This window comes from Mustela nivalis (assembly GCF_964662115.1).
Source record: "Mustela nivalis genome assembly, chromosome: 8".
In the NCBI taxonomy this organism is placed as follows: Eukaryota; Metazoa; Chordata; class Mammalia; order Carnivora; family Mustelidae; genus Mustela; species Mustela nivalis.
In genome coordinates, this window is record NC_139027.1 from 117852863 (window position 1) to 117975705 (window position 122843).

A 122843-nucleotide genomic window follows, 5' to 3' on the forward strand; every position below is an offset into this window, starting at 1 on the left:
CACTTGGGGTTACATTTGAGAATAAACAGTGATCCCTGCCCTGCAGTGTTGCTACTCTGCAGCAGGGAAGGGACAATAAATAATAAATACACTAAGTAAAGTATACAGGGTGTTAGACAGTAATAAGGGCCATGGCAAAATAAAAAATAAAGCAAGGCAACTGGTTTGAGAGTGAGGAGGAGGGCTCATGCGGTTAAACAGGGCACTGAGAAGGTGATATCCAAGCAGGAACTGGAACAAGATGAGGCAGTGAACCAGGCAATACCAAGAGGAAGAGTGTTCCATCCACAGCAAGTGCAAGGGTCTTGAGGCAGTGTCTGGTGTATGAAGAGTAGCAAGGAGACCAGTGTGGCTGGAGAGGCGTCAGTAAGAGGAGAGGGCGGGAGAGAGGACAGAGGGGTGATGGGGTGGCTGGGAGGGCAGGTCCTATGTGGGTCATCATAAGGATCTGGCTTTTACTCAGAGTGAACTGGGAGCCAAGGGAAAGTTTGGTCCAGAAGAAGGACATTGTCTGATCTGTGCATTGCAAGACTTTTCTAACTGCTGGGTCAAAGGACACCCTGTGGAGGAACCAGGAGATTGAGATGCGAGGAGACGGAGAGATCAAGGAGCCCTGTGAGGAGACCACTGCAATAATCCTGGGAAGAAATGAAGGTGGTCTGCCCTGGGTGGTAGTAGTGTTCCAGTTAGTGTGGCTGTGTAACAAACTACCTCAAAACTCAGCAACTTAACGCAACAACCATTTTACGATGCTCATGACTTCAGACCAAGTGTGGTGGGGATGGCTGGTCTCTACTCAGGGCTCAGGGTCAGGGTTTACTCAGGCTCAGGGTCCTGAGCTTCCGTTGGAAGATTCCAAGGTTAGATGTGAATCAATAGCCACGAACAGGAATCCTCTGGAGACTGCTGGACTAGGATCACCTGGGACCTGTTGGGGTGGCCTGGGCTTCCTCACAGGATGGTGGTCTCAAAGTGCTTGGACTTCTTTCACAGGATCTCAGGGCTCCAAGAACAGGTGTTCCGGAGGACAAGGTGAAGCTGCACCACCTGTTACGACCCAGCACCGGAAGTCACGGAGAATCACTTCCGCCAACCTCCCGTGATAAACACGGTCCCAAGTCCACCCAGACTCAAGTGGAAGGCACGTGGACCCTGCCTCTCAGTGGGGCCACATTCCAAAACTGTTCCCAGCACCTAGGATCTTCAAGGCAAATACAAAGTTTCCTTTGTTGGCTGATGCAGGAGGCACAGGGAAGGATTAGAAGTGGTTCTGGTCACCTGGGGGCTCACAGCCCACTAACCAAAACAGTCACCTTCCAGGCATGTACAGCCAGAGAGGAGACCCAGTCAGGCTTGGCTGCTCAGGACAGGCTTCCTGGAGGAAAAATTGCGTGGGCTGAGTCTTAAAGAATGAGGGATCAACCAAGAGAAACGGGAGAGGGCACCTGAGGACATGGAGAACTGGGGTCACTCCCGTTGGGAGGCGGAAGGACGAACACTTGAGAGATGGGTTCTGGCACCAGCTGTCTGGGTTTGAAGCCTGCCCTGCCCCTTCAGAGTGAGCAACATTGGGCTAGCCACCTCACCTCTCTGTGCCTCAGTTTACTGTAAAATCGGAGTGGTGATAATGGCTCTGCCTTCAGGGGAGGAAGTGCATGCAAGGGAGCTGATAGATAGAAAAAAGCCTCAAACTGTCAGTCAGCTCTGACTAGGTAATTACAGATGATGGTCATCTCATTTCAGCCCCGTGGGCTCTCAGAGGAGGAAACGGGAAGAGACTTGGCCAGCCTCACCAAGTGTAGAAGGAGAAGATCTGAACCGTACCCTATTGACTGACCTGCCATGGCCAGACCCCTCCCTGCCTGGACTCACTCCTTACCTCCCAAGTTCACTTGGGGGGAAGGGATGTCCTTCTTCCTTGAAAGCCTGTGAGGCCTCCAGAGGGGATCCCCTGACCCAGAGGTGGAGTCTTGAAGATGGAGTGGTCTCTGCCACTGATAAGGGCTCCCCCCCCCCCCCCCCCGCGCGCCTCCTGCCTGCTTTCTCCATGTTGCCGTTCAGCAGGAATTCCTCAGTTCAGCATGGAGTTCCGGTAGATTTTATGGGCCAGCCACAGCAGACAAATGGAGAAGAAAAACATCCCTCTGGAGCTCTGCTCAGCTCTCAAAATCTGATTTCCGCTCAGCCGGAAGGAGCCTGGGCTGCTTTAACCCTCTGTGGGAGGGGAGCACGGGGTCTGATTCAAGATCCTCCTAGCTCCTTGCCCTGCCTTGCTACCACGCAGGCTCCTTCCTTCCCCATGGTTCCTACTCTGCCCCCCACCAACCCTGCCTAGGGCTCGGCCTCCCCTCTCCCTTTACAGAACTGCCTCAAAGGCCCCAGATCCTAGTTTAGGGTCATCAGCAAAGCATTTCCACATACTTTGAACACACTCTGTGCCAGGTGTCTTGTAAACAGGGGCTCTGGCACAGTCTGGAGCAGTGTGGGAAAGGACATGCACGTGGGACTCAGACAGAAATGGGATCCAGCTTCATCTGGTCTAGTTTGTAAAATGTGGGGCAAAGTCCCTTGACCTGGCTGGGGTTGTGTTTCCTCATCTGTAAAATGGGCTTAATAGTGGGATCTGTCTCATAAGGACTGTGGTGAGGAGTTAATGAGAACAGGCATGTCAAGTGTTCAGCATGGAGCCCTCCATAAGTAATAGCCGATGTTACTGCTATCACTCCCTCCCTCCGCAAACCGGATGGGGTAGGAGTCATCGCTCACATTTCACAAATGACAAAAGCAAGGCACTTGGGGTGCCCCCTTTATCTGCTCCATGCCTCTCACTTCCTCTGGTTATTAACCAGGATTGCAAGCCCTGAACGTATTAAATAATACCGTTAACCCTTATTATTCAAAGACTCTGTATTAAGGAATCTGCCTACTCACCGAAATGTATGTGTAATTCACAAACAAATACTCCCAGTGCTTCCATTCTTTCCCCGAGCCTCTGGATACACGTTCCCAGCTGAGGTGGGTCAAGCTGTCCTTCTGTCTTCTTGTGTCCACTCTCATAGTTGTAAACGGGGGTCCGTTTCTGTGGTCTACTTAGTGCCCCACTTACACACCCATGGGCTTTTTGTTGGAGATTTTGCTATCTAAAATGTCCCCAGTAATAGTCCTAAAACGCTGACTAGTGTTCGTAAGCTCCAGAAAGCTGTAATGCGCCTTAGGAAGAAAAGACACATGTTAAATAAGCTTTGCTGGGGCATGAGTTACCTGGTATCCAGGATTCAAGGTTAATGAATCAACAGTATATATTAAATAAGGTGTCCTTCAACAGAAACACACATAAACCTGGGGAAGTATTGATCAGTTGATGAAAATATGATGACCTGAGGCTCAAAGGATCCTCACCCTGTATTTCCCCCTTAGGAGCTGTCATTCCGTTAACTGCTAATTCAGTCTTTGCGGTGACTTTACAGAATATAATTACGGCAGATAATCAAAAATCGACTGTATTTTCAGGCTTTGGGTATTTTCAGATGTGAAGATATTTGGAAGGCGCTGCGGTGAGCTACAGTTACAACTAGTATTGCTGTGGGACAATTTACCCTACAGCTTGGTGTCTTAAAACAACCATTTTCTTATGCTTACGGATTCTGTAATTCAGGATTCGTCATAATGGGCACAGCAGGAAAGGCCTGTCTCTGCTTCCTGAAGTGCACTGCACTTCAACTGGGAAGACCCACCAGCTGGGGCTGGGGTCCTATGAAAGCATCTTTCCTCACATATCTCTCCCCTGGGCTGGGAGGACGGGAAGAAGAGTACAAGCCATCAGAGGCAACTTTGTGTAGCCCTCCATGTGGCCTGGGCTTCCTCATGGCATGGTGGTCTCAGGGCATTTGAACTTGTCACATGGCAACTCTGAGCGCCAAGCAAAAGTGGGTTCCAGTGCATCACCTTGTATGACCCAGCTTCAGAAGTCCCAGATCACTTCGAAAGTCACTTCTGCCAAGTTCAACAGTCACAAGTTCGAAGCAGTCACAAGCCTGCTCAGACTCAAGGAGAGAGGACGTAGACCCCAGCTCCTGATGGGAAGATTGGAGGTCGTATTTTTAAGCCACTATAAGCTATTAATACAGACTTCAGAAAATTAGAGACTCGGGTCCAATTCTTTTATTTTTTTTAATTTATTTGACAGACAGACAGAGAGAGAGATCACAAGTAGGCAGAGAGGCAGGCAGAGAGAGAGGGGGAAGCAGGCTCCCTGCCGAGCAGAAAGCCCAATGCAGGGCTCATTCCCAGGACCCTGAGATCATGACCCGGGCTGAAGGCAGAGGCTTAACCCACTGAGCCACCCAGGCGCCCCTCGAGTCCAATTCTTGAGCCTGCTGCTCCCCTAGCTGGGCCATCTTGGGGCAAGTTTCTTAATTCCTCGGAGCCCTTATGTCCCTTCCTGTAACATGCTGCCAGTTACAGCCCCCTGCTTGTAGGATGGTGAGGATGAAATGAAACAAGGGGTCTGGAGCACTTTGTTCAGTGACTGGCACACAGTGCACTATAGATGGTAGTGTTACGGACATTATTCCTTATGAGATCTGGGTGTGTTGATTATGTATTTGGCTGCATGTGACAAAACAAAAACCAATATATAGGGGCTTCACCAAATAAGAGTGTTTTTTAAATTATTATTTTTCAAAAAGTTAGGGACTAGTGTGGCTTCTCAAAGGAATCATCAAGGACTCAGCCATTCTGCCATCTTTAGCATGTGACTATTGTCCTCATGGCACCAAGTTGGCTGCTCTACCTCCAGGAATCGCATCTCCATTCCAGGCAGGAAGAGACTGAAGGTAACCGGCCAACCTTCTGGACAGGACACTCTGTAATTTCATGTAAGGAAAAAGACCTTTCCCTAGGAACTTTTATCTTTATCTCATTGGCCAGAATGAGCCACATGGCTGTCCCAGCTGCATGGAAGGCGAAGAAGGGGAATATTTATAGCTAGACCCACTGCTTTCCTGGACAAATGAGGGTTCTGCTGAGGGATGGAGGGAGGGGTTGGATATCATAGAAGCATATAGCAGTGTTTGCATTCAACCTAGGAAAGCATCCTGCAAATGCACCTGCTGTGCAAGCATCACCACTGACCACTGAGGATAGACCAAAACACTTCTTCATCATGGGGTCTCTATGTAAGGTAGCCAAGACCCCCTCAGCTTGATCCAGGAAGGCTTACCAGCCTGCTCTAGGTTTCTGATCTTGTTCTTCTATGAAATCCTATTGTCTGGGCTGAGCAACCAAACCTGGAATGGGGGTAATATGATCGACCAGTGTCACTCTCCAACTTGTCCCTCCCCCACTATCTCGCTTGCAGAGGGGAGGAGAATTGCCAAGGGCACAGTCAGCTACTGCTTTAGGATGCAGCCCCTGCCCCCAACACCTGGCCTTAAGGATTTTCAACAGCTCTCCTTGAATTTTCAAAAGACTCCTTAAATGCTGGTTTCTTTTAACATCATCTTGCTCTTTGACATGTCTTGGTGACTGTCACCTGGCACAGGTGTGAGGGCCAACCTCAGCCTGTAGGGACCTGGGAAAGCTAAATTATTCAGCACTTCCTTCAATCTCATGGTCTTTAAGCATCTGCCCAACATTTCTTTGGAGGGATGGAACTGAAGGAGGGCACCCATGACGCATCAGCTTCCCTTCGATTATTGAACAACTCATTCTGGCCTCAAACCTGCATCCCCTACTCAACAAAATCAGAGTAGCTCAGCTAGCAGGTCCTTTCTCCCTAGAACAGAGTTTTGGGAGCATTTGGGCTTAAACTACCCTGAAGTGCAGCTCTTCCCTCCTCATTCTCACCACAAGCAGCTTATCAAAAAATTCCTGTCCACTCCTTAGCTGTGTGACCTTAGGCAAGTTCCTTAACGTCTCTGTTCCTTAGTTTACCCCACTGTAAAATGGGAATATTCATAATGCTTAGTGCATGGGACTGTTCTGAGGGTTAAATGAGAAAATGGGGCACCTGGGTGGCTCGTTTGTTCAGTGTCTGACTCTTGATTTTGGCTCAGGTCGTGATCTCAGAGTTATGAGATCGAGCTCTGTGTTAGGCTCTGCACTGGGTGTGGAGTCTGCTTGAGGTTCTCTCTCTCCCTCTTCCTCTTCCCCCACTCCTTAAAAAAAATGGAGAGAGAAAAATATACCCAAGTACTTAGAAGAGTGTACCTGGCATATAGCAATCCAACAAAAAAAATAATTATTATTATTATGTTTCAATTTTCACTACACTTCCCTTTACAGAAATGGCAGGAAACACATTTTTTCTCCCCAACATGTTACATTTCCAATAACATTTTAGTGTCCCTTAGAGAGTAGTGTTCTGGGAAAATGCCTGGAGGTCCCCCTCTTAACTCTGCTCTGCCTGGTAACCAGTGCCCCCTACTCACTCCCCCCTCACTCCTAGGAGACATGCTCTCAAGAAAGAGGAGGATACCCACTCACACTGCAGTGGATATCACTGATAACAGCCTGATAACAGGCGGAGAGGCGTCTGCCAAACTATATTCTCTGTTAGGCGTCTGGCTTGGGGTGGGGGTGGGGGGTTGGGTAGGAGGGTCTATGGTCAAATGAGACTAGAAAATGAAGATTAGAATGCAGACTGATAAGCTGATTCACTGCAGGATTTCTCAGAGCCTTTAACATGTAAAAGTGCTACAACTCTCTAGAAGGGGGATGCCAAATGCAGCTCCCCAGACTTTTAAATCATGGAATTCTGGGCACCTTCCAGAACAATAGCTCCCAGGAATTCTCTCTTGAAAATGATGGCCTGGAGGGTCCTTGAGGGACTGAGTTCTGGTAGTGGAATTGAAGAAACCAGCCAGAGGAACCCCATGACTGAGGTCAATGGAACTTTCTCAGTAGCCTGAACAGAACAGCAGAACAAAACCTGTTTAAGGGCAGTCTAAATGTTTAACACACTCATGCAACAGATATTTCTGGATGCTTGTTACATGCCAGGTACTGACCTGGATCTTGGGGTCAATTGCTATCACACCAAATTCTGCATCCCTCACTTAGCGACCATGTAACCTTGGGAAAACACTTGTAAAGATGAACTAATGATAACAGTTAGCACTTACACACCACACACTGTGTGCCAGGATGGCTCCCCTTTCCTCACAGCCACCCTCCGCAGACAGACTCTAGGGGGATCCTTGTTTTACAGATGAGGAAACTGAGGCACAGAGAAACTCAGTCAAATGTTCAGGGTCATACAGCTTTGGAAAGCAGAGAGGTAAACCCAAGCAGTCAGGCTCCCTGTCTGCAGACTCAACCACATGATGGCAGACATTCCTGGTTGTTTCCTGGTATCCAGTCTTCCACTCTTTTCCCCTAATAGAAACCCAGGATTCAGTGGCCATGTGGCCACCTGCAGTGAAGACTACATTTCCCAGCCTCCTTTTCAGTAGCGTAAGGGCCCATAACAAGGTCTGATCAAGGGAACAAAAGTAGAAGTGTGATTATAACTCCCTGACAAGTGTCCTTAAAGGGTGAAGCATGCCCTTCCTTCTTCCTCTTCTTTCTCCTTTTTGCCAACAGAACCCCCCCTGCAGCCATTTTGGTCTGAGACAACTTAGAGGGTAGAGGCCACATATGATGGAACAAAAAGATAGACAGAGCCTGGGTCCCTGACACCACCTGCTTTAGTTGTCTAAGGTGACACAACAAAAGACACTAAACTTAGGGGCTTACGACATCAATCATTATTCATTATCTTTATCTATCTGTGCCTTTCTTTATTATCTTTGCTCTTTCTAACAGTTCCTTTGGGTCGGGAATTCAGGACCCACACCCAAGGAGGCTCACCCACAGGGCTGGCCAGCTGGTGCTGCCTTCAAGCTGGGGGACCTCTCTACAGGATAACCAGTATATCCTCATCACAGGGTGGTTGCTGTCCCCAGAGTGGGTGATTCAAGAGATTGAAGCAGAAGCTCAATGCTTTTATCAGCTACTATCTCTTCTGCCAGGTTCTTTTGGTCACACAAGCCAGAAGTGATTCGTTGGGGGAAGGGTCTGCACAAGGGTGCAAATACCGAGAGACAAGGGTCATGGTGGGCTCTCTTCGAGCCCAGATACCACAGCACAGAGTGCAGGATCTGTAAACACTTTGAATGTGACAGAGAAATATATTTTCATCTTGCCTGACTGAACTTGAGATGGCAAGTAATAGGTCGATGAGTTCTTGACCCAAACAATGCCCTCAATAAATACTTTCATGAGTCTTCTTCTCCAAGCAGATTAATGTGTGGGACTTTGTCCTTCTGCTGCGTCTCTTATCTATGCCCAAGATAGATAGATAGATAGATAGATAGATGGTATACAAGATAGAGACAGATGGTACTCTATACCATCTAGGTACAGAGTAGGGGTGGGAGGTTGGGCACCAGCCTTTTCATGTCTTCATTCACTCAACAAGTGTTCCTCATTGCCCACAGTGTGCCAAGCTCTGGACTAGGATACTAAGCTCCACCCCATGCCCTGGAAAACTCACAGTCTAGTGGAGGAGGCAAGCATAATGAGATGGAAAAAACCCATTTCTCTGTCATCATAGAGAAATGCAGATTAAAACAGGAAATCAGATCATTTCAAGTGCCAGGGATGACATGAGGCTGAGGGTGCCTCAAGCCCACTGGGCATGTGGACTGGAGCAGCCATCCCAGAGCACAGTCAGACAGAGCTTATGCTAAGTGTGTGCATTATCTCTGCCCCCAAAATCCTGTCCTTGGGTGTCTATCCCAGAGAAACACACACAGGAGTCTGTGAGAGTCATGCACCAGAGGTCCATCACAGCTGTGCTTAGAGACGCACAAGTCAGAGGCTACCATAGGATCCATCACTAAAGGCAATGGAAAAGGAGGCCTGGTAGGTGCATATACACTATACATACTAAGCAGCGGTTAGAAGGAGTGCACTTGAGTTAGAGTCAGCCCACAGAGCACAGTGTCAAGTAAACAAACCAACCTACCAAACAGATCTATAGAAACTACCATTTGTGTTCATCAATAACCCATTCACATGAATCAGCCCCACATAGTTTATGAGGACATAGGCATATTCAAAGACACACATCGCCAATATTTAGTGGGCCCAGAGGAGCCAACACAATATTGAAGGAGAAGAACAAAGCTGGAGACTGATTCTATCCAACTTCAAGACTTACGAGAAAACTACAGTTATCAACACAGCATTGTAATGGCAGCATAATCGACAAAAAGATCAACTGAACAGAATGGAGAGCCCAGAAATAGACCCTCATAATTATAGCCAACTGACCTTGGACAAGGATCAAAGGCAATATGATGAAGTAAAGATGGTCCCTTCAACAAATGTTGTTGGAACAACTGGACTCTGGGCATCCATTAGCAAAAACATGAATCTAGACACAGACCTTACACTTTTCACAAAATTTAACTCAAAATGGATCACAGACCTAAATGTAAAACACAAGACTATAAAATACCTAGAAGACAGCATAGGAGAAAACCTAGATGACCTTGTATGTGGTAAAGACTTTTAGATCCAACCCCAAAGACAAGATCCATCAAAGAAAGAACGGGAAAGTTCTTTGAAGCTGGACTTCATTAAAATCAAAAGCTTCTTCTCTATGGAATACATTGTCAAGAGAATGACAAGACATGCCCCAGACTGGAAGAAAATATTTGCAAAAGACACATCCAATTAAGGACTGTTATCCAACATATTCAAAGAACTCGTAAAATTCAACAATAAGAAAGCAAATCATACAATCCAACAATCATGCTCCAAAGGAGTGGAAAATTTATGTTTGCACAAAAACCTGCACACAATGCTTACAGCAGCCTTATTCATAATAACCAAACTTTGGAAGCAGCCAAGATTTCTTCAGTAGGTGGATGGCCAAATAAGTGTGATACATCCAGACAATGGAATATTATTCAATGCTTTAAAAATGCATCTTCAAGCCACAAAAAGACATGGAGGAAACTTAAATGCATATTTCTAAGAGAAAGAAGTCAATCTGACATGGCTATGTACTGTATGATCCCAACTATATGACATTCTAGAAAAGGCAAAACTATAGAGATGATTAAAAGATCAGCAGTGGCAGGCATGCAATGTAGATGAACAGGCAGGGTATAGAGGAATTTTAGGACAATGAAAATGGTCAGTATGAGACCATAATGATGGTAAAATAATGATGTCATTATAAACATTTGCCCAAACCCACAGACTGTACAACAGCAGGAGCGAATCCCAAAGTCACCTATGGTCTCTAGATGATAATGATAGGTCAATGTAGGTTCATTAATTGTCACAGATGCACCACTCTGGCAAGTGGCACTGATAATGGGGAGGTTATTTGCGGCAGGGCAAAGGGAAGAGGGGAAAGCTCTGTGCCTTCTCAATTCTGTTGTAAACCTAATACTGCTCTTTAAAAAAAAAAAAAAATGAAGTCTTTAAAAAAATATATTAGAGTGGGTGTCCTGTGTGAGGAAGGAAAGGAGAGTGAGGAATCAGGGACAAAGGGAGAGAAGTCAGAATACAGTGTGATCAACAAGCCAGATTGCACCAAGGCAGGAGAGCAGCAAAGCGGGCTTCACCATGAAGCTGCATTTAGGGGTTTCTGGTGCATCAGTCAGTTAAGAGGCTACCCGGGATTGTGATCCTGGGGTCCTGGGATCCAGGCACACATTGGGATCCCTGATGATTGGGGAAACTTCTTCTCCCTCTCCTCTGCCTGCCTCTCTGCCTCCTTGTACTTTCTATCTCTCTGTCAAATAAATAAATAAAATCTTAAAAAAAAAAAAAAAAAGACTCTCCTCCTCTTACCAGACAGACTCCTTCTCAGACCTCCCACACCTCTGGGCTGCCAGAGAGGCCCTGTGGCTGGGGAAGAGTATGACTGACCTGAGATCCCCCTGGCCCACAGAGCAACCTCAATCAAGAAAGTCACTCCCTGCTCTTAGGACCTTGGGGGTCTTCATCTGTAAATTGGGAATAATAACGATGCCTACCTTGGAAGGTTGTGATAGAGAGGAGATGAGATGAGCAAAATACCGTGCCCTTGCCCCATGACGCTTATGTTCCAGCGGAGGGAGCCAGCTAATTGTGTAGTACATTCACTGCTGTATGCCCCAGACCCAGAACTGTGCCTGGCACATAGTAGGTGCTCAATTAATATTTGCAGATGAAGGAAGAGAAGCAGTAACAGGTGCATGGAAAAAAGGAAAGCAAGATGAAGTAGAGAGGGAGAGCTGTGGGGGTGCTAGCAGGGATGAGGGGGTAGGGGCCGTGGTGGGGGAAGGCCTCCCTGAGGAGGTGAGATTTAAGAGAAGACAGGAAGAAAGTGAGGGACTAAGCTAGGGGGTATCCAGGTGGGTGCACAGCAGATGTGGGCTCCACAGGCAGTGAGGAAGAAGTGTGGGTGGAGCAGAGACAGAGGACAAGGGATGGAAGGAGTTGAGCCCCTCGCGTGGGTGAGCTAAGAATGTGGCAAGGAACCCCCTGCCCACTCCCAGGGATGGGACTGGGAACAGAGTCAAAGCTGCTCAGTCTTTGCTGGCCATGGCTCTCTCCTCCACCTGCAGCCAGCCTCTAAGAGATTCAGCACAAACTCCTCTTATGTGTTGAGTTCTCGATAGGTGCCAGGCCACGGCTTAACCGGCATGCATTCTTGGAACCATCACTAGCCCTAGGGAGGGGTGCTAATATTATCCCCAGTTTTCAGAGCAGGAAACCGAACTCCACGAGGCAGCTACCCCTGGGCTGGACCCGGGCTCTAGGAGGCAGGCTTATGGCTCCCATCACATTGTCCTGGAGTTCTTTGTTTACAGCTCGCTTTCTGAAGGCCTAACTCAGTCTCATTCATGGTTTTATTTTACTCCCAGGGTCCCCAGAGTCAAAGCCTGCCTGAGGAGCGAGTGAATGAATGAGCCTAGCAAGTAAGCCCTCCCCGGCTTCCGGGCCCAGTTCATGCCCTGTTTGGCTTCTCCAACCTGGAGCTGGAATGAGGAGGGGGCCGGACAGAGGAATTTCAAGCTGCCTGAGGACTGAGAGCAGAAGAGAGGGGGAGAAGGGGGAGAAAGCGAAAGTGAAGGGAGCCCGGAGCCCCTGTGAGGAGGCGCCGACAGGGAAGGAAATCTCCCGGTAATAACTCATCGGCTCAGGAAGCAGCAGCCTGGCCTGGGGCTGCGTGTGGGACTAGCCCTGTGGGGAGGGGGCCTGCGCAGGCTCCTTCTCCTCTTCCCCAAAGCCCAGCCTGGCTGGGGTCACGGTCAAATGAGGAGGGGTGGGGGAGCCAGGTGTGGGAACAGAAATTCCCACAGACCCTGGGGCTTGAAGACCTCAGGGGCTGCTCTCCCGACAGCCAAGGGAAACCCTCTAGCTCCCTTCCCCCATTCTGCCCTGGGTAGGAGAAGCCAGAAAAGGAGTGTGGCAGAACTGGGAGTCATCTTCAAAAAACCTGAGGCCCAGAAAGGAAAACAAGCCAAAAACCCATCTAGAAACCCTTTGCCTTCAGTCCCTGTGCCCTCTCTACCACATAGATGCATTCAGGTTGAAGAAAGTTATTTTCAAATCCTAAGGGTACAGGTTGGATCATTCCCCAGGATGGAGCTGGGAAGGGGGCACAGCGTGGAGACCCCAGCTGCCATTGACAGCTCAGTAATTCTTCCCAGGGCCCCCAAGAAGGAGAACATGTCAGACTCAACAATCTAAGGTTTCCCTAAGGAAGGAAGAAAGGAAGGAAGGCAACAAGGAAAGACAGTCACACCTTTCTCTCTCTCTCTCTCAGTGCCATTCCGAGGAAAGAGAGGGGCATGGATTTGGAGTCAGAGTGGGATTGTGGAGATTACAGGAAAGTAATCTGTGTTTTATTGGTGGTGAGGGTTAGTAGGCCACAGGTGATGGTGAAGTCAAACAGGTGATGGTGAAGTCAAACAGGCTGTGGCTAAAGCCTCCACTCACCTCTTGTAAGACTGATGGCTAGAGCTCTCTGATCTGTAAATCGGGGATACTCCCCCACAACGTCAACAAGGAGTAGTAAAGATCAGTATAGCCCTCAGCATGGTGGCCAGCACATAGTAAGGCCTCAACCAAAATGTCGATTTCCATGAGGGCAAAGAGTTTGTCACCTTTCTATTCACAGACCTAAAACCATTCCTGACAACGCAGACACCCAAGAAATATTTGTTGGATGAATAAATGATTGAATGAAGTACTGGTTTGTTGTGCTGTTCTTGTCCCCCACCCCCACCACCGCTTTTTTTTTTTTTTTTTAAGTTTGCCGTTGAGGATGTGACACTGTGTAATCCTTATTTGGAAAGATTAGTGTTTCTCTTAAGTGCTCTCCATGGACACCATCCTAATGCAGATTCCTGGGTTTGGTCCCGTTCCAAACCTGCTGAATCAGAACGGGAGGAACCCGGGAATCTGTCATGCCAACAGCCCCCTTCCCCAGCTCTTACACACAAGAAAGCTGCAAAACCACAGTATCAGATCGTGCGGGCGGGGAAACCCCGAGCTGGTTTCTCTGCAACCCTCTTACCGAACGAGGAAACAAGCCTTGAGAGTCTCTCTGCGGGTCTAGACCGAAGATAAAGAGTCCAGACCTGGGCACACCCCATCCCAGCCACCCAGACACACACCCCCCCCCCAAACTCCCCAGACACTTGCCCGGCTCTCTTGCGCTGCCTGGAGCCTTCAGGGCGGGCGGCTTGGCTCCCGGGCTGCTTTCAACCTGGGGAACGGGGGCGTTGGGCGCTTCGCCATTGGCCGGAGCGCGAAGGGCGCCTCCCCATTGGCCAGGGCGGCGGCCTCCGCCCCCGCCGGGGCGGCCTCGTGATTGGCCCCTCCCCGGCTATAAGGCGGCGGCCGGCGGGGCCGTGGGAGCGCGCGAGAGCGCACGGCGGGGCGCGGCAGACGCTGAGACGCGGCGCACGGAGAGACGCGGCCCCGCGCCGATGGCGTTCGCGCTGCTGCGCCCCGTCGGCGCGCACGTGCTGTACCCGGACGTGCGGCTGCTAAGCGAGGACGAGGAGAACCGCAGCGAGAGCGACGCGTCCGACCAGTCGTTTGGCTGCTGCGAGGGGCTGGAGGCGGCACGGCGCGGCCCGGGCCCCGGGGGCGGGCGGCGGGCGAGCGGCGGCGGCGGCGGCGGCGGCGCGGGTCCTGTGGTGGTGGTGCGACAGCGGCAGGCGGCCAACGCGCGGGAGCGGGACCGCACACAGAGCGTGAACACGGCCTTCACAGCGCTGCGCACGCTCATCCCCACCGAGCCGGTGGACCGCAAGCTGTCCAAGATCGAGACGCTACGCCTGGCGTCCAGCTACATCGCGCACCTGGCCAACGTGCTGCTGCTGGGCGACGCTGCCGACGACGGGCAGCCGTGCTTCCGTGCGGCCGGCAGTGCCAAGAGCGCGGTCCCCGCCGCCCCCGACGGCGGCCGCCAGCCGCGCTCCATCTGCACCTTCTGCCTCAGCAACCAGCGCAAAGGGGTGAGTGCGCGGAGCCCCAGGACTGTAGCCGCGGATCGGGGGTTAGCGGGGGACGGGGCCTCCTAGGGAAGCAGAAGAGGAGCGGAGACCCCAACGAAGAGAGGGGGAAGAGACAGGAAGTTTGTCGGGGGCTGCGGCGCTCCAAGCCCAGGGTTTGGTGTGGAACAGAACCACTCGCTCAAAGTCCCCCAAACAGAAGTGGTGCGGGAAAGCCCAGAAAACGGAGATGGCTCCTTGAAGGACACCCCTTTAACTGAAGGTGTGCTGGGGAAAGAGCGTGAGAAGTAGTTAGAAAGGCCATCATTTTATTAAGCGCTTCCCAGGTGCGAGCTGCATTCCTCCTCCTCTTTGACCCTCACGAGAACTCCCAGGCAGGTAGTTATTCTGCCCATTTTATCACAGATGAGGATCTGAGGCTCAGGGGGAAGTGATCTCGTGCCCGCATTTGCTCACCTGGGAAGCCACAACGCAGGTTTTGTTGCTTGCTGGTCCACGTTTGCCATGAACTTCCCCCACCAGTAAAATAATTGTCCGCCATCCTAAGACTTGACCCAAAGGTAGGAGACTGAGAAGAGGAAACACGTACCTCCAACTAAAAATCTGAGATGGCCAGCTAATGAGCAGTAGGAGTGAAGAAGGGGGTCTTCACAAAAGGGATAGAGAGTGGGGGCGATATCACCGTTGAGTCAGCTGGATGGAGCTGGAGCTGAGCTCCTGTGGTGTGTCCCCCCACAGAAGGATGAGAACCAGCCTGGTAGGGGGCGGAGGGGGCTGAGTAACTGCAGAGGTTGAAAGGGAGCTCTCCTGGTTGGAAGTTTCTCCTCCTGCTTAGGCCCCAAGGAGCCTGCTTCATCCCCTACCTTTCCCTCTCTTGTCCTAGCCTTCTCCTACAGTAGAGAAGCTGGTCTGCGTGAAAGCTTTGGATTCCAGCAGCTAGCATTTACATATGGAGGTAGTGAGACTGGGGGATCTCCTGACTGAACCACAGCCTTTTGGAAAGTGAAAGGGCACAGAGAATTAGAGTCAGTCTCTGAGTCCCCCACTCTTTGGTTCTTATAGCCGCTCTAGGCCCCCTGCTTCACTCTGTCCCGGGGAAGCCCATGTGTCCTGGCCCCAGACTGTCTTCTTCTGACTCATCAGACTCCCAGCCTGGCCTCTCACCCCCATGGCTGCTTCAGATTCCCTGACTCAGTCGTCTCAGGCTCTGCCTGACTTGTACCCTGCCAACTCCCAGCTGTGGGCCCCGGCTGGTGTTCCAGGTGGTGTGGGAAAGCCAGGTGGGCCTTCATGTACCTGGCCTGGGATGCAGAGGGCTGGCCGGGCCCTTGGTGATAACCCTCGGACTGCCCTTCACCTGTTCCTTCAGTTCAGCCAACCTTATCTACCCAATAGCTATCTTTTGTTGGCTCTGAGAACATTCCCAGAGAAGCAGGTCGTGGGGCCCCACCCACAGTCATGAATTCCCAGGGCCAGGGCAAGGGAATGGGGATGAAGACAGGGAGGCCACAGTCTCCTGGTGGGAAGGCAGAGCACCAAGAGACTGTGGGAGCCCAGAGGAAGCTCCCAGCTAGGGGCTGAATTCCTGACACATGCTTGGGAACAGGCAGACAGATGAGTGGATAGGGAAAAGTGTTCTAGGAGCAGGGCACCCCAAGAGTTGGCGTCAGAAAACATGATATAGAGAAGGAAGGGGAAAGACGTTGAAGGTGGCAGAGCACAGAGGGGAGGCAGTCGTGATGGGCACTGATTTCCTGGGCTAAGCACTCATCACCCATACTGGTTAAAACCCCTTAGTGGCAGAGGTGCTCTGGTGGCCCCCACCTGCTTAGAGACGCTGTCCATGATGGAGTGAGGGTTTGAACTCAAGCCTGCCTGATTGGGAAGTGGGAAAGGTTATTGGGGAGGGAGGGCAGGGGGCTGGCGAGTTATAACCGCAGGCCTGCGGGAGAAGTCACATCTGCTATGCACCCACACTTGCAGCGGGGCAGGGTGGGGGGCCTTCTCTGCTGGGTTCAGCCTGTCCTGTGGATCATAGGGATTTATTCGCCTGGGTCTGGCTGTTTCCCCGCGATCTGTTACAGGACCAAGAACCTAGCCAAATTTGGCTGCAGAAGCCATGCTTTCCCCCACAGGCTCCTCTGGGAATAGGCAAGAGGGGCGATCCTGGCCAGCTCTGGCCCCTCGAAGGCTCAACTGAAAGAAAATGGACTCTCATGGAGCGACTGCAGGGTCCCCCTTCTGAGCTCAGGGGACCAGAGAGCTCCAAGGCCCAGATTCTGCTGCTTAACTCTGAGCCACCCCCTCCCTCCCACATGGCTAGTCTGAGGACGGGGTCACAAGGGACCACCAGGCTCTCTGTAGGATCTTTCTGTCTAAGGAGGGGTCAAGTGTGGTTCTTTAGAAATAGCAAGTGGGAGACGGAGGGAGGGTTCTTGTCTCTACTGTTTCCCCCTTTGTCACCCGGAGTTGGGGGTGGGTAGGATCATCTTGGAAAACACCCCCGCCGCCCAGCTGGCGTACATAGTTCAGGCACAGAGAGGGGCACAGAGGGTGGGGGGAGGCAAGGAGGTACCCTCACTGGCTGATGCCGATAATGATACTTGTGAATATCTACTTGAACGCTTTATCTGTGTGTCTGACGCGGTACTAAGGGCTTTAACTAGCTGAATGCGTATGATCGTCACCATGACTTTGCTTTACACACGGGGAGACAGGCTCAGTGTGGTGAAGTCACCTGCCCGAGTCCGATGGGTAGTCCATGGCAGAGCAGGGATCGAAGTCTGGATCCATTTCACTCAAGCCCGACTCAGCTTCCCAGAGCCCTGGGCACTGACTTTCTCGGGGATGGAGAAGTGGGGTCCTGGTCAGGGTCCCTTCTAAGTGCTTTTGGCTGTCTGCAAGCCTCTTTCACAGCTGCATCTGCGACAGCCTGCACCCTGGGATGGCAGCAGAATCATTTCGACCCCATTTTGTAGATGAGGACACAATCTCGGGGAGGCCACCGCTCCCAGCATTAGCATGAGACTGGGGTCTCCTGATGACTGCCAGACTTGGCTGAGAGATGGCCCCCCCTGTCCCTGAGGTCGTGAAAGAGTGGGAGGCGGGTTTTTTAATCCCCCAACACTACACCCCCTCCCTCCCCACACGCCTGTCCCCCCTTCTCAGCCACTCCTGCCAGATTTGTCTGAGAAGCCTAAGCCCCGGGCTCTGCTGGGACTGTGGCCTCAGCCCTCAAAATAGCCCTGCCTGTGAATGAACACGTTGTCCCTGGGCCCAGAGAGCCTCGAGGGAGGCTGGGCTCACATCTGGATGGATCTGCCCCAACCTGGGCCCAGGACGGAGGGGGCAGGGGGCAGAGCTCCCAGATGGTTGGCTATTTCTCTAGATGGCTAAGAAGGAGGCCTGTCCCCCCATCTCCTAGCCAGGCTCAGTGGGGTGAGCATTGACAGTGGGATTTCAGACACCAGCAGGTCCTGGAGGCAGAACTGCAGGACAACTCGGATTTCTAGCCCAGCTTTTTTTTAACCAACTGGCTGGGTGCCTCTGGGCTTGGCCTTAAGCGGCTGGAGGCCTCAACAGAGGGGTGCTCTAATGCCTGGGACCTCGCTGACTTACAGCGAGGACGATAGCCCCACATCAGACCTCAGACCACCAGATAGGGATGGTCCCTGCGGGCTGAGGGACAGGTGGCTTCAGGGGTACCACCATGAGCTCATCTCCCAGTGAGCAGCACGGATTCAAGGGGCAGTAGTTGGCACCCACTCATGTTGGGCTCAGGGCTACAACCAGGATTATGGAGTGAGGACGTTTTCCCTACTCCTCGCTCAGCTCCCAGCCTGAGGGGGAACAAAAAGAAACTCCGTCTTCCCCTTCCAAGTTTCTCCCAGTGAAATATCCCCGGAAGTGCTGGGTAATGGCAGGAATAGAGAAACCTTCCCAGGGAGACAGGACCAGAGTGCGTGTTCCTGGCAGAGAGAAGGCCCTGAATGAAGGCAGGGAGGCTAGAAATCCACAGTCTACTTTGGAAGGTTGATTCGTAAGCCACTGGGCATTCAATCAGGCAGTTAGGAGGACCACGGTGGAGTTCATTTGTTTTACCATTTAATATCATTTTAAATGTATTGGGTTTTTAAAAAAAAAAAGCAGTGCTCACTTCGGCAGCACATATACTAAAAAAAAAAAGCAACAAACTACATAAAATGAAATTACAAGAAACAAAAAGAGTAAAAAAGTACATAGCATTAAAAAGAAAGAACGAAAGAGAGAAAACCTCCTTCCCACCCATCATGCCTTGTCCCCCATGAAATCCCTGTCCTCTGAGGAAACCTGTTAGCAATTTCCCATGTGCCCTTCTCTCCAGACATCTCAGCACACAGGAACATTCACTCAGTTCTTGCCTTTGTCCTTAAATGCAGTTGTCTCTCCATCATTCCCTATCAGTCACAAAGACTCCCTTTGGCGTTCTGCTGTGGAGAACTTCATTGTGCGGCCGTGATTTATTTACCAAGTCCCCTGTTGCTGGACACACAGGTTAGTTCCAGTGTTCACGGTGACCTGACCGAACTTTCTCTTTCCTCTTGCAGGGCGGCCGTCGTGACCTGGGGGGCAGCTGCTTGAAGGTGAGGGGGGTGACCCCCCTCCGAGTGCCGCGGAGATGAGCCTAGACCCCTGTGGCATTTGTTCCAAGCAGGACCCTGGAGAAGAAGGCCAGAGGCCAGCCACTGGTTAAACAGGGGAGAAGACCCCAGGAGCCCAACGCAAACCTCTTTCGTGTTGGGACCAGGGACAATGGTCTGGGCCCATGACCCTGTGGGCAGGCTTCCTGGGACATCTCCACTGCACGCCAGAGAGCTATGAGGACCCAGCCAGCCAGCCCCAGCCCTGGCCGGTCAGAGACAAGGCTGAACTTTTGGAAAAACAAAGACTGTTGGCGACAGAGGATGTGTGCATATCTGTGAATGAGTGTGGGGATGTGTGTGTGTGTGTGTGTGTGTGTGTGTGTGTGTAAGAGAGAGAGAGAATTGGTGGGTTTAAAATAAAAAAGTATTTTTAAATAAAAGATGTTCCCAGCTGAAGAATGGTGATGGGGGGTTGGGTGAGGACTAGGGACATCAGAGGTCAGAGGTGGCCCCTCTCCTAGACTTGGCAGAGGCCCAGATGTCACAGGTGCTGCCCTCTGCCCTGAAGGGGGTGGGGCTGTGGGACGGGAATGGAGGGGCAGGAGGGGAGGCAGGAGGACCGTCTCCAGAAGTCAAGATAACCAGACTTCACAGTCTTCTTGAATAGCCCTTAGCTGTCTGTGGCGGTTGGTCAAGAAATCTTAATCTGATTTATTTTTGAGTAAGGAATCTATTGATCCGCACGGTACAGACTTCAAGAGGTACGAGAGGAAATACAGGGAAGCTTCCCTTCTTTGTGCCCTCCAGCCACCAGCTCTCCCTTCAGGCAGCCTCAGCTGCCACATTTTGTGATCAGTCCCATTCCCAGATCTTGTCCCATTCCCTATGAATAGCCAAGCAAGGACAGAAATATATGTATATGTTAACTTTCTCCCACTCTTTACACAAACAACAGTGTGTTGTCCGTGCTTTCTGCACCTTGCACTGCTCTCCCTGACCTAGGTCTGCTGTCATCCCAAGTCAGCACGCAAAGGTAAAGGATGGCCTCGTCCGTTTAGTAACTGTGTGTTCCGCCTGATGAATGTTCTATACTGTAACCTCTCCCTTATCCATGTTTTTGCAGACGGGGCCGTGTAGGCACGCAGCTCCCACACATGCAAGTGAATGCACTAATGGGATGTTCTTACCCCTGTTTTAGCTGAGATGAGTTGGAGGAGCAGTGTGACCCCCCCAAGGCATATGGCAGGATGATGAGGTGAGGTCTGTCCACCCCTAAAGCCTTCCCCGGCCCTGGAGATGCCCCACTGGAGTGCCAGCCCCCCAGGGCCCCGATGCTTCTCTAGCAGGCCTGCAAGGTGAGGGCTGGTGTTTCCCCATCTTGCAGATTCAGTCACGATGGTGATGGGGACAGCTGGGCGGTACAGCCAAGTGCCTTCGGCTCTCTGGCTGGAACAGTCCCTTCGAGGCCAGAATCAGAGAGGCTCAGGAGGCTGGAGGTAAGGAAAGGTGGCCAAGCCGGGCAGCCACCCTTGCCTCTGGGTACACTCATGCCTATTTGAAAAATGAATTTAACAAACACTTTTATTTAGTGTTTACTGACAGATGCCTGGCCAGAGTCCATGCTTGTATCCACTCTGCTCTGCGTTTGACCTTTTGACTGAGCCCGAGATGGGGCTGCCCGTTCCGCAGACTAACAGATACTGAGCACGGTCTCCATGCCAGACCCCACAGCGGAGAGCCAGACCCACCCCTATCTGCCTCACAGACGAAAACCGAGGCCCCGGGAGAACAAGAGGGTCAGTCCAGGTTGGAGTGGCCATGAAACCACCACATTTAACCTCTTTGGTGAGAAGTAGAGGAAGGAGGGCCCCAAGGGGCTGAGGTCCAGCCCGGGAGATCTTTCCACGCACCCTCTACCCCATGTCCCGTGGGTTCCAGGGACATGGGGCTTGCCTATCCTGTCCCAGTGTAGTCATGCTTCCCCCTGGGGGAGCTAATTAGGAAAGCACATTGTGCTCCCTGTGTCTGCCCAGGGCCAGGCAGCCCCTGGCAAAGCCATAGGAAAGGACTGTGACTTGTCAATGGCAGGAAACCCGGAGCGGGGACAGCAGACACTTGGGTGCTGGGGGCTGGAGGCCCACTTCTGCCACCAGATTTGCCGGGTGACCCCAGAGAAATCGCACGACCTCCGTCCCAGGCCTCCCCAGGCCAGTCCGTCACCAGCAAGAATAGCTGGGACAGAATGATAAGCATTTTTTTTGCCTTGTTAAATAGTTTTTAATAGACCATTTCTGCATGGGGTAAGTAATCCCATACCTCCCTCTGGCTCCTCCCCAAAGGCAGTGGCTGGAAGTCCTTTCCTGTGTGTCCTTCCAAAAGTGCTCTCTCCTGATCTCTGGTTCTGAAAAAGCAGCCATCGGTTTCTCTGCTTCTGTTTTCACTGTAAAACATTTCAGCGCTGCAAGACCCTAGAAATAGCACCCATCCCAAAGATCACCGCAGTTAGCGCTGTCATCCTGCAGAGTTTTTGTAAAACGGACACCGAAACAAGCATGTGCAGCGTACTCGGTTACAGCTTTCCCCTGAAGTACAATTCACATGCAAGAAAGTGCACCTGCCAGTAAGTGTGCAGCTCAGTGAGTTTTCACAAGCTGCACACACTCGTGTACCCCATGTGCAGACCAGGAAGTGGCTGTGAGAGCATCCAGGAGCCTCTCTTGCACTTCTGTTCACACCAGGTTCTTCCCATTGTATTTCCTGTGAAATGGATACACTTACAGAGCCCGCGGCTAAGAGATACCAAAGAGAATAAAGCAGCCACACATCTCCCTCCTGCCCAGCCACTGAGTTCCTGTTCTGGGAGACAATTACTCTTCATCAGGGTCTCGGGGATTCCTGCAGAACAGGCTTTGCCTCTATAGGCAAGCCACACAGACATTGTTTTCCCACAACAGGCTTTGCCTCTATAGGCAAGCCACACATTGTTTTCCCACACAAGCGGCGGCCTTGCACACACACTGTTTCGCACCAAAAAAGAAAGCCCCTTCAGACTTGGTCACGGCTGCACAGTTCACCATCTCATGCACTTTGCCGCTTACAGGCACCCCTGAGCCTCGGTCCAGCCAGGCCACCTGAGACCCTAAAGGGGAGGCTTAGATTTCTGGCTGCAATCTCTACCCAAGATTTCTTAGACACTAGGAACACCGACGTGAAAATGGTCTCCGAGGCCCCCATTTCACAATGAATGGACTGAGTCAGTCCAGAAGAAGCAGCCTCCCTCGGGTCTCCCAGTGAGTCCCTGGCCCTCCTGGGTCCCTAGGAACCCGGGTAGCCTCCATGACCCACAGGGCTTTCTTTCCAAATTTCATAACCACAGGTGGAAGACCTCAGAGGTTGCCTGTGGCAATGAGGGATGCCAAAGCCCAGAGAAGAACACCAGTGGGCCACCGTTGTGCAATTTTGGGATCTGAGCAGCATTGAGAAGGCAGCACCCCTTCCTCCAGGCAGGGCTCCTCTACTGCCTAAACTCCCCTCACTGGTCCTCCATTTTATTGGCCCTCCATTTTATGAGGCTCCTGTTAGGTTAAAAAACACCAAAAAACAAAATTCCAAAAATGTGTGGTAGATTTAGCAGGTTAACTCTTAAGCATACACACACGGTCACAAATACAAAGCATTATCATGAGAATATCAAATAGAGGATTTACAGGGGCACTGGGTGAAGTGTCTGCCTTTGGCTCAGGTCATGGTCCCCAGATCCTAGGATCAAGTCCCACATCAGGCTCCCAGCTCAGTGGGGAGTCTGCTTCTCCCTCTGCCTCTCCCCCTGCTCATACCCTCTCTTTCTTGCTCTCTCAAATAAGACCTTTTAAAATATATATATAAATTGAAGATTTACAAAACTATCAATTTACAAGACATACAGGTTAAGTTAAATGTCTGCATCTCCTTCTGCCGTGTGTTTTACCTCATGTGGATATGGTTTCCAGAGTTGAGACCCAGAAAACAAAATGCAGGACGTGACCCTGAACTGGGTCCGCAAGCCCCGGGTATGGCAGGGGAGAGAGGGACATGCTAGAGAAGACAGATGACAAAGTCAGAATAAGAACAAGAGATTGGATAAAAGTACTGGAGCAACGTTCCATTTTTCAAATTTGCTAACAGTACGGTTATGTAAGAGGATATCCTTGTGCTTAAGAAATAATGCCCCTGGGTATCACTGAGGGGTAGAGGAGCCCTACGCTGGAAAAACACATGTGGGCAAGAGAAGGATCCTGCCGATGTGGCAAACGGCTCCAACTTTGGGAATCCAGGTAAAGGGCATATTGGAGTTCTCTGCATCACTTTTTACTTCTCTGGATGTTTGGAAACGATTGCAGAATGAAAAGTTAGAACAAAGTCGAGACTTTGGCTTGTGAGGATGTAAGGCCTGCCAGATAGTCTCCTGCCCCCTCTGACTCGCCCTCACTTCAGCTGCTCCAACTGAGGATAGAGAAAACCCTGGTGGACTCAGGCGTCCCTGTCCATGACTCCCAGGCCCCCACGCCCTTTGGGAGGCTAGGGTGGTCCCAGTCCCCAAGCCTCCTGCCACCATGATTTATGTCCCTGTGAGCCTCAGCAGCTGTGTGCACGGGTCCCGCCCGGCAGCCTGCTGGGGGGGGGGGGGGGCAGCGTTTGCTTCTCAGCGTATCTAATCCAGAACAGACTTGGAGACCCCACGGGCCTGGGATCAGGCTCCCAGGGGGCCAGGGTCAGAGGGCAGGCCAGCAGGGCCTGGAAACTGGGGAGGTGTTGAGGGTGAACAGGCTGGAAAGCAGGAGCCCTGGCCTGGGTTGGCTTGTTGGCTGCTGCTCCTGTGTGACCTGAGCTGGGTATCTTCCCCTCTCTGGGTGTCGGTTTTCCTCATCTCAGCAGTCTGCTCACGGTGGACGGGGGGCTTCATAGACGGGGCAGACTGGCCTTGTAGGAGGGAAGGCTAATAGAATTTAAGAGTTGTTGTTTCTTAATGCCCAGAGCCTCTAAGCTTGGAAAAATGCCTCACTTTTTGAAAATCTGCTATGTGTCAATCCTTGGTCCATGCACTTTCCATAAGTTAATCCATCTAGCCTACTCGACAAGTCTGTACCATTATTGCCCCATTTTAAAATAAATATTGTGTTTATTTATTTGTCCGAGAGAGAGAGCAAGGGAGCACACAAGCAGGAGGAGAGGCAGGTAGCGGGAGAAGCAGGCTCCCCACTGAGCAGGGAGTCTGACCGGGGACTTGACCTCAGTACCCCGGGATCATGACCTGAGCTAAAGGCAGATGCTTAACCAACTGAGCCACCCAGATGTTCCTATTGCCCTATTTTGTAGATAGGAAACTGGGGTACAGGGAGGTTAAAGAATCTGCTCAAGGTCACAGGGAAGCTGGTGAGCGAGTGCCTTTGAACCAGGTGTCCTGGCTCAACCACACAGCATCATCAGGTCTGTGTGTGTCTGGTCCCAGAGGACTCCAAGTGAACCTGAGCTTCCGGCATTGCACAGCTCAGGTTGCACCTCTCCCTCAGTGTGCCCAGAGGAGTCCAGGGCCCAGCCTGCATGGAGGAAGTTGGGAGTCTGGGGGGTGGGCCCCAGAACCCGCATCTTCCATGGGCTCCCTGGCCTTACCGATGCTCCCAAACTTGGAGAGGCTCAAACACAGACTCCTGGAGGCTCTCGGTGGAATGGCCTCTGGAGCCCTTCAGGTCACCAATGGGGAAACTGAGGCCCAGAGCTGGCAAGGCGCATCCCCAATGTCACAGTGAGTCAGAGATGAGCCAGAACCAGATTCCATGTGTTGCAGTCACTGTTTTCATTGCCTGGTGACACATTCCAAAGCAGAGATATGCATGAGAGGAAGTGACCTTGTTGGGGCTCCCCAGTCAGAGGCTCTGCTCCAAGAGCCTTACACACATGGCCTCACATAATCTAGGCCACAGCCTGCCTATCTAGGTTCTCTCATCGTCCTCATCTCACAGTCTAGAAAACCAAGTCCAAAGCCACCCAGCCAGGTGATGGCATAGCCGTGATGTGAATCCAGAGGGTCTGGCCCCAGCTCCCATGGCCTAAGCCACAGAGAGGAGGGAAAATTCATCAGGAGGCATAGGATAGAATTTAACACCATAGACCAGCTGCAGGTAGGTGGCTTGGACTGTCAGTCAGTCAGTCAACAAACACGTGTCAAGCTGCTCTGTGAACCATGCAAGGCTCTAGGGATGATCAGAGAATAAGACAGATGTCGTACCTGGGCTCGTAGAGGCCACAGTCTATCAAAAAAGCAGGCTCTGAGCAAATAAAAATGTGACAGGTGCTTCTAGGGCATGGTGGGGAGGAGGTTCTGGGAGAGAATACAGGAAACAGGGCTGATGCTCTGAGGCCAGGGAAAGCTTTGCTGAGTATGAAAAGCTCTGCAAAATTGTCTAGCCCACCCTGCGCCAGAGGAACGATGGGGCGTCTGCGGGTTCCAGGGCCCCCCTGAAAATAACTGACAATCTCCCCATGCCTCAGGAGCAACTCTGTGAAGCAGCCAAACACGTCCCGAGCTACAGTGGGCAGAGGCCAGGGAACCCACTTACTGCTCCCCACCCCAGCGAGACAGAGGCTTCTAGCATCCTCATGGTTCCCCCAGGTCACACAGAGTACAGAGCCTGCCCTCTTCACCTCCTTTCTTTCCTGCCCAGGAGCTAACTAATAGCTGAGCTTTCAAGGCAAAAGGCAACTCTCCCCAGGCCCCAAAGCCAGGCCAGAGCCCCTGCCCACCACCCTCCCTGGGCTGCACCGCATTGCGCAGCACCCCCAGTTCGAGACACAGGGCCAGCACAACGGGGCTGCTCAGCAGACAGCTGCAGAGGGACCCAGGGGCATCCTGCTGTCTCAATCTACACACCGCACTGCAAGGTCTGTTATACCCATGTCACAGATGATGCTCATAAGGAAGTAGCGGACGGCCTCAGGTCACCCAGCTAGGGGTGCTGTCATGCCTCGAATCCAGATCTGTGGCTCATCCGGTCTGCAGAAAACCCACGCGGCCTGGAAGCTCAGAAGATACTGGCAACAAGCCTTTAACCAAAAGGGAGAGCAGGATGGGCCCAGAGCTTAGGGAGGAGGAAAGGCGCTGACCAGCTGGGAACTCCGTGGGAACATCTCTTGCCCCCCAACCCCACCCCACCCTAGCTGGTCCCCCAGGCAGCAGTCAGGGCATGGGGAGGATGGGGTCAGAGAGGCGGGCCTTGGATTCCCAAGGAGCACACCCCCTCCTGCCCCCTGTGGGATGGGTAAGGAGCCACTGAGCTAGGCCTGTCTTTGGCTCTCACTATTCACTGCGCTCCTGGAGACAGCACCCCCCCAACTCTTGTCCCCCCTCCCCCTGCCTCTCCCTCCCCTTCAGCCAGACCCACCGCCCCCCCCCCATGCACCCCCAGCCCCGGCTCTCAGAAAGCCCTGGAAAGGCTGCTTTCTTTGAGACAGGAAGGTGTCCTCAAGTCTCAGGAAGGAAAAACAGTCAAGCTGAACCCACCAAGACCGTCTCCAAGGGGCCGGGGCTGGCGCCTGGCCAGGACTGACATCACCTGGGAACTGCCGAGGCCCAGGCCCGCAGCTGCAACACGCCTCCTGGGGGGACGTGCTTTGGCTATTTAAAAAAATAATAATAATAGTAAAAAAAAACGTTTCCAGTCTGGTGTTTTTAAATGTGCTTTTTATAGTGGGCCCTGGGGCGTGGGTGTTTTGGTGTCCACCCCTCCCCACTCCCCCCCCACGCTTTTTCCTCCCATCCTGATTTTCACACCACACAATGTAGCCTTTGACCAATTCCAGCTAATTCCTGGGGAGGCTGGGCGGGACCTCCTTCCAGTCTCTGACCCCCTCAGATTATCTTTTATCTATGGAGATATGTTTAATTTTAACAATAAAAAAATATATTGCAATGTTTGCCTGTAGTACCCAATTCAAAAGGTGCCTAAGAGCATTGGGTGAAAAGTAAGCACCTTCCCCAAACCGAGTCACTCCTTCCGTCCCCTGAGGCAGCCCCTCTCTTATTTTATCCAACAAAATCTCCTTGAGTGTCTATTATGTACCAGGCACTCTTCAGAGCAATTATGTAATATTAACTCATTTCATCTTCATAAAACCCGTATGAGGTAAGGTTTCCATTGGCTATTTTCTTGTGAATGTTGCCAAAGATATTCTGTGCATAGAGAAGCAAACCCAGATCTATAATCTTGCCTCCTCCCTTTTAAAAAAGCACAAATAGAAGCTTATTATGCAGCCTGGTCTGCATGTTGCTTCATTTACTTAAAAATGTATCTTGGACCCGTTCCATACTAGTGCATAAAGAGATCCTTTTTCGTCTTTTTTTTTTTTTTAAAGATTTTATTTATTTATTTGACAGAGAGAGATCACAAGTAGGCAGAGAGGCAGGCAGAGAGAGAGGAAGGGAAGCAGGCTCCCTCCTGAGCAGAGAGCCCGATGTGGGACTCGATCCCAGCACCCTGAGATCATGACCTGAGCCGAAGGCAGCGGCTTAACCCACTGAGCCACCCAGGCGCCCCCCTTTTTCGTCTTTATAGCTGCATCGTATTCCCTTCTATGGACAGTTGTGCCATAATATAATTAATGTGGCCACTCGTGGTGAACATTAAGGATGCTTCCAATATTTTCCTGTATGAATAATGTCATGATGAATAGCCAAAGTAATTTTTCTAAAAGTATAGCTTGGACCTCATCGGTCCAATATTCAAAAACTCCCTATCTTTCTCCTTTGTAAGCACAAGGTCACCTTCAATGTAGGGATTATAAAGAACCCCTCTGGGACTGTGATGAAAGCAATGATGAACCTACGCTCCTCCAAAAACCCTAATGACAACCGAGCATCATGTGGGGTCCAGGGACCCCTAGACATCTCTTCTGGATGTTGTGTGCTCATGGCTTGGGACTGGGTATTGTGGACTGCCAGCTCAGCTATTTCTGAGTTGTAGGGCCTTGGGAAAATTCAGGTTCCTCCCCTGCCCAACCCTGCACCGTCTTCCCACTGCCCTTATAAACCAATTCTCTCTGGCGTGCCAGCTCCTGCCACCCGCCCCCGGCAGCCTCATTTCCCTCCCTCTCCCAGCTTGCTCTCTGGGCCCCAGGCACACCAGTGTCCTTTCAGTCCTTAGAACACTCCAGGCTCATGGCCTTTGCTTCTGCTTCCCTCTACCTAGAGTGCTCTTCCCACTATATCCTCAGGGCTTACTAATTCCCTTCATTTGGATCTCTTCTCAAATGCCACCTCCTCCAGGAGGCCTGCCTTGACCACCCTAGCTACAATAGCACGCCTCCACCAGTCTGTTTTATTTTTATTGTGGTAAAATATATATAACATAAAAATTCACCATTTTCATCAGGTTTAAATGTATAATTCAGCGGTACAGTCACAAGGTTGCGCATCATCACCAGAAACATTACAAACTTTTTCATCATTCTGAAGAACTCTTTACCAATCTTTATCCCCTGACTTCTCTTAGTTTTTCTTCACAAGTTATTGCTACCTGACACTATGACATTTATTTACGTATGCCTCATATTTACTGTCTGCCTCCTTCAGCTAGAATAGAAGCTAAAAGGAGGGCAGGGACTTGGCCTGTGTTGTCCACTGGTGTCTCACCAGCCCTTCAGGAGTAATAGGGACAAGGACACCTGGGTGGCTCAGTCGGTTAAGCATTTGTCTTTGGCTCGGGTCGTGATCCCAGGGTCCTCCCCAGGGATTCCGGATCACGACTTACCCTTGTAGAAATGCCTTTGGATTGGGCCCTGTCCCCAGCAGTTCCAGCGAAAGGTCCTGGGGAAGGCCCCCACTGGCTTGGACCTTGGGTTACTTGGCCCACCTGGTGTCAATCCCTGTAGCCAGAGGGATGAAGCATTCTGACTGGCCAGGCCTGGTCACGTGCTCACCTCTGAAGTGGATGCAGCTTTGTCTGGCCTGAGTTGCAAGGACCAAAAGTGGAGGAGGGGCAGTTTCCTAAAAGAAAATGGGGGAATGGCCATTCGGCAGGCAAGAGCCTCAGATGTCACAAGCAACACCTGTGTTGGAGCATTTGCCCCACTGCCGCCAGGAACTTGAGTTATTTTTGTAGGATGTGTCTTCCCTCTGAATCTGTGAGTTCCCTTGAGGCAAAGTCCAGCCGCCAGTGCGGGGTCTAGTGCATGGACGGCTCTGGATGAACACATCCGTGCTTCCTTCCTCTCCTTCAGGACACGGAGGCTTTTTTGCCCTCTATCTGTGACTTGGCCCTGCCCTACCATTCTGGCACACCCTGTCCCCACCACGGGTGAATCAGGAGGTCCAGTTCTTGGTCCATGTCTTTGGTGTGACTTTGAGAAAGTCTGGATGGTTCCCTGCCCCACCCCAATCCTGCCAAACCTCAGTGGTCCCTCCGGTTAAATAGGGGCTGGGAGAGGCATCTGACCTGAGATGCATATTCTCCTTTCCAGCCCATCATGTCCATCTTTATAATTTTTTCCGTGTCTGGGTACCACCTGTGCTGCCAGTTACATAATATTTTTTTTCTTTAAATGGATCCTCTTTAAAGTACATAAATATATTCATTTCAAAAGGGAACTTTAGATCCCTCCATAAATGGAAAACCAGTCTCTTGTGCCATAAATAGAAGGTAACCATAAAAATAAGTACAATGAAAACAAAACAATGTCATTAAATTCTTGCCAGATACGGCTGCCTGCCGAAGGCTTGGAGGTAGAGGCTTGGTTTCTGTTAAAAAGGGAAGTAAGTGTTAAGAGAGGTGTTAAAAACACACCAGCATGCAACACTGAGACTTTCTCCTTAATAACAAGTTGCAGGAAAACTGGAAAAGGAGGAAGGTTCTTGCGCTGGGCTTTTGTGGCTTTTGTGAGGTGTGACTCCAACAAGCCATCATTCAGGTGGGACCTGTCACACCTAACCCACTCTCAGGAAGTAATGGTCCTGGCTGTCCCACCCCATGGAGGGGAATACAGCATGTATTTTCATTTCCATATATTTGCATGAAGAGCCTCTGAAAAGAAGAGAAATGAATAAACACGGTGGGACCCAAAGAGATAGGAAACACAGTGGGAAGGACGTTCTTCACCCTTTTTATATTTTTGAAACTTACTAATATAGTACTTCCTCAAATTTTGAATAATGAAAACAAATATTTATTAGCACCTGGTCTGTAAGCACAACTTGATGCTAGGCATCATGAATTCATTCATTCTGTCAGTTGGTCACTCATTCATTTATTTATTTACTTATTTATTAAGAGAGTGAGCAACAGTGCAAGCAGGTGGAGGGCAGAAGGAGAGGGAGAGAGAGCAACCCAAGCAGACTCCGTGCTGAGTGGGAAGCCCCAGGTGGGGCTCAATCCCATGACCCTGAGATCATGACCTGAGCCGAAACTGAGTCGGACACTTAACCGACTGAGCCACCCAGGCGCCCCATTCACTCTTTTATAAAGGAATCAATTCCATGAGGATTAGCACAAACCATGGCTCGAGAGCCCTACGCTAGGAACTATGGGTTTATTTGTTCATTCAGGCAGCAGATGTTCATCAGGACTGTGTGACTCTGTTCACTCACGTGACGACAGATCAGTGGTTAGTCCTGCCCTCAAAAAGATCACGGTTTAGAGGGGAAGCAGGTGGCCTGAGAGACAAGCAGTCTGCCAAGAGACCAGACAGTAAGCACAACTTGTGCAAAGGTGGGAGACAACAGATTGTCGGGGCGCCACTTCAGGACCTTGGCACGTTCTCCTGGGTGGGATGGGGAGAAGGGAAGCAAAGGCAGGAGCAGGGAGAATGAGGCCAGAGGGGTTCTGGGGTCCCCTCATTAATGTCCAGCCACCAGGAGCAGAGCTCAGCCATTAGGCAACAGGAAATGGGAGGAGAGGTTGTCCCTGCCACCCTACAAAAATACTAGAACCCGTCCTCCTCATTTCCAGTACCATCTTTGCTTTCTGCTTTCCTCTCTTGCCCAAATGACCACTATCACCTCCTTGCTAGCTTCACCCCTCCATCTTGTCCCAGCCTCTGCCAACATCACTGACCTCGTCTTCTACCACGCTCTCCCTCTGTCACTGCACTTCGGCCACTGGCCCCTTTACTGCTCCTCAGATACACCAGTCTTTTCTACCTCAGGGCCTTCGTGCATCCTGTCCTCTCTGCTTAGAATGCCAGCTTCTTATACTTCAGGTTTCATCTTAAATATTATCTTCTCAGGAAAGCCTTACATGACCTCCTTATTTAAAGCAGGAATTGGCGAACAATGGCCCACATTCCAAATCTGGCCCACCACCTATTGTTGTAAATAAAGTTTTATTGGAACACAACCATGCACATTTCCATACACATGGTCTGTGGTTGCTTTCCCACTACAGTGGCAGAGCCAAGAGCTCTCACAAAGACTGGACACCCTTCAAAGCCTAAAATATTTATTATTTTGTCCTTTACAGAAAAAGTTTGCTGGGGGCACCTGGGCGGCTCAGTGGGTTAAGCCTCTGCCTTCAGCTCAGGTCATGATCCCAGGGTCCTGGGATCGAGCCCCATATCAGGCTCTCTGCTCAGCAGAAAGCCTGCTTCCTCCCTCTCTCTCTGCCTGCTTCTCTGCCTACTTGTGATCTCTGTCTGTCAAAGAAAAAAAAAAAAAAAGAAAGAAAGAAAATCTTAAAAAAAAAGTTTGCTGACCCCTGATCCAAAGCACTCCTTCCCTCTTCCCACATGCATCTCTGCTGTACCACTCCACTTATCTACTTCACATTGCTTACAACAATCTGTAATTACCTCAGTTGTCACATGTGTGCGTGTGTGCGTGTGTGCTCAATTGTTATCTCAAGAAAAGGAGCTTTACAAGAAGTTCCAGCTTTTAGAACCATAAATCACCAAATAAAAAATACAACAGATTTTTTGAGGGAAAACAAATTACCTAGAGTCAGTCTGTCCAAAGTAGACAAAAGAGCAATTTTCTCTCCTGATTATTATATCTGCAAGCGTAATCACATCTTTTCAGACAGAGTTTTGCAGAAGTAAGAAATGAAGTTGTTTTGTTAAAGAGTCAGTAACTTACAGGAAAGGCTCAGGCTTTGGTTATTAGGGGATTTAGAACTAGACAGAGGGGCCTGGTAGTTCTCAGCCTACAAAGTGCTTCTATAATCTGACTGTTAGAAAAAATGGGAAAGACCCAGTTTGGCTTCCAGATGCTGTCTGTTCCCCAGCCCCCCAGCCCTCTAGCCCACGATTAGAACAGAAAGGAATAGTATAACCCCTGAGAGGTTCTGGGTGTGTATGGCTTACCTCTGTATTACCACAGGTCTGACTCACATCAGGGAAAATTATGAGAGTCTGAAATGGTAAAAAAAAAAAAAAAAAAAAAAGATTACTGGATGTCCTATGGAATATTTTGCATTGTCTTCACCTCATTTCGGGTTAACTGATTCTACAGTGGTCCCTGCCTGTCACTATCTTTGAGCTGTCATATAGCTCTGTAAGTTGTAACAAGACTGATAGTAACAAAAGTATTTCTTGTCCAAAGAGGTGCAAACAGATTTTATCTGCTCGAGACACAATTGACCTGCATCCCTCCCAGCCCTCTTGGAAGAAAATAATTTTACATCTTCAGCCAGTTAATTTCAGCCTCCTTCATTTACATGTGTGTGTATGTATGTGTGCATGTCTTCTCTCTGGATTCTCCTTTGAACTGGTTCTTAACATTGGTTCCCTCATAAATTAATGACTTAAATCAGAACTTTGAAACATGTTCATATTATATTTGAATGAGAGGCATAATTTTATTCTCTTGTAAAAATGATCCTCTAACACATATAATCTCTCTTGTTAAATATTTGTATAATCAACGCTGGGATTATTAGTAAATGTGCTTTCATAGCATTCTGTACCTCCTGTAGTACTAATTTAATAATTATTTTTGTATTCCCTGTCTCCATGAGCTCCATGAAGCTCCATGAAGGCAAGGACCTTGTCTGACCTGCTGGCCACTGTGTCTCTCACAGACCAACATGGTACCTCCCGACACGTGCCAGTGGTTAGGCATGCCTGTGTACGTATGTGAGTACGTGTATAAATACACAGGTATATTAGCGTTTATGTTTATGTATACACACAGAGGGGATGGGTTGTGTTCTGCCCGATTAAGAACAGACTGGACACCTCTTTGAAGCTCCCAGTATACAATGGAATCCTTTCTGGAAGAAGGATTCAAATTTCTGAGGCGAGTTTAATAAACGAAGGAGGAAAGAAAGAAAGGGAGAGGGAGAGTGGGAAAAAGGATGGAAGGAAAGGAAGAAGGAAACCCGCAATGGTTCTCTCTGACAGAATGGGCAGACAGGGGCACTGAAGCTGCCCCCCATCCCCCACCCGACCCCCAGCTTCAGGCACCACCTGTCCTCACCAATGAGGTAACAGAGGCCAACATGCCAGGCAGACTGCTGAGCATTCTACTGAGGAAGAGCCGTGATTACTGAGTCATCCCTCCCTCCAGCCACACTGCCTCCTCCTTTCCAGACTCTTCTCTGCCCCTTCGCCCAATCCAGCCCCCTTGCAAGTCACCTTCCTGTGTTGCTCTGCGGTTGCTGGCTGCCTCTCAGGCGCCTGGCCTGACCTTTAGTCCTCCCCACCTTGATCATCACCAGGCAAAAACCCTCTAACCCACTTGTTCTGATGCCATCAAATCATCAAATTTCTATCCAGGATCTGAGAGGTCATCTTCCTTCAGTGTGTGCTAGAAGCTGCCAGAAACATCAGGGTGATTAAAATAGCCCCCCTCAGGGCCTAGTGGGAGAGATGATGTCGTTCCCTATGGACCTTTCACGCAGTGGAGGATACTGGTGCCCACACGTCGTCTTCTCATCTGTGGCAGAGACCACCAGTTGCCCCCCATGTTCATTTTCCCCTTCTCCTATGGAAATAAAACCTCTGACTTTTGGCTGGACACTTAGCCACACAGAATAAAGACTACATTTCCCAGCCTTCCCCTTGCAGCTGTTATAGCCATGTGACCAAATTCTAACCAATAGTATCCAAACAGAAGTGATGTGTGCATCTTCAAAGTCATGGCTGCCCTTTGCCCTTTCCCTGAGCCCACTGACTGTGTGTAGATATGGGGGAGCCATCTGAGACCATGAGATCAGGGCAATACCCCACGGATGGCAGAGCTACAAGATAGAAGCAGCCTAGGACCCCATCTCCATTGAGTTAGTCCAGGATTACTTATACCCAGGCCTGAGAGAAATAAAATTCTATCTTCTTTTTGCTGGTACTCCTTTGGACTTGTGTGAGAACAGATGAACCTATATAATCTATATTCTAATTGTCCATCCATTTTCTTTGCAAAAGAATTCAAGCAAGAACAAATACTTGTTAAGTGCTGAGTATGTGCTAGGCACTCTTTGAAGGTCTGAGGATCCAGAGAGAATCTCAAATACGATGGAGCATACATTTTAGTAAATGTATAATTGTGTCTGCATCATGTCTGATTCTCCTCTTTCTACTGCTCCTCCTCCTTCACCACTCATCTCCCATGCCCAGGGACAAGCATAGCCATATACCATACCGAAAGAATGATGAAAAAGAGGCAGTAAAAAGAAGTGGAAAAGATGTGGAATTTGTAGCCACATGAACTATATGTAAATCCTAGCTTAACCTCTTGGCACTTAATTCCCTCATCCATAAAATGGGAATAAAACTAATAACTACGTCTTACGGTTTCTGGGGAGAGGAGACAAAATGAGCTAATGAATGGAAAGTTTATAGTACAGTGTTTAACACATAGCCGTGTTCAGTGAAACGTGACTGCTAGAATAATAATAATAATAGTAATAGTAATAATAATTGTCTGAGTAAAGGTAACAAGGAAATACTGGGGTCTCTTTTCTGATCCAACTTTACCTGAGAAGCTAACACCTAAGTGTTCCTTGCCTCACTCCCTCCCCATCTCCCTTTCGCCCTCCCAAGGTCATCCTTTCCTTCCCTTTGTCAAAGTGATGCCAGTTCTGGGGGTTTCTGTTGTCACCTCTCCCTGAATGGAGAGCCGAGGTCTAAGGAAATCCTCTTCTCCACCCAGTCTACAGGCAGATTCTGAGAATGCAACCTTCTTTCACTGTTCTGAGGTGGGCTTTCCTCACGTACTTGCCCTCCCATACTGGGGGAGTGGAAATAACTTGTCTAGAAAGCTAAACCTGGTTAGAAGTCTCTGCCCGTTGCTAACTATCACTATGGTTGTATATAGTTACTTCACTGCTTTAAGACTCAATTCTTTTTTTTTTAAGATTTTATGTATTTATTTGACAGAGAGAGATCACAAGTAGGCAGAGAGGCAGGCAGAGAGAGAGAGGAGGAAGCAGGCTCCCTGCTGAGCAGAGAGACCGATGTGGGGCTCCATCCCAGGACCCTGAGATCATGACCCAAGCCGAAGGCAGAGGCTTTAACCCACTGAGCCACCCAGGTTTAGGACTCAATTCTTTCCCCCACAAAAACTTACCGAACTTCTACTCATCCTTCAAGACCCAGTTCAACTGCCACCCCCACTGTGAGTCCTCCCTTCGTCTCCTGTGTCCTTCCCATGGTACAATCATTCCACTATCATTCCACTATCACTATCACTGCTAGACACAGAGCCCCTTGAGGACAGATTTCGGCTTATGTAGTCTCTATCCCTAGTGCAGATTAGCTGGCAGGTGATACAGAAAATGAAACATAAATGGGTGGATGACTGGATGAGTAGATACAGGCGGGTGATGAAGTGATTAGATGAATTACCCGTGGTTATATAGTTGTCAGATGCATGGATGATGATAGATGTGGCTAATAAATAGTAGATATTTAGTGAAAGAGTGAATGAAGGATAGATGGTGAATGAAAGGGGAATGGATGAAGAATAGGTTGGTGAGTTCACGATTGGCTTGTGAATGTTAAGTAGATATGAAGGAATGGATGAGGAACATATGTTTGATGGATACTCAATGCATGAGAGATGGTGGGTAGATAAATGATGAATGGAGTAATGGGTGGATGGATGAGGAATAAATAGATGAATAGATGCATAGATAATGGATGGACGAAGAACTGATGAATGCATGAGAGATGGTGGATGGCTATTAGTGACTGGTGAAAGGTGGACAGATGAGTGATGGATATATGGTAAGTGGACAGACAGATGGAATAACAATAGCTTGCTGGCTGGTGGAATAGATGTATGGATGATAAATAGATTGATGGGTATGGAATGGAGGATAGGTAGATGGATAGTGGATAATTCATGATGATGGATAAGAAATAGATGGTGGGTGAAGGATGAATGGACATTTGGCTAGAGGGATGGTGAGTAGGTGATGAATAAATTGTTCGTATTTTAATGGATGTATGAGAAATGGATAAATGATCATTGGATAGATTGATGGATGATATACAAACAGTTCAAGTGTGTGTTACCACGGATATTCTTTGAGCCCCGATATTTTGTGAGTCCTAGCCTTGATATTTCATGACTCCATCAGAAATGAAACTGATATTTGATAAGCTTCCATGATCCAGGCATCTTCATGGGTGCTTGACTTATGTCATCTCCAGTAATCATTGTGACAACATTGCCAGTGGTACCACATCCCCCTCTGCTCACCATTTCACACATCTCTGCACTGTTCATGGCTTTCCTCCTCCAACAGCCTCCCCACGCCCTTGCCCTCAGGGATCTCTCTCTTGTATGATCTAGACCTCCCACCTCTGCCTTCCTTTACCTTTCATTTGGTTCCTACCATGATTCACAATCTTCATCATGACCATTTACTGAACACCCACCATGTGCTCAGCACTGGTCTTGCAGCCCCACGTATATTAACTCATTTTATTTCCATGAGAGCTCTAAAGGTAGATACTGTTAATCTCATTTTAAATATGACACAGCCAAGACTCAGAGAAGTGCAGTGACTTGCCCAAAGTCACCAGCTAGTTAGTGATGAAGATAATGGTGCAACTCTGCTTAGTTCGATACCAAAGCCTGTGTCTTAAACCTTAATGCTGTATTTCCTCTTTGCTACTGTCATGTGTGACTGTCCATGTCTGTGTGTGTGTGTGTGTGTGTGTGTGTATGCCCATGTGTTTGTGTCTTCTCTCTCCACGGATTGGACCAGAGACTCGTCATTACACATATCCTGAAACTCCTTCAGTGTCAGACACAGAGAAGAACTACAGAACATCATTGCAGAAATAACAATGATGTTGGACCTTCTGAAGTTCAACTCCTTTATGTGCCCAGTGAGATCACCTGGGCTCAGAGAAGTGATGTGACAGCAAGAAGTAGTAATAGTAGTAGTAGTAGTAGTAGTAATAGTAATAATATGAGGCAAATAAATAAATAAAGTGGAAAAAATGTGAAGCACGTATCACTCTCAGTCCATACCCTCCATTCCACTGGGTGGTAGAAACTTAATCAATCCTGGGTATCTTTTTTCACTTTTTCATTTGTGCAGAAAGGGTCCTGGTCCAGGGGGCCTACACACCCACTCAGACTTCTGGGTGTGTGACTTCCTGACATTGACTCAAGATTGAGGCCCTGGGTCTTGCCCTCCAATCCCTCACGATTACCCCACGTCTCTGAGTTCTTTTACAGAGTCACATACCAGTATCTCCCCTCACCATGGCTTCCTCTATCTAACCCTCTGTATTAACTGGGGATGCTAATTTATCTAATGTAACACAGTCCAAACTAACTGTGTCCTATGACTGAAGTTGATTTCTCCATCAGCCGTCCAGGCTGACATGGAGTCCCATGGCATCAGAGACCCTGGCTCCTTCCACTTTGTTGCTCTGACCTTCTTCATATGTGGCTTCCATCCTGTGACCTAAGATGGGTGCTGCAGTTGCTACCACAGTATCAGATTCTAGTTGGCAGGAACAAAAGAAGAAGAGGGCCAAGAGAAAGTCCCTTTATTCTTTAAATACATGACACAGAAGTTGCACACAGCACTAGGCTTACAGACCCTGTCAGAGCGCAGTCATGTGGCCACACCTACCTGCAAGGGAGAATGGGAAATGTAGTCTTGAGCTGTGTGGCCATCTGGAGCTCCAGGAGAAAAAGTCAGATCACTGCGGGACAACTGACTATATCTGCCATACTTCCTCCCCCCTCCCAGATAGTCTTTATCTCATTTTCTAAATAGGAAAACCAATTTTGACTCATCTATTCTCCTCACCTTTTTAGTTATGACATAAATTATATACCCTCGAATTACTCAGGGTTTTGACTAAATGTCCATGACTCTTGCAAATCAAAAGCTTTGGCCTTTGGGACTCAGAAAATATTTCTTCCATTTCTGCCTCATAATCCCTTCTCTAAGGTGACGGAGGTCACCAACAAAACCTTAGTACAGAGAAATGCAGGAGATGTTGTCAGTATTACAAAATGTCTTTCAGCTATGGAGACAACTCAGACCTCTTCCTTTCCTGCTCAGTCTTTTGGTAGCTCCTCCTCATCCTATATTCTTAGTCTTAGCTTAAGAGACAACTCTGCAAAGAGACATTTTCAGCCCACCCTTTTAGTCTCCTTTATAACAGACTTCACAATATGTAACCTATAAATCTATACACTTTACCTGGCTTCTGAATGATATGAGGGAAGGAACCATATACACCCTTTCATCTTTGTATCCCCAGTGCTTGGCACAATGCCCAACACAAATGCTCAGCAAATACATTTGATTAAGTGATGAGACTGTGTACCAGGGTTGCATGAGGTGCAGAAAATTTTCACATGTTTTCCCCCAGGTGATGTAACTCTACTTACAGTTAGTGGCCTAGGAAGAACCATGCTTCTTTGATCGTAGATGTTAAATTGTCAATGCAGGTGGAGTGTTCCCAGTGGACACCAATGGGGGAGGCATGCTGGCAGGCCAGATGGGCTGCTACATCTTGAGAAATACCTGCCACACACACCTCGACTCCCAACCTATGTCAAGATGCCCCCACCCATCCCGGACTTAAATCAACTCAAGAGAAAAAGGAGGAAGTGGGGAGGAAGCTTGACTCAATTGTGTTCAAATGTGAAATGACTGGTTTTTGTCTAGATGTGACTGACATCTACATTTTCTAGCATCAGGGAAAATAGGTACTCAGGTGAAGCAAAATTCAGTTATAAAACGGGGTATTGGGGTGGCTGGCTGGCTAAGTTGGTAGAGCATCTGATTCTTGATCTCAGGGTCATGAGTTCAAACCTCATGCTGGGTGTAGAGATTACTTACTTACTTACTTACTTAATTAATTATTTAATGGTTAGAGAATGGGGTGTTACATTACCAGTATAACATGGCTGATAGGTGTGTTTTGGCCATACTAGTATGACTTTTTCAGGAATCACAGATGACTTAACTAATGAGAACTTACATCACAGAGTTAAAGCCATTCAATTTTAGAATCACAAAAGACTAGGATCATAAACTGTGTTCAGAAAGAACATTAGATTGTCTTAGGTTGGATGGCCCTGAAAGCAGAGCCTGAGGCAAGGATTGTAGTGCCACTAGTCCAGGAAGCCCAGAGAGAGTGAGACAGAGAAGGGAGGAAAGCCAACAGAACGTAAGCTATTATGCTAGTTTCCAGTATGGGCAACTAGTGCCTGATCTTCTAAACCACCAAGGAGAACCACCTCCAATGGATAGGAGGCTGAGATATTTACCCACCGAGGCCTGTCCCCCCGGGACCGATGGTTGCCACTGGGAACATCAGACTCTTCCCAGGTCCTGGTTGAGAGAAGTGCCAAGTGTTCAGAGAAACCTAATGACGGGCCCTTGAAATGGGATGCTGTCATTGTGCTGGGGGCAGCGGGGCGAGGTGGGGGGCACTGCTGCTATGGCTAAAGTCAGTGGTAGGCTGAAGGGATGAGGTATGGGACACTGATAACAACGAATGATCCAACTGTACTCCGAACAAAAACTCCCTTCTAAAGATCTGGATTGGGAGTCTACGAGCTGCATGAGTCTGGGGGATTCATTTCATCAGCACTTTTTTAAAATGATGGTTGAATCTAAAGGCCTGTAGGAGACTCATGCCGTCTTCACTTTGCCGAATGCCCCCCACCACCCCCATTGCCCACATGCCTTCAGATTTCTGTCACCTGCCCAGAGGCATTTGGCTTGGAGGGCTCCAATCAGTGACAGGATCCTTACGATCTCTGATTCATATCTGCATCTCCAGGTCCCTGACCCATGATAGGGCCCTAATAAACTTCGCCTGTAAATGTAGCCTCTGCTTGCATTTTTTTCTGCCTTGGAGCTCACCCCTTTCAAGGTTGCCTGTTGTATTGTCTACTAGCATCTCTGCCCCCCTCCTGCCAGGCCCCCAGGCATTCCCAGTGGGGACTGGGGGTGCGACTCCCTGCTTGGGGTGAGCAGCAGGTTAATTTCCTCCTGGAGCTTCCCTCGGCAAACAATGAGACAATGGCCCGCCGGAGGTGGCCTGCGTAAGACAGCCGAGGAGGGGAAGTTGTAATCTGTGCGTGAAGCCAGAGGGCGGGCAAAGGGGCGAGAAAAGCAACCCGGCCAGACCGGGCCCTCCACCCAGCTGGCCCCTGGGACTGCTGCAGGCCCCAACCTGAAGGTCACCTGAGTCGCTCTTGAGGAAAACAGCCACAAACCACCATCATTGAGGAGAAAACACGGATGGGTGGGGCTCCCCCAACACCCCTTCCCTGTCTAGATGGTCCCAGCTCCTTTCTGCACCACCCCATCTGCCCACCTTCTGGGCTCTGCTGGCAGGGAGACATCCCCAGACGGACACCATCTGATTCTGGCTGTTTTCTTGCTGTGTGACCTCAGGGCATGTTACTTAACCTCTCTGTGCTTTTGAGTCTTTATCTATAAAAGGGGAATAACACCACCTCCCTCCTCTGGTGGTCAGGAGGATTCCACCCCTCCATTCAGCCAGCAGGCATTTACGGGGCACTGTGCTGGATGCTGGGGATACAGCTGGAAAGGAGACCGTGTTCCTGCCTTCATGGAACCTACAGACAGGCTTAACATGGAAAGAGTCCATAACCAGGTGAGTATACCAGGACATAACATTCCAACAGTGACGGGGGTTACTGGGAGAGAAGGCAGCACCATTAAGACTGTGGAACACTGGGGGTACCTGGGTGGCTCAGTTGGTTGAGCATCTGACTCTTGGTTTTGGTTCAGGTCATGATCTCAGGGTCGTGGATCAAGCCCCACACCGGGCTCGTGCTCAGCAAGGAGTCTGCTTCAGATTCTCTCTCCCTCTCTCTCTGCATCCCCCCCCAAATAAATAAATAAAATCTAAAAACAAGAGAGAGAGAGATTGTGCAACACTGGACTCCAGCTGGTCTACAGGTCAGGGTGGCCTTCCTCTAGGAAGAGGCAGTTACATGGCGCTGAACAGGGAGTGGACATTTACTAGGCCAAGGGGAAGGTGTGCAGGGAGCCGTGCAAAGGTCCAGATGCCGGAAGAAGTTGGCATTAAGAAGAGACAGGAGGCCTGTGCACCTGGAACAAGAGTTTGTCCTTTATCTAGAGAACAAAGGGAAGCCATGGCAGGAGGAGGGACATGAGCCCATCGGCTTACAGCTAATGCATGAAAGTGCTTGGCACTGTGCCTGGCAGCAGGTTTCCCCCTTCTTGACGGTGGGGTCCTGTCCAAGCCCCTCATGAGTGACAAACCACTGCTTTCCCAAACCTCCTCATCACTGTCAGAGTTGGGACTTGTTGCACCCATCTCACAGATGAGGAAACGGAGGCTCGGGGCAGGGGAGAGAGGAAAGTAGACAGAGCACACCAGGTGGGTCCCCACCCCTTCTAGAGAGGGGTAGTAGTTGGAAGGGCACCCAAGACTGGGAGAAACTCAGGGGGACCCCGGCCTCCTTTTCCCCCCATGCCTCTCGGGTTCCTTGCCCTCTCTCCTCTCACCCCAAAAGGTCCCCTAAATCCAGCTCTATACCCAGAAGAGAAGAAGAGCCACAGATGATGCAGGGATAGCCCCATCCCAGGTTATGACCCCACATGTCCCTAAGAGCTGAGCAGCTTCCTTTAAAGCTGCACCCACACCCGGGTTCGAGGCCAGCCTTTGGCTCCAAGGGAGTGGCTTCACTCCTTGGAGACCCAGGAAAGATCAGCACCCATCGTGGACTTTTGTGGTACTTCTTCTTAACCATGTAAAATGCTAAAATGCTTAACCATGTAAAATGCTAAGAGCTTTACTGAGGATGAAACTGAGGCTTAAGGAGGAGAAATACGTTGCCCATTCTGGCAGAGCCCAGAGGGGGCTGTGGCCGGGTTCCCAGCTGGTCAGCCTCAAAGCCCAGCCCCTACAGAGGCTTCTCCTGTAGGACCCCCAGGCCGGTCATTTCATGGACAACTGGCACTTGGTCCCTTCTGTTTACCACTGAGTCCTAGTGCTCAGAACAGCAAGTGCTCAGCAAACATTGGTCACACAACAAATGAAGGAAGGACCAAAGATCTCCAGTCCCCTGTCCCCAACCCTCCACCCTCATGGCATCCCCCAAAGACCTTCCTGGCTGGTACCTGGCTTTCAGGTATGGGAAAGCCCACCCCTGGCCATCACCTCACTGGACTGTCCACCAGGCTTGGCAGGTCCTGACCACAGACCCCACTCTCAGGAGCAAAGAAATCAGAGCTCAGCGAAGTCACAGAGCCTCGAGGGTCACAGTGCCCCGATTCCCTGGGGGGTGTCTCATTACCCCCCACTCTTCCACTGTAGCAGTCCATCACTGCCATGGGAGGCACCTCCGCTCCAAGGGCACAGGGGGCACAGTCACGGGACTGCTGGGGCCCCAGCTCACCACCCCCTTGCTCAGGAGACCCCAGCTACGCTGGCCACGGGGGTGTTGCTGTGCCACCAGCCGCTCCCCTCCTCCCAGTGCTGGGACTCCGGCTCCGCATGTTCCAGGAAATCCAGACCACATTTCCCTCCAGGAGCCGCCGCCCAAAGGGACCCTCTGGGGAGAGACAGAGCATTTTTGAGGAAAAGGGGGGTGAGGGTGAGGGGTGTGGGAGAAAGAGTCACAAAAAAAAAAAAAAAAAATAGTGGCTGGGCCAGGAATGTGCCTGGGTGAATCGGAGCCAAGCCTCCTGTCCATCCACAGCTGTGCTGACCAGGGCAGGGCGCAGGGCGCGGGCGGAGCCGGGTCACTCTGGGGACAGGACACCAGCTGCCAACCTGCTCCTGGCGGGTGGATGGGCTCTCTGCCACCAGCCTGTTTGCGGAGGAGCTGGGCAAGAGCCTGGGCCAGGATTCTGGACACTGGGCTCTGCCACCCCAGCCCATTCTCCCACTGGGGCCTCAGTGTCCCCATCTGTATAATGGCAAGATTTCAAGAAATGCTGACTTCTGGTGACTTCTCATTAGGAGACCGGTTGAATGAAGGGAGGAACTGTCACACTTTTTAGTTCTTCATTTGGGGTCCAAGACTCAGAGACTCTGTGAAGTTGAATGGGAAAAGAGTTCACAACGTTGTATTCACTAGCCTCTGTCTACGGTGCAACACTTCCTTCAAGTGCGAGCGTGGACCGCAAGCTATGGCAAAGTTAGCAGTGATCTTGTCACAACAGGGGGTCAAGGCACTTCGGTCTGACTAAAGCAGTGGATGCAGACAGCCTCCCCAATGGTTCATGTTCCTCATGACCCGACACGGGCATCCACATATTTGATTAAAGGTGCTAATAAAGAAACCTATGTCTTACCATATCACAGACCATTGTGACTCCTGTGGTGATAGCATCTCAGGATAACTGGGTTCCTTTGTGATCCTATGTATTTTATTTTATGTGCTTTAAAAAAAACCAAAAACATAGGAAAAAAATGTGATTAGGACAACGGGCAGCTCAGCCAGTTAAACGTTTGCCTTCAGCTCAGGTTGCAATCCCAGGGTCGTGAGATCAAGCCCAGCATCATCAGGTTTCCTGCTCAGCGGGGAGCCTGCTTCTCCCTCTCCCACTCCCCCTGCTTGTGCTCTCCCTCTCTCTCTGTCAAATAAATAAGTAAATTCTTTGAAAAATAAAAATTTAAATTTAAATTAAAAAAAATTTTTTTTAATGGTGATGAAAATGGGTCCATTGCCTCCCCAGATACCAAAGCAATTCATGGCACAAAAAGCGAAAAACCCCTGCCTTATATGAGGCCATTTTTATTTTTAAATGGGGAAGTCCTCTGTATACTGACTTGGAACATTGTCAAAACACAATGCTAAGTGCAGTACAAAAAGCAGGATACACCAGTGTCTGTGTACGAACCAGACTGGGCATGTACCATGTACATTTGCTCGATGGCCGTCAAATGCCTAAAAGCGGCCCCACATAGGTCACAGTGGTCATCTCTGGCACTTGAGGGAGACCTGTCACTCAACACTTCGAGTCCTTCTTTTTTTAATTTTTTTTAATTTTTTCATATCCATATATATTCAGAAAGAGTTTGGATTCTGGAAAGATGGCTGTGGCTCTGGTGGAAACACAGTTTTTGAAAGTTTAAAATATCTCATGGTTAAAAAAAGAAGATGAGGGGTGCCTGGGTGGCTCAGTGGGTTAAAGCCTCTGCCTTTGGCTCAGGTCATGATCCCAGGGTCCTGGGATCAAGCCCCGCATCAGGCTCTCTGCTCAGCAGGGAGCCTGCTTCTCCCCCTCCACTCTCTCTGCCTGCCTGGCTGCCTACTTGTGATCTCTGTCTGTCAAATAAATAAATAAAATCTTTTTAAAAAAAGAAGAAGAAGAAGAAGAAGACAAAAGAGGAGAGAGAGCACCTTGTAGGCAGACTCCGGCAAACTCCTTTGCAGTCCCAGCTCTGTGGTCCTGGGGGCATCTGAGGGCAGCTGTCCACCCACTCAGGCTCAAGGGGAACTGCCCAGCCCCCAGCTCAGACCTCAACACCCACAGCCCAGCATCTTCCTTCTGCATGAATCATGTGTTTGTGGACTGAAAGGCAGGGTTAACCCAGACAGGAAGTGCTTATAGTCATCAGCATGGAGGCAGCCCCTTAAAGCGGAAAAAACACAGCCCTCGGAGGCTGGGGATGGGGGTTCAAGTCCCAGCCTAGCCACTCAGTTCACAGCGTGAGCTTTCAATGATCTCGGACAGAAAGAACCTGCCAGGTCTCACTCGGTAGGCCTGTAGATGCTTCTGGACTCTCAGGTCGACTCTTCCAGCTCAGAAGCTCCTCTGTTTGGGGACCCCTTGGGAGCCATTACAGGTAGGAGTGAGGATAAATGGGGTGTGTTATGCCCTCTTGTCCCTGGCCCTCCAGATACTCAGGCAGAACCAATACCCAGGCAGGACAAAAACAGAACACTAGGACTGTTGACTCTCAGGAGCAACCCGGAAGGTCGGTGTCTTTTTCCCCCATTTTACAGATGAGGAAACAGAGGCTCAGAGAGGGGAAGAAGGCCACCTGAGGTCACACAGCTCTTATGTGGTTTTTTACCCAGGTCACTTGGTGGAGCTACCTTACCCCCTGGGGAGAGCCCTATCCTGGCAACCCCGACCTCACACTCAGCCTGGAGGCCCGCTCAGGGGTGCGGCCTGTCTCAATGTGAACAGGACTATTTTTAGTGTCCACAGCAGGGGCTAGGGGCCAAAGTCAGGAGTGACAATGGGGGGAAGGAGGTGGGGCTGCTGGCGGCCGCCCCCGCACCCAGCAGCCGCCCCATTTCCTCGAGGAACCAGGCCGTGCACAATACAAGGAAAGCCTAGTGGGGAGTGGCTGGGGGCTCCCGTGGAGGGGGGCTAACCTGGCCCATCAGGGCAGCTGGGGGCCCAGAGGAGGCCTCCAGACCAGGGGGAAATGGACTATTAGCCGAGCTGCTGGGCCCTGGGCAGAAGCAATCATTCATGCTTTACACTCGCACACGCATCCACTCACACGAACGTGTGCACTCATGCGTTCACTCACACACACACACACACACACACAGGTCTTTTTTAACTCTTAAGCAGGGCAGACCCTCATCTCCAGCCTTAGAGGCAGAGAACTGGCTTCTAGGGACTCAACAAGGTGAGATTCCCACCATCCCCTGAGGCCAAGCAGGAATTCATTTGGGGGTCCAGGTGAGAGACATGTTGTCATAAGCACCCCAGACACTCTGTCAGGGTCCTGGCCTTTTGGGGAGGTGGGTCGCTGGTGGGGAGGGTCCCCCAATCGAGAGCTGCTATGTGACAGGAGCAGGTGATGCCCCCCTAGCCAAGGAGGGAGGGCTCCTTCCTTCCCTCTATACAAAAGGGGTTCCCACTTTTCTGGGCAAGATGACCTGAACTTGATGTCTGAGGTTCTCACATGTTCTCCCAGGGCTTAGGGTCGGAGACTGTTTCTCCCCCTCCCCATTTCTACAGTGCCAGCCACCACCGCGCGAACTCCAGTGATGCCTCCTCACCATGTCCCCCGCCAGCGATGCCCATGTCCCCCGCCATGTCCCCCGCCAGCGATGCCCTCCTCAGCCTCCCCATTCTCCTACCATCATTACAGCTCTGACAACAAGGACAGTGACATTCTTGACTGCCATCACATCCTCCGGAAGCATAACGCCTGACATGTAGTAAGTGCTCAGTAAACACCTATGGAGTAAAATCCTTGCCTCCTGCTGGAGGCTTCTCCTCCCCACGCCATGAACAAAGTCATCTTCTGGGAACTTCTCAATTGCCCAGCAAAGCGGACACACTCCTCCCACTGGAGGGAGAAGAAAGCCGATGAGGGAAGGACCCAAGATCTCTGGCTGAAGACCACACGGTGAGGAACAGCCTGGGCAGCACCCTTGTCTAGACCGAGGGCCCCCAGCTGTGTCTTTACAAGCTCCTATCTGCTCCCCTTGTCCTCCCCGGCCACCAGCTCTCAAGTCCGAAACTGGCATCTCCACGCCGCAGCAGTCCAGCAGAAAGATGAAGAGGGAGGGAGGGATTGCAGAGATGGTCTCTCCATCACATGGGGTGAATCTGGAGGGGAAAGCATAGGGTTTCTGGACCTGCTTGAGGGGAGGCTCTGCACAGAATGAAAAGCGACCCACTGGAGATGTTAGAGCACTGCTTGGTAGGACACAACTCGGCAATGAAAAGAAAGAGACTGTGAGCAGTGCAACAATATAGAGGAACCCCAGAGACATCAAGAGGAGGGAAAGAAGCCAGGCACAAAGAGTACATGCTGTCTGATTCCACTTACAAGAAATTCTAGAAGAGCCAAAACAGACAGAGTGACAGAGCCCGATTAGTGGTGGCCGAGGGCCAGGAGGTGGAATTGATGGGTGAGGGACCCAAAAGAGCTTTTTGGAGGTGACAGAAATTTTCTGCATCTTGATTAGGTGGTGGTTACCCAGGGTATATATACATTTGTCAAAATTCACGGAAAGATACACTTAAAATGGATAACCTTGGGCACCTCTGATTTTATGTTAATTACATCCTGATACACTTCTTCTACAAAATTGGCACCCTCCTGCCAACCCCGAGAATTTATGATTGCTTATGAGTCAGACTGCATTTCCTAGTCCTAGAGGGTGCCACTTCCCAAAGGGTTCAAAGACCCAGCCCTGAGGTTGCCTGTAGGCACCTGCCTCGCTGGTTTCCGGGAGCAAACAGCGCTGCGAAGTGAACGCAGCCTGCTGTGTGCCGAGCACCTACTGTGGGCAGCGCTGAGCTCTCCAAAGGGGGAAATTCACCTTCCCCTAAACACCCAGTGACAGTAACGAGGGTGCTCTTATCCCCACTTCACAGAACAGAGTATGGCGAGGAGGGTGGTTCTTGCTCAAGAGAGCATCACTGGCAAGTCGGAGTCTGCCCCATGAGAGGGGGTGCTGGAGCCCCTGGACAGCCTTCCCAGGGGTCCCCTCTTTCCTGGCCTCCAAGGTTCCCCACCCCTTCCTCAAAACAAAAGACCAGCAGGGGCACTGGCACACCCTCCTTAGAAGGCAGTTTGGTGCTGTTATCCTGAGGAGCCCGAGGAGGTTTGAGTCCTTGGACGGAGTTCCCGGAGGCGTTCCTCCCAACACCTGCAGCCAGTTTGGCTGGTTCCATTTCCTGGCTGTGTGACCTGGGGCAGGTGCCCCTACCCGCCTGTGTCTCCGCCTGCTTATCCGTAAAGTAAGGATTAAAAATACTGCTCACCCCATGGGGCACCTGGGGCGTCAGAGCATAGGACTCTTGATCTTGGGGTCATGAGTTCAAGCCCCACATTGGATGTGAAGCCTACTAAAAAAAATAAATAAAAAATAAAAAAAAACTGGTTACCCTTAATAGATACAGGGTTTTCTTTCACTGATTAAAATGTTTTGGAACCAGGGAAAGAGTGGCGGTTGTGCAACAATGTGAATGTGCTAAATGCCACGGAAAGGTACACTTTAAATGGTTAATGCCATGTTATGTGAATTTCACCTCAATAAAAAAGGAAAAGGGGGGAAAGGAGATCATCTATGTAGATATAAATGGACACATGCATTAAGGAAAAAGCTATCTTCCTAAAAGGTAGAGTGAGGATTTAAAAAGCAGTAAATGTCAAGCACTTAGCAGAGGGCCTGACCCATCGTAAGGAGGCAATACATTTTGATTTCTGTTGCTATTTAGTGCTCCTGGTTGTTGGCGAAGCTGCCATCCTCCATGACCACGCAGCAGCATCAGCCTCCTCCTGGGACCCTGCTCCAGCCCTTGCCGGCCCCCACCTCCTCATCTTCTCCCCAGTGGCAGCCACAGTGGTGGAGAATCCTATTACCCAAGACACATCAGGCATTCCTCTGCTCAAAACTCTCCAACATTGCCCCATGTCATGGGAGAAAGAGCTGAGGCCCTGTCTGCCCTGTCTCTAACACCTCCTGCCTGCTTTCCTCTTCCATCACTTCTTTCACTCACCAGTCCCCACCCACACTGGCTTCCTTGCCTTTTACTCTTCCCCCTATGCCAGGTATGCTCTTGCCCCAGGGCCTTTGCACTGGCTGTTCTTTTTGCCTACAATGTTCTTCCCCCGAGATTCACATAGGTGCTGCTCCGCCTCCTTCGGGTCTTTGCCCAAATGTCACCTCCTCAGAGAGACCCTCCCTGACCATTCTCATAAAACTGCTCTGCTCCAACCGCTCATCATATCCTCACTGACTACACAGTCTGATGTGATATTGTACACTGACTTGTTTTCTGTGTTTTGTCCATCCCTCCATGAGGTAGGAGCCTTTCTTTCTCTTCAGAGGGACTTGTTTCCTGCTGGGAGCCCAATCTGCCACACAGTAAGCCCACCATAAGTCTTTTTGAATGAATAAATGAATGAGTGACTACATGCCAAGGACTGTGTTCATGGGGTCACTTAGCTGGGCCTAGCCTGTGTGAGTCATGAAGGGCAGGAACCCTGGGCTCCCCAGTGGCCCCAGTACCCCCTGGCACAGGAATGATGGAGGCATCTGTTGAAGGGAGACCTCTCCCCGGTTCAGGATCATGCTACCTGAGGAGTCTGCAGTGGCAGGAGGGCCTGGGACAAGGGCCTGGCCTGCTCCCACCCCATCCCTAGCTCTCTCCCCTGGGACTCCAGATTTTGCTTCCTCCCCCTGCAGCTGTTCCAGACCTCTTCCTCTCCTCTTCCTCTGGCCTGAGCCTCCTCTGGCCTTCATATTCCTCCTCAGCTGCTGGGGGGGCGAGGGTAGAAGGAACTCCCTCCACCTTCTCCTTCCCCGCCCTCCTGGCCTGGGCCCGAAAGCCTCCCCTTCAGGCTCAGCACCCTACTCCTCCCCTCCCTTCCCCTCCAGGCACCTCCAGGGGACAGGTCCGGGAACAGGGATCAGGCAGAAGTGCTGGGTGCCTCAACAGGCCTCTCAGCCCCTGCCTTGCCATGTGACCCATCTCTCCACTCAGAGGCCAGCTAGGGAGCTAGGCACCCTGTGCTCCAGTCTCCACTGTGCTGCTTGCTGGCTGTAGAACCGTAGGCAAGTCACTAACCCCTCTGTGTGTCAGAACTGGAGTTAACTTGAGGATGCAATGCAATGCTGTGGTGGAGCAGCTTTGTAAATTACAAAGCCCTAAAGCACCCTTGGCTGTGGATTCATGCCGGGTTTCTGACCCAACAAACCCAGAACTCTGAGGGAGAACCTCCCAGTGACCCGTAATCTATCCCAGGGGTTCCCTACCATCATTATCTTTATTGTTACAGCCTGGATAGCATCCTCAGCTTTGAGAAAGGCCATCATCAAAGTCCATCTCCTTTGAGAGAAGGGTAAGGTCTCAGAGAACATTCTAGAACAACACCCCTCCAGCTAAGCCCACTATCCCCCAGGGCACCTCGCCATAATGCAACACAGGGAAGTTTCATTATTATTCCAGTTTAAAGATTCAAAAGCTGGAAACCAGAGAGCTTCAGGTGCCTGACCCCGCCGAAGCCCGGGCTCCAGCTGCTGTCCCTGGCTGACAGACCGGGGTCCCTGTCCAGCCCACCATACCCGTGCCCATCTGAGCATCCCAGCAACTCCTGCTCAGCATCTCCTCTCCCTCGTTCTCCCCAGGCATTTGCCTACCCTTCCAGGGGCCTTCTGATTCCATCCAGGCTGGGAATGGCCAATGCCAGATCAACCTCCTTATTCCAGAACAAGAGAGCCTCGGGAGGGGGAGGGGAGCCCTAGGCCTAGATTAGTTCATAAATATTATCAACTGCTACCGCATGGGTTGGGCTCTTATTCCCATCTTCAAGTGAGACTCAGAGCAATTAAATGAGCAACTCACACAAGGTCACATAGCTAGGGGGAATGCAAGCCAGAGATGAGACTCGGGTCTCTGACTTCAGAGTGCTTTCAAAGAGCTCTGACGTTGGGTGACTTCGTTCCCAGGCCTACTCCTCAGTCTCCTCCTCTCTCAAATGAAAAGAGTACACTTCATGAGATTTGTTGAGCTGGGAGAATTATGTTGCATCGGTTTATAAAATTCCCAGAACAACAGTGGACACACAGGTGAGGCATCACTGAGGGACTAGGGGCTCTGAGGTCAGGCCAACCCCCCCAAGGGCCAACTTTGCCCTTTTTGCTCATGGAGACAATTACTCTGCATCTCTCTGACCCTCACTAAACTCATCTGGAAAGCAGGGGCGATCAGCCCCTCTCACAAAGATGGTGCTGGTCCCCAAACCTTATTTTTTTAGAAGTTAAAACCATGACTCTCATCCAAATAAAAAAGTGGGCCTATGCCCAAATCATATGTAATTTATTAGTATGAACTCATCAGCAGAACAGTGAAGCTGATTCAAAACATTTAACAGAGGCTGGAATGTCGATAGCCAATGGGAGACAACACGGAGGTAAGATCATGAGACTGGTTGGGGCGCCTGAGTGCTGCAATTGGCTAAGTGTCCAGCTCAGGTCATGATCTCATGGTCTCAGAGTCATGAGATGGAGGCCCGAATCGGGCTCCACAGTCAGCAGAGACTCTGCTTGAGATTCTCTCCCTCTTTTTCTGCCCCTCCTGCTTCTATTCTCTCTCTCAAATAAAGAAACAAATCTTAGAAAAAAGAAAAGATTGTGAAACTGACTAATGTCATACATGACAAAACAACTATAACCTTCAGCATGGTCTTTTCTACCAGAGAAAAATGATCTGCATCCTACATCTAAAAAGGGAACATACAACTTCCCCAAGTGTGGACCCTAAAAATTAGTGTATGACAGGTGAAACAAAGATCTCTCTTCCCCCAGAGAGTTAGCTACCCATTAGGCAGGGCTGTTGGACAATATTCCAGCATGTTGCTAAAAGGACAGGTGACCCTTCTCTGGAATTATTTACAAGTTTGGCACACTTTTTTTTTTTTTTTTTAAACACGAGAATGTAGTGAGATAATGGAAGTAAGAGGAACTGATAAATTTTAGAGGGCTGAATGCCTCTTGGCTCATTTGTGTAGCATAGACGCAAATTATTTCTTATTTATCTTTAAGTCCTTCCAGAACACTCTGATCAGCAAGGCTGGTACTGGGGTGTAGCCCTGCTAGACACACACAATCCAGAAGTGTCCTTTAGAAAGAGCCCCCACTCACCTGCTGACCCTCTGGGACAACCTGGACAAGTCTTTCTAGTTTCATTTACACAACAATGATTTCCTGGGGGCCTACTCACTGCCACACACTGTCCTGGGCACTGGGGTTGAAGCAGAAAATAAAATAGACCAGTCCCTGCCTTCGAGGGCCTAGGATTTAGACAGAAGATAGAAAATTAACCAAGGTAGAGGTTAACTCATTACAAATCACCAGCTTCCTCGCCAGGAGAGGAAAGCCTCCCTAAAGAGAGAGGACATTCAAGCTCAGACATGAAGAATGAGAGCATACCAGTCAATGGAAAAGTTGCGGGAAAGTCATCTTAGGTACAGTGTGTGCAAAGGCCCTGGTGCGGGAACAGGCTTTAGGGAACAGAGAGAAATAGTGTGGCCATTGTTCAGAGAGTGGCAGGAGATGATGTGTGCAAAGTCAGCAGGACCTGAATCGTGGTGAGGGTGGTGGGGGTAGAGGGAGATCTGGCAGAAGACCCAGATTTCATATATAATATAAATATAATATAATATATAAATTAATATAAATATAATAGGAAGATATGAATTGTTTTGGTCAGACACCTCCATTATCCCCACCTCTGAAAGGAAGGTCCTGCTTTCAATGCCTCAGGGCTCCAACCAGGGGTTTTCACAGTGTGGTCCAGGAACCAGCAGCATCAGCATCATCTGGAACTTGTCAGAAGTGCAGGCGCTTGGGCCCCATCCCAGACCTGCAGATCAGACGCTCTGAGGGTGGGACTCAGGGATCTGTGTTTTTTCAAGCCCTCCAGGTGAGGCTGAGGATGCCCAGGTTGGGAACCAGGGCTCTGCATTCCAATAACCTGCAAGTTAAAAACGTGACCCAGAGTTGCCACCTGGTGGAATTTCTTGGGAACTACATCCTGAACACCACTTCCACAACAAGCCCTTTTTGATGGCAGCAGGACACATTTTAGGGTCTTGGACAGGAGGGTGGTTTTAGAGTGCGCCTGTCCGCTTTTCTCACACGCAAGGACACACAACATAGGAGGGCTTCCCCAGTGATTAACTTCAGGTTTTCTTCCTGCTACACTTGGGATAAAACCCGATTTCTTATAGTCTGCTTTCTCACTCTCTCCTTTTCTTCTCACTCTCCCTGCCAGCCACACTGGCTTCCTTGCTGTTTCTCAGAACTTTGGCATTTGCTGTTCCCTCTGCTTGTAATGCTCTTCCCCCCAGATTTGCATGGCTAGCTTCTTCACGTCACTCAGATCTCTGTTCAAATGCCCCCTCCTCTGGGAAGTTTTCCATGACTACACTTGGGAGCTCCAGCCCTACTCCCTGACGATGACTCTGTCTTCTTTTTCTTCATCCCTGACATTAGTTCACATATTTATTTGACTTTTGTCTATCTTTCTTATGAGACTGGGACTTCCAATGAGACAAGAATGATAGTTTGTTCTGTTCGCTGCTGTATCCCCAGCAAACAGTGGGTGTTCGATAGATATATACCGAATGAATATACTCTATAAGGTAGGTATTATCACCCTCTTTCCCACCAATGGGGAAACTGAGGCTCAGAAATGCCATGGGACTCCCTCAAGTTCATACAATGAAGAAGAGGCTCAGATCTAGATTTGAAGTAGAAGATTTGGAAGCTGAAGTGTCACTTGGGGTTCCTGAGGCTGGGAAGACTTTTCGACCAGGCTGCCATGTTTCCATCACACAAGATCAGCAAGCAGGTTGTGAGGTCTGAAGGATGTTTGTCAAGGTAAAGAAACAGAGGGCAAGAATCCTGTGCTGAAATCCTAAGTGGGACAGCACCTCCATGAGCGTGGGGCAGTTCTCAGCAAATAGGAGGTACCTGGGTATACAGCAGGAGTGGAACATGGACGCGGACATCTGCAATGGGTACTAAGTCCTTTGAGGTGTTCAGATCTCTCTTTGGTAATTAGCACAGGTGAAAATCCTGTTTTTAATTATTTGAGCCCATGACCAAATTCTATTTCGTATGCAAACACGATGTGTAGGGGGTTTGTTAGGTTTTTACTAATTTTTCATGGACTTAGTTTTTTTTTTTTTTTTTTAAAGATTTTATTTATTTATTTGACAGAGAGAAATCACAAGTAGATGGAGAGGCAGGCAGAGAGAGAGAGAGGGAAGCAGGCTCCCTGCCGAGCAGAGAGCCCGATGCGGGACTCGATCCCAGGACCCTGAGATCATGACCTGAGCCGAAAGCAGCGGCTTAACCCACTGAGCCACCCAGGCGCCCTGGACTTAGTTTTTTTAGAGCAGTTTTAGGTTTGCAGAAAAATTGTACAGAAATTTCAGAATAGCCTTATACTTCCTTTGCTCAACACCCCCAGTTTCTCCCGTGATTAACACTTTGCATTAGTGCGATGCATTCATTACAACTGAGCCGATATTGATGCATTCTTTTTTTAAGATTTTATTTATTTATTTTTGAGAGAGAGAGAGAGAGAGAGAGAGAGAGTGTGAATGGGGGAGGGAGGGGGGAAGATGGGCAGAGGGAGATGGACAGAATCCCCAGCAGACAACTCGCTGAGCATGGAGCCCAACACGGGGCTCAATCTCATGACCCTGAGATCATGACCCGATCATGACCAAAACCAAGAATCAGATGCTTGACAAACTGAGCCACACAGACATTCCAGCACAGCGTGTATGTGCTTGGTTTGGGTTTTTGTTTTTGTTTTTGTTTTGTTTTTTTAAAATTAACATATAATGTATTATTTGTTTCAGGGGTACATGTCTGTGATTCATTAGTCTTATGCAATTCACAGCACTTACCATAGCACACACCCTCCCCAGCATCCATCACCTAGTTATCCCATTCCTCCCACCTCCCCTCCCTTCCAGCAACCCTCAGTTTGTTTCCTGAGATTAAGAGTCTCTTATGGTTTGTTTCTCTCTCTGGTTTCATCTTGTTTAATTCCACCCCCCCCCCAATCCCCTGTGATCCTCTGTCTTGTTTCTCAAATTCCTCAGATCAGTGAGATCATATGATACTTGTCCTTCTCTGATTGACTTATTTCCCTTAGCATAATAGCCTCTAGTTCCATCCACGTCATTGCAAATAGCATGCTTGGTTTTAGTACACAGTGAATCTGCCAGGAAAGCGACCACCGCCTAAGTTGGGAACAGGCCAGGTTGTGTTTGAGTCTGAACTTCACTTCAAACTGCTAAACATTCAGGACCATCATGCAGTCGCTGTGTTTGAGTTGCCAGAGCTCCTGATGCAGTCCCAGATTCAAGGTGATTCCACCTTCAGCCATGTGATTTTTTAAAATATATTGTGCCTGAATATTTACATACTAATTTACCCTAAATTATTTTCATTTTGTTTTCTTTTATATTACAATTATGGTCTTCTTTGTTTAAAGTTATATGTCAGTAGGTTATGTCATTCATGAATGTCATCTGAGAAAAGAAAAGAAGCCTTACAACTGTTAAGAGGACCACTGGCTCCCACAGGGGTTCCTAGGACGGTCGCAGGGGCAGGAGCCTCAGCCCCTCAAAAGTCACCATGCTGGCTAAGCAACTTACCAACTTAACTGAGAATCAGCACCTCCACACAGTCCCTCCGCCAGGTGTTACCCAATGATCGCGGCAATCCCACTTTACGGAGGGAGAGACTGAGGTTCAGACAGAAAAAGTCCCTTGGATAGAGCTGGAAATTGAATCCAAACATATGCTCCGCATTATCCAGCATCCAGCCCTGGATTTTCTGGGCCTTCTGGAAAGACCATGTTGGGTGAGCTGAGCATCAGCAGGCCTGAAGGCCCCAGGAAGGGGTGGAGAGCTACAAAGGGGAAACGAGTGGTCAAGGGCAGAGGTTCTGTCCTGCATTCCAATCTAGGCTGTGTCACCTGTGAACCTGGGACCAGACATTCCCCATCTTTGAAGCTTGGTGGTCTCATCTGTAAAATGGGTCACCAAAGCGTGGGAGGTACCGTCCCTTTCCGTGGTACCAGTGTGGAAACTATGGCTCATAGAGGGGAAGTGACATACCCTATGCGAAATGGAGCGAAGAGTATGAAATGGTCCTTGAAGGTAAGGACACACTCCTTTGCCTGGTAAGTTCCCCAAGACTCCTTCAAAGCCCAATTTGAGATTCACAGATTAGGGGTCATTTGCCATTCCTCATTCTATCTATCCCCACGTGACTCCCATAGGGCAGAAATATCGGAAAGCCCCCAATGGACCAGGAGGGCTGGGAAATACTGTCCTCAAAAGCAGTGCCCCAGTTTCCCTGTGCTGGACTTCAGCTCTGAAACAGATCACAGATCAATCCATTCTTCTACATCTCTCCTACTGCTGCCATATAAGTCTAGGCCATAATCACCTTCTGCCTCCCTCCTCCTCACTCCCCGCCCAGCAGCCGAGGAGATCTTTTATAAATGTAAAATCATATGAAATTACTCTATTGCTTAAACCTTCCATGGCTCCCTATTGTTCCTAAGCCAAATGCTGCTACACAGTGCCCGGGACCTCACCTACTTCACTCATCTCGTTTCCCAGAATGCTCCCTCCACTTTCCCACCTGCCTCATTTACATTCAGGGCATACTGGCCTCCTCCATGTGCCTTTAACACACTAGCCATGTTCCTATCTTGGGACCAGTGCCCACAGTCTTCCTCCTCCTTGATCAACCCATACACAGCCCTGTCCTTGCCTTCACCGAGCAAACCCTTCCTCCCTTTCTCCTTCCCTCCAACATGACAGTTTTCCTTCCCATGCCACCCTCTGGCCTCGCCCTCTCATCTCCCCTGGCAGGACTCCCAGCTTGCTGTAACAGATTTGTCTGATTATCTTCTCTCCACTTGATTGAGCTCCACCCGACCAAGGACACTGACCTGTTTCCTGCTGTGTGCTGAGAACCCAGAAGTCTCTGTCCCAGAAGAGGTGCTCGGGAAACCTGGTGAATGGTGGACGGCAGGCAGGAACGGCCACTCGTAGGAGAGGGAATGGCTCATCTCCTCCACCAAGTAGACGGAGACATCCAAGACATCCAAGCCCGAGGGGGGGAAAGTGGAAGGCAGAGGGGATCCCAGGCACAATTCAATTCACTGTTCAGCATGAGCCTACATGTGCCACACACCGGGCTACGCACTGGGAACAGCATTCGCATGCTAGGCTAGTACAGAACAAAGCTCTGAGCCACACTGCTTAGCTGTGCAAGGTTAGGCAGTCACTAAACCTCTCCGAACCTTCATGTCCCCAACTATCAAGTGGGAGAGGTGGACAAGTGACTTCATCACAGAAAACCCAAACCGTGGGACATTAGGACTCAACACGCTGTTGGAACTCCAGCAAAACCAGCGGCTCGGTCCGGTTGCTCTTGCTGCAGCACGAAACACTCCAGAATTTAGCAGCTTCACGCAACTATTTCTTCCCTTGCTGTCGTGAGGCAGGAGTTTGGGAAAGGAAGAGCTGAACACTTCCTGCTTCGTTGCAGGCAAATGCTGGTCAGGCATGTGGTTATTTGAAGCTCCAGTGGCTTCCCGTTGGCCGGGGGTACCAACATGTGGCCTCTCTACCAGTGTGGTCTGTGGTGGTCCAGGGCAGTTGGCCTGTTACGTTTGTTACCTGCATTTGTTCCAGTATTTCAATTTCAGGCAGCCAGCTGGATGACGATCGCTTCCTATCCTGCCAGCTCATCCCTCTGGTAGCCCAACCCCTGAAATCCTTCTGTCCCAGTGGGACCTCCGATCCCATGGAGCCTACCACCTTTCCCCTCATGTCCTCACTTCCTTTCTTGCCAGCTAAAGACCATGGACATCCTTATTCCCACGCACTGTACCCCCCAAGGTGCCCCTGCCCCTCTCTGGTTAAATATACCCCAGATGGGTGCCAATGCTCTTTCCCTCTGTGGTTGTTTCCCTGCAGTGGAATGTGGCTGGAGAATGCAGCATGGAAGGAACCATGGGCACTGGGCTCCCCTTACTTATCTGATGGCCCCTGGCTGGCTCAGTCGGTGGAGCATGCAGCTCTTGCTCTGGAGGTTGTGAGTTTGAGCCCCACGTTGGGTGTAGAGATTACTTAAAAATAAAATCTTTGTGGGGTGCCTGGGTGGCTCAGTGGGTTAAGCCGCTGCCTTCAGCTCAGGTCATGATCTCAGGGTTCTGGGATCAAGCCCCACATTGGGCTCTCTGCTCAGCAGGGAGCCTGCTTCCCCCCCACCCCCGCCTGCCTCTCTGCCTTCTTGTGATCTCTCTCTCTCTCTCTCTGCCAAATAAATAAATAAAATCTTAAAAAAATAAATAAAATCTTTGTTTTCTTTTTTAAGAGCTTTCCCTTCCTTTCTTCCTATCTTTCTGTCTTCCTGGACGTATGCATTTAAATTTTCTTCTTCTCCCTCTAAATTCCACTCCATTGGACTCCCGCCATTCTACACAAACTCTTTCCTGTCCGAGTCACAATGCCCTCTACTTTCCTAAATCAGCTCTGGGTTCTCGTTTTCCTTGACTTCTCCATAGGATTTGAGACAGACCAACAATTTTCCCCGCCTTGAAATGTTTTCCTGACTTGGCTTTCAGGATATCTGTCCCTGGCTTCTCCCTTAATGTCCCTTCCCCTTAGTGTCAGATGCCCGAGGCTCAGTCCTCCATCCTCTTCTCTCTCTGCTCACTTCCTTGGAGATCTCACCCAGTCTTATGGCTTTCAAAGCTATTTCTACAATGAGGACTCCTGTATTAGTCTACTTGGGCTGCAGAACGTGAGACCACAGACTGAGTGGCTTAACAACAGAAATATATTTTGGGGATGCCTGGATGTCTCAGTGGGTTAAGCCTCTGCCTTTGGCTCAGGTCATGATCTCAGGGTCCTAGAATCGAGCCCCACATCGGGCTCTCTGCTCAGCAGGGAGCCTGCTTCCCCTTCTCTGTCTCTGCCAGCCTCTCTGCCTACTTGTGATCTCTTGTCTGTCAGATAAATAAATAAAATCTTAAAAAAAAAAAAAGAAATTTATTTTTTATTTCTCCTGGTTCTGGAAGCTCAAGGTGTCAGCAGGGTTGGTTTCTGGTGAGAACTCTCTTGCTGGCTGGCTGCCTTTTCCTCGTGTCCTCACATGGCCTTTCCTCTGTGCACACTCAGAGACAGAGAGAGAGAGAGCTAGGAAGAGAGAGAAAGAGAAAGAGAGAGAGACAGAATGAGCTCTGAGGTTTCTTTCTCTCCTTACAAGGACACCAGTCCTGCTGAATGAGGGCCCCACCCTTCCGGCCTCAGTAAACCTTAATTACCTTCCTAAAGGCTTTATCACCAAAAACAGTACATTGGGGTATTAGGGCTTCAATGTATGCATTTTGAGGAGACACAATTCAGTCCATAACAACTGCCAAAATTACATCTCCAGCCTGGACTTCTCTCCTGCGCTCAGGGCCATGCATGTAACTTTGAACTAGGCTTCTCCACTTGGAGGGCTCATGGTGCCTCCAACGGAGTAAGTCTCCAATGGAACTGCTAATCCCTCCCTCCTTTCCCTACCTGAAAAAGTTCTCCTGTAGCCTTCTGCATCTCAGCGAGTGGCAAATTCCTTCTTTCAATTCCTCTGACCCAAAGCCTTGGGATACCCCTCAATTCCTTTCTATCTCACAACCCCATCCCCAACGTGTCCTTTCGGCTTTACTTTCAAAATAAACCCAGAGCCCAACTTTGATTCAAACCATAGCCATCTTTTGTCTGGATGGTGGCCTTGGCCTCTTACCTGATCTCCCTGCTTCAGCCCTCACTCTTGTTCCGTTTATTCTACACCCCCGCTGCCTGTGAGATCCTGTAGAAATACAAAGCTGGGGCTGTCCTCCCTCTGGTCAAAACCCTGCGCTATACCCCACCTCTCTCAGAGCAGAAGCCAGAGTTCAGACCGTGATGCTCAAGGCTGTGCATGGTCCAGCCGCCGGGGCGGGGTCTCCCCGACGTCATCTTCCCTTTACTTGCTCAGTTCAGCCACCCTATCCACAGGTCGTCCCTTTGCTCACCACACAAGCCCCCTCCACAGCCTTTGCCCATACGGTTGCCTATGCCTAGAACAATCTTCTCCCACATACCCTCGAGCCTCCCTGCCTCACCTCTTCCAGCTGTTTGCTCAAGGACCACCTTCCCAGTGAGCTTCCATGGACCACTTATACAAAGCTGTACCACAGCACTCCTCTCTCCCTGTCATATTTTCTCCACAGAGCTCATGGCCATCTGATACGCCATCCGTCTCTCCATGGATGGTGAGGTCGTGAAAGCGGGGACCTCATTTTGTTCACAGTTACACCCCCATCATAAAGACTCACATTGATTGCACCCTTGCTGGGTGCCAGCATATTTTTAAGCATTTTACTGTCTTCAGTCATTTCATCCTGACAAGAGCCCTATGAACTGGGTCTACCAGTTAGCCATTACTATAATAATGTTGCACAACAACCACTCCCAAAGTCTGTGGTTTAGAGCAGCAAATATTGATTTCTCCCTCTCTCATCTGCAGTCTTTTGGGGTTTGGCTGATCTCGGCTGTGCTCTGAAGGGCTTGGCTCCATGTCATGTTTGCTGTGTGTTTCTTCCACTCTTTGACACCAACCTGTTTGATGTTGGGGCTTTGGAGGGAAGCTCTAGGTTCCCTAAACAGACATAGAACATTCTCCTCCTAGCTGTTTAGCCTTCTGTCACACAAAAGGGATAGAGGTCATGAAATATGCATTCTAAAGTTTAATACAAACTCAACACCAAAACACAAAACTTTCTTCACCTGCACCTTCTTACAGAAACTTCGACTTGAACTCTGTTTCAAAAGACGCAGTGTACCAATGACAGTCCCATCTTTATGGTGGAGGAGGAAACTCCCAGGAAGATACTGAAAGCAGGAGACCTCTTTAGGCTTAGGATGGAATTTACACATTGTCACTTTCATCTACATTTCACACCAAAGCACATCCCCTAGGCAGAGCTTAAGATCAGTGAGGTAAGGAGTATATAATCAGCCCTGGCTGGGGAAGAACAGGACAGTCACTGAGTAGTAACCTAATCTGCCACAAGATCTTTCATGCTACATCCTCTCTTGTTTCTTTCCTTCCAGCCCTCTTTCCTTCCTTCCTTCTTATTTTCTTTCTTCCTTTCTTTTTATCTTTCTTTCTTTCCTTCCTTCCTTCCTTTCTCTCTTTCTTCCCTTCTGAAAAATTTTATTTTTCTGTCTGAGAGAGAGAGAGAGAGAGAAAGTGCACCAGCAGGTGGTTGGCGGGGGAGGGAGAGGAAGAGGGAGAAGCCAAGGAGGGCTTGACCCCAGGACCCCAAGATCTTGACCCAAGCTGGTCAGATGCTTAACTGACTGAGCCACCCAGGCACCCTCTTTCTTTTTTTTCTTAAGCAGACGAGTAAACTAGGGCTCAGAAAGATCAAATAAGTGGTCCAAGGTTATGCTATTAGTTATGCTACAGAGGTGGAATCCAATCAAGTTAGAATCAAATTTACAAATGTCATGGACACCAAGCCAAGGGATTTGGACTTTCCATGAAGGCAATGAAATGCCACTGAAAACTCTTGAGCAAGAGAGGAACATAGTGGTTAATAAACTTTCCTCCAGTGGCAGTGTGTGTGTGTGTGTGTGTGTGTGTGTGTGTGTGTGTGTGCAGGATGCGTGGGAGAGGGAGAGGGGAGGGGCTGCCGGAGGTAGTTACAAAACTTCAGGCCAGAACTGATAAAGGAGGGACCAGAGCAGTGTCAAGAAAAGGGGGGAGAAACAGTAAACGTAAGAACCAAATAGAAGAAGACAGAGGTGAGAGTCCAACGAAAGGACATTTTAAAAAATCTTTTTCCTGGGACGCCTGGGTGGCTCAGTTGGTTGGACGACTGCCTTCAGCTCAGGTCATGATCCCAGAGTCCCGGGATCGAGTCCCGCATCGGGCTCCCAGCTCCATGGGGAGTCTGCTTCTCCCTCTGACCTTCTCTTCGAGGGCTCATGCTCTCTCTCACTCTCTCTCTCTCTCTCTCAAATAAATAAATAAAATCTTTAAAAAAAAAAAAAATCTTTTTCCTTTGTGGAGGGTTGAAATAAGGATTCATGTTTGTTACCCCCCAAAAAATTCAAACATAAAAAATTTGCACAATGCAGACGGAAGTGTTTCAAGTCAAGTTGCCTCCTCTTCCTCTCTTCTGAGATAAGCTCCATTAATAGTCTGTGGTAAATCCTTCCTGAACTTTGTCTAAAACTCTGTAACTCATATACATCTTACCCACTTTTATTTTTTATTTTTTTTTAAAGATTTTATTTATTTATTTGACAGAGAGAGATCACAAGTAGGCAGAGAGAGAGAGAGAGGAGGAAGCAGGCTCCCTGCTGAGCAGAGAGCCGGATGCGGGGCTCGATCCCAGGACCCTGGGATCATGACCTGAGCCGAAGGCAGCGGCTTAACCCACTGAGCCACCCAGGCGCCCCTCTTACCCACTTTTAAATGTGTGTGTGTGTTTTTTTTTTAAAGATTTTATTCATTTATTTGACACAGAGAGATCACAAGTAGGCAGAGAGGCAGGCAGGCAGAGAGAGAGAGAGAGAGGAGGAAGCAGGCTCACTGCCGAGCAGAGAGCCCGATGCGGGACTCGATCCCAGGACCCTGAGATCATGACCTGAGCCGAAGGCAGCGGCTTAACCCACTGAGCCACCCAGGCGCCCTTAAATGTGTTTTTAAATATGTTCTGACCAAACTTTTGTTTCATCTCTTGCTTTTCATCACATAACAGTGTGACAGAGCCAGCTTTCCACGACAGGATAGTATATTGTCATTCTTTTTAACAACTTTGCCACTGACTAGCTGTGTGACCCTGTGCAGGTTGCTTAACCTCTCTGAATCTTGGGTGGGCTTCATCTCTGAATGGGGATAAAAATGTCGTTGCCACCAAGGGCTGTCAAGAGGATTAAAAGAGCTCATGCACATAAGGCCTCTTGCATAGACTCTGATGAATACTAAGTGCTCCCAAAATATTAGCTCTGGTAGTTCACAGCTCCACATTTAGCTGCATGATAACTTATCTAACCAGGTCCAGACATATGATCACTTCATGTGGTGCGTTCGCAAAGTCAGCCACAACAATTCTGGCCATCCTGGTACACACGACTCTTCGCAGAATGACTTCGGTGTTTTTCTCTTCAAAAGATGAACGCTCTTTCTAACCTCCTTAAACCTGAGCTGGCCATGGGACAGGCTTTGCTCAATAAAACGCAGTGAGAGGGATGTGCAAGCCCTTTTGAGGGCTTGACCTTGAGAGGCCTTGCTGCTTTTGTTCCTTGCCTTTTGGAGGCCATCATGTGAGGAAGCCTGAGCTAGCTGCTGAAGCAGCCACGTGAGGGAGAATCCAGGCACTCAAGCCAACAGACCCAGGCAGCTGACAGACACGTAAATGAAGCCAGTCAGCTTGCCATCGTGCTCACTGACCACAGATGTGGGAGTAAGATCGTGCACCGCAGAGGAAAACTGTCCTAGCTGAGACATGTCCAAACCACCAATCCACACAAGCAGAAACAAATAAATAATTGTTGGTTTAAGCCCCTCTGTACTTGGGGTGCTTTGTTAAGCAGTAGAAAGCTGATACATTTGGGTTTGGCGCAGAGAGGATGACCCAGGTTGGAATGCAAGGTCTGTCACTGCATGTCCCCTGGGTCATATCTCATAATCTCTCTTAGTCTCAGTTTCCTCGTCTGTGCAGTAGGCTACTTTTAGTTCCTACCTCATCAGGCTGATGTCAGGGTTAAATGAGATGGTGAACATTCACTGTGAGGCCCAGGGCAAGTGCTTTAGCTCTTAAATGGGATCACTGCTACTGTTGTTTGAAGGAAGTCTCAACTGAGAGTTGTCATGTGGGGTGTCAGGAAGAAGAAGTAATAAAGAAAACTGAGCTGATCTTTTGGACCCTTCCTAACTGGGTGAACATTGGAGAATGGGAGCTTCTTGGGACAAGAGATCTATACCAGGCGGCCAGGGAGATGGCAGGGATAGGGGCTCATTTAATGGGAAGGATTATATGTGTATGCCTGTGTGAACTCTCTGAATGAGGTCATGGATGGACGCTAGAACTGGGTGGAAGAATGAAGAACTGACATTGTAAGAGGGGCTGAGACCACAGGAAGGCGGGAGGGCTAAGCCTTGGACAATATCCCCACTCTTCTCACATGAAATCCCAGACTCCTTACCATGGCCTGAGCTCCCTGCCCACTTCTCCCATCGGATTCCTTACCCTCTCCCCCTCACTCACAGTGGTTCAGCCACCTCGGTCTCCTTTTCAAACTTACCCACCTCTTCCCTGTCTCGGGACCTTTGTACTCACTGCTCCCTTCTCAGAGGGAACTTCTAAACCACTCAAGCTAAAGTGGTCCCCCTTTTAGTCTTTTCCATAGCTACTTATCTTTTTCCTTCATAGCATTCACTGCTACTGGAAACTATGTTGTTTATTTCTTTGCTTACCCATGTATTATTTGTTTCTCACTTTAGAAAGTGAGCTCCACACGGGAATTGGTGTCTGTCTTTCTCATACCCCAACCCCAGCACTTAGCACTGTGTCTGGCTCATAGCAAGTAACTAATAGCTGTGAACTGAATAGATATGAACAAAGGATCCATGACAGCTGGCTCAACAGATAGACAGACAAACAGACAAGATCCATGAGCCAAGTGGAAGGTCAGTCATTTCCTTAAGAAGGTCTTCATGAAAACTTTGGGATCATTTTGTTGAAACTTCTCAGTTCACAGGTGGAGAAACAGGCCTAGAGAAGAGGATCGACCCACCTTCCAGCACCCAGAAAGCCATTAATGTAGATTCTCAGCCCCTGGGGTCAAATGCTGCAGACCTGTCTGGCAGATAAGCCCAGGAAAGGTTACGGTCACCTCCTGGCGATCATTGCTGCATGTCTGCAGTTGCGCCCATCCCCATTCTATAGGGGAGGTGATTGTCTCTCCTCTGGGAGCAGAGGTGCCAGTGAGCTGACAAACTGTGAAAGGAGGGCTGGAGAGGGTGGGAGGGCCCATTCCTGGGCCAGGCAGCTATTCTGAGGCAGCACAGGGATAATAGCTGGTACCAAAATAACCCAGCCTCCTCACCCTTGTTCCAGCCCTCACACCCCTGCCCCACTGGAGGTGAGGCTAATACTTGAATTCCTCTCAGTAACACACCAGTTTTTTGCAGGGCCTGCAGAGAGGACAGTGATCATCAGACCCAGCCCTGTCGACTGGGGTCTCAGAGTCTGATGGAGGAGGCAGGTTAGGGAACAGTCAGGCTTCTGAATGATGGTGCAAACGTCTGGGGAAGCTCAAGGCAGGGAAGAACCCCAGATCCCTGAATTAATCCAATGGACATACGGAAGTTAGCTAGTTCAGGGGATAACAGTAACAGAAGTAACCGCCAGCGACAAAGGGAGGGAGACAACACAGATAAGCTCCGGGAATAGCTGGCAGTTTTAGTGGGTAGAAGCGTCAGAAATATGACAGGGGAGGGACACAATAGGAGGCTAGAAAGGGGAGTGAGTGGGCTGTCCAATTTATCTAGGAATTTGGATGTGAAGAGAAGAATTTGGGCTATCTTTGGTGCACAAAGGAGAGCCTTGGAAGATTTTTATCCATGAGGACACCATGATCAGGTTTGCAAGATAAAAAGTGCCCCGTGGCTGCTTTGGGGAGGTTATCTGGGCCGGGGGAGGGGGAGGAAGGGCAAATCGACGGAAGAAAAGCCTTTATTTTAATGGGCAGTTCTAAATAGGACTCCTGCAGGAGGCAGGAATTGGGTCTCAAGTCTCTATAGGGCTTGGATCATCACTCCCTCGACTCCAGCGTCGCACCACTCCGAGAGTTCAACTGTTTTCGTTCGTTTGTCACGAACTCAAAGTTTGAGCAGAGCAAATGTGCTGCTAGAACCCTAACCCTAGTCGAGGGGTCCGAGCAAGAGACTACAACTCCCAAAATGCTTCGCCGAACAGCCCTGCGGGTCGCGCATGCTTCAAGGAAGGCCTGCCGGCTTGTCGACTCGTCAGCTGGGTGAAGCGCAGGAAACATAGGGACCGCCATCTTAGCTTGGGACAAACCAATTGTACACCTACGGGAGGTTCTTCTTCTTTACCTCGTCAGTTCTTCACAAGTAGTGAAATAAAATGCGCTTAATTATTGCAAATCTCTTTATTATGCTTTACATTGAGAATGTCTTCCATTTTGTCCCCCACTTCGGAACCACAACTGCAGAGATAAAATAGCACGTCCCAGCATGGCCGCACTCAGGCGGATTCCGATGGGGGTGGAGTCGGAAGAGTTCCCGCCCCCCCTCCTGGTAGGAGGGGGGTTTCCGCTTCCGGCAGCGGCGGCCGCAGCCTCGCTCTGGTCCCTGCGGCTGGCGGCCGAGCCGTGTGTCTCCTCCTCCGCCGCCGCCATATTGTCTGTGTGAGGAGAGGGGAGAGCGGCCACCGCCGCTGCCGCTTCCACCACAGGTACGGTGGGAGCCGCCAGGCGAGGTCGTTGGGTGTGGAGGTGGGCCCAGGATGGGACAACGGGGCGCGGTCTCCCCTCGCGCTCCCAGCGGACTCCGGAGCGGCCCGTCGCCTTCCCCTGCCCCCCCTCTCCCCACACACACATCAGCCGAGGCCCCTGCAGCCCATCGGGGAGGCCTGGGGCCACCCTCCAGGACGGGGAGCGAGGCTTAGGGGGCAGAGGCTGATGTGAGGGTGGGAACTGGCTTTCGGGACTCCCGCTAATTGCTGGGGAGAGGGCTGGACTGGGGCGGGGACTAGGGGGGCAACTTGGAAGAGGGGGTTGCTGGAGGGGGAAGGGAGCTTGAGGGGTGGGGCCACTAGGGGATGCTGGAGGAGGGTGCCTAGGGGAGTGGTGCCTGCTGGGTAGGGTGGGGTGAACCCTCCCGCGGAGCGGAGCAGCTGGAGTAGGGGCCTTCTAAGGGTCCCTCTGGGCCAGGCTGGGCTTCCCACCTGCAGACTGGGGTGCAGAGGGGAGGGAACCCCGGGCGAGGTCTCTGGGGAGAAAGGGGGAGGGGACCACGAAGTGGGGCAGAATGGGTGGAGTTGGAGTTAAAGGTTAGTTGGGAGCCTAGGTGGAAGAGAGGTATGTAGAATGAAAGCTTGGCCAACAGTATACATGTTAAGTTTGTGACCTTTTGAAAGAGTACGACTTTTTTATTTTCGTTTTGGTTATTTTGTTATTATTTTGCAGCGTTGGAACGTTAATAGTCTAGGCAAGTGATGGGTGGAGCTTCAGTAGTTTGTTTTTGGAAAGCAAAGTCAGGGTCGGAAGAAGTCGCTTCTTGACTTTTGCTATTGTGGGAAGGGAAGAGTTCTGAAAAGAAGGTGGTAAATTAATTTGGAAAGACTTGATTACCTTTCCTACTGAGTTCTATGAGAGGCATGGGGAGAGGACAAGAAAAGAAAACTAGAAAGGGACGATTTTTCTAGGAGTTGGGAGACTGCATTACATCTAAGGAGTGGCAATACAGGCTAGTGGTAAAGAACCAGAGTGCTTGGGTTCTCAAATATCAGTGCCATTACTGCTTAGCTGTGTGCCCTAATCTTTGTAATCCTTGGTTTCCCTATATGTAAAGTGGGGGTAGTATTTCCTGGATCATACAGTTATGGTGAGCAATAAATAAGATAATTTTTGTCAAGTGTTTACCACAGTGCCTGACAGGTAGTAAGTGCTTGATAGATTAAAGGGACTAGCGGTATATTTGGGCTTTCTCTGTTCTAGGTAAAATTTGTGGTCAGCAATTTAACAGTAGGCAAGACTTCAGAATGTTACTTTTGTAGTAATTGTTGCAGTTTTTTCTTTTGTTGTAAGTTAGTTGACTTAATTGGCTTGGTGGACCTTTGACTGAAAGACTAGTACCAATAACTCAGTCTTTCCCAAGTCATTTAGAAAAACTTCACCTGCTGTTTTATCTGGACAGGTTTACCCTTCTGTGACTTTGAAATACTTACTTTCCTGTGCCATTGGGGGAGGGTGCATGATTTCAAGAAAGAATGAAAAGATTTGAAGTTTGCTCAGATTGATTTATCAACTGATTACAAAGTTAGGTCACCCTGGTACAACTTCTGTTAAAACAAAAACATGCCCAGTTATGTTCTCTTGTATGGAATAAAGTAAGGAAGAGAAGCATATATTTAAGGGGAACATTGGGTTATTTCTATGTAAAGGGTTTATTGCCTTGCTGTCTGGGGATGAAACAAGTGGCGGCTTCTTTCCCACAGTGTATTTTTAGTTCTCCTGTTGCCTAGCCACTCTTACAGGGTGAATCTTTGATTTTACTCAGAACAGACACCTTTACTTGACAGTCTTTTGGGGAGAGGGGGAATTTTCTTCAGGAACTGAGTTTAAAGCCTTACATGGGGTTTGTGTTTATAGTAGACAGAATGCCACCCCTCTCCAAAAAGATGTCCGTACTTTAATTCCCAGGTTCTATAAATATGTTACATGGTAAAAGGGACTTTACAGGTCTAATTAGGATTAGGAATCTTAAAATAGGAAGACTATTCTTCATTTCATGGGTAGGCCCAGCCTAATCACATGAGGCCTTAAAAGCAGAGAACTCTCTCCACCTGGGAGTCAAGAGAGGGCAAAAGGGTGAAATCAGAGATTCCAATCATGAGAGGGATTCCATTTGCTGTTGCTAGAGGGGGCCACAGGGAAACATGAGAAGGAATACGGGCAGCCTCTAGTAGCAAAGACCAGCCCTAGCTGACAACCAGCAAGGAAATGGAGACCTCAGTCCTACAACCATGAGAAACTGACCAACAACCTGAATGAGCTTGGAAGTGGATATTTTTTTTTTTTTACCCCCTGTTTCTTCCCTTTTAAAGAGTTTATTTATTTATTTATTTATTCACAGAGAGCACAAGTAGGCAGAGCAGGAGGCAGAGGGAGAAGCAGGTTCTCCACTGATCAAGGAGCCCAATGTGGGGCTCGATCCCAGGACTCTGGGACCGTGACCTGAGCTGAAGGCAGCCACTTAACCGACTGAGCCACCCAGGCGCCCCTTGGAAGTGGATTCTTGCCCAGAGTTTCTAGCAGGGAATTAATTTTAGCTTTGTGGGACCCTAAGCAGAAGACATAGCCACATCCAACTAACTTCTGACCTACAGAAACTGTAACAAATTTCTATTGTTTTAAGCCACTCCTGTTGGTTGTAATTTGTTATGGCAGCAGTAGAACACTAGTACAGATTTTTGGTACCTAGAGTGAGGTACTGTTACCTAAAAACGTGGAAGTGGATGAAAGCCAGAAAAATGTTGAGGCGTATGATAGAAAAGGCCTAGAAGAGATTGTGGAAATACGGGTGTTGACTGCAAACTAGGGCTCAGGTGGCAATGAGGTAGGCTTTGGAAACTGGAGGAAAGAAGAAAGAAGATGTTTGCTACATAGTGGCCAAAAAAGTTTAGAATTGTATCCTTTGGTTATGTGGAAAAGAGAACTGGTAAATGATGAGCCTGGCTATCCAGCAGAGGAGATTTCCAAGCAGAGTGTTGAAGGTGCAGTCTGGTGTGTTTGTGGATGTGAGTCTGACTAATGGAGTGAACTCCTGTGAAATTTATAAAAAGCCACTGAGGTCCTTGAGGATTTTATACTATCAGAAACAATGCCAGCTTGGATTGAAAAAGACGGTAGAAAGTTAAAGAAGGCTGTTAAAACCCCCAACTTCTAGGCAGGAAACAGACTGATAAAGCACAGGCGTGAGTATACTGCTTTTCATTAATAAAAGTGGATGACTCGGAGGGTGGAACCAAGCGCGCAGAGAAGTGGAGCTGAAAGCTACAGAGGATTTTCCCCTTAACTTTGAAAAGGAGCAAAGTTTGCCCAGATTTTGAAACTGCTTTGGACCAGTGGATCTGTTTTGTCTTCCATTTTTCTTGCTGGAACTGGAATGTCTTTAACTGTTGCCCTGTACCTGTCCCACCATTGTATATTGGGAGCAGATAATTTTTTTGTTTTCAGGAATTGTGCCTCATGAGTTGTACTTTTTTTTTTTTTTTTTTTTTTTTTTTGACAGAGAGAGATTACAAGTAGGCAGAGAGGCAGGCAGAGAGAGAGAGGAGGAAGCAGGCTCCCTGTGGAGCAGAGAGTCTGATGCGGGACTCGATCCCAGGACCCTGAGATCATGACCTGAGCCGAAGGCAGTGGCTTAACCCACTGAGCCACCCAGGCGCCCCTCATGAGTTGTACTTAATTGTATTATGCTTAGGGCCTCATCCACACCTGATTTAAAAGATGAGATTTGGGACTTTTTAATTGATCAGGTTTAGGTGAGTTTTTTGGACTTCCGAGTTAATACTATAATGGAATGAGACCTCAGAATGTGGGAGGAATGTATTTTGCGTTTGGGAGAGATGTGAATCTCTGGAGGTCAGAGGGTGGGCTGTGGTAGAATAAATGATACCCTGTCCCCCTCCCCTAATCCCTGGAATCTGAATATATTAACATTATGTGGCAAAAGGAACTTTACAAATATAATTATGGTTTAAGTATCTTAAGATAGGAAGATTACCCTGGATTTCCTGAGTGGGTCCAATCTAACATGAAGGCAGAGAACTTTCTCCAGCTGGAGTCAGAGAGATGGGCAGAACAAGTTGGAGATTCAAAACATGAGAGGGACTCAGCCTACCATTACTGGAGGGGACCTCATGGAAAGCATGTGGGCAGCCCTGCTTGACAGCCAGCAAGGAAATGGGGGCATCAGTCATACAACCATAAGAAACTAAACTTACCTAACAATCTAAATAAGCTTGGAAGCAGATTTTCCCCTGGAGTTTTCCAACAAGGAACAGAGCAAAGTGGACATCTTGATTTTGGTCTTGTAGGACCCTAAGTAGAAGACCCAGCCAAGCCCACCTGACTTCTGGCCTATAGAAACTGTGAGATAATAAATTTGTGTTGTTTTATATTTGTGGTAATTTGTTATAGCAACAGTAGAAAACTAACGGGGGGGGTGGTTTTATTTAAGAATTTGGGGGGGATTTTCTAGAGAACAAAAGTACCAAGGATTATTTTGCGAAGCTTTTTGGTCCTAGAAGACTTCGTATAGTAATTGCATTAAGTGGAACCTATACCTTTTTTCTTTGATGTTTAAATATCCTGTCATTGTCCTTAAATGCAATTTGAATTGGTTAGATGACTAGCTTGGTAAAATGTAGATTCTAGAGCTCTAACCCATTTTGGTAGGATTTATCCTATAAATTGGTGATTTTTCCATGCTTATAATAAATATCTTGGATTAGTGACATAATTTCTTCATTACCTTTTATTGGTTGAATGAAGGAGTAAGTTTATATTAGAGCCCTTTAAAGACTTATTTCCAGTTTTTTAGAGGAGACGGAAATGGGTGGTCCTTTTTTGTGAATTGATAACCACCCGTGTACAGTAGTCCGTTCTTTTTACATCTACCCCAACCCATAATGGTAAGGTCTTTTCTCCCTGTCATTATCATTTGAGGTTATCATTTGTCATTTGTCATGATCGTTATCATTGGTGTCAGATTGGGGAATTATAATTGCAGAATGGAGTGCTCTAGCTGTTAAGAAAGGCTGTTTGTTTTTGTTTGGCAGTGGTATCCTATAGATTAGATTGATAAAATGTGGACTCTCAACTTCAGTGAGGACTTCAGAAGTTGGAGGAAAGAAGTCCCAATTCTTTTTGAGTTCGTTACCTGAATAGAAAGATGATTATAAAATTAGAACATTTCAGGGTATGAAGGACTTTTGAGACTATGTGTTTGACTGTAGGGTTTAGAATAAAGGAAATTGGGCCACATGAAGGTTAAGTGGCTCAAGTATCAGCCCTAGAGCTGGCCTAGAATCCTGGTCCAGGCAATGGAGATACATGGCTTTTGAACCATATTCCCTGTGTACCCCTGCCTTGCCCTTTTTCCAGGTTTTACCTTGGACAGATTCTCTCTCTGTGCCTCACTTTCCTCATGGAGTCATTGTGAGAATTGCCACAGTGAATGTAACATATTTAGCAACCATATGAAGTGCTCCAGAGATAGATGTTAATTGTTACAACATTTATGGTAATTGTTTTGGCAACTCTATGACAACCTCTGCATAATACAGTCAATTTGTATTAGTTCAGAAACTGACACATGATGGGACTTGGCATTGGGTTAGGTGTAAGGTAAGGTCTTAGCACTTTAAGGTAATAATAAGGTTTGTGATGTTTGATTTAAAATGAGAAACTGATTGGGGCATCAGGCTGGCTCAGTCACGGGAGCTTGCAGCTCTTAATTACAGGGTTGTGAGTTTCAGCCCCAGGTTGGGTATAGATTACTTAAAAATAAAATCTTTTTTAAAAAATGAGAAATGGATTTGATCTTTTATATCACAATTCATTGGATGATCTAGGCCAAGTTTGTTTCCCAAGAAAATTAGTGCATTTGTACACCTAAATGTCTTTGAACTCCTAAAATTAGTAATTTCAAAAGTGGTATATCATTTAGTTGTTGCTTAGAAATCTGGGCCAGCTAGCCTTTCAGACAAAGAAATTACTCCAGGATTAAGGAAAAGGAACTGCTGTCATTGTAACAAAGGATATATTTACATTGGGCTATATAGATAATTGGTAGTTTAAAAAAAAATTTTTTTTTTGTATTCTCAGGGGTAGGTTTCAGCAGACCTGGTTGCTGACCAATACACGTTTTCCCCCCAACATAGAAATCACGGGTTGAGTCTTTAAAAGTTTACAGTGGAAGAATTCACAATCACGCTGGGAGTGGTATTTCACTGGTTTCTACAAATCCTGTGTCTTTTAGCCTTAGATATGAGACGCCTACTTAGCAACAGTTGCTATGGTGGACAAGCTTTTTTTACATTAGTGGTGATGTTTTCATCTATAGAAAATACTGGGTTATCTGATGTGAGGGTTTTAGGGTTAAATACCAGGTTACACTTAGAATGATCTAATTTATATGTGTCACATCTTAAATGCCTTTATTTTGGCCACTTTTTTCTTTTCTTTTTATACTTTCTGGCCTCATGGATTTCTCTGACAGGTTTTTATTAGCTGAAACATTTTAATCTGCTTGGAAAAGTGAACACTTGGAATTTTTCTGAAGTTATGACTAATACACTAATGGCCATTTCTCAATTTAGGTATCTCATTAATGTGCTATAAATTTTAAGAAAGCAACCCTGTTAAAAATGAATGGATAAGTTATTTTTGTTAAAAAATTGAATTTCTAACTGGTCAGAAGATGTTATTATTTCAACAGACCGCGGAATGCCTGTTACATATCTCGTAGGTGCTGTGCTAAGGATCTCTAGATAGTCCCTCTCCCCAACCTTACAACTGAATGACATTCTGTAATAGTGCATGTATCATTCCACAGCTTAGTAGCTTTCACAGTGTAGTAGCTTTTTGAGATGTTTTCTTATGAAAATTCCTATTGGCTTTTTATCTTTGTTGGGGGGAGGGTATGGTTTCTGAAACAGCTACAGAAATCCGTAGCGGAGGGATCGAGAATTTCATTCTCTCTCTCTCTTTTTTTTTTTAATTTGACTGGGAGAGATCACAAGTAGGCAGAGCAGCAGGGGGGGGGGCAGGGGCGGGGAGCAGGCTCCCTGCTGAGCAGAGAGCCCATTGTGGGGCTCGATCCCAGGACCCTGAGATCATGACCTGGGCTGAAGGCAGGGGCTTAACCTGAGCCACCCAGGTGCCCCAGAGAATTTCTCATTTTTAATGGAGGGGGCACAGAGGATAGTTGGAAAGAACTCCAGCTTTGGGGTGAGGTGACCAAATGTGGAGGTTACTTCACCTCTCTTAAACCTGGATTTTGCCATCTCTCCAATTGGGATAGCAACTGCCATGGACAGTTTATTAACCTTCAGTTTCTTCATCTGTAAAATGGGAATATAAATAGTACTTGCATCAGAGTGTTCTTGTGAGGATTAATAACTAAAGCACCAGTTAGTGTTTTCTCAGGGTTACTGTGAGGGTGAAAAGAGTTATTTTATAAAATGCTGGGTGCCTGACTAATATGAATTCTTTCTCTTTGCTGTCAGTGGAGACAATGTGTTTGTTTATTGCAGTGCTGCTACTCTTTACTCTATTTTTATTTTTTGCTGCTAGGAATTCTTATTTTTTAATGAGGACTTTTGACCTGTACTTCCTGTTTCTGGTGTGTCTTGCTGGGTGAGTGTGAGCTCCTGAATTGGTGTTGGTTAGGGCTGGGTCAGTATATAAGTGACACCCAGTGTAGATTGCCTCAGTTGCTCAAGTACAGTGTGCATTGCCAGAGTGGTTATCTAGTTTTGGTGAATCTAGGGTTCTCATCTAGATAGCAAAGTGAATGTTCCCATCTCAGACTCAGGGAAAGTTCAAGGTTTGCTCACTTAGAGCCTTGTGGACCTGGATCAGAGGTCTTAATTCCCAGTGGTTCTTTTGATCATAGTTTACTTGGGTTTGGGCATTATGTGTTAGGAATATGTTTAGAGTAGTTTTTCCTGTATTGACATCTTTATGTCCTAGTCTCTCAGGTAACCCACTAATTTTTTTTGTTTGTTCTGTTTTTTTTTTTTTAAGATATTTATTTATTTGATAGAGGGAGAAGGCATGAGGTGGAGGAGGGTCAGAGGGAGAAGTAGACTCCCTGCTGATCAGGGAGCCCGAGGCGCAGGTCTCTGTCCTTGGTCTCCGTCCTTGGTCTCCAGGATCATGGCCTGAGCCAGAGGCAGTTGCTTAACCAACTGAGCCACCCAGGTGCCCTGTTTGTTCTGTATTCTTAAATCACACACTGTAGGCAGAGCATGAACCTATCTTTATCAGTACTTTAAAGTGATAAAGCATTCTGTGTATTTTTGACTATATAGATTGAATACAAATAACCATCTGCTTTGGAGTTGGTCTCCCATCTTTTTTTTTTCTTTTCTTTTTTTAGTCTTACTTGAGAGAGCACAAGCCATTGTGGGGGGTGGTGAGGGCGGAGAGGGAGAAGCTGACTCCCCACTGAGCAGGGAGCCCTTGAGGGGCTCTGTCCCGAGACCCTGAGATCATGACCTGAGCTGAAGGCAGACCCTTAAACAACTGAGCCACCCAGTCACCCAGTCTTCCATCTTTTAAAACCCAATTTTTATACTATTGTGGCCTGCTAACCAGCGCATTTAGGTAAGAGACTAATGAAGACTCCTGATTGTTGAAACATCTTCACCCTTCATCTTGCCTTCATATTAATTTTTTTTATTTTTTAAGATTTTTTTATTTATTCATTTGACAGAGGGAGAGAGATCTCAAGTAGGCAGAGAGAGAGGGGGAAGTAGACTCCTTGCCGAGCAGAGAGCCCAATGCAGGTCTCAGTTCCAGGACCCTGGAATCATGACCTGAGCCGAAGGCAGAGGCTTTAACCCACTGAGCCACCCAGGCGCCCCTTGCCTCCACATTTAAAGCAACCCATTTCATTGTAATATTTATGGTAGGCTGTTAATTGAATAAATGTGCAGAATTAGGGAAATAGTGTTGAATTAGTGAAAATAACCTATTTAGGTTTTGAATCCTAAACATACTAGGTTTCAAATTTGGCCTCCATCATTTAGTAGTCCTTTGGTCTTTGGCAGGTCATTTAACCGCTGAACCTCTTTCTCCCTTTCCTTCCACCCTCCACCCCTTCTTCCTTTCCTTTCCTCTCCCTCCTTCCTTCCTTCTTCTTTTCTTTTGCACAGTGAAAGGTGTGGGGTGGTGGGAAGGGGAGAGGGAGAATGTTAATGCAGGTTCCATGCCCATTGTGGGGCTCAGTTTCACAACCCTGAGATCATGACCTGAGTTGAAGTTAGGAGTTGGGCACTTAACCAGCTGAGTCACCCAGGCACCTCTGAACCTGCTTTTTAAAATTATTATTATTTCTTCTTTTTATAAAGATTTGTTTTAGAGAAAGAGAGAATGTGGATGGGGGAGGGGCAGAGGGAGAATTGGAGAGAGAGAGAGAATGTCAAGCACCTGGGTGCAGGGCTTGGTCTTAGGACCTGAGACATGACCTGAGCTGAAATCAAGAGTCCAGCATGAATGGGCTGAGCCGCCCAGGTGCCCCTACACACCTGTTTATTTCTAAAATGGGAGTTTACATTTCCTCCCATGCCTGGTTTATAAGAGGCATTCAAATGGAAAGCAGTAGTTACTACATATTTTAGATTACTCTGGATCTCAGTTGAAGTTTTCTGTCTTTGGGTTCCAAAGGGTCCTGCCAGTGGAATAAAGTTTCAGATTATGACTTTATTTAGACTGTGGTACCTGATAAAATGATATACAGATGAAGACTTCTTTGCCCGTGATTTATTATATTCTGCATTGTTGGAGACAGTACTCTGTCAGGTGTTTGAGGTGGAGCTGTGTTAATTCAAGTCAAACTGCTTGGCTTTCCTTACAGTGCTTCCCTTCATTGGAAGACCTCCAACTGTTGCTGTTATTTATGTAACATTGACACTTTGATTCCTTTTCTGGCTTAAAGGTAGAGAAATAAAATACAGAGAGCCCAAATGGTAATGTTTTTTGTTATTCCATCCTCCCTTGTTTGTTTTATGGAAAAGCTTGAGTGTATTGCCTTTTAAAAGGAATGTTGTAAATTTTGTAGATGGAAATAAAGACAGAAGGCCCAGTAATGTGTAGGGTTGTAATGTCTTAAATATCCTTCAGGTTTGTGTAAGTGATAATTTTGTGAGTTAATCAGGTTTATTGTGAATATTTATATTCCAAATTTGGACCTTTAACAGGGACAGAAAAAACTTACATTGTTGGCTTTGAACAGGTAGTTTTTCTGTTTATTCAGTGTGCACTAGGTTAGAGTCTGTTAAGGGGTCAAGGAGCTAATTGTTAACCTTTTGACCTGTATATTCTTCCCCAATTAAAAAAAAAATACCACTATTTAAATGGCTTAGTTTGGTAGGTGAGGGAGATTATTTCATGACCTTGAGACAAGAAAGTAGAATAATCATAAAGTGGAGGGAAAAAGGCAATTTCATTTAATGTTACATTCAAGTTTACCATTAACCTGTTTTCTTCTGGTTTAGTCTTCCAAGTCAGGGTTGCTTCGTTTAGTTTGTATTTGTTGTTTTTGTTTTTTGTTTGCTTTTGTGCCAATGACTTCCATCCAAATAGATGGTCTCTCAGAAGAAATGTTTTGCTTGTTAATGGTATATCTGGACTAAAAGCTCAAAAGATGATTATATGCATTCCCCTTGAAACAAGGGGACTTACGAAATAGGTTTTTCAGCCTACTGCATGGATTTTGGCAATTTCAGCTTCCGATCTCTATATGTCATTTAAACCAGGATTTTTTCAGCCAATGTACTACATCAGCAGGAGTTACAGATGTGCTGAGGTACTGGTCCCCCCAACCCTCTGGCCATTCATGCAGGCTGCAGGGTGTCTAAGCCAATGACCTTGGTTCCAAAAGTCTCAAAATCACTCATCCCAGTATGCCATACAAATACTACTTTCCCTTGGTGTTTTGACTTTAAAAAGGCAGTAAGCACTGATAGAGAACATTTGGTAACTTTTTTTTTTTTTAACAGTTTTAAGATACAAAAGGCCACAAATCTTAAAATAATCTTGACTTGAAATTTAGAAAAGACCATTTTAAAGTATCTCTCAGACCCTCAAGTAATTCTCTTCCCACATACAATTCAGGAGATCTATACCTTGGGGCACCTGGCTGGTTTACTTGGTAGAGCCTGTAACTTATCTCAGGATTATGTAAATTTAGTCCCATGTTGGATATGGAGATTGCTTGAAAATAAAATCTTTTGGGGGCACCAGGGTGGCTCAGTCATTAAGCATTTGCCTTCAGCTTGGATCATAATCCTGGGGCCCTGAGATCGAGCCCTACATCCAGCTCTCTGTTTGGCGGAAAGCTTGCTTCTCCCTCTCCCACTTCTCTGGCTTATTTATGCTCCCTCCCTCGCTGTCTCTCTTCTCTGTCAAATAAATGAATAAAATCTTTTTTAAAAAGAAAAGAAAATCCTCCCCCTCCCCTCAAAAAAAGAGATACTTTAAAAAGAACTATAGGGGCATGTGGGTGGCTCGGTGCATAAAGTGTCCAGCTCTTGATTTCAGCTCAGGTCATGATCTCAGGGTGGTAAGGAGGAGCCCCATAGTAGGTCTGTGCTCAGCAGGCGTGGAGTCTGCTTAAGATTCTCTCTCCCTCCCTATCCCCATCTCCTCACTTACACACCCTCACTCTTTCAATAAATAAAATCTTTCAAAAAAAAGACTATAAATTATATAAGTTTAGACACTTGTGAAGAAATTCATGTTCTTACTTTTTTAATACAGTGAAGCAAAAACTCGAGTACCCTTGCTTAAAACTGTTGTCTTCACTTCAGTGACTCTGCCACTGTATCTTTTCTGAAGCTGACATTTTGTTAATCATTTGTCAAGCTTCCTCCTCATGCTAGAACATAAATTGAAGCCTAGGATACATTGTCTTCCTCTTATCCCTTCAGGAAAGGATGGGATATACTTAGTTTGAGAAATTTAAATGTTTAATATTTATGTAAATTATCAAATTAACCTTTTAAAATGGAAATTTTATAGTGTTAATAATAGGATTTTTAATTCGGCCGGGGTTTACAGATTCCTCTGAGTCTGTAACAGAAGGTGCAGACCTTTCCTTCAAAAAATATACCTGCACAGGGTATATACTTGTAGAGAGTTTTGTGGGCCTCTGATCTCTATTGATGGACTCCATTTTCTTTCTTTCTTTTTTTTTAAAGAGTTTATTTATTTATTTGACAGAGATCACAAGTAGGTAGAAAGGCAGGCGGGGGGCAGGGGGAAGCAAGCTCCCCGCTGAGCAGGGAGCCCGATGCTGGCTCCATCCCAGGACCCTGAGATCATGACCTGAGCCGAAGGCAGAGGCTTTAGCCCACTGAGCCACCCAGGCGCCCCCGATGGACTCTGTTTTCAGTGCTATAATTTATGTAGCCCAAATAATAAATTCCCCTTTTATTATTTTTAGTTCTGTAACATTTGCCTGACTTTATTATTTGTCACGGTATTATGCTCTTTCAACAGACATTTCTGGACCATATGCATCTTTCTGTGATAGACTCCTGAGGGTACAGAGGCACTATTTTCTGCCCTTGGAATTTTGTTTAGCTAAAAAGACGGATGTGTGACAGTACAGTGACTGTGCTAGATTGAAGGAGTAAACAAAGAGTGCTATTGGAGTGCAGAGGAAGGGTCTTGACCATTAGATTTTTTGTAAATCCATGTTTGATTCTGCGTTTCGTTTCCTTCTTTCTTTATTTTTTTTTAAAGATTTTATTTATTTATTTAACAGGGAGAGATCACAAGTAGGCAGAGAGGCAGGCAGAGAGAGAGAAGGGGAAGCAGGTTCCCCACTGAGCAGAGTGCCCCATGCACGGCTTGATCCCAGGGTCCTGGTATCGTGACCCAAGCTGAAGGCAGAGGCTTTAACCTACTGAGCCACCCAGGCGCCCCTGATTCTGCATTTCTTAATTGGCAAGAGGTATATTGTGAATTGGAATTCTAAATAGTCTTCAATTGAGGACTTAAATGTGCTTGCCACTGCATGTAATAATGCTGGGTATTTTCTTTGCCCATATTTCCCCTCAGTTAGCTTTGTAAGATACATAGTATTAATTTTCTTTCTTTCTTTTTTTTTTTTAAGATTTTATTTATTTATTTGACAGAGCTCACAAGTAGGCAGGGAGGCAGGCAGAGAGAGAGGGGGAAGCAGGCTTCCCGCTGAGCAGAGAGCCCCATGCGGGGCTCGATCCCAGGACCCTGGGATCATGACCCGGGCCGAAGGCAGAGGCTTAACCCACTGAGCCACCCAGGCGCCCCCATAGTATTAATTTTCTAATCTTACATATGTATTTAGTGTAGAGCAGGGATTGCTAACCCAAATACCTACAGGACTACAGGAGTCAGACCAATAAGATAAATGAATTGTCCAGGTTTACCTGTGGCATCTCCATTGGTTGGGTTTTAGAGGTTATTGTTGGATAACACAAGTTAGCTGATCCAAGGGATTTTTATCAGTGCAGGAGTACAGAATTATTGTAATCTAACAGACCTACCTACTTTTTCTTCTTCTTTTGAGAAATTGAAGGTTAATTTTTTGTTGTTTTGGGGGGTGGCAGCTAAGTCACACTTAAATATTTATAATGAAAATTTTTAGTACATAATTCAACTTTTGTACTATAATATGTAATATGTAATAATATGTAATAGCTGATTGGCTTTTTTTAAGGGTTTTGTTTTGTTTTTTTAAGAGCAAGAGCGTGTTTGCATACATGAGTTGGGGGAGAGGCAGAGAAACAGGGGAAACAGACTCCATGCTGAGCAGGGAGCCCAACGCAGGCTTGATCTCACAACGCTGAGATTGTGACCTGAGCCAAAACCAAGAGTTGGACACTGAACTGACTGTGCAACTCAGGGGCCCCCATAGCTGATTCACTTTTTGAAAAAACATGAAAAACTTGTACATGAATGTTCTTCATAGGAGCATTGTTCATAGTGGCCAAAGAGAGGAAGCAGCGCAGATGTCTTATCAACTGATGGATGAACAAAATGTAGTATAGCTTTACAGTAGATTCAGCTGTATAAAGGAATGAACTACTGTGACAGAAACTGCAACATGGATGAACTTTGAAAACATACTAAATGAAATGAAAGAAGCCACACAAGGTCACATTGCGTGATTGATTCAGTTTGTATGGAATGTCCAGGATAGGCAAATCCATAGAGATAGGAAACAAATTGGCAGGGGTGGTGGAGCATTAGGAATGACTGCTGTGGAGTGTTGGGTTTCTTTTTGATGTTCTGGAATGTTTCTTTTTGATGTTCTATAGAATGTTCTGGAATCAGATGGTGATGATGGTTGCACATTGTGAATATATTAAAAACTATTGAATTGTGCACTTTAAAAGAGTAAGTTTTATGTAGTGTGGATTTTATTTTGAGTTTTTCTTTTTCTTTTTTTTTAATTTAAGATTTTATTTATTTATATGAGAGAGAGAGAGCAGGAGAGAGGAGGGTCAGAGGGAGAAGCAGACTCCTGCTGAATAGGGAGCCCATTATGGGACTCCATGATCATGACCTGAGCCAAAGGCAGTCTCTTAACCAGCTCTCTTATCCAAAGAAAAGAAAAAGTCTGTGTGAGCCAAATGGGATATTGTTTGCTGTAGAACAGAATGAGTAAGCTGTGGATCTAGACAATAAATCACTGCCTCTCTGTGACCTTACAGCGATTACTCCAATTTGCCTTCTGTAAAATGGGGAAAATATTACCTACAACTAGTTAGGTTTAAAAGTAGTAAATATAAATCCTAAGAAGTGATAACTGACCCTCCATAGGCTTTCATATATCATTAGAGTTAGAAGCCAGCCAGTATTTGCTGCCCTAAGTTCCATCCTGTTTTTTATTGTTAGCAAGTTTAGAACAACCCACCCTATTGTTTACTGCTTATTGGTCACCTACAGGAAGTATGTGGTTGTCTCCTATGTAACCTCCATGACAGTAAAGGAAAAAGTAGGGGAAGGTATTAATCCTTATATTCTGCAGTTTCCTCACTAAAATCCAATAACAGAGTCAGGGTTGTATTTCTTCTCAGTGGTTACAGTGTTCCCATTCTTTCTATAACCTCCTGGTACCTTATAAATCCAAGGTTCATGTCTTTCAGTAATAAATGTCTGTGGCTCTATCACGGAGTGTCAGACACTGTGCTGATCACATGGGTAAATCACATAGCCTCATAAATATTTGTGGCTCCAGGGGCACCTGGGTGGCCCAGTTGGTTAAGTGTCTGCCATAAGTTCAAATCATGATCTCTGGTCATGGGATGGAGCCTTATGTTGGCTCCCTGCTCAGTGGGGAGTCTGCTTCTCCCTTACCCTCTATACTCCACTCATCCTCTCTCTCTCTCTCTCTTTCTCAAATTAAAAAAAAAAAAAAGCTTTTGATTCCAAAGAAACATCTCTCACACATATTGACTGGTTTCTTATCTCATTGGGAAATAATAGTATGACTGTTTTAAAACTCTGGTGTTGGTGATGGATGTGCTTTACATGTAAGACCAAAGAACATCTTTAAAATTAGATGCAGATCAAAAATACCCATCATAGAGCCAAACTGCTTTTCTTAGTTTTGAACATGAGCAGGTCCATGTGCAAGCAGGGTTGATTTTTGCCAAAATACTGTATATTGTTACCTTAATAGTTTGCGAAACATTTATGGAACACTTTCCCATGCTAGGCACTGTGATAAATACAGGTTATATACCAAGAGAAATAAATTCTGTTTTAGGTCCTTGAGTTTATAATCTATTTAGAAAAGAGATCTGCATAAACAAGACAATTGATAATGTAATGAGTATATATGGGGGTGCTTTGGTCCCATAGAGGAGCACTTGGCTCATTTTGGAGAGGTGTAGAAAGGCTTTATCATGGATGTAAGACCTGGCTGATTCTTTTTTTTTTTTTTTTTTTTTAAGATTTTATTTATTTATTTGACAGAGAGAGATCACAAGTAGGCAGAGAGGCAGGCAGAGAGAGAGAGAGAGGAGGAAGCAGGCTCCCTGCTGAGCAGAGAGCCCGATGTGGGACTCGATCCCAGGACCCTAAGATCATGACCTGAGCCAAAGGCAGCGGCTTAACCCACTGAGCCACCCAGGCGCCCCAGACCAGGCTGATTCTTGAAGGGTGAGTGGAGTTTCCCCTAGCAAACATTATTGGAGGTCATAAAATTAAAGTCACAGAGAAGGAAAAAAGCATGTTCAGTACTCATTTGCTTAATGTTTTAAAGGTTTAAAACTTCTTTAAAGTGTTAGAAATGTTAAGCTGTACAGTAGAAAGACATTAGAATAGAGCAGAGGTTGTAAACTGATACCCAGTACAGTACTGATTGAACTGGTTATGGGACTACTCAGGTTTTCATTTCTTCTTGTGTTTGTTTTGGTAAGTCTTTCCTCTAGGAATATCAGATTTACTGGCATGAAGTTGGTTGTGTTATCCTGTGTTTAGTTATTCTGTTTTAGAATATAGCATATGATAAATTCTCCTTTAAAATTTTTATTTTTAGAATTAATATAAATAAAATTGGTTTCTTTTTGTGTGTACAGTTCAGTGGATTTTAACACATGGAGAGATTTGTGTAACCGCCATAACAACGAAGACAGAGCAATTAATTATATCACCTCCATCGTGTACCTCAGTAGTCACACCCATCCTCCTACCCCTATTCTCTGGTAGTCACTATTCTGTTTTCAGTTACTGTGGTTTTATCTTTCCAGAAATGTTATATAAATGAAATCAGACAATATATAGTATTTTGAAACTCACTTTTTTTAAACAGCATGTTGCCTTTGAGATTCATTGAAGTTGAATCAATGGTTCGTTCCTTTTTATTGCTTAGCAGAGGTGTGTAGTGTTCCATTGTATGGATGGACCACAGTTGTGACGGGGATTGCTGGGTCGTGTGAAAAATGTAACTGCCAAATTGTTTTCTAGAACTAACTATACCATGTTGTGTTCCCATCAGTATGTGTGTTAGTTTTTCCACATCCTCTCTAGCACCAAGTATTGTCAATATTTTACTTTTTTTTTTTTTTAAGATTTTATTTATTTATTTGTCAGAGAGAGAGAGAGAGAGCGTGTGCACTGGCAGACAGAGGCAGAGGGAGAAGCAGGCTCCCTGCCGAGCAAGGGACTCAGTCCCAGGATGCTGGGATCATGACCTGAGCCGAAGGCAGCTGCTTAACCAACTGAGCCACCCAGGTGTCCCTCAATATTTTACTTTTAATTTTTAAATAATTTTAGATTTACAGAAGAGTTTGTGAAGATAGAGTCCTCAAATGCTCATCACCCAGTTTCACCTAGGGTTAACATTTCACATAACCATGACACTTGATTAAACCTAAGAAATAAACAATAATACAATACTGTTAACTAAAATGGACTTTATTTGGATTTTACCAGTTATGTGCTTTTTCTGGTCCAGGATACCACATTGTATTAGTCATCATGTCTCCTTAGTTTCCTTCAGTCTGTGATAATTTTTCAGTCTTTCCTTGATTTGCAAGACTGACACTTCTGGAGAAGACTGGTGAGATTGTAGAATGCCTTTCAATTTAGGTTTGACCGATGTTTTCTCATAATTAGATTATGGTTATGAATTTTGGAGAATACCACAGGTGACATGTCTTTCTCATCATGATGATTGCATTAAGGTTATGTGATTTAATATAATTTATCTTTAGTGATGTTTAGGTTGTATCTGCTATGTTTCTCCACTCTAGAATTATTATTTCTCCCTTTACATACTTATTTATTAGAAGGGCTTTCCTAAGTCCAAGCCAATTTCAAGGGGAGGAACATTAAGTTCCACCTCCTCGAAGGAGACATACCAAATGATTTATGGACTATGTTAAAACCACCAGAGTAATTAATGAGGATTGGAAGAGATTCTTAGAGGCTATGCAGATAATTCTGTTTCTCCTAAAAGTTCTACTAAGTTTAGCATCTGTCAGTGGATCTTGGCTACAGCAATTACTGTTGCTGGTCTAATGGAAATTTTCTCTTTCTTTCTGGATGTATATGTAAGTTGGAATTCTTATGTAGGGAAGATTTTCAAAATTTAATTACTTAGTGTGGACTCGTGGATATTTATTTTACTCTTTAGGGTCATAATCTAATTCCATCATTGTTACTCAGATTGTTCAAGCTTTGGCAGTTGATGTTACTTCCATTTGGCTCCCATGTGTTTTTGACTACAAGATCATCTCCCCCATTCTAGAATCCGCCACTTCTCCAAGGAGCATTCCTTTTATTAGAGAAAATTATTGAGAAACCAAGATGTGGGCACTAATTAACTGTCATTGCTACTCCTTGACACTATTTCTAGTAGCTCTCAGTGGACAGAGTTAGGAATTTGCATTCAGTAATACTTTGTTGTGTACAGTTCTGTGGGTTTTGACAATGCTTTGAGTAACAAATCCACCTCTACAGTGTTATACAGAACATTTCATTGTAATGGGACAGTCACTCATCTGTTCTCTCTTTATGGTTTGCCTTTTCTAGAATGGCCTATAAATGGAAGTATGCAATATGTAGCTTGTCGTTTTTAAAGATTTTAAGTAATCTCTACATCCAGCATGGGGCTTGAACTTAAAACCCCAAGATCAAGAGTCATATGCTTTACCAGCTGAACCAGCCAGACCGCCCCGTATGTAGCTTTTTGGATCTGGCTTCTTCACTTAGGGAAATATATTTAAGATTGTTATGTTCTTCAGATCAGTTGTTCTTCATGTTCTAAAGATCAGTTGTTTTCCACTGTGTGCTTGTACCACCATTTGTGTATCCATTCATGTGTTGTACATCTTGATTGTTTCAGTTATTTTGCAGTTGCATATAAAGCTGCTATCATCATTCAGGTATAGGTTTTTGTGTGAGCATTGGTTTTTCAGTTCACTTGAAAAAGTACCTAAGAGTGGGAATTGCTAGGTTGTACGGTTAATATATGTTTAACTTTGAGAAACTGCCAAACTTTTCTAAGCTGGCTATATATACCATGTTGCATTCCCATCGGGAATGAATTAATTTGTTACTCTGCATCCTCACCAGCTTTTGGTATTGACTTTTTATTTTATTTTATTTTTAAAATATTAACCATTTTAGTAGATCTGTAGTGTATCTGTATTTTATTTGTGAGAGAGCGTGCGGGGGGAGCGGCAGGCAGGGGGAGAAGCAGGCTCCCTGCTGAGCAAGGAGCCCAATGTGGGGCTCCATCCCAGGACCCAGGAATCATGACCTGAGCTGAAGGCAGATTCTTAACCAACTGAGCCACCCAGGCATCCCTTCATTTTTATTTTAATTTGACTTTCCCTAATGATTAACAATACTGTGCATCTTTTCTTAAGCTTATCCATAGATCTTCTTTTACAAAGTGTCTGTTCAGATCTCTTGTCTCTTTGTTATTTGGGTTGTTTTCTTATTTTTGAGTTCTTTTTATATTATACATTTAAGTCTTTTATCATATATGTGATTTACAAATTTATTTTCCCTATCTGGGGTTTATTTTTCATTCTCTTAGCAGTGCCTTTCACAGAGAAGAAATACTTTAATACTTGATGATGAAGGGGCGCCTGGGTGGCTCAGTGGATTAAGCCGCTGCCTTCGGCTCGGGTCATGATCTCGGGGTCCTGGGATCGGGTCCCGCATCGAGCTCTCTGCTCAGCAGGGAGCTTGCTTCCCTCTCTCTCTCTCTCTGGCTGCCTCTCTGTCTACTTGTGATTTCTCTCTGTCAAATAAATAAATCTTTAAAAAAAATAATAATAATAATACTTGATGATGAAGCCCAGTTTATCCATTTTTATTTTTATGGATTATGCTTCGGCATTATGTTTTAAGACCATTGCCTGATCCTAATTCCAGGTCCTCAGGTCACAAGATTTTCTTCTAAAGGTTTGAAAATGTTATGTTTTATATTTAGGTTTACCATTCATTATAAATTGCTTCTTACATAATGTGTGTAAGGTTTAGGGTGAAGTACATGATTGTGCATATGGATGTGCAAATGTTCCAAAACCTCTTAGAGAAAATATTACCCTTTCTCCATTGAACTGCCTTTGTACTGTTGTCAAAAATCAACAGGCCATATTTGTATGGCTCTATCTCTGTATTCCCCATTGTGTTCCACTGATCTGTTCTAGCCCTTTGCCAATACCACACTGTTTTAGTAACTGTGGCTTTGTAATAACTTAAGATTTATGTTATTCCTTCAGCATTTTTTTTTTCAAAACTGTTTTGATTATTCTAGTTCATTTGGATTTTTTTTTTTTTTTTTTAAAGATGTTTTTGGGGCACCTGGGTGGCTCAGTGGATTAAAGCCTCTGCCATCGGCTCCGGTCATGATCCCAGAGTCCTGGGATCGAGCCCCGCATTGGGCTCTCTGCTCAGAGGGAGCCTGCTTCCTTCTCTCTCTCTGCCTGCTTCTCTGCCTCCTTGTGATCTCTGTCAAATAAATAAATAAAATCTTAAAAAAAAAAAAAAGATTTTATTTATTTGACAGAGAGCTTGGGTAGAGGCAGAGGAAGAGGGAGATGCAAACTCCCCGCTAAGCAGGGAGCCCAGTGGACTCAATCTCAGGACCCTGAGATCATGACCTAAGCCAAAAGGCAGATGCTTAAACACAACTCAGCCACCTGGGTTGCCCCTGGATCTTTTTTTTTTTTTTTTTTTTTTAATCTAGTCTGACAGTCTTTATCTTTATCTGGATAATTTATTTCATTTATGTGGAATATAATTAGTCATATTTCAGTTTAACTTTTCTCTCACTGTCTCTTATGTTCTGGAGTTATTTCTCTTTTTCTTACCTTTTTTGGGGGTTCTTTTTATTATTTCATTTCCCCCCTCTTTCTACTGTTGAAATACGTCGTACCATCATAGATGATAATAACTTGGAACTTGGAACCGTTATTTACCAAAGTCTGATATTAATGATCAGTGTTTGCTTGAACTTTTCCATACATTTTTATTTTGCTTGCTCTTCTTTCTTTCAACACAAACCTTCCAGAAGGGTTTATTGTTCTTTATTTTATTTATTTAGAGATATTTGCTGAATATAGAATTATAATTTGGCAATTTTTTTTCCTTAGCACACTGTAGATATTAAACTGTCTTCAAGCTTCATTGTTGCTTTTGGAAAATTAGCTGTTCTGAGTTGCTTCTTTGGATGTCGTCTGACTTCTCTGCTTGCTTTTCAGCTTCTTTGCTTTGATTTTTCTGCTGTTTTATTATTGTATGTTGTGGATTTCTTTTTATTTATTCTCTTTGGAATTTATTGGCTTCTGGAATGTGGTTGTGTTTGATTGCTTCTGGGAAATTTTCAGCTATTATACCTCTTATAAATATTGCCTTTCCCCTGTGCCATTTTCTCCTTTTTTTTTTTTTTTGTTAGATTTTATTTATTTATTTGAGAGAGAGCACAAGAGTGGGGGAGAGTCAGAGGAAGAAGCAGACTCCCTGCTGAGCTGGGAGCCTGATGTAGGACTCGATCCCAGGACTCGGATCATGACCTTAGCGAAAGGCAGTCACTTAACTAACTGAGCCACCCAGGTACCCCCATTCTTTTTCTTGTAGTCCTGATCAAAAGTGTACCAAACCATTCCACAGTTTCTTTTTAAAAGTTCTGTTTTGTTCTTTTCACTTCTTGAAACCTGTAGTATCTTGTTGCTTCATATATTCTGAAGCTTGTCTCTTATTTCTATAAGCATAGTCAGCATGGTTGTTTGGAGTTTGCGTTTGATGAGATCAGAAGTCTCTGTAGGACTTTTGTGTTCTTTTTTTGCCGGTTCTTACTCTTGTAGTCTTTTCCTTCAGTAACTAGTTATCTTTTATTACAGGTTGCATATTATATTTGAAAAATAATTTGTAGGAATCATTTGAGGCCCCTAATAGCAAGGTTCCCCACCCCTCCAGAGAGCTTACTCATGTGAGGTATCTGGACATTACAGGTCCAGGGACCACCTTAAAGCAAGCTTCGTATCTGATACTCCCTCCATAAGGATGTAATTCTTCCCTGGCTCTTCCTCTTCCTATTTAGTCTTACCCTGAGGTTGTAACCCTCTGAAGTTAGCTTATTATGAAGGTCTCCTTTGAGACTCCTTCCCTTGTGAGGGCCCTGTGCTTTCCATCAGGACAAAATTCTAATTTTCAGGGATCAACAAAGAGCCTTTGGACTTCCTTCCTTCTCTGGGTTCTCATTTTCTCTTCGCTGTAGGCTATAATTGTTTATCTGTTTTATTTAAGAGTGAGAAAATGAGAATGTGTGTATGTGTGAGAGTGAGTGAGTGAGTGTAAGTGTGTTTAATCTGTTCTCTAGCTGTTCTCAGTGGGAAGATTGACCCAAATAACCTAGCCCACCCTTACTGAAAACAGGAAAATTGCCTTCTACAATCTTGGTTTCTTTGAAAACTGAGAAGCACTAGTTACACTCTCATGGATCTAAACCCCCTAGCTCTTTGTCCTTTCTAGGCATTTGCTTTGTGACGTCTGTAGTAGAACTTATCTGTATGAGTAGAGAAAGGAAGAGAATGAGATCAGAATTGCAATGGTTATGAGTTAATTTTTTTTTTTTTAAGATTTATTTATTTATTTATTTATTTATTTGACAGACAGAGATCACAAGTAGGCAGAGAGGCAGGCAGAGAGAGAGAGGAGGAAGCAAGCTCCCCACTGAGCAGAGAACCCGATGCGGGGCTCGATCCCAGGACCCTGGGATCATGACCGGAGCCGAAGGCAGAGGTTTTAGCCCACTGAGCCACCCAGGTGCCCCGAGTTAATCATTTTTTTTAAGGCACACATTAGTAACAGAATTACTGGAACAAAATGTTCCAGTGTTATCCAAATCCAATATTAAAGCGTCTTGCTAGTCTGATGTACTTCTTTCTTATAAGGCATAATGAGTTGTGCCAGCCTCTTATCAAAGGGTATAATGTTTTAGGGTATAATGTTCCTGGTCTTTAAAATTCTTGACTTGGGGCGCCTGGGTGGCTCAGTGGGTTGAGCCGCTGCCTTCGGCTCAGGTCATGATCTCAGGGTCCTGGGATCGAGTCCCGCATCGGGCTCTCTGCTCGGCAGGGAGCCTGCTTCCTCCTCTCTCTCTCTGCCTGCCTCTCTGCCTACTTGTGATCTCTGTCTGTCAAATAAATAAATAAAAATCTAAATAAATAAATAAAATTCTTGACTTGTTTAAAGTCTTGTGCTTTGCAGTTTTCTTGTTTTACTGTTTTTCATCTAAATAGTCCTATGCAGCCTTCAAAACTAAGCTTAGATGTTATTTTTTTCCTGGCAGCTTTCCCCAAACATGGGGGTACTCCATTAATATTTATTGAATGAATGGTAGTGGGTGGGTGCAGTGCCTGCAGAGCACCATAACTTAATTCTTTAAAGCACTGGTCACTTGTGATGTGATGGACTGTACCCTTTGTCAAGGGCAGAGATGATTTCCCTTTATTTTCCAGGGCCTGGAGAAAGAATCTCTTCCTGGCAGTTGCCACACATTTCCTGGTACATAATTGTTTAATAAATACTTACTGGGTGAACATTATGCTGTTAATTTGAAAGGAAGAGAGAATGAGGGATTAAGGACAACTATGGATACATGAAACAAGTAATTCGGGTAGTACTAACTACTGTTTTTGTGTGTTTATTTGGCCTTCTAGGCAGTGCCATTTTGAAAGGGTGAAAGGTGGGGCGCCTGGCTGGCTCAGTCTGTGGAGTGTGTGAATCTTGGTCTCGGGGCTGTGGGTTCCAGCCCATATTGGGTGTAGAGATTACTTAAAAGCAAAAATCTGTTTAAAAAGAGGGAAATGGGGGAGAAGCCAAGTTTCTATGATTTGTCTTTGCTTTTACCAGGTGCGAGTATAGTTATGTTCTCTCTGAGTTTGTTTACAAAGCCTGTTTCTCTTGCCAGTTTATGTTGCCCGATTGCTAGGAAGAAGAATTCACTCTCTGTAGCAACAGTGCTAAGAAGGTGTTGTTTTCCTTATACAACTGCTTTCCCCTGAATGAGCAGTCTTAAATCATGCAGTCAGTGCAGTGTAAGCACATTCCTCATTCTTTACTGTAGAAATCTTTGCCCTGTCTGGATGATTATGAGATCTTGTTCATTCACTGTGGTTGATCTAGGGATGGGAGGGTTTTTGTGGGTTTTTTTAAGATGGAGACTCTAAAAAACATCAGGATTAAAAGAACTGATAAAACCATATTATTTGAAATCAGACTTTTTAAATTTAAAGTTCAAGAATAATCTTTTCCAGTTCATTAGGGAATTTATCTATAAAAATACATTGGCACAATCTATATAGTTCACTGGCCCAAATCCAGCATGTAATTTTGATTTTGTAAATAAAGTGTTATTGAAACATTAGAAAAAAATACATTGGCACAGATGATTAATCAGACATGCAGTTTTCTGGTATTGGACCATTTACTAAGCCTCTAATTTTCTTTTTAGTTGCTAGATTGAAAAACAGAAATACGGTGTAGAAGAGATTAGAGGGAGAGATTCGTTGAGGACAAGAGGAATTTTTATTGAAACTAATTAGTTCTGTATTCCATTTATGTTGATAAACATGATTTTGGCAGTACACATTGTAACCTTCTGGTTGGATGGAGTTTTCCTTGCATGTTATTAAAGAAGAGGTCAAACAGAATTGTATAACTGGCTTTGGTTGTAGGTGTGGTCTGACTTTAGTAGGGTAAATTTTGTTGGCAGAATTTTTCAGTTGATTAATTGGCTTCTATTAGTCTTAAGTATTAAAGAAACAAAATATAGCCATTGTCTTCGGCATCAGTCTGAAAGCTTTTTAGGTAGTAGTCATATGAAATCATTAAACGCCAAAGTTACACCTCCTTTTATGCAATTACGTGAGAACAGTAAGGATGGTTAGGTCATTTAAAATGGAAGTTATTTAATACTTTTTCTGTAAGTCAGATTTTTTTAAGGTATGCTTGTATTATAAACACTAGATGGGAAAATTGACCTCCAGGATATCTAGGACTCAGACACTCTACCTAGTTTCTAAACAAGCTTTTTGTAAAAATTGCTAAAATAAGGTTTCACCAGTATTATCTTAGTTTTAACTCTTGTGGGGAGAAAAAGACAAATCTTAACCATGGCCCTGTTATTTAAGAGAGGAATCTGTGATACTGAGAGAGAATGTATATGCAAAGGAAATACCTACTCCAGACCCTTGAGTCAGTCTTCCGGTTCTCCTAGCTGTGTACCACATGGCCAAAATAGGGGCACCCTATCTTCTGGAAGTAAACTTCATTTTCCTTTCATTTGGCGGCAGGGGGGAAACAAACCTTGATTTCATCAGCAAATAATATTTAGAGAACACCCTGCAAGGTGCAGAGCCTTGAACTGGGTTCTGTAAATTCAAAGGATAAATCAGACGTGGATCTTGACCTCAGAGAGCTGAGTGCCTAATAAGGAAATTAAGGTTTTTTAAAACTTTATAGGCCAGCCACCTAGGCTTTGAATCCCAAATCTCTCCTGGATATTCATGGCCAAGCAACTGAACTTATTTAGGCTGTTTTCTTATTTGTAGATAAAGGAAGGAAATGTCTAACCGTAGAACTGGGAGGGTTAGCTATTTAAAGCTTGAGAAGGCTCTTTTAGCTCCAGACTGCTTATTCCGTATCCATTTTAATGTCTCATCCATTTTAACCTAGTCCAAAACATGACCTATGAGGTCTCTTCCAGAAGTTTTCTGTCCCCCATAAGTGGTATCAAAAGTACTTCTAGGGGCACCTGGGTGGCTCAGTCATTGGGCTCCTGCCTTTGGCTCAGGTCATGATCCCAGGATCATAGGATCAAGCCCTGTGTTGGGCTCCCTGCTCAGCGGGAAGCCTGCTTTTCCCTCTCGCACTTTCCGCTTGTATACCCTCTCTCACTGACTCTGTCAAATAAATGAGTAAAATCTTTTTTTTTTTTTTTTTAAGGTACTTTTGGAGTGCCTGGGTGGCTCAGTTGGTTAAGTGTCCAACTCTTGATTTTTTGTTGAAGTCATGATCTCAGGGTTGTGGGCTCAAGTTCTGCATGGGGCAGTCTGCTTCTCTCTCTCTCTCTACCCCCTCTCCCTGCTCTCATGCTTATTTGTTCTTGCATACACACTCTCTAAAATAAAACTTTTTTTAAAATATCTCTAGCCAGAAATCTGAAAGTCACCTCCCACTTCTTAACCCATTATCTAGTACACCCAGAGTTACTGATTTTATACCATAAATTTTGTTCAGATTTTTGTACTTGCCTCCGTTGCTACCACCATAGGTCAAGCTTTCATCATCATTCTTGCATAAGCTACTGCTAACAGCCTTCTTTCTACCTAAGTCTATTCCTCTGCTTGTGCCACACTCAGCCAGAGTGAACTTTTCAAAATGTGCACACGGGTCACTTTTCTGCTTAAAACTCTTCAGTAAGGGGTGCCTGGGTGGCTCAGTGGGTTAAGTCTCTGCCTTTGGCTCAGGTCATGATCCTGGGGTCCTGGGATCGAGCCCTGCATCGGGCTGCCTGCTTCCTCCTCTCTCTCTCTCTCTGCCTGCCTCTCTGCCTACTTGTGATCTCTGTCTGTCAAATAAATAAAATCTTTAAAAAAAAAAAAAAAAAAAAAACTCTTCAGTGAGGGGAACCTGGGTGGCTCAGTGGGTTAAAGCCTCTGCCTACAGCTCGGGTCATGATCTCAGGGTCCTGGGATCGAACCCCCAGTCGGGCTTTCTGCTTGGTGGGGAGCCCGCTTCCTCCTCTGTCTGCCTACTCCTGATCTCTCTGCCAAATAAATAAATAAAATCTTAAAAAAAAAAAAAAAAACACCTCTTCAGTGAGTTTCCATATCCTTAGCTGCAGATAAATATTTTTAAAGATTTTATGTATTTATTTATTTATTTGACAGAGATCACAAGGAAGCAGAGAGGCAGGCAGAGAGAGAGAGAGAGAGAGGGAAGCAGGCTTCCCGCTGAGCAGAAAGCCTCAATACCAGGACCTTGAGATCATGACCTGAGCTGAAGGCAGTAGTCTAACCCACTGAGCCACCGAGGTGCCCAGATAAAATCTTTTTAAAGGCGTATTTGTCTCACATTTGTTCTACCTTTTATTCCCAAGGCCTGGCATAGTATTTTTTTCATAGTAGATGCTCATGTATTTAAGGGATGGACAAAAGAAGAAGTGTATGAAAGAACCAGCCAATCATTGAGAAATTTAGCCCATCCCTTTCTTTCATGTTAGGCTGTATATGAGTATACATACACGTTTACAGAGGTTGCAAGTGAAGTACTATTTCTGAATATAATAATGTTTATCTTTGATTACTTTCCCTTCATATCTTTTCACATCCCCCTCTTTATCCCTAGCCTATCACACTCTTCCCCATCCCTCTCCGTACCACTTTATCTGAGATTACTGAAGTACAGTTGAAGAACTCTTGCATTTCTTCTCCCTATGTAATGAAGGCCAACCATTTGAGATTCATGCGAACAACTCTCTTACTGTAAACAGATTATTTGGTATGCATGTTAGTAAAGTGAACCACCTCTTCGGGTGCTGCAAAACCGCTGGTAGTCCTCCCAATGGGAAATCAAGTCACCAGTTCATAAATTAGGTCCCAGCTGATGAGGCACAAAGCTGCAAGGGTCAGTCAAACAAGTACTTGAGAATCTCAGGAGTTTCATTAGTGAATTAGTCTTGCTCTGCTTTTCACAGAGAATGCCAAGGCCTTAAGAAAGCAGAGGAACACTGGGTGATAAAACTGAGAGATACACAGACTAGTAAATGAGAGTTGGGGAATGTTTTCCATGTGACTCAGGTGATTTCCAGGGAAAAATGAAGTCTCATTTTGTGATGTCATGTTCACCCATGAGTTGTCCCTCTAAGGCTGGGAGTTAGCTACAGCTCCTATTATTTTTGTATTTATTTAAAGAAAATATGGTTAAATTGGTAAATTTTATGTTTTACCACAGTTTTTATGAATAACATGTTTCAACAAAAGAGTGGTACAAGGAACATCTGTAAACTCTTTACTCGGATTTACCTGTTGTAATTTTTTAAAAAAGATTTTATTCATTTATTTGAAACAGATAGCAGGAGCTGGGGAGGGACGGGGAGAGGGAGAAGCAGACTCCCCGCTGAGCAAGGATCCCAGCATGGGGCTCTCTCCCAGGACCCCAAGATCATGACCTGAGCCTAAGGCAGAGGCACTGAGCCACCCATGTACCCCTAAAGGTGATAGAAGTTTATTGAATACACTGGAAGGGAGCAGCAGGCAGGACAGAAGAGGAGAGGCTGACCGCCATGGGACAATGGGTATGATAGTATTGTTACTTACATCATTTACCCTGCTCCAGTAGAGAATATAGTCTAGGGACAGGACACTGTGTATAGTCATGTCTCCTCTATCCTTCCTGCCTTTTCTATGTTTTATAATATTGATATTTTTTAGTACAGTGTATCTCTCCCCCCTCCCCCCCTTTATAGAAAATTCTTTGTTTTCTCTTTGTCCAGTGTTTCCTTGTAACTAAATTGAGATTATACAGTCTGGGCCAGAAAACTGCATAGGTGATGTGTTCTCGGGTTATGAAATCTGGAGACTTAGTACATTTTTAATCAATGCAGAGTAAAGGGAATCAGCAAATGCTACAGGAATTTTTAAAAGAAGATAAATAGATTGGAATGGTCAGGGAAGACATCACAGTTTACCAATAGGAAGACTTAGTTTACCGATTTGGTAGAAAGCATGTTTCTAAAATCCATCACTTTTCCTTCTATGTCAAATTTTGCATTATTTGAGGCAATATAACTGTCTTCTCCCAGTTTTTATTAAGCTTGCTCCTATATTGAATAAATCAAGAGGAAATTTCTGGGAATGCCTGAGTGGCTCAGGGGGTAAGCCTCTGCCTTCAGCTCATAATCTCAGGGTCCTGGGATCGAGCCCCACATCAGGCTCTCTGCTCAACGGGGAGCCTGCTTCCCCCTCTCTCTGCCTGCTTCTCTGCCTACTTCAGATATCTCTTTCTCTCTCTCTCTCTCTGTCAAATAAATAAATAAAATCTTTTTTTAAAAAAAAATCTTTTTAAAAAAATTTAAAAAATTTTTTTAAAATTTCTGTTTTTAAACTTAATGACTTGAGCCTTCAAGAGGTAATTAAGGACCTACTGAGTTATTATGCAAGGTTCCCTAAATGATTTAGACCAATATAAAAAGACATTGAACTTCAAAGTATGAGAACAAGTCTTTATTCCCTTCCTGGTTTCATCAGCCAGGAAGGGATGGTTGGTTTCATCAACCAGGAACAGTCAGGCTGATGGTTTATACTCCTGGCTTTGCCACTGTTCTAGAGCCTTTTAACACTGTAGAGTGAGCTACAGAAAGCTGTTCTTGTCAGTAATTTCTGTGGATTGTATAAATGGTAGTAATGTAGATGGGTCTATCCTTGATGCCATTTTTTCCCTTCCAGGCTATCTTATAAAGAACATCCAGACTTTAGATGAGGAGGTAATAAGCAACTGCAGAGTTGTATTAGGACCAGTTTAAACTATGTTTCCTGGGTTTACTATGATGATGATGATGATGACTATTTTCTGTCCCAAGTTATAGGAAACACTGTGGTTAACACATTGGGGACCTAGTCATTTGTTAACAGGTAGAAGAATCAGAGGTATATTTGAGAACATTATTGGTTTTGTTTTTTTGTGTTGTTTTTTTTTTTTTAATTTGAGGCCATTATTGAGCCTCAAATTGAGATGATTTATTTTTTTCCCCCATATGCTTTTAAGAAAATAATTCCTTGGCCTTTATGCACTTTGTATTCGCAGTTTAAAGAAAACAGGTCTGAAACAAGGTCTTATCCCCCAGCTGCTTCTGAACACAGTGACCACCAGATCTCCAAACATCAAGTCCACCTTCGTTCGCCAACCTGTCTGACATGTCGGGACCCGTGCCAAGCAGGGCCAGAGTTTACACAGATGTTAATACGCACAGACCCCGAGAGTACTGGGATTATGAGTCACACGTGGTGGAGTGGGGGTAATTGTTTCTTTTTACTTCACTGTGCACACTGAAAAGGGTTGATTCTTATGGATTTGTTGAGTAATTTGTATCAGGAATGCTTCCTGACTACATTTATAAACCTCAAGATTGAAACCTGATTTGTGTTTACTTCTGCAGTGGAGAAACAAGGTATTGCTTTGAAAATTAAGAGTTTTGATTGGCTTATCATGTAAAAATTATTTCTGTCTCTTATTCTTTCCTTGGACTCACATACTCTGGATGAAAGGCCGGTAACATAGAGTTACCTGTCAGCTTATCTCAGCTACAGGCTTCACAGCTAGGTGAGAATTAATACTTAAAAGACTTTAAAAACACCAGACTCTTATATAAAATATTTTTGAGGTCAGAGAATGTTGTCCCATGATGATACTGAAGGATGAAACAGTTCTCCGGAAAGATGTCCTCTTTCTGATAGAAGCAAAATTAAACCCGTATCAGCATTTGCCCTTATCATGAGTTTAGCCATGTGTAACATGAATTCAGCCCAAATTCTATTTTGAACAGTTGCAGTCTACCTGAACAGCTGTGTTTGCCCCTCATTCTCTATGCAGTCTCTTTTGGATGTTTGCATCCGTTATCCTCTAACATGTATGTAGTTAATTGATGAGGTCATATTTACTGTGGTAAAAGGCTTTGGACACCCAACTACAAAAGAAAGTATTTGAGGGGCACCTGGGTGGCTCAGTGGGTTAAAGCCTCTGCCTTCGGCTCGGGTCATGATCCCAGGGTCCTGGGATCAAGCCCTGCGTCAGGCTCTCTGCTCAGCAGGGAGCCTGCTTCCCCTCTCTCTCTCTGCCTGCCTCTCTGCCTACTTGTGATCTCTGTCTATCAAAGAAATAAATAAAATCCTTAAAAAAAAAAAAAAAAACCTTGAGAAAAACAAAAAAAAGAAAGTATTTGAAAGCACATAAAGCTACAGCTCCCATGTGCTACATTTTATGTCTGTTCACATGTGGTGTACATAACCTATAAGTAGTTGAAGGTAATCTCCCAGAATTGGCATAAGGGCATATTGTCATCCTGCTGAAACCATGATTTTTACCAGTAAGTTTATTGCCTCTGCACAAAGAGGTACAGTGTGCTTCAAAGATACCATTAAGAACCTATCATTATTGATACTCTGACAGTTCCCTTCATATCACAGGCTTTGGACTCCAGGAATACCTGTGTTTTGCTAAGGAAATTTCAACCACTCTGTTGAGATTGAGTGCTTTGCACTTAGTTTTGCTTAAATAACACTATAAACAGCCCTTCTGAGTTTTTGGCATGGTGCTGTTTGCTTGCTTGCATTTGTTTTCTGTGCCCGTCCCACAGGAGAGTTCAACTAACCTAAAAGCTTCCTTCCCCTGGATCTCCCTTAATTCATTGTCCATTGTCCTTAGTATATATTACCTTCTCTGTTCATTCACTTTGTTTTTAGCTGCTTGAGGAAATTGCATAGCTAATTTGTTAATTGGATTTTCAGTGTCTTCAGCAGGAGTAAATAGAATTTAGGCCTATTAAAAGGACCGTGTTTGTCATTCTCTAAAGCAAAGTCATCTAAGTTGTAATCAGAGACAGGGAGAAAATGTTGGCATTTCCCTTATTTTATTATTATTATTATTTTTTTACATCTGCTGATGCTAGTGGTCATGGAATATGGATAAAAGTGAGGAAGGGACCCCTGACTATGGTTCATGATCTGTGGCGTGATTTGCAAACTCCACTGTATGGACTCTTCTCAGGGTTTGCCTTGGAGAGCATGTGGGAGGTCAAGGCTATATATTGAAAGCCACTTACCTGTAAAAAGGCCCATTAAAAATCAGCTGCCTCCAAAGTGCAGCTGAATTGAAATATTCCTACAATATGTGTTTTCTGCTGGGCCAGGCATGAGAGGACAGGAATATATAAAATTATTCTCCAAGGGAAAGCTGTCTGTTGTTGGACACAGACACACACAACAAACCCTAATATAAGCTGGCTATGTGTGGTATGCCAGTAGAAATACAATTTGGTATTTGAAAGAATAATTGAAAGGCTTAAATTTTTCTAATTCCAGGACTTGGAACACACATTTTTAATTAATAGCCCAATTTTTAAAATAAAAAAATTATTTGAAATACCTTTTATTTCTTTTACTCCTCTGGTAATAGAGTTTTTAAAGTTAATTTGTGCCCAATGGTTTGAAATTTTAAAATCATTGTGACTTTGAGTCTTTCTGTTTACAGTAATCAAGATGACTACCAGCTGGTTCGAAAATTAGGCCGGGGTAAATACAGTGAAGTATTTGAAGCCATCAACATCACAAATAATGAAAAAGTTGTTGTTAAAATTCTCAAGGTGAGTATAGAAGAGCAAGATTATAATTTCAGAGATATTTGGAATTTAGATTTTTTTTTCTAGGTAATAATACTTTAAATTATCTTTTAAATACCTTTTTTAAAAGTAGCATCTGAAAGGGTTTTTGGAGTGCTTTAACACCTTTATTTTATTGTATCCAGTGAAGTTGTTAGAAGAGATTATTTGACAGATCAGGAAACTGAAGCAAGAGAAGTGATTTGATTTGAGTCCTACAACTAGATTGTGGTAGAGAAGGGAATAAAGATTCAGTCTTCTCTCTCCTAGGACTTTGCCTAATTCTGATTTCCTAGATTTTTAGTGAACAGTCCATCCTTTTGTTTTCAAGAAGTTGTTGCCTCTGCTGTTTAAAGATGAAGAGTCAGAAATGCAGGCCTTTATTTTATTTTAAAGATTTTATTTATTTATTTATTTGATAGACAGAGATCACAAGTAGGCAGAGAGACAGGAGGAGGAAGCAGGCTCCCTGCTGAGCAGAGAGCCCGATGTGGGGCTCAATCCCAAGACCCTGAGATCATGACCCGAGCCGAAGGCAGAGGCTTAACCCTCTGAGCCACAGAGGCGCCCCGGAAATGGCAGGCAGATGCCATCAGTGCAGCTAGTCTGATAGAAGTGCCCATGACTGGAGGATGTGAGTGGTGGGTACTGCTGCGTGTGCTCCATCCATGGCTCAAAATTGGTTTGTAGTAGTGCAAGTCTAATGCTGCTTGATACTCTTGCAAAAAGAAAGTAGAAATTTATATTTATATATGAATTATCCTAATGGTTAAATGTTGGCTCAAGAGTTTTTAAAAATGTTCTGAAGATAGGCCTGGTTTGGCCAATGGGCTACCAATATGCAACTTGTAAGTTAGTTACAACTGTACTGTACAGTATCAAATGCTAGGGAATTTAGCATATAATTTCTTGTCATAAGAACTTTAATATATTGGACACTGAGAAGCAGAAGTTCCCAGACTTTCTCAATTTATAACCACCCATATTGTTTCAGTAACTTTTAAGTAGTTAAGTCCAAATAACAAAAAAAAAGTGTTTAATTTAGGTTAGGTGCTATTTAAAATGTTCTATACATAAGAAAGATATAATTTTATTCTTAATATAATCTTAATTGATTAATTTTAGGATATGTACGTACACTTGTCAGTCACTGCATAGCTTCTCAAATGTTGGAATAATTTGGCCACTGATAGCTTCATTTCCTTCTCAACATTTTATTTAAAAGATTTTATTTATTTATTTGACAGGCAGAGATCACAAGTAGGCAGAGAGGCAGGCAGGAGGTCTAGGGAAGCAGGCTCCCTGCTGAGCAGAGAGCCCGATGTGGGGCTCAGTGCCAGGACCCTGGGATCGTGACCTGAGCAGAAGACAAATGCTCTAACCCGCTGAGCCATTCAGGCACCCCTCAACATTGATTTTTGTACAACATTTGCTTTTTATCACAGCAGCCGGTGAAAACCCAGCTTCATAAAAATACACCATCAGAAAGAATGTAGTTCAATCTAATGCTGAAGTTATGAACTACCTCAGGCTGGTGGTATACTCTGTATCTGGCAGATACTGGATGTTGATCGGTATTTCCCTCACAAATTAAAAATTTCACAGAGACCCTATGAATTTGCTAGGGTGTCATGGCACACCTTTTGGGAACCAGAAAGTTTGAGTATTTATGTCTGTCTTATCACAAATAGAAAGAGAAGTAGGCTAGAAATCTAAACGTGTGGGTTCTAATCCAGACTCTAAAAGTAATTAACCTTGGTAGTACTTCTAACCTATCTAAGATGTTTGCTCATCTGTGCAAATGAGATAATCTTGCTTTATCTTTCTCAGAATTGATATGAGGATCAAATAAAAAATTACATACAGAAGTACACTTTGGAGCCTGAACTACTGTGTAACTGTAGGATGATATATGGATAAGGATATGATAAAGTGATAGGTTAGGTTATCTAGAGTCATATAAAAGGCACAAATAGTAGGTCTCACAGTTCAGAAGATGGTAGCAGTTAGGAAAAGCTCCCAGGAACTGTTTTCAGGTCCTAAATAGGAGGAGGATTTGGATAGGTGTTTGTGGGAGTGGAGAAGGAGCAAGTGTAATTTAGAATGCACAACATAAGAGGAAGAAACAAGTGAGAAATGTTTCACATGGAAGATGTCGAGTGACTATACATGGGACGTGTATTTGGAAATGGAGATTAAATTGGTGATCACCTGGAAAATACCATCTCTGCATTTCCTTCCAGTGTTAAAAGTTATGTATTCTTACTGATCATTTTTACCCATAAGAGAGGCATAGAGAACTTGTGTAATTTGCTGTTGGCACACAGCAGGCAGGTAACGAAAGTACGATTCACCTTATACAGTCTGACTACAAGGCCAGCATTTAACCCACAGAGTTACGCTACACAAAGATGGTTTGGCCATCCTTGCTGTTGGTCCTGACTTATTTTAAGATTTTATTTATTTATTTATCATATTTTAGAGGCGGAGAGAGTGTGCACAAGGGACAGGCAGAGGGAGAGAGACAGAATCTGAGCAGACTGCCTTGAGCACAGAGCCCAGCATGGGGCACAGTCTCACGACTGAGATCCTGACCTGAGCCAAAACCAAGAGGTTCAACCAGCTGAGCCACCCAGGTGCCCCTAGGGTGTTTATAGATTTAGAGGAAGGAATGGAAAGAGTCCATGTTTCATCCTAATTGACAAGGAGATTTTTATAAGATATATCTTAGTGTTTCCATTTGCACTCCTAGCTTGTATAGTTTTCAAAAGTTAACATGCTAAGACTGACAACTGGACTTAAATGCTAGTTCTACAGAGGATCTGGTCTTTGGGATGCAGAATATGTGGCACAGGGCTAGAATAAGGGGATTCAGAGATGAGACTGAAACATGTCCGTCCTTGAAAGCGTTCACATGGAAGCTGTTTATGTATTACATTACGTACTGAAATACTCTGAAGTAATTTCACTAATATATTTTTACCCTTTTAGCCAGTAAAGAAGAAGAAAATCAAGCGTGAAATAAAGATTTTGGAGAATTTACGAGGCGGTCCCAACATCATCACACTGGCAGACATTGTAAAAGACCCTGTGGTGAGTATAGTAGGCGCTGGCAAGGCCCGTTAGGGCTGAGCTGGTGTTTGACCCAGAGTACAACTGGCCTCTTTATTTTCCCCCCTCGACCGTTAAGTCCTGCTTTAAAAGTGCTTGATCAGTTATACCATTTAACTAGCTTGGGTCTTTCTTTCAAAGAGACCTCCACCCACAGACTATTTCTTATTCTTCTAGGCTAAGAGACTGATAGCACTGGAAACTGAAATGTGTTAATCCATTTTGCAAACTCAGGTCCGATGCCGATGGGCGATGGGCGCATTGTCGGGCTGCCTAGAGCCTGGTGAGACTTCAGCTCCATGTCTTCTGTTTGAAATCCATCCCAAAAATGACCTAATTGTGGTGATGATGAGAGTGGGGAGGGCTTGTAGCAGTAGAGGGTTTCCTGCTACTAAGGCGAGGACTACCAAATTCACCACGTAGTATCCGCAAACATTGTGCCCACTAAAACTGCCGGGGCTCTTGCTAATGTGTATTTTCTTTTTCTCTCCCCTAGTCACGAACCCCTGCCTTGGTTTTTGAACACGTAAACAACACAGACTTCAAGGTATAATATATAACCAACCATTTCAAGGTGTTGGGTTTTTAGACCACATAGAAAGGCTTTTAGTGATGTTACTGTTAGAAGAGCTTCCTTCTGACTTGCTTAAAGGAGCTTTTCATCCTTACCATGCTAAATTTTAAGGTAGAGAAACTCCTATACAAACAGTGTCCACTTTCTACATCTTGGTATTTTGCTCTTATATTTGTTTTGTGCTCTTTTCAATTACCAGTACATTTACTTCTCACCACATTGACCATTCATTTGACTGTTTCTACAGATATCAAACGTAATAAAAGACCATAGCACATGTTCAGTCAGGATCTGGTTTTAAGGCATTTCAGTTTAAAACAACCATATTCAAGAAGGAGTGTATTTTATATGTAAAGCAAGGTCTGCTTATACCTTGGGATTCCTCTGAAGCTCTCGGGTATAGATATTAAAAAGGGGTGGATAGAGAAAGGTGGTGTAAATTCTGATATGATACAAACCTCTACAATAGATCTCTGATTTGCATCCCATCCAGTGGCCTGCTTATTTTAAATACTGCTAGTTCCAGTGCAGCACAGGAATATGGACACTATCTTGGGTTACAAGCTGTAAAGGTTTTTGACTTGGCCTTTGCACCATTCTAGTATTAAGAATGTTACATATCAATAAATGGTTGAATCCTTTGCTAAGAGGAGGAAAAACAGAAAAAAACTATTTCAGAATCAGAATGATAACTTCAAGGAAAACTGTCAGAGGATATCACTAACCATTTATGATATGTAGATGTAAAAAAAAATCTGCAGCTTTTTGGAACCTGGAAAGTTATTTGGAGTTTACTTTTAAATTGGGACAGGAATAGTTCTTTTAAATTAACGGATTTGTCAGCAAGCCATCTTGCATACCCATTGGTAATCCACAGTGCCTATAACTATGTAAGCCAAAAATGGGTTAGTTCCCTGCTAAGGAGGCATGTATATGCCAAAATGCCTTGTATGAGAAGGTCTGGAGATAAATGAAAAGCAGACTAAATCACAGATATATAACATCAATACATGTTGCATATATAAATTGATATGTTCCCAGCAGTGGGGTATAGCTTTAGCAATACAAGTTTAAGTAAGTCTTCACTTTTATATACAGTGTTAAAGACCCAAAGTATCTCCTTTAAAAAGCACATTTTCTGTTGGAGAAGTAGAGACCAGTAAACAGATCTTGGACCAGTAGCAAATGAGCCAAGCCTTGGTTTGATTTACTACAAAGAAGAGAAATTGCCTTCCTATCAGAGCTCAATTGTTGCATTTGTCTTTAACAGCAATTGTACCAGACGTTAACAGACTATGATATTCGATTTTACATGTATGAGATTCTGAAGGTAAGGGAACCTGGAATACTAAATATCTTTAGTTTGATCTTCCTTTTGTTAAATAGTCCAGTAACTGTGAAAAAGTCTGTGACTTGACTTTGAAAAGTATGTTGAAAGAAGGGGCCTCCTCATATAAAATTTTAGTAAGTTAATAGCATCAGAACCAGTGTGGTAATAAGCATTATGGAATAGAATCCAGTAGGAATGTAATTTAGAATGCTTTGGAAACAGCATTTAGAAGTGAGCTGGGGCCCCTTTTAAAAAAAATAGGTTATCTCTGTCATGCCCTTAGGAAAGTTACAATTAAACTGTTAAAACTTATAAAAATAATTTATCGTATGCTTGCTTCTGGTATACTTTATTTTACTTAAAATTCAACAAGTAAAACAGTAAACTAACTCAGTCCTCACCAGGGTCATTGTCCTAAGGATTATGTAAATCTCTTCTTAAGAGATTGCTGACTTAGAGTGGACTTTGATTTCTAAAGTGGGATCACCAATTATCTTGCTCCTAATCAGCATTAAGATCAGCTTTATAGATGAGAAAATTGCTAAGAGGTGGCTAAAGTTTCTTAACCAAATGAGGGTTGCTGTAAAGCCTGCATTTGAGCCTTGGTAGTGCCGTAAAGAAACCATGCCAGCAGAGATATTTGATCTTTTCGTTGGCTCATGCAGTACTGTGGCAAGCAGGACCTCAAAAGTTAAGGGTATACTTGTCTAGCCCTGGGAACCATAAGAGCCCAGGTTGCCCTTCAGGAAGGACAAGAATTTGGCCAGTGACATCAGCTGACTTAAAGGTTGGGATTAGCAAACCCCAAAGATTATGCCATTCATTTCACCTTAATTTCAGATTGGACATGGTTTTCAAATCAGATTTGATGTCATAAATCAGGTACAGGGACAAACAGTAAAATTTTTGTCTTTGTGAGCCATAGGGTCTTTATCACACTACTTATATCTGCAGTTGGTTGGGTGTCTGCCTTCAGCTCAGGTCGGCATCCTTCTGTAACACAGAAGCAGCCAGAGGTGATATGCAAACAAATAGGTATGGCTGTGTTCCACTAAAACATTACTTACAAAAACAGGCAGCAGGCCATATTTGGCCCATGGGCTGTGGTTTGCCAACTTATGTTGTGGACTCTTAGCTGCTAAAGGATTATTGTTCTTTGAATGAGAGGTTTGTGGTACAGACCAGTTTTTTTCTGAGGGGCCTATGTTTGTGAAAATGATCCAGCTTTTGGGCAAGAGGGAGAGATTGAAAGTAATGCAGTTGGTATACACTTTGGGTGTTTTTGAACAAAAAGGAAGTTTAAACAACAGTGTAGGAACAGAACTTGAAGTTCAGAGGCTGTGAGTTTGCCAGACTATGGGATCTTATACAGGTGTCTGAAGAGTAGCGTGGGAGTGATTGTCCTAATCTTGACTCCTAGGGCTGAGGCTAGAAGGAAAACTATGGAGGAAAAAGTTAGAGAAGACTAAGAAAGTCACTTTTCAGCAAGCTAACTCTTTCTTTCTTACCTGTTCCTCGTACAGGCCCTGGATTATTGTCACAGCATGGGAATTATGCACAGAGATGTGAAGCCCCATAATGTCATGATTGATCATGAGCACAGAAAGGTAATGTGATAGAGTACCAAGAGTTACTTATTTGTATGATAGAGTTAATCAGCCCATCTTCAACATCTGTCCATTCACTGGTAACTATTAAGCACTTGATAAATGTTTAGTAAGTAAGTGAACTCATTAACAGAATATTGAAATCAATATTCATATTCCTAAGAATACTATGAAGAAGGAAACAGATTTGGGCACCTGGGTAGCTCAGTGGGTTCAGCCTCTGCCTTCCACTCAGGTCATGATCTTGCAGTTCTAGGATCAAGTCCCACATCGGGCTCCGCTTAGTGGGGTGCCCTGCTTCCCCACCGCCCCCACTGCCTGCCTCTCTAACTACTTGTGATCTCTCTCTGTGAAATAAATAGGTAAAAATCTTTAAAAAAAAAAAAGAAGAAGAAGAAGAAGGAAACAGATTTGAGGGGCTGGGTGACTCAGTAACACATGCAGCTGTTGATCTCGGGGTTGAGTGCGAGCCCCATGTTGGGCATAGAGATTACTTTGAGGAAAAAAAAAAAGGAAGGAAACCAATTAGTGGACAAAACATTAGCTTTCGGCAGGTTTCTGGTTTCTGGTTCCATTCATTAAATAACTAGTCTCTTGGGGGAAACTCCTTTCTCATTTGCTTCCCTTTTCTTACTTGTAAAATGGGTATACTAATACTTGGTTTGTGTGCCACCAGGTTATTGTGAGAAGTATACACCGTTGTAATATAGATAAAATATTCAGAAAATGCAGCTGCTTATTAGCAGGTGTCTTGAGGTCCCTGAGCTCTACAGATGTTTTTAATACAGCTGCACTGACCAGATAGCTTTATAGTGGTTTTTTTTTTTTTAAAGATTTTATTTATTTTATTTGACAGAGACCACAAGTGGGCAGAGAGGCAGAGAGGGGGGGGGGGAGGAAGCAGGCTCCCCGCTGAGCAAAGAGCCCGATGCGGGGCTCGATCCCAGGACCCTGGGATCATGACACAAGCCGAAGGCAGAGGCTTAACCCACTGAGCCACCCAGGTGCCCCTATAGTGGTTTTTTTAAGGTGACCTTTAAGCCCACCTTTTATAGGCAGTGATGACTATCCATTGTAGACTTTGGGGACATAGTTGATTTATTCACCAGCTAATAATTCTTTTAGACTCACGCTATGTAATAGGTATTGTTCTAGAGGCTGGAGATGCAGGCATGAGACAAATAGACAAAAAAAACTTTTGTCTATAGGAAACTTGCATTTGAGGGAGGATGATGGGATAGAAAGGTTAAAAGTGAAGTGGAAGAAGGATGCCTGGGTGGCTTGCTTGGTCAGTTAAGCATCTGCCTTTGGCTCAGGTCATGATTCCAGGGTCCTGGAATCAAACCCCATTTCAGGCTCCATGCTCAGTGGGGAGTTTGCTTCCCCTTTCTCTCTGCCCCTCCCCAACTTCTGCGTGTGTGCGTGCTTTTTTGCACATACTCTTTTTTTTTTTTTTTTTTTTGAAGTGATGTGGGGGTGCCTGGGTGGCTCAGTTGTTAAGCATCTGCCTTTGGCTCAGGTCATAATTCCAGGGTCCTGGGATCCAGCCCTGAATCAGGCTCCCTGCTTGGCAGAAAGCCTGCTTCTCCCTCTCCCACTCCCCCCTGCTTGTGTTCCCTCTCTTGGCTCTGTGTGTGTGTGTGTGTGTCTATCTGTGTCAAATAATAAAATCTTTTTAAAAAAAAATACTAAAAAAGTTAAAACAGTGATGTTGAAGAGAAATAAATCATGAATAGGGAATGGTGGAGGGTATTGCAGTTTTAAATAAGGTTATAAAGGGAAAGTTTCATTGGGAAGTTGACATTTCAACACTTGGAGGGAACAAGTCATGTAATCACAGAAATAAATGTGTCCCAGATGGAAGAAATCGCAGGTGCAAAGGCCTTGAGGCAAGAATGTGCCTGGCACGTTGAAACCGATAGAGCTAGATAGAATGAACAGGTGAGGGGCACCTGGGTGGCTCAGTGGATTAAGCCTCTGTCTTCAGCTTAGGTCATGGTCTCAGGGTCCTGGAATCAAGCCCTGCATTGGGCTGTCTACTCAACAGGGAGCCTGCTTTGCCCTCTCTCTGCCTACTTGTGATCTCTCTCTGTCAAATAAATAAATAAAATGTTGAAAGAAAAAAAAAAAGAATGAACATGTAGGAGAGGATCAAAATGAGATCAAAGAGGTAGAGAGAACAGATCATGTAAAACTGTAAAGATCGTTGTCAGTCCTTTTCTCTGAAGATGCAGAGCTTTTTTTGCAGGGCTTAAAAGCAGAAGGTTAACATATTCTCACTTAACATTTTAAAAACATTCATTACATATCTATTGGAACAATTAAAATTTAAAAATGGCAATACCAGATACTGGCAAGGATGCAGAAAAAGTCAGTCTCATGCATTGCTAGTGGGAACATGGATTGGCACAGCCATTTTGAAAAATGCCAGATTGGGTCACCTGGGTGGCTCAGTTGGTTGGGTGTCTGCCTTCAGCTCAGGTCGTGATATCGGCATCCTGGGATCAAGCCAGTCATCCGGGAGTCTGCTTCTCCTCCCTCTCCCCTTCCCCCCACTCATGCATGCACGAGCTCTGTCTCTCTCTGTGTCTCTCTTTCTCTAATCTTTAAAGAGAAAAAAGAGGATAGAACCTAGTGATAATGAACAACTTGGTAGATTTCATGCTGAGGAGGGAAAAGCAGCCAAAAAGTTAAACTAATGAGTCCATTTTCAAAACAACGAAAATGGAGCTTGAGAACAGGGGTTTCCCCAGGGGAAACCCAGGGAAACCTAACCCACGGGTTAGGAAGTGAGGGGAAGGGATAGCACAAGGGACACCTGTGGTGATGAAACAGCTCTGTATCTTCTAGAAGTTCTGTGAGTCTACGCATTGATAAGTTGCAAAGAACTATATGCCTGCATGCTTGTAAAACTGGAAAATAAGATCTGTCTGAATTGTGCCAGTATGTTTTTATATTGTACTGTAGTTATGCAAGATGTTACCCTTAGGGGAAATTGGGTGAAGGATATACAGAGCATTTCCAACTTTGTGTGACTTTATAAACATTTTTAAATGAAAGCTTTTTGCTCTGTAGAGAATAAAGGTAGAGGACAGGAGTGAAAGCAAGGAGACCAGTTAGGAAAAAGGGCTATTGCAGTAAGTCAGATGAGAGGTGGGGATGGCAGTGGATGTGATAACTTTGGTTAGAATATGCTAGAGTCAGTTGACAGACAGTTGACAGTTGCAGTGCAGTGTAAGGGAAACAAGAATCCAGGGTGAAAATTTTGACCTGAATATGCCTCTCTCTCTGCCTACTTGTGATCTGTCTGTCAAAAAATAAATAAAATCTTTTAAAAAAAAATCTTAGAAAAAAAAAATGTTTAGTTTTGATATGTCTGTTAGGTGATTGCGGGAGTCAGCTGGTAGGAGACGTGGGCCAGAGAGTATGGGTGGAAAAGACTGAGGTGCTATCTGTGAAGCCACAGCTTGTTGATAAGAAGGTCAAAGAAGGCTCTGAAGCATTAATGTTAAGGGGGTAAAAAGAAAAAGCATACAAAGGCTATGCTTGCTTTTGTAGCTTTTGTTACATTTTCCTTCATTACTGAAACAAAGAAAACACAGTACCTAGTTAGCAGTGAACTTGGAAAGATGGTGCCAGAGTGATGGCACTATGCAGGTCCTCCTACTCCTACTTCAAATCATTGTTGTGCTTGGCAAAGTGGGCAAATAAGGGTGCCTCTTGGACTTGCCTACTTCTTTTTTGATTTTTGTGAATATATTTTGATAAGAATGGTTTGTGTGGTTTTTCCCTTCATTCACTCAGCAAATTCTTTTTCTTAGGATTTTATTTATTCATTCATTGATTTATGAGAGAGAGAGAGCTGGGGGAGGAGCTGAAGGAGAGGGACAAGTAGACTCTGTTCTGAGCATAGAGCCTTATGTAAGGCCAGATCCCACACCTGAGACCATGACCCGAGTCAAAATCAAGAGTTGAATGCCTAGCCTACTGAGCTACTAAGGCACCCCGCAAATATTTTTCTTCTGTGTACTGGGCATTGTGTTGAATTCTAAAAATTGCAGAAGTGAATTACATAGTCTCTTCCCTCAAGGAGCTTATAGTGCAAAATTGAAAAAGAAAGCTAAAGGGTCACCTGGGTGGCTCAGTCATTTAGCCTCTGCCTTTGGCTCAGGTCATGATCCCAGAGTCCTGGGATCAAGCCCCACATCGGCTTCCTGCTCAGTGGGAAGCCTGCTTTTCCCTCTCCCACTCGCCCTGCTTGTGTTCCCTCTCTCTCTGTGTCTCTGTCAAATGAATAAATAAAATCTTAAAGAAAAAGAAAGGTAGAAAACAAATACACAATAGAGAGTTGTAGATTCTGTTAAATATATTTGAGGTTCAGGAAGCTAAAGACAAGGGTTAATTCTACTTAGATAATCAGAAAAGACTTCATTGAAGGGCTAATTTTAATATCTCAAAAGATGGGGATATGTTCAGTTAGTCTAGGTTGGACAATGGAAGACATTCTTTCTAGTCAGAGGAGCAATTCAAGAAATTGTGCAGAATTACAAAATGAGATGGTATTTTTCAGGAACTGTTTACTGGAGCACAGGAGCTAGGTCATGAAGAACCCTGTATGCCAAACCAAGAAGTTTGATTTTTTTTTTTTTTTTTTTTTAAGATTTTATTTGAGAGAGCATGAGCATAAGTAGAGGGAGAAGCAGGCTCCCCACTGAGCAAGGAGCCCAATGTGGGACTCAATCCCAGGACCCTGGGATCATGACCTGAGCCGAGGCAGACACTTAACACTTAGCAGTCCAGGCACCCCAAGAAGGTTGATTTTCATCCTAAATGCACTTAAGTGGTCTACTAGAAGTGTTTAATTAAAAGAGAGTGACATGGCGGGGTGCCTGGGTGGCTCAGTGGGTTAAGCCTCTGCCTTTGGCGCAGATCATGATCTCAGGGCCCTGGGATCGAGCCCCAAATTAGTCCTTCTGCTCAGCAGGGAGCCTGCTTCCCTCCTCTCTCTGTCTGCCTCTCTGCCTACTTGTGATCTTTCTCTCTCTGTCAAATAAATAAGTAAAATTTTTAAAAAAGAGAGAGTAACATGGCTGGTATTTTTAAGAATACTCTGATGGCAGTGTGAGGGGTAGCTTGAAAAATAAAATTGCTTATGATTTATTCTCTTTTTTTCTTTCAGCTACGACTAATAGACTGGGGTTTGGCTGAGTTTTACCATCCTGGCCAAGAATATAATGTCAGAGTTGCTTCCCGATACTTCAAAGGTCCTGAGCTACTTGTAGACTATCAGGTGAGAAAAGAAGGGCAGATAAAATTTCAGTCTTGTATTTTTCACTTAATTTGTGAAAAATGTCGTTTTGTGCTTTTGAGTAGGCTATTTATGCACAACATGGCTGTCCCTTTCATTCGAGTGTAAAGTATGAGTCACTTCTGTTCCTCCATCATAACTTATGTTGTTTTTATCATCATAATGTCAGGAGAATCAGAATAGATCTGCATTTGCTCTAACTGAAGAGAAGACACACCAAAGATACTTTCTCTAATCAGAAATTCCAGAGCTAGTTTGAGAATTGTGTGCTAGGTTTAACCAACGTTAAGGTAAACTCAAAAATATTCTTTTGTGATTTTCCTAAATTGTACTCTAACCTTCCGTGTGCCAAAGGTGGGGCGGAGAGGGAAAAAGTCCTCTTTCTCCTCACAGAAACAAAGTCCTTGGAAGTACCTTTCATGCCTGGTCCTCCCAGGTGTTGTTATCAGATAGAAAGTTCAGACTCTGTCCTAGAAACTGCTTTTCTGGAGTCCTGAGGCTATAAACCTGAATTCAGAAAACATCTTGTGCATAAAAATATTCTTCACAACATTATTTATAATGGTGATGAAAAGCAAAACACTGTCTTAAACATTTATTCAATAAAATAATGCTATACATTAAAAGTTTCCCATGGGCTGTAACAATTTGGGACCTTCTAAGGTAAGTGGAAAAAGTAATTCCAGATAGTAATATGGATTGTTTTGAAATGTGGTGGGGTCATAGAAAAAAACAGAAAATACATGAAGGTTTTACTGTGTTTTCAGATTTTGAGTAAATGGAGCAATATATATGTTTTTTTTAATACTAATTTTTATTTTGAAATTATATTTTATTATGTATGATAACTGACTTTTTTACTTTAATGCAGATGTATGATTATAGTTTGGATATGTGGAGCTTGGGTTGTATGCTGGCAAGTATGATCTTCCGGAAGGAGCCATTTTTCCATGGACACGATAATTATGATCAGGTGATAATGTTGTTCCCATTAAGGAACCCAGTGAGCTAACTTAGTGCTGGCCAGATCTGCCTACCCACTAGAAACTATGGATCTTGCTAAAATACAGATGACCAGCCCCCACTTAAGACCTTTTGATTCAGAATCTCTTAGGGTGGGCCCCTAAAATATTTTACAGTTTATCACTTGTTCAGCCAAGCCGACATTGATTTTCAGATTGGTGTTTTGAGAGCTACCAGTTTAGCTTTTTTGAAATCAGAGTTTTCCTCCTAGCCTTTTTAATGTGCTTGCTTTATTGTGAAATATACATGTAAAATATTTTATAAAACATACATACAAATAAAAGAACAGTAGTTTAAGAAATGGGACATTACCTTGGAATCTCCTAAGTGGTTAGCTTTCATTAGAGTTGTTTCCCCCAACATGCTGGGAATGTTCCTCCAACATACTGATTTATATATGGTATTTCTATGATCCTTTTGTCTCTTTTTATGGATTAAGTTGGTGTTTGTCAGTAAAAATATGGATGGTGTTTTTTTATACTAGCTCCCCTTCCCCTTAAAGATCAAGGGGCCATTTCATTCAAAAGAATCTGGAATGATTCTAGGACCTTATGGAAGGTACTGTTGTCTTGTTTGAGCACAATGGTCATTTTAAATGGGTCAATGAATAGCACCTGAATTCAGTTAAAATCAGTAACTATTGTTAGGACCATGCAGGATTGAGGAATATGGGGTGGGGGGGGTGGAAATAGTCCCTTCTCTCAAATAGTTCATAGTCTATCCAGTAAGGGAACAGAACATACCAGGAAATAAGTTGCAGTCGTAAATGTCAGAGTAGACCAGTTACAAAAGGCAGTTAGTGGGAGTGAGTGGTCTGAGTACAAGAGCATATTCCTAAAAGAAGTGACATCTTCAGTTGGGTTGTGAAGGCGGGAAATAAAGTTTGACCAGGGAGACGTTTCAAGGGGAAGGAACCATGTTATAAGACCATTTTGCTTTTTCCTGACACCATCATATTGAGTAATAATTAGGAAATTCTGTATGGAAATCCCTTTCTGCCATGCACAGAAACTTTTTTTTTAAGATTTTATTTATTTATTTGAGAGAAGGATCACAAGCAGGTGAGAGGGGTAGAGGAAGAAGCAGACTCCCCACCAAGCAGGGAGCCTGATGTAAAACTCAGTCCTAGGACTCTGGGATCATGACCTGAGCCAAAGGCAGACGCTTAACCAACTGAGCCACCTTGGCACCCAGAAATTTTAAATAAATTGTGAGGAGTTCACATTCATAACTTCAGCCATAGTGATCCTTTTCTGTTAATTCACTTATGGCTGGTTGACTGAATTATGTAATGTGTTTGGGGTGTGGATTTTTGTCTCTTTTTGATCCTAGTTGGTGAGGATAGCCAAGGTTCTGGGGACAGAAGACTTATATGACTATATTGACAAATACAACATTGAATTAGATCCACGTTTCAACGATATCTTAGGGAGGTAAGTCATAAAACAAAATTGTGCTTCTGTGCCTTAAGAACTTGGATGTGAACAGGTACTTTGGATCCTCAAAATAGTTAACATTCTCTTTGCCAACACTGCAAGTGTCTCAGTGGTCTGGTGAGGCAGGGTGTTGCATGGGTTGGCTTGTGGCAAAAGCACTGAACTGAGTGGTCCATTTTCCAGATTCACTTACCAGCATTCTGAGTGTGGAGAGTATGGATGGCAGATTCTGTCAGTGAATGAATTGTAGGTTTCGGGAGAAGGATTACAGTTGAGTCAAAACTCGAAATCTCTTGATTTAGCAAATGACAAAACCCTAAGAGTAAAGGAAAAGTGAATGCATTCTTCAAGACCTACTTGCAGTCTACTCTGACCATAGGAACTAGACAAAAGACAAATTCATTAACCACTTAACTAGGTTATTTGCCTGACAAAAAGCCTTTTGCTGGTCAAGTGGCAGAGATGTCTGGAATTTATGTGGGGGTAGGAAAGATCTGATTAACTCAGCACCTGACCTCTTTGCTATACAGGAGCACTTAGTCCTATAGTAACCTGAATTATGTTTTGTAGAATCATGGGGATCCAGATTTCTCTTTGCAACACTGCTATTTCTAGTCTCTCCATTCAGTTTTGTTGTCTTCCTAGTGGCAGAGTGGTAGAAGACCTACCCTCTTGAGTTTTGATCTCTCTTTGCTAGTGGCTGGGCTCCTAGCCACTAAAGAAGATGTAGAAGTAAAATGTTGGGCTTCTGTGCCCATTGGTCCATTTCTCATTCCCCATTTGGCTCTACAGACACTCCCGTAAGCGATGGGAACGCTTTGTCCACAGTGAAAACCAGCACCTTGTCAGCCCTGAGGCCTTGGATTTCTTGGACAAGCTGCTGCGATACGACCACCAGTCACGGCTCACGGCAAGAGAGGCCATGGAGCACCCCTATTTCTGTGAGTCGAACTGTCCACTCCACCGATTGTGCAGGCCCACCTAGCCGACTCTACAAGGCAGGGGAGAATATGTGTTGTGAAGAAAGCTCTGGGCCCAGCAGAATTGAAATCCCAGCTTCCCTTAGCTGGCCGTCAAGTTAGTGAGCCTTGGTTTCTCCACATGGAGATAGTGATGGCAGCTGTCTTAGAGAATTGTTCGGAGGACTGTAGTTTTCTAACAGTGTGCCTGCCGCATGATCATTCCTGGGTAAACTGCTTTTCTTCCTATGTGGGTGATGCTTCTTGAGTCTGGAGTAGTTGGATTAGCATAGCAACCCTTCATCTGACCTTGTCTGGGACTCATTCGTTGGAGAAAACCGAGGAGGCTTGAACATCTACTGTATGAACACCTTAACCTAGGTCTGTGACCATAACTAACTGCTGTCCTGGGTGAAAATGCCACTTAGTCCCACACTGTCCTCACTGTGACATTAGCTTCAATGTTGAGTTGCTTCCTGGGGAGTGGTGAGATGGTTTTGTAGTAAACTGAATCTTACCTAATCTTCAGACCTAAAGCAAACTGACAGGCCAATTGAAATGGAGCGTGAAGTCTGATCATAGCATCAACCTGCATAAAACCTGTAGCTTTGGCCAGTTTTGCACCATGCTTGACCAGCTGAGCTGTGGACTGCAATAAAAGCAATTCGCTCTGATAATATATTATTGTCTTGGCCAGGTTATGTTGTATTGTCTCATTAAAACCTAACAAAATCATTTTGTTTTAAATTAGCTCTGCTGTGGATAGTTATCACACCTTCCTCCCATTTGGTTTAAGAGTTGGCCTCTACGACAGTTTGACAAGAAAGATAGTCCTATTTTGTATTACTTGTCTGAATTCATGGTGAAGGCTCTTGCCACGTTAACGTTCTTCTGGAATAGAAGAGCCTAACCCTTTTTGTCTTTTCTAGATACTGTTGTGAAGGACCAGGCTCGAATGGGTTCGTCTAGCATGCCGGGGGGCAGTACGCCTGTCAGCAGCGCCAATATGATGTCAGGTCAGTTCACTGGTAACTTCCCTGCGGGGACAAAAGTAGAAGTCAGTAATTATTCTTAGTTTTGCTCTCTCTTTGTGGCCTGATTTCTTGTGGCCCTTCTCCTTTCCGTAGTGATTACCTTCTTGGCAGCACTTCCCTGTGCAGTCTCCTCACCAGCTTTCAGCGTGCTGTTTGACATCTGGTGTACTTAGTGACACTGAGGAGGGCATGAGCAGTCTCTTCTAGGCCAGAGTCCCAAAAATTTCTCCCAGAAGGACTTCAAAGTCCCCCAACAAACCATGGAGAGTAAAAAGAGATCTTTTTATCTTTTATTTTAGAATGACTGTGGTGGTATGATTCTCACAAGCAAGATTAAGAAATTAGGGGTGGAGATAAAGGTGGGGTTTATACATAGGCATGTATGTGTCTAAGAATGGTTCTCCAGACCGCCTATAGTGTGCCTAGTAAATTTGTAAAGGCTTGTATACAATTAATTTTTACTATTGTTGAGTCATCATGAATCAAGAGTGAGTGAGTATACAGAATACACAGTTTTCTAAAAGAAACTATAGGCTCATCCCCTCAGAATTATACATGTGGGCAACATCCATGTGGGTGTGCTTGTGGTAGTGAGGACATTTACTGACACATCCTCACTAAATTGTTGTCACAGTTGGTTTTTTGTTTTTTAAGAACTAGCTACCTTCTAGGACTTACCCTCTAGGTATCTTACCTATGAGCAAAATGATATATATCCAGGGCTGCTAATTGTAGCCTTATTTATAATATCAAAGCATTAAAAACAGCTCCCAGTAAGGAACTGGTTAAATCAGTTTTAGGACATCCATTCAGTGGAAAGCTCTATAGCCAGAGAAAAGAATGAGTAAGTATCTCATGTTCTTTTTTAGCTCCAGAATAATGTGAAATGAAAAGAGCAAAATGCAGAACCATGTCCAAGACCAGGAGTGGACAAGAATAGATAACTCTATAACCACATTCCTTATATATGACTTTTATATGCACAGTGTTACACAGTTATATTCATGTTTACACATAAAATATTTTAGGAAGGATACAAGCAAAAGGGCAAGAGAAATTTTTTACTATATACTCTTCTGAACCTTTGATATTTTGTACCATATGAATATATTACCTATTTTAAAAAATACATATATAACAATTTGAAAATTAACTGGTTGATTGAAGAGGGCAGTCTAATAGGTAATTCAGATGAGTAGAAGAAACCAAATGGCAGTAAATTCTAAAACACAGTTTTAGCATTTCCTCACTGAAAATGACTTTTGGTAATTTTGAAAGCTTCCAGCTAACTAGGCAGCATGATACAAGAACATGTGAGCTCTGGCTCTAGCCTTGTGCTGTTCATTAGGGCCATGACTAGCCATATGTGACTATTTAAATTAATTAAAATAGAATGAAATTTAAAGCAGGGTTCCTTGGTGCGACATTGCAAGTTCTCAGTAGCCACCCATGGGTAGTGACCACTGTATTAACAAAGGTTACAGAGCAGAAAATTTGGGTGGATAGACGCCTAGACAGGCATCAGTTTTAATTCAGACATGGTTGCCACTTACTAACTGTGCTTTGTACAGACTTCTTAAACTCTCCAAGTTTGGATTTCTTTAAAAAAATTTTTTTTTCTTTTAAATTGATTAGAAATTAATTTTAATTTGAAATTAGTTTTACTTTGTAGAAATCCGGGTGAGTAGAGGCCTTCAGAGAATTACTGGAGTGCATGGCTGTCTCACTCAGAAGAGTGTGTGATTCTTGATCTTTGGGATTTTAAGTTTTAGCCCTATGGGGCCCAACCTGGGGTGTAGAGATTACAAAGAGAGAGAGAAAATAACTGTTGTGTCACTTTTGAAATAGGTACTATGTAAAACTGGTGACTGAGATTTCTGTGGTTAGTATCTGGCTCACAGTTAGCTGTTTTCTTTCAGGGATTTCTTCAGTGCCAACCCCTTCACCCCTTGGACCTCTGGCAGGCTCACCAGTGATTGCTGCTGCCAACCCCCTTGGGATGCCTGTTCCAGCTGCCGCTGGCGCTCAGCAGTAACGGCCCCTTCTGTCTCCTGATGCCTAAGCAGAGGTGGGGGAGTCTGCGCTCTCCTTGATGCAGCTTGCGCCTGGCGGGGAGGGGTGAAATACTTCAGAAGCACCGTGTCTGAACCGTTGCTTGTGGATTTATAGTAGTTCAGTCATAAAAAAAAAAAATTATAATAGGCTGATTTTCTTTTTTTTTTTCCTTTTTTTTTCCTTTTTTTTTTTTTTTTTTTTAAACTCGAACTTTTCATAACTCAGGGGATTCCCTGAAAAATTACTTACAGGTGGAATATTTCACGGACAAAAATTTTCCCTCCTTTCAAATTCAGTTTCTCATCACTAAAGAACAAAGATGAACCAGCCTCAATCCCGGCTGCTGCATTTGGGTGGAGATATTTTTCCATGTCCACCACTGCTCCCCCACCATCCCACACTATGGGGGGTTAATATCTCATGCTCTTCTCCAGAGATTACAAAAATGTAGCTTCTTCAAGGGAGGTGGGAAGGAAGGAGGAAGCCCAAGCTTAAGGCCAAGCTACAAGAGCAGTGTACTGCTGGTCACTTTTCCTCACTTTACTCCAAGTGCTTCAGTGGGGTTGTCCTGGTGAATTTAGTGGAAATATGTCTTTGTTTCATTGAGATGCTGAAAATCTCCCCCAAAGTGCAGACAGGTCCTAGAAACTTCTGTTCAATATGAATCATGTCTTACTGACCTAACCCTAAATCCAGCTCACTTCTGCTTTTAGTTTCGGTTCTGTTAATACCTTCCCTCCTGGGCTCCTTACCTTGGTCCTCTCCTCTTTCATCTCCCCACATGCTCTGTAGCTGGTGGGAGGGGAAGGAAAAATCTTTTCCAGTTTTCTTTGACTTGGCCATTTTGAATTCACTTATTTACTGGGCTTAACTTATTGCTTTTTACAAAAGAAAAACATTGTCTGTATAGGTTTCATGCTAGCAACTCTTTAAGAGCTAATGGAAGATGTGGCCACACCAGGTTTCATCTTAAGCTTTCTACCTTCTTTTCTTCTTTATTCCCCTTCCTTCACATGCCATCCAGTGAGAAGACCTGCCCCTCAGTCTTGTAAATGTATCTGAGAGGTAGGAGCAGAGCCACTATCTCCAGTGAACCTGAAATGGTAGACCTGTAATTGTGGGAAAACTATGAACTCTCTTGTTACAGCCCTGCCACCCCTTGCTGTGTGTATATATATAATACTTTGTCCTTCATATGTGAAAGATCCAGTGTTGGAATTCTTTGGTGTAAATAAACGTTTGGTTTTATTTATCAAGGTTAGATTTAAGTTCCCTGTGTAAAGGTCTCGCTGGGTGGGTGTCTCACGTTCACATCCGAGGGGCCTGCAGCCCTGTACCGTGGAGGCTTCCCAAGGCCCCCATTTTTATACACCCCTCATTCGACCCATGGTACCGGGCAGGGCAGAGAGGCCTTAAAAAAGCACCACAAGCCAAAGCGTCTCTGGGGATTAAGGATCCTTTGCCATAAAACTCATTTTGTGTCTCAGCAGTGCAGGGATTGGGGATGGAAAAGTCGCCAGTTTTTGTGTGTTTGTGTGCGTGTAAAGTGGATTTTCCACTGTAATCCAACCACCTAAGTTTATCAGGTGCTTCACTGAGGAAGCCTAGTTTTTTAAGCACAATAGCAAAACCATCAGCTCTGTATTTTCTCCTGTTCTTTCATTACAGTAGCTGCTTGTGGGAACTAGGAAAAATTCTTCCAACATATTTGAAGGCCTAAAGTCTTAGTTCCCTTTTCTCCTACCTTTATAGATCATAAGCCTTTCTCGCCTGGGCGCCATAGACAAGCGTAATCGTTTCACGAGTTGAATTTAATGAACTTATCTAACTTTATAACCCATCTTGGCTCTAGTAACTTGATCAAGGTGGTGGCTTTCGTGAATATAATGGTAAACTTTAGAGGAAGCTAAAGCCTCCTTTTACAATGCTTCTCAACCATAGGGAAAACATTCTGTGTGGCAGGGTGATTTTCTTTCTTGTGGCCACTTAACAGTGGATATTTATTGTTCTTGACCCTTTTATGCCCTGGAATGCTGTGGGGGTTACCATGTTGAATTTGTGCAGAAGCTAAAAGCACCAGATGTGCCAGAGATGCAGTTTGTGATTCGTTTGCACTGGATTGTGATTTGAACAGGACACTTACGACTAATGAATTCTTCCTTTCGAGGTGGGGAGGAGGGTTGTAAATCGGGACTTCACATCCCACCCTTATAGCTCAGAGAATCTAGTTGTGGCTGAGGCTGATGTGGGGAGCTGCAGACAGCTGAACCTCCTAAACACGCATCAGACCTTGCGGGAGATGGAAGGTGAATGCAGAGGACTCTGAAATGCCACCCGGGAGCCTTTTAAAATAAATAGAAGTTTTAAAAATGCTACTTAAGGAGTCACTGCAGAAGCATGAAAAAAAGAAGACCCAGTTGGGTGGGTGGGTGGGGGGCAAGGGTTTACAGAGTAACAACTTCTGTGTTGTTGTAAATTACCTCATCTGTATACCTTGTATTGGGACACTTTATTTCTCAGCACTACCTGTGTCTGCGTTGATGAGATGGCAGGAAATGGAATGCCAATATAAGACAGTTGTGTTGGCAATTACTCTGAAAGGTTTTTTAAGTATTTTTTAATTTTGTTTGAAGTGGTCCCCCCCCCTTTTTTTTAAGTTTGAAGTCAGAAGTTCCCCTTCGCCCCCTTGATTTATTGGTTGTAATTGTATTGTAATTGGTATAACATAAAACATAACTGTGCTGGGAAGAAGTTGTGCCATGAAGGTCTTTAATTTTTTTTAAATAAAAACATTTAAACAAATGAAATGTCCCTGCAGCCTGAGCAGTATGCTTCTCCAACCGACACCGTGTGTGATAGATGGCTTAGTTCTCATGTGCTCTGAATTTAATATTGGGTTGATGGAGATGTGATGTGGGATGGATTCAGATTGGTTGAGGAGCACTGAAGTGGAAGTTTTTGACCTCAAGAGTCAGTGAAGAAAGCATGGTGGTGTTGCTAAACAGGATTGGTTTCATTCCTGTCTTGTCACTTACTTGGCTACTTGGCAAGTTACTTAACTTGTGAATCTGTTTCGTCATCTATAAAATGGGGCCACTGCTTTCTTGGGATTGAATAATTGAGAGTAAATGTCAAGTATCGGGCACCTGCTATGCTGTTGATAACCCTGATTCCCCAGGCCCCCTGGTATGGAGGATTGGTTCTGGGCCCGGACTTTGCAAGTGATTCACAGTACGATCATTCCTCTGGACTTGTCCTCTATGTGCTCAGTCAGGGTGTGGTTGGGTGAGGTGTCTTCTCAGTTGCTCTTCAGCTCTAACACTGATTTTAGAAAGTTTGAGTGGTGCTTACATAAAGAGGTCCACGGAGACAGCTTTATTCAATAGCAGAAAAGATCGTTGTTGAATAAATGGTAGCAAGCCCTGTGGAAGGTCAGCCTTGGAGATACCTAACCCCTGGAGGCAACTTGCAGCGTCCTGACTTGAAGATGTTCTGGAGAGCTTATAGGAACATATTTGGCAGCTTAAACAGAAACTGTTCAAAGGGCTGGTAAAAGAAGTGAAAAAGTTCACTTGCTGATCAGTGCCAAACGAGTAAATTCTCCAAGATTATATACTTGAATTACCATTTGATCTTTTTCATTTAACTACAATTTTTAAAAATTGAAATCAAGAGATGCTATTATCTCAGACTTCTAGTTTCCTTTAAATGTTCATTGCATACTATTTTAGGACATCTGCTTGTTATTAATATTGGGAGTTCAAATGTGGTTCAGGTAAGAGGAACTATTGTGTAATATCTTGTATCTGAAATGCCTAACTTTCATGAACTTTAATTTTACTTCCATTTTATACATGAGACAGGAAGACTAAATTGCTGGAGTGGGCCTGTTAGAGACAGAGGAATCTATTTTGTAAAATTGTCTTCAGAGTATGGCTAATTACCATAGTCCTAAAATAGTCGAGAAAATTGGAGATTGGTTGGCAGGTTGGGGAATTTTAATTTCCTCTCAGTCTTTAAATTCCGTTTTGCCTCACCTGTTATCAAGTGTGCTTATAATTAGAATTGACCATTTGAACATCTCTTGAAAAATCTAGTTTTTCACCACTGCCTATAGATTCCCATAAGCAGATTCTCTCCCAAGATTAGGGTGAGGTTGAGTATTTGCTCAACCATCAGTCCTTGACTACCCCCAGCTGGTAATCTCCTCCCTGTGCCTCACCTCTAGGGACTGTGGCCGATTGTCCTCATGGGACATGCTTGCTAGAGAGGCTGTCTTCCCCAGGGTCTTTTCCTACTTGAGGAAAAAGTTAACTGAAAGGCTTTGAAGTAAAGCAGTCCGTGATTCCCTCCTCAAAAAACAGGTCTAAAAAATTTGATCCGAGCAGATATTCACCCTATCTCAAGTCCCCTCAGCCTGCTTCCCCCCACAGCCATCACTACCACCTTTCCCCTCTGTCTTGTAACACCTGAACTTTTATTGTATTACTGTCTTTCCCCACCTACACGTGAGCTCCCTGCTGATGTTCTGTATCTTACTAATCTGTGCATCCTCATAAAACCTCCTTTTTTTTTATTTGAAAAGTGCACCAATGTCCCTCAGGATTGAAGAGGATTGAATAGAGTAGCACATGGAAAATGCTTAGCACCATACCAGGCTTAGAGCAGATGCTCAGTCAGTGGTAATACCATCTTCCACTCCAACTTCCACCTTCCCACCCTGCTACACACACAGTAAGTAATGGAAGTATTATTGCATGAAGAGCATCTCAAGATCAGAAGACTCTTGCCCTTAAGTTTGCAGCTATAATTATAAGCCATGGGTCAGACTGAATTAACATAACAAGAAAACATAATGAGCCCTTGGTGAAATAAAAGTTGCTGAAGACTAAGCAATGATTTTGACCAATTTAGTAGACTTAGATGCTAACAGCCCTGATTTCCACCACTTGTATATAATACGAAATTCAGACTATTCTCCAAGTGAAACAGATGTGTAGAGGTTGTCAGGAGGTAGTCTGGTTCTGGAGTCCACGTATTCAGGTACTTTGTAGATTTTGTATCTTACTATGATTCTGCGCTAAATTGTACCACTTCAGAGAAGTAACCCAGTAGAACTGCAGATGTCCTGGTTCTAAGCAGAGTTCTGTCTGGGTATGTGGTTTAGGGTCAGTTACTTAACCTCTCAGAATCTTCATAAGTGATTTATTGTGATAAATTCAGATGAAGCCCACTTTGCCCTTTATTTCTCTTCCTCCCTGCCCCAGATGTTCTAATACTTTCTTCACCTGTAGAATCGGGGTCTAAATACCTGTTTCATAGGGTGGTGGTTCACATTTGATGATCAGTGTTTGGAAAGTGC

At 45.4% G+C, this 122843-nt stretch overlaps 2 protein-coding genes across 3 annotated transcripts; both read left to right on the top strand.

Moving 5' to 3' along the window:
- The first annotated feature begins 13885 nt into the window (after positions 1-13885).
- TCF15 (transcription factor 15) lies at positions 13886-19594 on the top strand. Its single transcript, XM_082746370.1, has 2 exons — positions 13886-14519; positions 19103-19594. Exons 1-2 carry the CDS (start codon positions 13986-13988, stop codon positions 19175-19177), a joined length of 609 nt encoding a protein of 202 aa, XP_082602496.1. The 5' UTR covers positions 13886-13985; the 3' UTR covers positions 19178-19594.
- A 46815-nt stretch (positions 19595-66409) lies between these two features.
- CSNK2A1 (casein kinase 2 alpha 1) lies at positions 66410-120283 on the top strand. 2 transcript variants are annotated; one of them, XM_082745873.1, is made up of 13 exons: positions 66410-66591; positions 96476-96686; positions 98918-99029; positions 102036-102137; positions 102652-102702; positions 104000-104059; positions 105583-105666; positions 110846-110956; positions 111846-111947; positions 113330-113430; positions 114226-114374; positions 115322-115408; positions 117346-120283. In XM_082745873.1, the coding sequence occupies exons 2-13, from the start codon at positions 96586-96588 to the stop codon at positions 117459-117461; spliced, it is 1176 nt and encodes a 391-aa protein (XP_082601999.1). In that variant the 5' UTR covers positions 66410-66591; positions 96476-96585; the 3' UTR covers positions 117462-120283. The 2 variants fall into 2 exon arrangements, with proteins under 2 accessions (XP_082601999.1, XP_082602000.1); XM_082745874.1 differs by lacking the exon at positions 96476-96686 and having other exon boundaries at positions 66448-66591.
- The last annotated feature ends 2560 nt before the right edge of the window (positions 120284-122843 follow it).

Excerpts from the sequence above, each read along its gene's own strand:
- CSNK2A1 (XM_082745873.1), top strand. The coding sequence starts at position 96,586 with ATGTCGGGACCCGTGCCAAGCAGGGCCAGAGTTTACACAGATGTTAAT. Across the intron at positions 99,030-102,035 it reads TTGTTGTTAAAATTCTCAAG|CCAGTAAAGAAGAAGAAAAT; the intron begins GTGAGTATAGAA and ends TTACCCTTTTAG. Across the intron at positions 111,948-113,329 it reads GACACGATAATTATGATCAG|TTGGTGAGGATAGCCAAGGT; the intron begins GTGATAATGTTG and ends TTTTGATCCTAG.
- TCF15 (XM_082746370.1), top strand. The coding sequence starts at position 13,986 with ATGGCGTTCGCGCTGCTGCGCCCCGTCGGCGCGCACGTGCTGTACCCG. Across the intron at positions 14,520-19,102 it reads TCAGCAACCAGCGCAAAGGG|GGCGGCCGTCGTGACCTGGG; the intron begins GTGAGTGCGCGG and ends TTCCTCTTGCAG.